The sequence below is a fragment of the Leuresthes tenuis genome, unplaced genomic scaffold (genome assembly GCF_036924035.1).
Source record: "Leuresthes tenuis unplaced genomic scaffold, fLeuTen1.0.hap1 SCAF_3, whole genome shotgun sequence".
NCBI classification, from domain to species: domain Eukaryota; kingdom Metazoa; phylum Chordata; class Actinopteri; order Atheriniformes; family Atherinopsidae; genus Leuresthes; species Leuresthes tenuis.
This window is the reverse complement of record NW_027325357.1, coordinates 7880285-8004142: the sequence shown is the minus strand read 5'-3', so window position 1 is coordinate 8004142 and position 123858 is coordinate 7880285. Positions and strand designations below refer to the sequence as shown.

Here is a 123858-nt window from a genome sequence, read left to right as displayed (position 1 = left end):
ATTCTCTGTAATTCAGGAAATGCATCAAAGTGAAAGAATTGTTGTGTTGGAACAAAACTCAACTTAAAATATGTGTGAATATGTTAGTCTGACTAACATCGTACAAAGTCTAAAGTCATCCACATGGAAGAAGGATTAGCTGGTAACAACAAATAATAACCACAAGGGATAGCTTGCATCTTTTTTTTTTGCCCAAGTGTATATTAATACAGCCAAATTCCCAGTAAAGCTACTGTAACTATCAACATACTTACATTCATTGTACCAAATCTTCTCTATAATGATAATCTCATTCTTTTGCGAACTGTTTTAACTGTTACGAATATGAAAATGTTTACAAATGTTATCATAAAACACCCTCAGCTATTTGTTAAAATAATCGTTTCAGCACTCAGCACAAGGTTAATGACTGGTAACATCAAAGCCAGCTGAAGCTTTTTTTTTTGTCCTCCCATGGCTAAAACATATAATGTGGTTCAATAAAGAGAGTTTATTTTGAACATTTTCAGAAACTAAAATCTAAATTTATTCTCTTTTTATAGAGTAAAACAACAGATACTGCCACTAACCCTGGATAAGTGGGGCACAAGGATGCCCAAAAGTGATACCTGGCCTGGTGGCACTGGACTGGAGATGATGAATGGCATGGACAGTGCTGGCAGCTGTGACAGTGTTGTGAGTGTCAATTCTGGCTTTGTAAGTAAAGGAGCTAATCCTCTTTAATCCATAAATCTTCTTCTGAAGCTCATCATACAAAGTAACTTGAAATAGCAAGACAAAACAGTGTTGGCAACAGAGTTGTTTAGGGAGTTCATCACTGGGGAGTTTGTTTCTAAAGGAATGTGTTTGTATTTCAGAGTGATGATAGTCTGGAGCACCTGTCTGCTGAAGAAAAGGCCTGTCTTATGTTTTTGGAGGAGACTATTGAGTCTTTGGATACTGAAGAGGATAGCGGACTCTCTAATGATGAACCTGACCAACTGCCCAACCCTGGCAGCCTTGCAACCAAACTGGCTGATCTGTCGGTGTCCATGAGCAAAAGCAAGCTCAGTGGTGAGTTCAACTCTGAGGACAGATGCAGAATTAAGGACACAGTTTTCACTGAAGTAGTATTTCTCATAGCAAACATGCTCTATTATTTTTCAGGATCACAGAGACCTGCTTCGAAAGAACCCATCAAGAAAAATGTCAACACCAAACCCATGCAGAGCTACCTGGTTCCTACACCTCTCGTTGTGGCAAGCAGTTCTCTGTGTTCTGTTCCCAGTACAAAACAAATCACTCATACAGACAAAGCTGTCTATTCCAAGTCTCAGTTAATGCATATTAACAACAAACCTGCTCACAAACACAACCAGAAACCTCCTGCTCCACCAGTACCTTTAGAGGTTAATGTTGTGATTCCACCTTCCATAAAACCCAAGGACTACTTGGTCAGGACAGCTGAGGGTGCTTTCCCTAGAGGACCCCTGTCCTATGAGGCACTAGTTCATTTGCGGAGGAATGCCTCCACAAAGAAGACCCCTTTATGTCCAACAGTTGATCACACCATAGATGTGGAAAAGATAGAAGACCCAAACATTGGAGATTTGCAAAGATCTGACAAATCCCACTCAGAGGTCTCCAGGTTTCCTCCTGCTGTGGCCCCCAAACCCAAACAGATTCCTGCCTACATATCTGTGAAAACCCAAAATGGAGGATCCATAACGCCGGACGTTTCATGCAGTGTCAAGCATCCATCAGATCCCCAGGTGGTGAGACTGGAAGCTTTGAAGAAGCTAGGCCTCCTAAAAGATCAAGAGCCACAGAAGGAGGGAAATATATCAACACCAACCAGGTCTGCACCAAATTTTAATCCTTCAAGGAGCCCATCCTTTTGTTCTTCAGAAGTACCCACAGAACCCAAGAACCGGCTTCTGCAGAGCAGTGCTAGTTTCCATCACCAGCCTGTGTCAGCATCACATCATCCTGTTCAATCCAGTGGGTTGAAGTCAGCTGTTCTGGAGCGATCTGCGAGCTTACACAACTACACAAACTGCCCTGAACCACAAAACATCTCCTCAGCCAAGCCAATACAAGCCACATCCACAGCTCAGCCTGTATCCCACAATGCCTCAAACTCAGTGGGATATACTGTGATGATGGTGCCTGGGATGGGAGCTGATCGGAAGGAGGCTCTCAGAAAACTCGGACTGCTCAAGGAGTGAAGTCAGCTAACAGCAGGGGTCCTTAGTGAAGTTTATGTTTATGTTTATGCATTTAGCAGACGCTTTTATCCAAAGCAACTTACATTGGTAGGCCTGAGGACCACTACTGGAGGTAGTACCTTTCATTCAGGATTTGAACCTTTGTCATCCACATGAAAGGTGGCAATCATACCACTACACTATCCAGTCCCGCAGTGCTCAGAAGGAGCCAAAACGTACCATCGGCTTTGGGTGTTAAGTGAGAATTTGGCACTTGGCACTTTTGGCAAACCAAAGCAGAGGAGGATGAAGAGAAGAAAACAATTTAAAGGCAAATACCAGCACTTCCATTTTTGACTGTATATACTTATTTAAGTGCAGCCTTTTGTAATTCCAAACAAATTTTCTGCTGTACTTTCCAATACATACTGAAAATATGCCTTGCACCTTTCAAACACCTAAAGTTCTACACAATTACTGGAAATGGACTGTAAATCTAATTATTCAGTTATAAATAATACCTGATAAGGCACAATAGGACCAAAAAAAAAATCAGTCTCAGAGTGGATAAAGTTTGAGCTTAAATCAGCAGCATTTGTCATTGATTGTTTCAGATTCACAGATGTGCCTGTAAGAGTTGTTTGGTATATTTCTTGGAGCAAAGCCTCAAAGAAGTACATAATTTCATGCTTTTTATTTTAACAATGAGAAGCAACATTAAAAAAAAACGCTTTGGGTGTTTTTGCAGTGTCTCATAAACTGCAATGGTCATTTCCAGTATGTGATCATCATGATTTTATGTATGTATGAATATTTTCTTTGTTCCTTTCCATGACAATTTCTACTGTATGCATGAGTTACATGGTGTTAAAAGTGTTCATTTCACTACGATTACTGTCGAAAAATTGGAGATGTTCACAGGGATTGCAAAAATAAGCTAATGTCTACATGTAAATTTGTTGTACACTGAAATCTTTATCTTTGCAAAGTCTAAATACAGCAGTGAAAGTGTTGCTAGCATTTTTCATTTTGCAGCCTACTTCCCAAGATGTTACCATGGATACTCCATGTTGACTGTTTAAAGTGTAATTTTATTAGCTTAAAGTAACCGGCAGGCTCTTTACCTCTGTGCTTCATTCAGCACTCGCATTACAGAACAACCATCAGCCATACTACTCATCTTACAAGCCACTCTGTTGATGAGAAAGCCCGCTCAGCTGTTCTTTAATGATCCGATTATCTTAAGCACCTACTCTGCGTGAACTTAGCAAGATAGGCTAACATTTCTCTGCTCTCTTGATATCACTGACATGCTATGCTATTGATTATCTCACTGCCATATTTTAACAATTACTATGAAACAGTGTTCAAGCCACTGTATTAGTGTGTGGTTACTTATTGCAGGAGATTATAACTTGTTACTAAGGCCCAGTATCTAGTATGTCTGCACACATGCAGAAAAAACATTGCCACAATGAGAAAAACGATACACATACAGAAAAGTCAAGTATAGAATAGATTGAGTTCATCAGTCTGGGACAAATGTGGGTTTGTAGTGTTTGAGATGTTAGTATTATGAAAAAAAAGGGTCCATCCCCTGAAACACACTACTGACAAAACGTTTAAGTGATTCATCCACAGGATTCTTTGTTGTTGCACTCAGATCAAATTTAATGATGATTAATTAGAAATTCACATGCATTTGGCTCAGACTTAAATGGTTTACTTATGTCACATCAGAGCCTACAGAACTAAGTTCATGTGTAACATGAGATAACTCAGAAGTACAGTCACTGCTGCCTTGATAACCTGACCATATTACCACAGAGTTCCACATTTGCCTAGACACGACAAACCTGTCTAAGCTTTGTCTGAGATCTTTTTCATTTCCACTGTGTTCACATTAGGGTTAAGTTTAATAGATTTGTTTTGTTAAGTAAATGAAAACCAGCTTTTAATGCCGCAGCAAGTGTAGTTTTACATGCTGGGTAAAGAAAACAAGCAACAGAAGCAAGTTAATTTTTAAGTACAGTGCAAAAGTATCAAACTGTAGGTAGTATTTACTCAAATTAAAATTGACAGTGTCTACAAAAAATATGTATTATTCTGTATTTACTATATACTGTCAAATCAATCAAAGTGTACAAAATGTTCGAGTCAAAAACCAGCATGGGACATGAGTGTGAGACATTTCATATCCCCTCACTATGGATGTGAGACTTGCTTTTTTTGCGCTTTACCTTTCCATTGGACATTGGGACACATAGAGACTCCAAGCGGAAGGGCCGAGGTAGGAAGGGATCTGAGCTGACTGGGGGGTTCGTGTTGGAACCGCTGAGGTGAGCCGCAATGTTAACCAGGGGAGGAGTGTGGATGACTGCAGGGAGAATAACCACATAAGAAGGGGAAGAGCAGCAACAAGAGGGAAATGGTTAATTATAGGGTTGTTTGACATATTACTGCTGCAGAAATAATTTCATATATAGATACATACATACAGTATATGTGAATGTTTTCCCACAACTCACTCAGCTGAGTTGTGATCTGAACCGTATACAGGTCCTTATTACGTGTGTTGTTTCTCGTCTCACCGTGTCCCTTTGCAGCATCACCTCCCAGCAACTGGCTGGCTCTCTTCGACTTGAAGTAGCTGCTGGCGATGTTTTCGCTATCACTTCGGTCCAGCATTTCCTTGTACCTGTCCTCTTCTACCTGCAAATACCACACAGTAGTGAGCCAATGATTGTATTTACGTGTGCGTTCTTTAATTAAGAAACAATCCAATGAAATGGATACACACACCTCTTGCTCTCCGGCATCAGGACAAGACCCTTTGTGAGTTAAAAGTTTTGGAGCCACTGCTATGAGAATTAAATAAAATCAGACAATATTTAAAGAAACAATCAACAAAGTAAATACTGATAGGCTTTCACACTGATAATCCTTTTTTGTATGCCAACTTCATAAACCCCACCTGAAGGCAGTGCAGTTTTTTGCACCATCACATCCGGGAGCCTCCAGGTGGCGCTGTCCTCTTCCCAAACCGCTTCTTTCTTCAAGCAGTCCAAGTTGCTGTAGTTGCAGTCTCGCCGCACCAGGGGCACCATACGTTCCAACAGGCTGTTCAGCAGCTGGCCTTCTCTTTCCAGCCGGCGGATGTTCGCTAAATAATCATTCCTCTCCACTTCAAACTCTGCCTGCAGGTCACGGATCTCCAGCTTGGCTGCTTTTAACTATCACAACAGGGTCATGTTGGCTGGATGGTGGCGCATCAATTATTACAGCTACCTCTTAATTTAAATTCTGTGTTTTGTACAGTACATCCAGAGCCCAGACGTTAAACATGTACCTTGTGCGTGCTTTTTGCATTACTCTAAATTATGGGCCAGATTTAACTGATTTGGGACAATCTGGACTGAACTATGAACTTAGAATACAAAAGCTTTTAAAAGATGAGAAGAAGCAAAATTGTCTTGACCAACCAAACAGAAATGTTCTTATTTGCATACTGTACTGTGTTTTCATTCTTTCCCATTTGTCCTGCAGCTTCTGCCACCCACCTTGCCCTGTACTTTGACCAGCATCTTGCCTTTGGCATGGACTTCTTCCTGGATTGAATTGTAGACGTTCAACAGCACACTTTCACTCTCCTCACTGTCCTCTGACAGAGCTTGAATGAGCTGATCTTTTCTCTGGTCAGCGAGGTTCTTCCTCTGCCGGTGTTTCTGTTGTAACTCTCTGTTCCTGGCCTGTTCCCCTCCTACCACCTCTTTTTCCAGCTGCTGCAGTCTGGCGAGAGATGGAGGAATTATGATGCTGCATGGCTGGATTAATTATCATTATGACATTTCTAAAAAAGCCCATTTATTAAATTCCTTATAAAGTACATTAAAGAAAACCTGCTCTTCTGCGTACAGCATAAAATATTCAAGTGAAATACTAAACAATGTGGAAAATATGTCTAAAAATGTTTTATTGTATATCTGAAAATAACAAGAGCCCAAAATTAGGAGGGGAAAACACAATCAACACATGTTGCATACCTTTCCAGGACATGTTTCTGGTCCAGGGGTGTGGATGTGCTGATATCAGCTGACTGAATGATCCCACTTCCAACTGGATCTCTTTGGACACTGACTGTAGCACAAGGCACAGCAGGCTGGCTCACCAACATGAGGAAATATCATTCCATAAGTTGGATCCGTGGCTGTTTTTTTTTACACTACTTTCAGAACTACAACAAGCTGTGAATCATCAGTGGTCATGGTGAAAGATGGTGGTGGATTATACCTGCGTTAATGAAGTAGCTCCAGCTGTACTGTGGCACATGGGATCAGTGTTGAGGCAGCGCTCCTCCTCAGCAGTTATAGAGCAGCGGCTCGCTGATGTTGAGAAGCAACACAGTGTAACTCAGTATACATGTGGTGGACACATAGCAAGAGCTCTTGAAAAACAGAATGACAAAATGATGATTAAATAATTCCAATTCATACAGAAACTGCAGTGGCTTTTGATATGGCACATCATTTTCTTTTACCATTCTTAGGGACAGAGCTCCCCCTGCTGGCTTGGACCTTCTCCAGATTAGACAGCTTTGATTCATACGAGCTCCTCAAAGCAGTAATGTCCTCCTGCAGTTTTGCCTTGGACTCCTGTTCTGCATTGTACTCAGCCTGCAGCTTGGCCAACTTCTCTTCGTACTCCTGCAGAGAGAGTGGAATTCAATCCATAAATCACCCCGTTCGCACACAATGCACACATAGATGAGAAGTGATATATTGGTGTGGGAATGGTCTGTGTTTGCCTCTTTAATCTTTTCCTTTTTTTCTTCGGTAGTTTTGGACTGCTGCCTTGTAGGAACAGCTGGGGACTGACCAGCCAGCAGAGCTACACAGTAAATGAGAGGAAGAAAAAGGAAAAAACATTTTAAAGATTATTTTCAAGATATATCATTTACATAAGAATAATGCTACTTGATCAAAAAGCTAGTCAAGAGGATTTATCACTTACATGAAAGGTCAGTGTTGCCCAGCTGGCCTGAGATGAGGGCCCGCAAGTTCTTGATCTCCTCCTGATACTCTCGGAGCAGAGCATCTTTGGGATCCTCGTTGATTCGAGGCCTGTTCTGGATGCTCTTGGCCCGATTTGCATACCGCAGCGTGCTCAGGGTTTCCTCATAGTTGTTATCCGCGGGGGAGAGACAGGCGATCATCAAGGTGCGTGTATTTCCTCCCAGAGAGTCCTGCAGAAGCCTGGTCAGCTTAGAGTCCCGGTAGGGGATGTATCTGGAGCGTCCGTCTACCAGGGCGGAGATGACGTTGCCAAGAGCAGAAAGGGAGAGGTTGATCTTCGTGGCCTCACGAAGTCGCTCACCAGTAGCACCGGTTTTAGACTGACGCTCACTTCCTGCAAGGTCTACAAGGTTGAGTTTTCCAGCTCGTAGATGGTTACTGCCATCCGCATCTGAGAAAGATAACTTTCAGTTTCATCCCAAAATATCAAAACGAAAGAGATTTTGCTTTTAGCAGAGTATTCTAAATTATGGGTCTATATTTCATAGTTCTTTCTGGATTATCTCTTGATCAACTTTTGCACTTGAGAACTTTATACAGATCATAGATTAAAAAAACAATAGCAAATATATACTAACACTAGTGAATGAGTAAGCATGGGCTATATATTCAAAAACTTTAACATTAACAGGGTTTTTAGAAAAAATGACACCGTTTTTACCAGTGTTGCAGATCTCCAAATGGATGGTGAAGATGGAGTGGGAGCGGGAGGAGTCTTTGTTCATCAGTGTGTAGCCCACTGCCCGGTTCCCCCAGCCTTGCTCTATGATTCTCTCACACTCTCCCACACTGTGCACAGTGTGAATGGAGAGGTCCCGCACATACACCCCATGCTCTGGGTGCTCTTTCAGCTTGGCATTCATCAACCACAAAAAGCACACAAACACACTGTCAAAATCTGTTTCGCTGTTCAAACACCTTGACCTTTAAGGAATCATTTATTTAACAACTTTTAAATCACCATGGCAACATGTGCAGTAAGTATTGTGAACAAAACATAAGCTCTGCAGTGCAGTGCATGAATTGGGTTTAGTAATTATTTTACTTGGCAAGGAACAATAATCCCTCTGGCTTCAATTCTTACACACAGAGTAGCTTGATTTGTTTGTTGAAACAACAGAAACTAACCTCCATTCTCTGTTTGGTGTCGCTTCCCAAAAGATCTCGAATTTCTTCATTGTAAATCTCCAAGTAAGAGGCCCTCACGAGGAATTTTGTATTTTCAGCACACTGGCTTGCACACAAACACAATTATTAAACAAAGCTTAGACAAGCCTGGGCAAAAACTAGAGAAATGAGTATTAACATGCATGCAACGTTATTCTGTTTATGGATTTGTTGCATGGGTGAAAACAATCCCCCTAACATACCTGAATGCTCTCAAATATGTGTTCGAAAGCTCGAGGGATGACACCTTTCTGGGCTGCAGGCTCAGACACCCCCTGCATGGTGAAAGATTTGCCACTCCCGGTTTGTCCATAAGCAAAAATTGTGCCATTGTATCCTTCAGTGACACCCTGTAAAAATACATTAATGATAATGAGGTGTGTTGGTATTAAGGTGTCCAGTAACATGCCCGCTGGTTATGTAATGCAAAAAACAGAAGAGTACCTCAACCAAAGGATAAGCAATCTCATTGTACATCTGCTCAGTTGTTTGATCAATGTAGTAGGTCCCATCAAAGGTGAACTGTTTGGGAGGCTCATCCACTGCCCCCGGTTTTTCAATGAAGCACTGGCAGCGATGCAGGTCAATGGTCAGGACCATCTTAGAGTTGAGAGCCTTCTCTCTGTCATTCAGGGGTCTGCACCTGACCACCACCTTCACCGACTCTGACCCCATGTCTCAAAATTCACTTTACAGAAACTGCTTGACCCGTAGATATTAAAATAAAAGTAACTAATGAGACACAATGTTCGCTTTTTTTTATTATTACACACCTACAGATAAGCACCCATAGCAGGATCCTCATTAGGTAACACTGATAATAATCACATGTCCAACCAAACAACTCGTACCACGAGTAAAATTAATCTTCGTCTGCCACGAAAAATATCACAAAACGGAGCGGAGATTGAAGTATATCAAACACAGTGCCGACTGACCTCGTTGAATGTTGTTTCGGGTCTTCTGCCATTCTGCACCTCTTACCACCGCGTTATGAAGTTGCCTAGCAACCATGAATAACTGTTGGGGGGGCGAAACTGTTTCAGAGAGGTCGCCATTTTGTTGAGAACGGAGTGAGGCTACAGTATGTAAAAAGAAAGCGCAAAATAGGTTGAAACTTTTTGCATTACTTTACATATTATTATTACTATCTGCTAAATGGGTGTTTTCAATATTTAGCAAGAAACTATGGTCTCTTCTTAGGCCAAGTTTGCCTCCAATAAGGCATCTTTTCCCCAAATGTATTAACACCAGTAACGCTGAGAGTAATGAGGGATGCATCAATTGTCAATTGTTAAATCCTCCTTAGTCATTTGTTCAAGCAAGAAGTATGTTATTTACATTTATTTAGCATTCTCATTTAAAGAAGGCTTTTCCACTACAAGATCATTTATATTGGCTACATAATGATAGCTTTCTCTCTGTTTTACTAAACTGACCCAAAAATGTAAGACATTTTTATAAATAAAATTAACAAAGTCCCCCTAACAATTTATGTCCAGGCTCACTTTTTGGGATTCTCAACACAACCTTGTTTAGTGAGGAAAATATGCCTTTGAAGAACCCCTGGAGGTCTGGAAATAGTTTTGGGATGATGCAGTGTCTCCACATATATCCTCCAACCATCTGACTACGCTTGAGATCAGTCTTTTTTTAACCATTTATTTATCTTCTCACACAAATCCATTTTTAGTGCCTGTGAATTTGTATAGTGACGCCTTGATTTATTTATTTTTGAAAACTCTCAATTTAAATAACATATATACCAAAAGCAATAGCTGCACACTTAATAACTTCTTGCAGTCACTTTATAAAAGATTACAGCACTTTGACACGTTTTAAAGTGCATGGAGGGGTTTAATATTGGACATTTAATGTTTTCATTTAAAGTTATTTAACCCATTTACAAAAACAAATCCAAATGTGAACCCGACTTAATTTAAATTCTTAAGGTCTGTGAGTGAAAAAGTGGAGGACGGGTTAAGGAATTACTGTGCTCCTTTATGTATAACCCTGTTTTTTTTAACTGACATCTCTTCAGGTCATTGAATATTAACGTATAAACTCATTCATGTAGTAAGTTTAAGTCAGTGTTGTTTTATTTGTGTTGAGGAAGTCACAAGTGTAGCAAAAAAAAAACTTTTACTGCAAATTTATTGAAAATTGGTGAGAAATCATGCACACACCTGAACTTTCCTTTACCCTTATGGTGTTAAATTGTGTTTTAACCTTTAAACCTTTAACCTGGTTCAGGTTTAAAGCGTGTGTTCACTCGTGTGGGTCAGCTGATATCCGCAATAAAAGCACCAAACCATATTAAGTCAACATTTAGTGACAGATTTTCTGTAAATAGTGAAATCGTTTTTGAGAAATTTGAGGAAAATATGTGTAATAGGTTTAGTGTAGAACAGTGCAAGTTGCTTAACAGGTCATTTGTTAAATATCGATGTCAGTATAGGTATAATAGTTATAAATGATGGGACACCAATGTTTCAGCAGGGTGTGGACTAAAAAGAGAAAGCCCACAATTTATTGTCAACAGGGATTAGGTATATGCAAATTGTTGACTTAAGCTGGAAAGTTCTCTCCAGGAAAACATTATCTGTGACGTATCTTGTGCAGAAAAATTTGGCCAACCTTATTCTGAACCGCATACATGACCGGCAAAAGAAGCAGAACCATGTCTTTAAAAAGAAATTGGACATCACTGTCAGCATTTCAACTAATAATGTCTAAAACGCATACTGGAATGTGTAGAAAAAGATTTTAAAAAAAAAGAGTAAAATTTGATTAAATATCAGCGTTAAATCTTAAACAACATCTAAAAAAAAGGTATGGCTTTGCCATCATGCCACAAATTCAGGTTGTTAGTTTCACATCTAAAAACAGTAATAAGCTCCCAGTGCCTCACAGGCACATAAAAATATTTTCAAATTTTACACTGAAAAACATAAAAGCAGCAAAACAGTACATTTGACAAATAAGTACCCTAATGAAATGGTGCGTATACTATATACAATAAGTGCCAACACCATTAATATGTGCACGATGCTAAAAGTTTACAGTTAGTGAAGCCTCCTCACAACACCATGTGATTTAAGTGATTATACATGTACAACAGAAATAATAGTGTCACTCTTTTTGCATCCTCTGAGGCTCAGAGACATGAGCTTTACACCCATTCCCTTCCATGGGTACTTTTTATTTTAGCTCTGTTTGGGCTCTTGCGTAGCTTCGCAGCAGCCTCTGTGTTGGTACATTCCTCCCACTCGTAGCAGTGGTTCACTCGTGCACAGCTCAGCAGGCACGGCAGCTCATCCTGGGTCTCTGTGTAGTGATCAATCAGCTCAGCAATAGAAGTGAACTCCGTCTTGCATTTCTATCACCAAGACAAACAAAAATATTAAAGTAAAAATCACTCTGGTTTCAGAAGTATTTTAGAGTTACTGTGGTGGTCTTTGTGCTACAGACCCACACCCGTAATACTGGGATGCTACATGGTCAACTGGCCGACTTCTTCTAAACATAACAGAATGCCAAAGAAACATTTGACAAATTACCCAAAAGGAACCCAAGCCCCACTACTGAATGTGGAAAACTGTATTTTGGAAAAAAGCTTGATGGATTTCCAATAAAGCATTAATTAAGTAGAGTCAAAATCTATCTATGACTGAGTGGGAACTTGTTGGGGTTAATCTAAGTCTTTGGAAAAATATGCAGTGGTATTTATTTTTGGAAGCTGAAAATTATTTATAAAACAATCAGTAGAAAATGACACATTTAAAGCATGTATCTATGAGTAAACATGCATATAAACCAAGCTGCCATAACTCAATGATTACCTCAAGCAAGAATTTCCCTTTACGAGTGTTTTCTATGAGGTAGGTGGTCAGGCCAGAAGGGAAGCGAATGATGAGGGAACCACATTTGGGTTTTTTAGGATGTGGGCACAGAAGGTATGATCCCAGAACGTCATCTGTGAGGAGGGAGTAGCTGCTGTCACTGCAACGCCAAGAAGAAAAAACGCTGATGTTTGAACACTCAAATTAAATCTGCAGGGGTAAGATATATTAGATGCACTATGTACTGACGTTGCGATACCAGCCCAGCACCACACCGCTTGAGCCAGAGCTTCTTCAGTTTCGGCCAAGCTCGGAGCCCGGGACCTCCTTGCGGGCCTCTTGTCTTGACCCTCTCCTGCTCCACATCATGTATAAACAGAGAATTCATGAGTAAGTATGGATTTGTTTTCATGCCAAACGAAAAAAAAGAAGATATTCCACCAACTATGTTTGTGAGAGAAAGGAGCCAATGTAAAGCTGTGTAATGTAATGTCTCAACTAAGTGAAAGGGATTTGGTGAGGAGACAACCCCCAAAAACCCCTGTTTTCAAGCTTCACATAAACACCAGTGAGAGGAAACCAAACAGTGAGAAGCTTTGGGAAAATTCAGCATGACCCACATGAGATGACAGTTTCCATGTCACACCAGAGTGAGGATGTCCAGCGTGTAACACTGAGGGTTTGCTTTACCTAATCAATTCTTTGACCCTCGATAGCGCTCTGTGAACACTTGGCCCACCTTGTGATGCATTCAGTCGCTCCTGTAGACCACGCTGTTTGAGCGGCGTGAAGGTGAAGGAGCGGTAAGCACCAGAACTCAGACCTTTGGTGCGGATGGCTTTCTTGCGTATCAGTGATGAAGAAGAGGTGGGAAAGACATCATCTTGGCTGTCGTCGGAAGATTTTTTAGACTTCTATAAAGAAAATGTCATCTTAGAGCAGGTGGTTATGGTTTGGGGCAGTTTTTTTGCCTCATTAGATTTAGATTCTTTAAATTAATATGTCTGTTAACAGTGTATTAAATATCCAGAAGTTCCTGTTGAATTTAATAGTTCAGCCATTTAAAACCATGCTTGGTAATAAGATTTGATTTTTGTAATTCAGGGTTTATTTGTTGAGTGAAGGAAAAGATGAAGACAGGACGGTTCAAACCTTTGAGCCTAGCAACAAGCCTCGAAAAGGGGCTCTTCTAAAGGAAACCAGAGCGCTGACGCTAAGAGGGAAGCCGTGGTTGAGCAGTGACGGGTTGCGACGAGGCGCTGAGCCAACTGAGTCTTCCTGTGCCTCTTCAGGGTGCTTCTCCAGGTAAGACAACTGGAAACAGCGGCACAGCAGCAGGTTCAGGAACTGGGCCTATATGGAGAGAAGGTGAGCAAAAGGTGAACAGCTAAACCCAAATTGATTAACAACTTTGACATAATTCACCAACTATCAGACATTTTGGGGAGTGGGGCCTATTTCTGTTGTTTGTGAGCGTCCCACTGACGTGATGCCGTTTTTTTTTTAACATTAGAACTCGTGTAAAGTGGGAGTGTTTGACTTCCTGTACAGACAATAAACAGTAAACTATTGGAAACTATCTGGCTTAACTTTTTTTGTTAATGTCCAGTGCTGCTGCTATCTTTTCTTATTATCAAGTCTCTAATTTATCTGGACAGTGATTGGTTCAGACAGTGCAAGTGTATGTTGATTGTTTGGACAAGAGTCCAACTTGTTGGGATCCATTTTTAAGCCTGTGCACAACAGAGGAAATGCATCCCAGTCATGTTAGTTATACAGGGGGTGAACTTTAAATAAAAAAAAAAGTTTAAAAAAGAAACTTCTTCTAAAAAAGAAAGTAAACTAGTTCAATACGGTACAGTATTACATACAGTTAGGCTATTCATGCTGCAGTGGCCGTCTCCATCTTTAATCCCTGGATGTTTTTAAATCTGATGTCTGCAGATGACGACGAGCACTCGGTTAAACAGAATGTTTCATATTTGAGAATGTTAGAAAAATTATGGAGTTATACAATGAGAAAAGCTGCAAGAATAAAGGTTTCTGTGATGGGGGGAGGCTTCCTCTCATCTTTTGGTTCTCGTAACACTGTGTAGCAAGCAAAATTGTTTTTGACTGTCTGAACTTGTTTTCCCATAACATTGAATGGCTAGTAATGTCATTTTTTCATAACATTGTGTGGCCAGCAAACATAAATAATATAAATAGCAATAGTACCATTTTGTGAGTGAGACAACTCTGAGCCAGCTTCCTGACAGGTTGTGCGGACTTGTCTCTTTCTTGCAAGAAATAAATGTTTTGTGTTAATTGTATCCAGCGACTCGGAGCCTAATTTTGAGAGAATTTTTCTGACATCCTGGTCCTTCGAACCGGATCTTAATATCCTTTCCACCACCCAGGATCGGAGCTGAAACCGTGCACGGGGGAGTCCAGGACTCCTAACTAAAGTCCTCTCAGTGGAGTAACTGATAGAGGTCGGCTGCCACTGGCTGGGGGAAAGGTGACGGGATCTTTATATTTGAATCTGTGGCCAGACTTGCTGGATTCCTTGTTGTTGGACTTACCAGTGGATTTATGGTAAGGATCCCTTTGTGTTACTATTGTTGGCGAGAAATAGTGTGATTGTTAAGGCAAAAAAATTAATTGGGCAAAAATGAGTGATAATTTAACTAACAACTGTTAGACCAATTAAGTTAAATTGTTGAAGTGGTGAAGCAGCTGCTGCAGACTGTGAAGTTTAGCCGTACTGTTGTTTGTGAAACGACACGAGTAATGTTACACTGACTAGTTCAGATTGAGTTGAAGTGGTGGTGAAACAGCAAACATTGGAGTCTGGTTGCCGTACTGTTGTTGCTGGTGACATAACGACAAAAGTAGTGTTTCATTGACTAGTAACTCAGATTAACTCCACTGAAAATTGATTAGCTGCAGGAGGAAAATATGGGGAATACCCGTTTTAAAGCTAACAGGGAGTTAAGTGGGAGTGTGAAAATCATGTTAAAAAAAAAACAGATAATATTAAATACTAAATGGATGATGTATACAGCACGACAAAATATCAATCTCATTGTATTAAATGTGCTAAAGCCAGATCACATTTAGAAATGAAGCAATCACTCTGACCCAACTGGTTTCCAATGTGCATAACAATTGTATAATGAATCTTTTGTACCCAACACAAAGCAATGTAAAACTCTCTCTTTGTTGTTCCCAGCAGTTAAGAAAAGAAATGTACCGCCCTCAGCGTTGACTTGTCAAGAATCCATCAATGTCACTCAGGACGCAGGTAACTACTCGGCATCTTGGTTTCGGAACCAGACTTCCATGAGAGCAGACCTCTGGTGGCTGTGTGGGGATATGAAACTGAGGCCCGTCCTTCCATCTAACTGGAGGGCAGCTGCGCAACGGCCCAACTACTGATGCCTTTCCATCTGTTCCCTGTGGGGGACTTTAAGGCCTTGGGTGAGAAGCTGCTAAGCTCAAGCATTCAACTATGTCTGGAGGTTCATTTAATAACAGAGTGTACCTAGATAGCATTGGGGCTCTGAGAAGTCCCAGACGAATTTAAAGCTAGAAATCAAGTAGCTTCAGACTTTGAATCTCTTCTTTTCTGGTGGGCAACAATAAATAAAAATGTTTATTGGATAAATTACATCTACAAGGCATTGCTGAATAATTAAAATGTTTGGAACTTTTTCCTGTTCCCCACTTTTATTTATTCCTAACAATACTTCCCCAGATGGCAGCATCACTAAGAGGGACTCACATCACTCTCTGCAGAGCTGATAGAAAACTCAGGGATCAACGACCCCTTCACTGACATGATGGAGAATGGTTTGGTACCCGCATAATGTATCAACAGGTAGAGGGTGACGATGAATTGTCTGGAATTCTGGAAGGGGGCCCATCATGCCAAGATGATGGTGGAACAATCACAAATTTTTATCCAAGTGTACAAAAGGGTGGACGGCGAAGCTAAGCGCTCCACCCCAACTGAATGAAAAGCTGATGTGAAGAGATTGGTTGGTTCCATAACATAATGTCCTTTTCTCATAACATTGTGTGGCCAGCAAACACAAATAATATAAATAGCAATAGTACCATTTTGTGAGTGAGACAACTCTGAGCCAGCTTCCTGACAGGTTGTGCGGACTTGTCTCTTTCTTGCAAGAAATAAATGTTTTGTGTTAATTGTATCCAGCGACTCTGAGCCTAATTTTGAGAGAATATTTCTGACAGAGACCCTGATTTTGATGGGATGGGATTTTGATGACTGAGATTTCTGTGTCTGAACCCATCGTCCACATGCAATTGCAGTTTTGACAATGAAACTGAACTCTTTGGAAAACAGCTTCCAGGGTGAAGACTTTCACTGACTGTAACCTTTATGTATGGACTGGAAAAATGGGGGTTTTGGCTCTTGGTGTCAGATTGTGAGCCATTTTCTTCTTGCTATGACAACGCAAATATCTCCCCTTTGTTTTTATGGCCAAGCGGGACCTAGCCAAGGTAGTGCCGATGCTAACAGGACTTTTTACATCTTTGCATAAATATCTGGTTACCACTGACACTGCTACATAAAACACCACAGGACCCAAAGCCAATGTCACCAGCTTTGGTCCAGAGCCATTTAAACCTCAAAGTGATGGGATAACTTTAAGAACTAGGTGATTTTGGCAGAAAAACGGCAGGAGAAATTTTACATGTGCAGGACATCATGGTTGCTTTTGACTGAGTCGACTGAAGAGTTGCAAGCTTTGGAGAAATTTGAAAGAAAACAGTGACGTGCGGAAAGGATTTTTAAAACTTTTTTTTTGGTCATAAAAATGAAAACAGCTTTTAAAAAAATACCCAAGTTGGTATGTACATAGCCTCAATGTCAGAATATCAAAAGTAACCTTTAGTTTCAGTTTTTGGTGTGACCTGATTGAACTAAGCCAGCGTACTTGGCTCATACCCCAGCTGAGATTAGAACCGGGAACCTTCATGCTGTGAGGCAAAGGTTTTAAACACAACATACCACACCATCATGCTGCGGTTCCACAACATTTTTATTGAACTAAAGTGAGAACTTTCATTTGGCCAGTCTAAAACAATACCTTTACTTTTCTGTAACTATTCTTTGGTAGAATGACTTCATTTATCGGGCTGTTGTTTTGATGCCCAACACATAATGTCCTGATTCTTCTTTTTTTCTTTTAAAGTCAGAATTCATTACTCGCCCTGCCAGTGACAATAAGCTGTCCTGATAGATGAGCATGCCAAAAAAAAGGCAGAAACCATGGAACTTTATGCCCAACTACTACTTTGTGATAAACTTGAGAGCACCTATGCTGATATAAGTACATCTCTGGATATTTCTTACCGCTCTGGCATGTCTTGCTTTAAAGACGTGGCAGTAGAGTTGGGCGTCAGAGCTGCCTGGGTTATGGGAGACAAAGGCAAACTGCGCGTTGACGGGACGGGCGGTGGACAGAGAGACTCTGCGTATAGCATGAGCCATCAGGAGGGTCTGCAAACAGGGAGGATGACACACAAGTCAGACAAGAACCAGAGACACCAGTGTGACTAAAGCAGGTTACAGCAAACTGAAACCTGTTGTTGTACAAATGGTGTCATCAGAAACACTCACACTTACCGTTTCATCCTCATTGTACATTTTCACACCTTTAATGGAGAACTTGAGGGATACCGGCTTTCTCGTTTTGCATCCCTGATTAAAGACAACCAGTGCATTAGGTATTCTTTTCACAACTGCTGTTGCGACAGATAAAATCTCAGCTAAGGACTCACTTTTAGGGACTTGAGCTGTGTGTGAAGTTGCTCTATCTGGTCATCTAAACAGCGGTCATCCACAGGAAATGAGCCCACATACTTGACCAGTGAAGACATAGGTTTAAACAAAACACAAAATGACACTAATACAGACACTCAGAAGAAAAATAAAGGAGCTCATTTCTGGACAAACCTCTGCTGATCGTGTTACTGTACCATCTTCTCTGACCGGAGCCTCACCCATTCTGCCTGTTTATCCTGTAAAACAAGACAGCAACAGAACCTCAAATATCTGAATATGAAATAACATGCAAAGAGTTGAGGAACTTTAATGCGCAAACAATTTAAAGTGGCTAAAACAAAGACCTGCTCAGAGTGGGCTGTTGTTCACCTCAGAATATGAAAGAAGTCACAGATTAGTTAATATCTACAGTAAATGAGTGGCTGTGGCTATTTGCGCACCGCTATTCTGCTGGAAACTGCGCTATTTGACCCACTTTCGGCGTCCAAACTGCGGTAAAGTCGCTACCAATGCACGAGAAAAATCCTTTAATCTTTGTCAGAGTTAATCGGTTTTCAAACACTGCGACTGGTGGGATTAATCCACAGCGTGAATTAAGGCAAAGTTCCACGAAACATTTGAACCGCTTCCGCCAGACTGTTCACCGGGAGGTCTAAGCTCAGTTCGACGGTTTCAGCAAAGCTTTCAACTCACGGAGGAGCACGGTCCAGAGACGGAGCCTTCACCTTCTCCACCTGTTTTTCGTCTTCCTCACACTCCGTAGCTGACAGACAGAAAACACACAGAAGCCCCCCTCACTTTTACCTGGTGCTGCAGCTCCGTGGCTCAGGTGTGCAGCTGGCTCGAGGCGGAGCTCGAGGGAAGGTGGAGGAGGAGGAGGAAGAGGGTCAAGAAAGGGGCCTGGTATGAAACTTCTCCTCCAAAAATCTAAATTTCAGCGGAAGGTGACACGTTGAATCACGTAAACCCTCCCTCCAGCTGTTTCTCTTTCCCAGCTCCACAGATTCCCATTTGTTGCGCAACACAAGACAACGGCCCACACCCAGTTTTAGGAAAAGACAAAAGAAAAGTCCAAACTGTGAATCCATTAGGTAAAATGGCTTATTATATGACTTTATCGGATGCAGAACCATAGAAGAACTATTTTAGAAAATCAAAGCTCCTTTTGTAACAGAAAGACTACAAACTAATTTCCAAAAAGTTGGAACACTGAAATATATGTTAGAAAAATATCATGAAGTTATACAATATGAAAAGAAGTACTATGTTATGGGGGGAGGCTTTCTCCTAACTTTTTAGCTTAGAAGGCCCCACACTTGTTGTCTCCTGTCTGAGCTTAATGTCTCATAACCTTGTGTGGCTAATGATTAATAGCAATAGTATTTTTTTTTTTTTTTTTTTTTACTCAGAGGACTCTGGGACAGCTTCCTGATATGTTGTGCAGACTTGATCCTTGCTGCAAGAATAAATGTTTTCTGTTCATTGTCTCCAGCGATTCTGAGCCTTATTTCGAGAGAATTTTCTTAACAATGTCAATAAAAAATAAACTAACAAATATCATAACCAATATTTTATTCACAATAGAAAGCATGTGTAATGTGAAAGTGACACCTTAGCTCATAGCATTAGCTCTTATTAAATTAAATGGCAGCAATATATCTAAAATAAAAGTTGTGATGGAGGCACCAAATGCTGGATAACCTAGTGTTACTGAAAAGAATCAGCTGGAGGAACAAACTGCCAATCAGGTTAATTGGCAACAGGTCCATACCATGACTGGGATCAAAATGAGCACCGTAGAGAGGCAGAGTATCTCGAATGTAAAGATCAGAAGAGGTTCAGCTATCTGCAATGCTTGATTATGCTATATGTGAGCTCATTTAAAACGGACTGTCATGTGGTCAGATTAATTGAAATGTGAAATTCTTTTTCCAAATCAGAAAAAAGGGACCTTCCAGCTTTTTATCAGTGCTCAGTTCAGAAGCCTGCATCTTTGATGGTATGGGGGGTGCATTAATGTCTGTGGAACTGGAGACTTTTTAACTGTCAATGCTGAAAGATACAGTAAATGCGCAATTTAGACCAACACAGACACTGTCGTCCCTATTATTAATTTCTCTTTGATGAAACTACTAACCGCCAAACACCTAAAGCACTGCAGGTGTGTAACAAACCGACTAAAACAAGGTGACAATGAATCTGTGTGACAGATTACTCAAAACAATAAAGTTTATTTAAGATAAACCATCTCTGGAGTCGTTGATGTCAGGTGGAGGAAAAAGAGAAGACAGCCTGGAAGGCCCAAGGCTGATCTTATTCCTCTAATCCATGCCTACTCCACTCCTCTCCTTGAGGAAATTTGAAAATTAGATCAAGGGTCAACAAGCTACATTAGAGGACCACCTCAGTCACTTTTATTTAAAGGCAGGCTCAATTATTAATAAACACACACACAAAAAAAACATGGGAACCAGTACATTAAGGCTACTGAATCTAAATGTAATCCATCTGCATGCAGACACTCACAGTTGACTCTGCTTAACCATTAACCACTCATGCAAAGAGTTGATTTCAAAAGTAGCCAGTATGGCACCAGTCTGTTAGATATAAGTAAGGAGAGTAAAAAGGGCAACATTTCTCTCTGACATCTGATAAAGAAGAAGTTTAAAAGTATTGAAATACACACGCAGTACTTTCTGCATACTCTGTATGTAGAAGAGCTTCTCTTCTACGTGAGCAGACAATACACAATGGTTTTAAATATTCCTGTTTCTGCATAATCACATCGGCTCACGCACCAGCACACAGATTAGCCAGGCCACAAACACACACATAATGAAAAACAACTCCTTTATTAAGCCAAGTGATCTACAAGTCAATACACCGTTCAGTAGTCAGGCCCCGGGAAATTGGAGTTAGAAAGCACAGAGATGGGGCATAAAACACCTGCGTATTTTTGGGAGGAGAGACAGAAAATATATCCAAAACAACGTTTTGTTCTGGAGTTAAAAGACTTTGATGACCTTCTCATTGCAGATTAAACTAAAATGTTTATGTATTTAGCAGACGCTTTTATCCAAAGCGACTTACAAATGAAGATATAACAAGCTATATAAAAAGCTAACAATAAACTACATAGAAGGAACCCACTAGTCCGACTCTGTCAGAGATGACAGAGTAGAGATAGGGTGCAGGCATAGAGGGAAGTGCAGAAAGATAAAGTGCAGAGATAGAGGGGGTAGGGAAGTACAAGCTAGGATAGGAGATGCTCTCTGAAGAGCTGGGTTTTCAAGAGTTTCTTGAAGATAGACAGGGACGCCCCTGTTCTGGTAGCGCTCGGTAGGTCATTCCACCATCGTGGGACGACACATGAAAAGAGTTTGGATTGTCTTAGGCGTGGTGTAGGCGCTGCTAGACGACCATCATGTGATGACCGGAGGGACCGAGTTGTGACATAAGCCTTTGCAAGAGCATTCAAGTAGATGGGAGCCGTTCCATTAAGCACTTTGTAGGCTAACATCAGTGACTTGAATTTGATGCGGGCGGCTAAGGGCAGCCAGTGGAGTTCAATGAACAGAGGGGTGACGTGTTCTTTTAGGCTGATTGAAGACCAGACGCGCCGTCGCGTTCTGGACCATCTGCAGAGGTTTCATAGTACAGGCTGGGAGACCAGTTAGGAGAGCGTTGCAGTAGTCAAGGCGGGAGATGACCACGGCCTGCACCAGGAGCTGGGTGGCATGTTGGGTTAGGTATGGTCTGATCTATCTTATGTTTAGTAATGCAAAGCGGCATGAACGAGCAACCAAGGTAACGTTATCTTTGAAGGTTAGTTGGTCATCAGTCATGACACCCAAGTTTCTAGCAACCTTTGATGGAGCAAGAGATAGGGATTCAGTTTGGATGCAGATGCTGTGGTGTATGGTTGGTTTGGCTGGGAAGACAAGCAGTGCAGTTTTTGGGAGGTTAAGTTGGAGGTGATGGGCTTTCATCCATGTTGATATGTCAGAGAGACAGTCTGAGATCTGAGTCTCCGCCATCTTCACATGCATCTTTAACCCAACCACACCTGAAAATGAGAGCGTGTTGAAACTGAACAGTTTCTGTTCAAACTGACTACGGTCACGAACAGACAGAAAAGTGTTTTTACCGACTCTTTAGATATCAAATGATTCCAGGAAACCTTTTACCACCCAACTGAAAGCAAGCAATCCAACTTCAAAGCAATTCCTTCAAGGACTTTTGTAAAAGGAGAAAGGAAAAAAGTGGACAGATTTGGCAAACGTACCACTTCTGGCCAGTTGTTGCTAAGCTGAGTCACGACAGATAATAAACACCACAAACTTACAAATATAGCCATTTTATTAATGACTTCGAAAAAGCTTAACAACACAAGGAATACATGCATGCAGGGTATGTATGAGCTATTATCCTCCTGTTTCTTATTCACAACACACATTTCTTATAATTTGGTACTAACAGCTGTGACGCAATAAGATCAATTTATGTATATGCTTGCTTACACACACATCAAAAGAGACATTTTCTTTTCCTGAAAAATGACTTGAATACTAACAGTGTTTTGCCCTCCGTTAACTCCTCAACATGGTTCCTGCAGGCGTATGTGGGGGGAAAACTTTTTTTAAAAAGAAAATCAGAATTCAGTGAACAATAATAAAATGAATAAATACAGAAAACATTTAAGATTCTGATGCAGTACTGCATGGCCAAAGTGTTGTCATTTTATTCTGAGACATAGGGCAATCCGCTTAAATTCTGTATTTCATAAAGTGGCAAACATTAGTAACCATTTGAACTCCTCAACCCAAGTGTTAACTCTAAAAACAGACACTCTTCACTCCTCCAAAACACTGATATCTCACTTCATTTGAGATTAGGAATGTGTGCTGCCAGCACCTAAAGAGTTGATGAGAAACATAAAGACAGAAGTCACTACATGGCTCTGGTTACAGTTTGCTGGATGTTGCTATGCTTTCCCGAGCTGGCAGCTTTAACGGCAACACTGACCGAGCTTTTCTATGCATGGTGATTAAAAAGGAATTTCAGAAATTTTCAAAAGTACAGCTAACATAACTGGTAGGATAACATCCTCATTCTACAATCGAAATAAAAAATAACCTACTCCTCCTTTAAAAAGGGAGAAAAATGATAAAAATAGAGCACTGAAACAAAGCGGCAGACTGCTGCGTATTCAGCGCAGCCCAGTTTGTGGAAGGCGATCCTGGGTTCAGTTTTTCCCTCTCTTGGACTTTCGAGCCGACTGCTTGCTGCCCTTTGCATCTTTCTTGACTTCAGGCTCCTCAGTGGACGATTCCACGGGCGCGGACCGTCTGGACCCACCTTTGTTTGCCTGCCTTTTAACTGGGGGCTCCTCAGGCGATGATTCTTCAGATTCAGATCGCCTGGACCTGCTCTTTGTCGTCCCCCTTTTTCCAGCCGCGTCCTCTGGGGATGTCTCTCTGGACAATGGTCTCTTGGGCCCCTTTTTGGTCAGCTTTTTAACAGCTGGTGTTTTGGGCTTTCTCGAAGGTGCGCCTTTTTTCACAGGTGTTGCTTTAGGTGTCGCTGCAGATTCCTTCTTAGCAGGCGACTGTTTCTTTCCTGATTTCTTGGCCGAAGACGCTGCTTTCTTGGCGGGAGACTTCTTTGCAAGCGCGCGGCCCCTGCTTTTAGCTTTTGTCTGACTGCTGCTCTGGGACCTCTTGGTTGGTGGAGGACGGCGAGCCTTAGGCGGAGGTCTCTTTTGAGATTTCCTAAAAGTGATCATAAGTAGAAATATAATCACACACACAACCACATGAAACTGGGAGAGGATTATAGAAATACTTGGGAATAGTACGCGCACCTTCTACGGGACGGGGCTTCATCCTCAGACTCCTCTTCCTCTGACTCTTCTTCCTCTGACTCTTCCTCATCTGAAGACTCGGCTACCTTCTTCCGTTTGATTGGTTTTTTAGGAGTCTCTTTAAACTTGTCTGGATACAGTGTGGTCGGACTAAAGAGAAAGAAAAATAAGATTTGAGATGTAAAATAAATCAACACAATTGACATCTTTCATATACCTCAATATATTTTATATTTTAATCCATTTGTGGGCATATTCTTTACAAAAGCTATGAACTGATCAGCCTGATTACTACTGGAAAATCTTTTAAGATTACAAACTGTATATAGGAATTTGCAGGCACAAAGCGTAACAGGGACATTCTCCTGATGGACTTGGAATACCTCGGGTAGAAAGGGAACGAGAGCTGGTATGTTCCTGTGAAACCGTGACCGGTGATCTGCTCCATCCAGCCGAGCACTTTACACTTTTTCAGGGTCCTCCTCAGATTGGCCACTAAAGAAAAGAGTGATAATGTTTTGCATTCAGTACGTTTGGGTATCATGCAACAAAATAAAAAGAAAACGCACGCTACAAATAACTGCCCCGAAAATATTTTCTCAGAACTAAAAAGCTGGAGGATTTGAAACAACCTGTACACATGCTGTAACTTAACAGAACTGCATGCCAGGTTTAAGATGGAAGCTTGAGAGGTCGAAGTCGAACAAATCTTCAATTTCAGCTGATTACAAAGACTCATATTTCACAGTCTGACTCAGCAGTTTCGCACTAGCGACAGTGTTGCTGCCAGTCGAGCTGTGCCACAACTTAAAGATGAGGAAACAAAAAGCCTACAGAAACAATGACGGTGTGATGAGTCCTGAATATTTGGCTCAACAGCTGTACATTTTTAACCTTTACATTGAACTCAGATCAACATTTAAATCACAGGGTAGAGTTTTCAATAATTATGCTACTGCAGACTGAACATCCAATAATTACTGAAGTTTCTTGTAATCAAAATAATAAACATGACTGCAAACATTTTAAATCAATCTAATCAAGATCTTTTCCAACTGGAGCTCAATCATCTGAGTCATCATCAGTCCTTGTGACTGAGTCAGATCTGAGCCGTTACTACCTCAAAGAGCAGTCAAAGGAGCACAGACGGAGCCTTACACAACTGGTTCTCCCTCATGTCCTTGTTGGCATCTATTAGATATTTGCGTAGAGATGTGGTGCTGCAGGTTTTAGGCTCATTCATGGCTGTGATAGCGACAGTGATGGCATCTTCCAAGATGCCGCCCTTGGGCAGAGTCTTGCTGCCAGGGCGCTTCAGCTGAGGGACAGAAACATTTTAATGCACACATGTAAACAGGCAGCCATCATCTCTCACTGACATAGCAGGATAGCACCCCCGATGCCCGAGTTGGCCTGCATTTTACGTGAAAAGGGTTAGGAATACAACGAGAGTTCTGAAATGAAGTAAGAAATAAGCAACGTTCTAAACCAAAGGCTTAAAAATCAACAAGTTGTTTTGTTAAAGAACTGAAATGTGTGGCTCACTTTGGAACAAAATCATTCTGACTGTGTTATTCTGAGGTTTACCTGGAAAGTCCCTCTGGCTCCTTTCCCAGTGATTTGCTCCAGGTATCCTTTTTCTACTGCCTTCAGCAGGGCGGTCTTCAGGACTTCTGGCCTAAGATCAAACCACAGTTTGTAAATCCCACAGTCACATGAGAAACTTGATGTTTGTGCCTACCTTCATTTTTCTTACTGTAGTGTGGGATGCAGGACGATATCGAGCATGTCAGTGCCCAGTTAAACCTTTATAGTGACATATTACACATCTGACAAAAAGTAGCGTTGGCCGAGAGACAAAAGTCTAATTTACCCCAGTTGTGGCTATTGTCAGATCTTCACTGGGGAGAGAGAAGGTTTGTTAAACTAAAATGAGGTTCACAATTAAAACTATCTTTATGTTGTAAATGTAAGTCTAAGTAGTTTTTAAATAAAAAGAAAAAAAAGTATTAACGTACAAGTGGAATTAAGGCGAGGGAAAGAAGCGATACTCTGAAAAGTGGAAAAAAATCTGCTGATAAATTGTTTATGTTTATGCATTTAGCAGACGCTTTTATCCAAAGCAACTTACAAGTAGGCATGTAGGGTAAGGGGGTCTTGCCTAAGGACCCCTACTGGAGTCATGCAGGGGATCTGAACTCAGGTCTCCCACATGGAAGGTGGCAGTCATACCACTACACTATCCAGTATAACGTACAAGTGTAAGTGTAAGTGTCCAAAATATTACGTCAATCAGCCTAAATGACTGAATACAGTGGTATAAACTGACAGAAAGAAGAAACTCTGAGTGTTACTGCTGGTTACAGTGAGATTATGAACTGTACATTAAAGTTACACTAAAATACCTGTTTTCAATGTTGAGGCCGGGGAAGTGCTGCTCCAGGTACTTCTTGATCAGGTTGTAGGAGGCCTCTTTGGGCTCACAGAGCCGAGTGATGATGAGAGGAAGCGAATCTCCCAGAGACTCCTGCTTCTGGGCTACCTTCTAAAAAAATTATTTATTTTAATACTAGAGAAAAGGAAAGGTCTCAAAGGAAAAATGAGAGGGAAACTGTTGACACCAAGTATCAGACCAGTGAAAGGCCGTGCTCTCCAACTGAAGGTCCTCCATACATCCTTTTCCTCATCCATTAACTTTGGAATCACAGATAACATCTAACATGATGTCTAAAATAAGGAGACCATTACCACTGTTTGACTTAAACCTAAAGCTACAGGTTAGCCCGGAAACAGAGGAAGACTACCAGCATGACTCCATCCAATAATTTCCAAGCTTCTAACGCTACTTAGTTAACATGTTAGAACTTGTTTGTTTCATCAGCACTACAACTTAAGTGTTAAAACAGTTGTGCCACTCCCTGCCTTCTTCCAAGAGACATCGAATACAAAGTCACTCTGATGTAACATACCTTTGACTGGGGAAGTTGCTTTCCAATGGCGAATGTTCCCGAAAGGCCTTTGCCCTTCAGCTGTGAGAGGAATGTAAGCAGACGTGGCATTATTCCCGGGAAGTAAAAGGACATTTTAAATGAACGCTCCATGACGAAGTAACCTTGGATAACATCCTTCACCTGTTTGATGGTGCCCTTCTCCAAGTGTTTCTTCATCGCTTTCTTGATGAGGAACTTCTTCTTGTTGAGCTCCATCCCAGGGTAATTTTTCAGAATATACTTCATGACAGATTGGAACGAAACCCCAGACCTGTCGTTAGTGGTCTGCAAAGAAAACGGACAAGAAATCACACAGACGCCTAGAAATAAAAAAGCAAATGTCGTCACAACACTGGCTCGGTTGAAGTAGGCGCTCGCAGGATTTGTACACACCGTTATCGCTTCGATAAGGATGTTATCCACTTTGTTTTGCGTGCCTGCAAAGTTGGTAACAGGAATGTTTTTGCTTGCAGTGACGCTAGCCCACGCAGGAATCGTCCGTTTCACCTTCTTGGCTTTGGATTTCTCGTACTTGTAGCCATCCTTCATCCTGCCGCCAGAAGGAGCAACACAAATTCAGTCAAGAGGGACGATTCTTTACAAGCGATATTTCACTGTGATTGTTACCACCCTTATGTTTATCACATCCTCACCTTAGTAGGAGAACATAGCAGTGTGTTGCGCACTGTCCAGCCGCGCAGTCCTTGCATTTCTCACTTTGTCCATTTGTCACCGACGGGAAAGACAAAATCAAGTTTCAGAACATCTGTCTTTATGACCACCATGGTAATCTGACCCTAAATTAACTGAAATGCCACTCAACTATGTGCTGAAACATGTTTGCTGAGTTAAGGTCTAAGAAAACAAAAGGAGGAGGATCAAATTTACAACTTTATTAACCTAAAAAGCTAAATTATTTGTCCGTCACAACATCACCTGTGACTAAAACCGTTTTTTTTTTTTATGTCCAACCTTCATAATACTGCCAGGATTTCTACATGTTTTGGTTCTTTCTTTCCATAGAAACTGTCCACGAGGCTTGCGACTTGACTTATATGGCCAAAAAAACCAAACAAGTGTCCACAAAGCATTTTTTCCTGAGTGCCAGCATCTTTTTTTCTGAGCACAAAAGGTGCTGGTGTCATCCTTGTAACGAAGAAAATGAGGGAGAAGCTGATATGACTGTTTGTTTATCTCAAGTTGTATATTTCAAACAGTCAGAAGCAGACCACCCAAACACAGAATACTGCTGGTGAGTTTTCTGCTTTTATCAGCGTACAAATTACAAGCTTGTTGTGAACTACGTAGTCTAGAATATCCTAAATGGAAGAGCTTTTTGGATAAAGCTCTTCCCAGCAGGACATTAAAAAACACTAAGTGGAATCACACACAGCTCAATGCTGCTCTTTGTCCGAGTTTAAAATAGGGACTCTGGTCCTAAATCATCAGACTGTCGTGACAGCGACGTCTTCTCCTCCTGGGCTCCTCCAAGACTCCGGGCACATCCGTCTGTTAACTAATATACAGTGCATGAATGTGGCTGTGACAGGTCACATCTTTTGGAAATGCAACACTGCAACCATGACAGGAGCAGTCTGCTGTTATCCAGCAGAGGTAAGGATAATATAAACAGATAAAAGTGCTATCAAAGTGAAATATCGCAGCGTTTTCACTTGCATATTAAGTCTCTGTTGCAACTCACTCTTTCTTCACTGCCTCTTCCCCTTCTTTCTCTGCAGAGGCTCCTTCTTCAGCCTTCTCTCCATTCTCTGTGGGCTCAGTATCGGCCGCCGTCTCACCCTCCTCGCCCTCAGCTGGTGCTGCTGAAGATGCTGCCTGCTCCTCGTCAGCAGAGGGCGACTCCTCTGAGGAGGCTTCAGGCTCTTAGGAGACATTGAAAACAAGGTAGAAACAGTACAATAACCGAATATGCACATGCACAATTTATTTATTTTCTAGCTGCAACTTTGTCTTTAATGTAAATGTTCTTTAACTATTTTTAATACCTACTAATAAACTGAACCTCTGACATGCAGCTCTGAATGAAAAAAAGATTGTCAACTTTCCAGGTCAAATTTGACATGTTCCTAAACTTTCCAGGAAACACACAGTACTCAATAGGTATCATTAAAATACACCTGGAGAAGCAGCAGATGTCTTCTTCATCATTTTGTGTGAGAAAAGGTGAAAACTGTAGTATGTTAAGCAGAAAAAACAAAAAAACTAAACCAGTATGTGGCAGTGGGTTTAAGTGCAGTGGCAACTGGGAAATCTGTCAGTGATGATGGTGCGTTCACGGGTCCAAGGAGGTTAATGTGATGGACGACCCCAGCCTAACCTTTCTCTGCGGCCGCGGAGGGGGTCTTCTCCTGGGTTGGAGTCGCTGCTGCTCGGCGAATCGGCATCACGGGAGCTTTACCTGGACACCAGGAAAAGTAATTTGCACTACACTGTTTTGGGGCCCGTTTTTTTTTTTTTTGGATGTGTGTGTGCGTGGTGTAAATGGGCCATTGCCAAACCCACTTCATTCATTGAGGCCCATTTTCCTCAATCTGAAAGAAAATATGCATTTTCCCACCACGTAAACCACCTTCAAGACCCGCGTATCCGCCTGCTTTTTCAAACTGATTACAACCATGTTCACACGAACCAGAAGTCGAGCTGCTGGAATTTTTCGTCAATTTCGCCATTTTGTCCGTCGGTTTAGGAACACAGTAATGGCGTCGCACAAGGCAGATGAAATTCATTTCAGTTGAATGGAGCAGAAAACCCGCAAACAGCGACTTTTTCCAGCAACGAATCTATGCAAGAATGTGTTTCGCAAACAATTATTATCCCTGCGACTCAAACTTACCTTTTACGTATCTGGAAAACGTGAAATACTTTAGAGTAAATTTCTGCACGATCCTTTATTTCGATTCCTCCGTAAACGAGCCCCGCCCCGCTTGGACCGCTGGTAACGTGCAGCGTCACGCGGCACGTCGAAGGATTCCCGCTGACACGACTGTTCAAAAATAAATACAACGAAAAAAACAAAAGAGGAGGCAAAAGAAAGGGAAGAATACAACAGCCAAAGAAAGAAAAAGACGGATAGTATGAACACCCCCCCCCCACCTCATTAAAATTAGAAACAAAACTCCCACAAAATTTTAATGTCTGTAAAAGTACAAATTATCCGTTTTTATCTTTAAGTGCAACATTCAGACTGAATAGTAACATTGACTAAATTCAATTTATTTTACATTGGTCTTAAACAGTCAAAATGTGATCTCAATATTCAAAGTTGGCAGCATCTAATTACTATTTCAACTACTCTGAACTATATTTGTGGATATATTTCATGTTAATTCTGTAGACCGACTGTTGTCAGCTTGTCTCTTCTCTGCCAGCTTTCTTTGAACCTCTGAGATGATAATGCCATTTTCTGCCCTCATTTTGATTTAAGTCAATCCATACTGGCCACTACAACGTGAAAATGTAATTACTTTCACCTTGATGAATCAGATAAATATTGTTAACTGTTAAATTCTAAAACTACAGCTGTGAGAAAATTTTCACCGGACGTTTAACGGCACACACACGCGGGAGCCGTAATTTTAGAATATCAGAAACAACAGTAGTTGTATCCAGGTTATAATGGAGATGTGGTCCGAGTTTACTCTCCATTAAAGCGATAGTATTTACAGCTGAACAGACAAACGTCAGAAAAGTCGAGAAATTTTGATTCAGTTAACCATTTAAAAAAACAAAACAAAAAAACATAAGCATGAAAGAAACCATGGGAAATAACTAAGGTCCGCTTATTCACAATGATGCATCATTTTTAGCTTTGAACACCTCCTCCGCTCTTAAATAACTACTAATTCAATCATAGATTGGTCTCTTGATCATCAACTTGATTGCTCCTTTAGTCTATAAAATGTTCCCTGAGCAAAAACTTCTTCCGACTGTTTTAGCCAATTAGTGGGTTCAAAAAGCTGAAAAATCTAACAATTCAGATGCAGAATCCAATGAAAACCAGCCACTTTTGAGCCAGTAATCAAAGCATTTACCAGTAAATACATGTGATCTATTAAAGGCGACAACAGAGGTGTAAAGTTCTTGTAGTTTTAAAGACAAATATTTACACATGACTGCTCAGACATGGTGATATGACTGTATAGATTACATACAAGCAGAAAAAGAAGTGCTTAAAACTGTGTCAAAGGAAAGTAACTGTACTTCTTTTTGGTCCAGTTGCTTTCTTTTTTTAGCACCTAGAATTAAGATGATGAATCAAAAAGTGCTGCAACAATTGCGGGGTGATTCATTGTGATCACTGATGCTCGAGTGGTTCAGCGGGTCAAATTAGAGCCTTCAGCTGCTCCGGTTGCCCCTCCAGCTCAGGTCAAACGGCTCTTCTCGGTCCAAACAGCACTGAAACAGCATTTCACCCACCACACATCAAGCAGACACAACTAAACGAACCCGGCAGGCCACATTTCCAACAGTCAAAAGAAGAAGTAATGAGAATCTGCACCTTTTTTTTTAAATACATTTTTTGTCTTTAATGTATTTACAAGCTTTAATCTGCTCTGTAGGTCTTAAGTATTACAAGCATCTCATGTGCAGCGACCCTGGCCGTTTGCTTTTAAAGTTGCACTTTTGCTCATTTCCGGGTTTGTTCGTCTGCTTTATGTTACAGTTCTGATTTGCTTCTTGGATGCGTACTACTACCTCTCATGAGGTGCATGTTCATATCAACGCAGGGCAAGTCAAGGCTGAGGGAAACACTTCCTGGTTATTACAAGATAACCTCTGACCTGGAAAAAGCGTTATAGTTCCTTTTTATTAACTCTTTTTTTTTCTTTTTTCTCTTTTATCTCTGCTTCCCCTTCATCCCAAAATAATTTTGTTTTTACCCTGTTTTCAACCAAACAGCGTGAAATCCAGGGAGGATATTCATCTCACAATTATTTTGTTATTATCATTAATTATATTGTTACTTCTGTCATGTTCTCCTTGTGAGCATCTGCAAATGTTAAATAACTTTCATATTTGCAGTCCTTAAAAAAATAATAAATTAAAGAGTCCAGAACCTATGTATCTTTTAAGTCTCTTCTTAAAAAGTAACAAAAGAAAAGTAAGTTAAAATTTAAAACAAAAATATTTTCTATGTATGATACAGGTATTTAGTGCTTCCACCGTTGGAATCCAAACTCAAAATGGCGGCATGTTTCAGAACCGTACCGCAGAAAAAAATTCCAGCCGTAAACATGTCGTCCTGTCTGCGCAGCCATTTTGAAAGTTTGCTCTGCTGTTAAGGATGCAGTTCTACTACGTCGAGTCCCGGGTGTCTCCCTCGTCAATTATCCTCCGACTCCTCCTCCGCCTCCCGCAGCCAGGTGAAGAAGGCCGTGACGGACTTGAGGGCCACACCCTTCCCCAGCTGCTCGGCAGGGTCTTTGCTCGTCTCCCACTTGTAGAAAGCGTCCTCCGAGATGACGTCCTCGTCATACAGACAGTCAAAGAACATCCGGAGAAGGTCTGCCAGAGAGCAAAAGCACAGCCGTCACCTCACATGTTCCCATCACAAGACATTTAACACCAGAAGGTGAAATTCATTGATGCTGCAAAACAGAACCCCTCCCAAACGAAGCCTCGATCACTTTGTTATGGAGCTTTAACGTGTTGAGCTCAAGGAGCCACTTTTCTGTCAAAGTGGAAATAAATCAGATTAATGTAAGAACTGCATGATGCAACGATTAAATGTGTTCATTATATTAAGAGCAAACTCGCTTAAACTTTCATGTCGTAAACACAAAGAAAATCAAAAATGTCTAAAATGCATTCAGACCAGAGGTTAAATATTCTGATTATTTTCTCTGGTTCTGAAATCATGCTGCATTAGTTCTGAATGGGTCATTAAACCAGAAACTACTGTTGGTTTGATATGAGGCTAAATTAAATCAGTAACTTTTGACCAGGCACAATGGAATACCTTTTGTGCTCATGATGGTCAGAAAAGGCAAATTAATTAAAAAACCAAACAACAAAGGTCGTTCCAACTCTGCAGTGATGGCACATCCTGTGCAAAATGTGGTGCATGTGAGGAACTGTGGCTCTTTCAGCTTTCTGAATGACCTGCAGCCAGTGGAAAAGATCACACAGACAACAACTGTCATGACTCTTGGATCAACTATTAAGTTTTTGACTTATATATATTTTTCAATAAATATTCACAGACTCGAAAAGTAATTTGACAGACTTTCACTATTATTATAAGATTTTCTTTTAATACAAACCTTTAATTACCTGAAACCCGTGAAAGTCTGAGATTCTTCCCTTTTGAGGCTTTACAGGATTTTACTGCAGCTGATGCTGCTTCTTTGGGTCTTTTTGACCCTCACTTCTCTCTTCGGTTTAGAGTATTTTCAGCTTCTTATATTAAAACTAAAAGTCTACTCTTCAATCATCATTTCAAATCCACAGAGATAAAATGACATCCAAATATATGAACCTGATTACATTTAGTTCCTGAAAATTATTTAAAAAAAAAAATAGTCTGTAATTCTTATTCATAAAGAACTGGACTGGAATCGTTGTGAAAAAGAGTATGAATCATCCCGTTTCTCCTCCTCTTAAACTTCAAATAATGTCAAGTGCCATTTTAATTCTTGATGCTGTAAACAGCAATTCAGGATTCACAATTTATCAAAATAAACTCTAAATGGATAATAGCTCCCAAATAATCAAAATGTAAACTCATTTGCAACAACATGGAACAAACATGCAATTTCAGGACGATAAACAGAAAACCTCCTTTGCTAATCAGTGGCTTCAAAACAACTTCTAAATGGAGCTTGTGGTTAGATCATCAGAATCATGCTAAAACACACGTAACTGGCTGTAAGTTTAGCTCTGTGGTGGCACTTACTCGGAGGCTGATCGAGGGCAACGATCAGCGCCTGAAGTGCATAAAGTGCTTGCAGCTGTCGCTCAGTGTCTGAGTTAAGGTACTTGAGTAATACTGGCAATCTCCTCTGGATGATGGCCGTGTCCACTCGACAGCTGGTGTTATCATCTGTTGAGTAAAGCAGGAGGAAGAGTGAGGACATGCTGAGCTGCTCTGCTCCGAGTTTGGCAGGGCGCAAATTTTGCAATCAGCGGTGCTATACGAGAACAGAGGAGTGCCTCCTCCAGGTGGTGGAGTGCTTACCTTTCACTGCTGCCTTACACACAGCCGTCATCAAAGCCCTCAGGAAGGGAGATGAGCTCATCTGAGACTCATCGAGGTTCGCCTGGGAAAAGGAGCACAATGGTTTAAAATGTCTCAGCTTAGGAGCGACGCTTCCGACAAACAAGAAAACGATCTGAACAAAACCTCAACATGTTGGAAGGAGCCAACTCTAAAACCAGCAGCACTTTTGGGCTCAGAGGCTTAAAACCTCATCCATCCTCAACTATGTTTACAACAGGACAAATGTTTAAAACTGCTTTCATCTGCACCATGTATTGTTTTGGGAAAAAGTCCTCTGACCAAACACAACAGACTTGTACAGTCCTTTGTTATCCATCATGTCACATGACAACTAGCTGTCCACGAAGGATCCGACACTCAGTACAAGTATTAACTGACTTTGCAGTGTTTGAGCCTCCACCTGACATGACTGATGGTGGGTGAAGTAGTAAAGTGGCAGCTGCACCGCAATATGTAGTGCTTTTATCTAAAGTGCTTTGTTATTATATTCACACACACACACACACACACACACACACACACACACACACACACACACACACACACACACACACACACACTTATGGCATCTATGCAAGGTGCAGGCCTGACCACCAGCAGTAAGTGTGGGGTTCAAACCACCAGCTCTAGTATTAGAGGACACCCACCTGTGATAAGCTGATGTCAAACACACAAAACCTGACCAATACTGGGATAGCTTACACTACAGGATCACAGTGTGGATTTGAGTTAAACCCTTACTCTTAATGATACTGAATTTACTGAGCAAATTAATCCAAAAGTAGACAAAATCTAAATGATAACTTTAATGTTTCCCCTCGGACAAATGTTGGTGCTCGTACCTCGACCCAGTCAAAGATCTGCTCGTCACTGGCCATGTCCTCCAGGAGGAGTCTCTCTAGCTGCTGGCTCAGCTCCTCAGGAGACAAGATTCTTTTGGATTCAGCTGCCTCAGGAGTGGAGCCGTCCGACTGAAGGAACTGGAGTTTCTGTTTGTGTAGAGACAGGAGGGGAGCGGCCCGATGTCACAAATACATGGAAAAAGGTGGAGAAGAAGAACAATGAAGATGTTACAAAGTGAACACGCAGTTGATGGACTGAACTCAGACTTTTCCTGATTTGAGTCGAGGCCTTTACCTGCTGTGAGATGAAAGCCTGGACATCCTCCCCCTCGGGTAAAATGTCGGTCCAACTGATGCCAGATTCCCTCCACAAACAACCCAAAGTCCTATGGCTCTGTGATAACAACAACATCACATCAACTCGTTTTCACCCAGGTTTAACTTTACTAAGAGTAGACATACAGATGTACAACAATGTGACACAATGTTATTTTATTTGCACTAAAAGCCAATAATTACTATTCTATTCCAAAGCAGTGCACCGACAGGGAAAAACATTCCTTATATATCGATAGTCATTAATTACTATAGTCATTATACTCTGCTGGCTTTATAATGAAGGTGGTCAACATAAAAGTACCCTGAAGATAAAAGTGCTGCTTACCATTTGCTTGCATAGTATGTGCAGTATTTCAGAGATTAAGATCCCAGCTCTTCCAACAGGAAGCAAAGGTTTGCTCAATTCACTGAACGAACAGAAGAAACAGATGCTTTGAATGATTGTGTGTACGTTAGACTGAAGAGAATTTAGCCTTAAATAGGAACGAGGACGCAGACGGTGGAAAGTTGTTTTAAAAAACAGCAGAAACTGTTTGATTGGAGCTTTTACAAAACAACTGGTCACAGATTGATAGTTTTTCCAGCAAAAATACAACCCTCTTTAACACATATCTCAGTACCTAAAGAGCTCTCTCATAGAGAAGCCCCCCTCCTTCAGCACAGGCCCGAGCAGCTCGCCCAGGTACAGCCAGATGTGGGGAATGTCGATGGCCATGTCGTCCGCCAGCTCCAACGTGTCTGCAAACCTGAGAAAACACGAGGAGGCAGCGGTGGTGAGAAATGCAACCTCAGGGTTCAAATGTCTCATTTCTGAACAATAGCTTCCTTCTTTGTCACATTTTAAAGTCTGTGGAAGTTTTTAATACATGTGGATAAGGTAAACACATTGGGAAGCCAAAAGTTAACTGTGTAGAGGCACAACCGAGCACATGGTTTACTTTACAAGACTGTGGGATACACAGAACATTTCTTCAGAAATGGGACTGAAGAGAGTTTTGTTTAATTCTTCATCTCATTCAACTGCATTTCGAAACAAAACCACCCTTTCTGGAAAAATATCTTAACGCCAACTTGTTTTTGGGAAAAGGACCATAAATCTAGCAGTATTTTAGATCCAATTGCTCAAAGAAACACAGTTTTCTCCACATGCAACAAATGTCTCTGTATTTTGGTTTGTTACTGTAACATTTCCATGAACTATCCTCACTCTACAGAAACACACAGTTTAAAGGCAGACATCTCAGAGACTCTTTCAGCAGGTGAACTGACCCTTTGTAAAACTGGGGTTTGGGCAGGATTCCCTGCTGCACCAGCTGGAAGAGGAGCTGGCCCATGTGGTCCCGTGTGATCTGGCTGCGCTCCAGGGTTGACTCCACCCCGACGCGCACAAAGATGTGCAGCTGAGAGCCCAAGTCCAGCTCGTCCACACACTGGATAGCTTCCTGCAGGAAGCAAAGAGGTATGATCAGAACTCGCAATCTTCTGAAAATTTAGCACCTGCATCTGAACTCATTTGAGTTGAACAGTAATTAAAACGTTCCTAAAAACACATCTTAAAGAAACAGACCCCATTTAGACAATTCTTCAAATAAATAACTGCTAAGTTATTCATTTAAACTAAGAATCTATAACTGCTTTAACGTATGCATATTGCAGAAAGTAAAAAAGCTAAATCTGCAGAACAAATGATCGTAATTTTGCTGTAATCAGCAGCCTCGTGTGCATTAATCATCACTGAAATCGGGCTCCACCTGCTCCTCATCTTCTTGAGTGTCTGTACCTTATAATCATTTATGTGCAGGAACTCGTCAATAATGGCCTTGGATTTCCTCTCAATCTCCTCCTCAGACAGAGCGGGTCTGTCCACGATCTGGACCACGGGCTCAGGTTTTACTGGTAACATACAGACAAGCGACACAATTCAGCATCTTAAGAAATTAATTTAAAAAAAAAATCCCCAAAACAACAACAGAGAATCACAGACTGTGATTGTCATGTCCACCCCAGAAACCGACTGAACGGGTCATTTGCAGCATTCCCACCTGGCTCTCTGACTCTGCTGCGCTCCGGCTCAGTTTTCTCCTCCGTGATGCTTGGTCTCCGAGGTTCGGCTACCTCTCGCTCCCGTTCTCTTCGCGGCTCCTCTGGGTTTTGACTCTCCAGCAGCTCTTTCGAACTGCCTCCCCTAATGAACGGGCTGGGCCTGGACGACGGCGGCGCCGCGATCAGTGGCTTCTCGCTGCGTTCTCTGACTGTGTTGCTACGACTGCTGAGAGGCGCAAGAGAAGCAAAAAAGTCAATTGGGATTGTCTCCGTTCAGGAGAATCTCTGCCAATCTAAGACATGCGCTAATCAGGCGGAGCTAAAGGGGGCTGGCTTTGTGCTTCACCTTCCCAGAGTTCTCCTGGAGTCATAGTCTGGGTTCTGTGGCGGTGTTGTGGAGGGTTGAGGTGAGGGTGTGGACTGCAGTGCAGAGTAACGGTTCAGGCCAGCTGTCCGAGAGAGTTCTGTTATGGGGATAAAAGAAGAAATAACCATGAAGGGAAATAATCACAGATTTTTAGATATGAACATCCTCATATGTTCATGAGTTTTAAGTGTCAGCAGTTCAGTTTTTAAATGAAAATTATTTCCGTCTTGGAGGTTTTCTTTCAGCTTTCCCTCATGGCCAGTTTGATGTTCACATTCAGTTGTTGACAGCAGACTGCAGTCAGAGCGCGCTCCGTTTGGAGAATCAGAGGCTTTCCTGACAGGTGAGCTCAAGCTAAAAGTAACTCAAAATGGCCACCAGAAAAGCAAAAGTCTTGCTATCCTTAACAACTCAAGCTTCAATAATTTCATAGTGGTTCAAGCGAACTCTTTATTGTGGGACACGTTCCCACATGGTGCTGCAACCAGTACTGTTTAAGGACACACCTGCGTGGACGTCCTGCTGTCTGAGGCAGAAGTGACCAGGTCTAAATATCTGGAACTGCTATGAAATGTTTCAGGTTGTTTTAGATTGTGACTGCGGTGGCCCGTTACGAGTCACTTTTCTGAAGTGCTCTGATGGCTGTCTGCTGAAGGTAAGACGCTGAACTTACTAACAAGTACATCATACGACCCCCCCGCTTAAAGAACCCATAACAAAGCAAATGATTGGTTACTGTATGTTGAACCTGTTCTACTATGAAACTCCTTAACACACCATCTAACTTTTTGCCCCATTGTCCATAATTTCAATAATATCAAACTGATAAATAGCTCATAGTTGGCAAACCAACAGCTGACAGAGAGACAATAAAGTCTGGATGATTAGCTTTCATGTAAAAACCACTGGCTGTATGGTGACCAGTGTTCTGCCTCATTTCTCTCAGTTTCACTCATCTTGATTTTGCAATTATGATTCAAGTCGTTGAACTCGTCGACTTACCCGAGTCGCTGGCTTTGGCTCCTCCGCTGCTGCCCTTCACCCACGTCACTTGAGCCCGTGGGCCGAGCTGGATCTTCTCATCCATCTGAGGCTAAACAATCGTTTAATCACAAGAGTGAGTACTTGTGTTTTAAATGAGAGCAGAAGAAAAACTCAGCAAATGAACAAAATCCAAAGAGACACTGAAAATGATTCAGACTCAGATCTATGTGTATGAAGTAGGAAATGAAAACGACTGGAAAGGAATCAAAGATCCCCTCTGGGATCAATCGAGCATGTCTGATCCTGATGGTCACTCGCCCAAGCTCGTTTTCCTTTCGGTTTAACTAATAGTGAAAGCTGAGAAGTGGCTTTTTTCCTCTCACACAGCAGTACTTCACACATCCAGCAGGGGGACGTGTATATAGACTACTGTGCCTGTAAAACACAGTAATGCAGACCAGATGACAAAAGGAGTATTTGTGTACACAGCCCAGTTCTGAAGATTCACAAGAGTCATCGTACTGATAAATAAACTGTTGTGGGTTTTTTTCCACTTAACATCAACTTTCTACCAGAAGAAGAGCGAGCAGCTGTCAGGGACCGAGGTGAAAGAACACTTAATGAGGGTGAAACAAACTTGCCGTGACATGAAAAACACCTTCACTAACCTAAATTACAATGCAGACCTAACAATGTAATACACCAAACAGCCTGCAGAGTCTATACAGACGATTAGACTCCAATATGCTGCAGCAAATCACCGTCTTTCTGCTGTATTTAGTTCCTGACAACACACACACTCACACACACCTGCTTGTACCAACCACAGATGCAGACCATCACATCAATAATTGCGGTTTCTCTCTTTTTGAAGCTCTGAAGGTCACTCACTGTCATCTCTGTGCAGTCAGGGCATACAGCTCATTTAAAACTACAGCACAATGTTCTATAAAATATCCTGACCTCGAGTTTACAGGACGGCATTGGGAATAATTACTTTCACTCTATTTTCAGGGTGCAGATCATTATAATTATTCTCATCATGGCTTCTATTAAAGTGACTGAGTACAACTTGATCCTCTGCCTTTAAATATACATTTCCCTGGCTTTATAGCGTCATCTAGTTAAAAGACGCATAGAAAAATTATGAGCTTATATGGCGTTGTGTGCAAGGTTCATACAGATCATAAAGGGTGAGTCTCCTACCCGGAGACTCCTGCCCATCAGAGTTTTGTCATGTTTTTAAACACTCCGCTGTCACTGAACTAAACTGACTCCCCGTCTTTGGCACCCCTCCAGCTGATGGCACGCTACGTGTCCACAGCCCTCACCTTGGAGATCTTTGGGATCTTGTTTGGGTCGATGGTCCTGCTGTTCTTCGTCATGGGCACAGTGTTCCAGGTCTCCTCTCTCTGCGTGCGCTGTTCCCTCTGATCTCGGGGATCTGCGGGACCACATGCAGGTGGGAAATGTACGGTTTTAAAATAATTTCAGCAGAAATTCAGTGCTATTTTTCAGTGTATCAGCTGATAGGGAGCCGTTTTTCACAGTTTCTGCTGTACATGATGAAATATTATAGGTCAGCTGACAGATGGGAGAGAGTAGGGGGCTTCCTGCCCGCTGGTGGGCACAACAGCATCTCTGCAGGCTATAGGGAGTTTGCAGGAAGTCTGCCTGTATGCTTGCAGGCTTCCTGAGTCACAGTAGCTGTGCCGATGTGACTCTAAGCCTTAAAGAGGATTTAAACTGCAGGACTGACCTGGCCGTCTTTTGCTGTCCTTGGAGAGCAGCTGCTGATGCACTTTTCTCTGCTCTTCCTGCTCTTCAATCTTAGCCTCCTTATGGATCTGTTCAATGGTTTTTGGGCCTTGGTCAGCTCTCCGGGACACCCAGTTGTGCTGAAAAAAATAGAGAGTAATACAATTACTTTATAAAGCCAATCTCACAGCAGTTTCAAACTGATTTCTTGATCTACACCATTTAACTGTCAGTCTGTGTCATCACAACACATGAAATCAGTGATGAATAAATGAAGCACCACACCTCAGAGACAGCAGTGTAATATGTACAGAAAATGCTGATTTGTAAGTTAATTTAACAGACAATACAATTAAAACTTGCTATATACAGAAAGATGGCCTATAAGTTGTGATATATATACAACCGAGACTCAAAGCTGGATTTAAATTCATCCACTAAATGTAGGTAAAGACTGATGAGTGATGATGTGTAGATGGATGTGTGTATGAACTGATGTGAAACCATCAAAATGCCAAAGTGAAGAGAGGGTAAAGCACACAGAATGTAAACAAATAGAAGATATCACTGATAATTACAACATAAGGAGGACAGTTTTAATCTGTGGCTGAAGCTCTGAAGGTCACAGGAAGTGCCTCCACGTGAAATAAAGGACAGCTTCTAGGCTCAAGCTCCTGCAGAGTCCTGACAAAAAAAACCCAAACTTTTTTCTTTGTGGTGTCTTCAGCTGGATTTACTCCTTCTGATCAGTGGTTTTCCATTATGAAAATCGCTCCATAGGTCAATAGAAGATAAGTGACTTTGGTCCAGTCAGGTTTCAGGAAGGTTAAAGCCCCGAGACGATGAGTGGTTAGACAGCTCAGGTTACTTTACAGGAAACTTGGCAATCTTGAGAGGAAGGGATGCAAAATTACATCCCAAACTGATCTGAGAGCAGTGTGTTTGCTGGCATTATTTAAAGAGCAGATGCAGTGAGAGGAGCCTGATAAAGGTCAGTTCGGCTCAGATGAATGTCGAGAAGCAGCAACTGTACAGCAGCTCTAACTCTTTAAGTAGGAAATTGTCTGAATTTGTTAAATCTGTACAACTGAGGTTTGACTAACTGAACATATTATCTAGTCCTAATCTGATCACGTCTACAGCTCTTTATGGATACGTTGATGCATCACAAAGGTGGACGACGAACACAGACAGCTTTTTAAAATCTTTTTCTGCGATCTCTTGAAATACTAACTCAAAACGTACAGCCACGCTTCACTCCACTGATGTTCACTTGTGAAATGTTTCACTGTTCTGGAATCTAATGTCTATCAAGTGGCCTGTTGATATTTGGGAATCTCTGGTCAAAAACTCCATACCCGGAACAACGAGGCAAACAAAACGAGCCCTGATGTCCGAAAGGCTTAAAGCTAAAGAGGAAACTACTCCGCTCTTTTAACTTGACATGGTAGGGAATGGGTTCTTCTGATGACTCCTCTGAGACGCTTATATTTGTGCAGTTGCTGGACGGTAAAACAGTGCAACATCTTCCTTTCCATCTTCCACCTTTTAACGTAAAACAGGAGTTTTGATTCGTTTGTCTGGAAATCCTGAAACTTAACCTCCACCTCTACTGTTTATTGTTAAGATGAGGTTTATCATGCCCATGAGTGTCCAATGTGTTTATAAAGCCTGTAAATGTGCACCACCTAGTCTCTCCTAAGATGTGTGTGAACAAACCAGAGCCAACACAAGCTAATCAAGAACAGAAAGTGAACAACTTTTAACCGTTTTCCTTTTACTTGCTAAAATTGTGCAAAAAATCTAAAACTCTAATATTATTCTGACATCAACGTTTCATCTTTAACTTCATGCCTTTTGGAGATCAATTCTTCTTCTATACACTAACTCTGCAGGGGCAACTGTGCCTTTACACACACACACACACACACACACGACCACCAGCGTTAGTTTCAACTGTAAGAAACGATCAACACCTCAGTCATGAACCATATCGTTTGTGCTCCCATCGGTCTTTATAAGAGGCAGCAGTTCAACACTGAGAGCCATAACAGATATCTGTTAAGCAGATTATTAACACAAGAGCTTCAATGAGTCAAACCTCTGTGGGTTAATAAGCAGCATAAAACTTGTTTGAAGATGAATGGGAACTTTGGACTCTTCATCTGGTGATTAAAATCAGTATCAGAATCACACACTTACCAATCTCAGGTCTATAATGTCCTGTAACATGAACCGTATTCTAGATGACGTCTTCCTCTCCTTGACAATTTTTTCCATTTGATTGAAATATTGATCCATGCGAGGCTGGTAACAGAGACACAGAAGACAGAGTGTTAAATTCAGAAAAACCGCAGGATTCAGGGACTGACACCTTACTTCATGCTGACGCCTGATCACTGCTCAGTTTACTACTCAGGTAATCTGAACTATTTGAGATAAATAGCCTAAAATGAATCGATAGGATTTAATGTAACAGACGACAATTAAACCCGACGGTTCAGAAAATGACACCGAACAGGATGAAAACACAAAATTCAGGACCACGTTCCTTTGGAGCACTTCCCCAGCTTTTCTTTTTCATTGACTGGTAAACGGTAAAGATGAAGCCCACGTCACGGGGCAGCAGATGGAGCGCAGAAAAGGCATTTGGGTCAACCCAATCACCTGAGGAGTCTGGTTGTGTCCAGCTGAGAGTCGCTGATGTCGACAGGCAGACCGAAAAAAGCTGCGCATCATACAGCGAGGACACCGCGGGGATATCCCTGTTTCCTCATGACCTACATAAACCACCACCGCTGCCTGTGGAACTGAATGCAGCTCATTCAGTGTGGGATCAAAGCCCTCCAGAACCAGCCCTTTCATGTCTCTAAAAGTGTGTTTCTGTAGATCAGAGTATCCAACCTGTGCCAAATAGTTTGTCCATGTTCACATTAGCACAGACATACTGATAAAGGCACTTGTGGCATAAATATAAAATTTAAAAAAGTTTAATTTCTGAATCTGAGTGTTTTTTTAAGGTTTAACCGAAAGCAGAAATAAGGTTTAATCTTGAGTCAGTGCAGCTGGACACAACCAGCCGTAGTGACTGTTAGCGCTCCCATGTTCAAACTAATATAAACATAAAATTACTGCAATTACAGTCACGTCTACAACATGTAATGAGTTCATATTTGTGGAAATACACTTGAAATACACGGATAGTTTGCCAAGTATACAGACTATAAACAGAGGGATACAGAAAACCTAGCTCTGCTCAAAGATAAACAAAACACATGACTATCACCAACTCTTAGGCTTCACATCTGCTGGAAAATGCTTTTTCCAGTTAAGAAATAGCCCACACATAAAATGTGTCAATGTGTGGTTTTTACACCTTGTGTGTACCCTCTTTTTTTTTTCCTTCAGTCCAAATTATGCCTACAAGACACAACAGGGCTGGCTGGCTGAGCTTTAGAGATTCTGGTGTTCTGTTCCTTTTAGACGGCGCTCGGCTAAAAACCTCTGAAGTGTCGCTTCGTACCCAGCTCCCCATTTAACTCTGCACAAAAATGCCAAGTCAGTCCATTTCTCTGAACATACCGCTGTTTCTCCAGGAGCAAACACTGCTTGTATTAGGCGCTGCTCCTTCACCAGCTCTCCTCTGCGGCTCACCTTGGCTTTCTCAAAGTCGAGGTCTTTGCCGATGGTGGTGAGCAGCCTGCACAGGCATTCCAAAGACTCTTCATCGTGATTCTTCAGCAGCTTGACCACGCAGTCGTGCATGATGGCCTCCGTCAACATCTTGAGCTTAAAGAGCTCGCCGATGAACTTGATGTTGCCGATGGAACGCCGTCGGGCCTTGTCCTTGGCTTCCTCCAGCTCCTCTTGAAGCCGCTCACGCTCAGTCGACTGAAGACAGAGAGCAAATATTGAGGATGTACAAAGAAAAAGAAACACCTGCCAAAGATATTCATTCTTTTTGTGTGATAAAAAAAAAATACAGCGGCACGAAATACAAGTAATTCAGAGACTACAAACCGATGCAGCAGAGTCCAGCTCTTTCTGCTTCCTCTCAAACACCACATCGTCCACTTTGTCTTTCTCAAACTCCTTCTGGCAGCGATTTAGCAGCAGCTTGCGAAAGTTCACTGTACTGTTGGGTTTGTCTGTCATTTGCACTTTGAGCTGGATAGGAACAGGATACGTAAAAGAGTGTAAAATAGAAGATGTAAGCCTGTGGTCACATGCAGACTTATTTCTGTAATCCTCCGTCTCTTCGATTATTTCATTTAGTCAACACATTCGTTTCTTGTAAGTGATGAAGAATGAAACCTAACCCTAACCCATGGAAAATTTAAACCAACAGATACACAAGCCTACGTCTGCATCTCTGTCCTGAAATCTTCCCACTTGATCCATTTGGATCAGCACAGCGGCTGGCTTACCGTGGCGAGGCAGCGGCACATGTTTCCATAAGCCACAGAGAAGCTGGGCTCATCGATGGCCTTCTCAAAGACCAGGTCGATGACCCCTTTGAGCCGCTCCTCTGTGTCGATGGTCAGATCTGTCACCTGCTTCATCAGCTGGTTGAACTTCTGAGGCGTCAGCTTGTTCAGGATGCTTCGTACCTTCCTGAAGAGCTCCTGTGGGGAATCAATCAGAACAGGTACTCAATCACCGTATTCATCAGTCAGTCACGCTCTTTGGAGATTTTTCTGGATCAATCCAAACACTCAAGTAGCTTTTTTTTGTTAATCTTTGCTGCATGCGTGGATTTCTGTTCCTGCCTGTGTTTTCTGCATCTCTGGATCCTCCGCGGGGCCTTCCCTCTTCAAGCCGGGTTTCCAGGCGTTCTCGGACTTTGTCAGCTGAATATCATCGTTCACCGACACGTTCATGATGATCTTCCTGGGCGGCGGCCGGCGTGCCCCTATGTTCATGAGCTGTGAGACAGTTTAAAAAAAAAAAAAAAAAAAGGGTCAGTTTTTCCCCAAGGACAGTAAGCTCACACTACTTGTAAGAAAATAATTAAACTTTAATATCAAGCGCACCAGGAAGCTGAATTTTTCTTGTTGTTTTAGTTGCTATAGCAACAAGACAGAAGGTTTGGCTAAAAAGATGAAATATTAAATCAGCTTTTCCCAATAGGACAAATATGAGAGCAAATACACTGCACACGACAGAACAAAGGTTAATTCTAACAACACCTAAATAAATATTACATTGGAGTAAAAACAAGCGAGTGTGTGATTTTATGAATGAGTGTGTCGGGTTGTTCAGAGTGTGAGTCCATGTGTTACTCACTGCAGCGCCTCGTCCTCCGGTCATCTGCCTTCCAAAATCTGCAAAAGCAGGTGTGAAATCAGGTCCTCTGGAAATCACCCTGGAATCCACCGCTCGAGACGGCAACTTGTTTTGGTTCATCTGTGTGACACACAACATACGCACGCTAAGAGGATGAGCTGAACAGCAGGGGGAGCAGTGATCCCCTTCTAACACTGGAAACAGGGCCAAAGGAGTCAGCATAATGTATGTAAGAGTGCGTGAGAGAGAGTGCGTGAGCGAATCTCTAAGCCAGTGGTCCTCTAAAGGTGACCCGCCGTAAATGACAGGCACACTACATTATCGCCTTTTGGTTTATGCATTTCTAATGAACTGGTAGTAAATTATGCCGATTGTTCTGAGGCGCCGCTTGGAGAGAAAAGTCAGAAACAGATGTGGAGGGGAAGAACAGAAGAAAGGAACGCAGGACAGAGACGGATAGTTGTGGGGGAGGAGGGGAGAACAAATCCAGCTCTTTGTCGTTCAGCTGTCCTTGACTTCCTCTCGACTCTTTCCCAGAGAGACTTCACTTTCTCCCACAGAGAAAACGAGACTTCAGGACTGTACCAATCAACCGTTCACCGGGCTGGTTAGTCGTTTTAAAGAGGTGGGGGAGGGGCACAAAACTACTAAGACTGCCAAGGGTGACATAACAGCAATGTGATTTTAATCAAAACAGCATTTCAGCAGGCTATACGCTCCACCCTACATATGTGTGGATCCAAGGAACAAATCGAAGTGGTGAAGCTCTGATCCGGCCAATAAAACAAAGTCAAGTGATGTCCACCGTTAAATGTTGCTGTGTGGTTTCATTTAGCCAATTATTAAAGCTAAATCTGCAACATAGTTACGTTTATCATTCAATAATCCAAACTTTATGAAAGATTCATCTTCAGAAATGATCATTCGTTGTGCCTATCACAATAGCCCAGAGTATGATATACAGTTTTCTCATTTCTCCTTTGGCCAACAAACACTGTAAATTAATTTAGGTTTTAGATTAAGTACCAACAGCCAAATTCAAAACGATGAAACCACGGGGAGTAACATTTGTGCTTAACAGCAGACAGTTAACATGACTAAAGCTTCATAGACAGCTGATGATTAACCCATTAGCTGCTTGTGTTCCAATCAAAACAGGAAAATTGTTGAAGTGAAGCATTGCAGCCAAAATGGAAAAATGTGCAGTTGAAAGGATCCGTCCATCAGGAGGAAATCAGACTGCAACGATTCTGATAAAAAAAAAAACGAGATTTCAAGTCATTTTGGATGCGTAAATAGAGAAATTGGCTCGTTTAAATGCTCAGAAAATACAACATGCTTTAACACTTCTGACTTACAGGTGAAAAGATTTCATTGATAAGGAAAAATCTTGTCTTCGAGTAGATTAACTGATAATGAAAACGTGTGTTATCTGCACCCTGGATAACGGATCCAGAGAATCCATTCTTCCATTTCAGTGGCCACTCAAGGCAGCTACTGAAGGAAACAGCCATTGATCATATATTAACATGTTCTTTTACTGTCAGGCCTTTCAAATATGTACGATGATCTTTTTGTCTAAAGGTCCACGAACACTGCAGGCTGTCTGTAACTAACCTTGTCCAGCACCACATCACTGATCGGCGGGAGCCCCTCCGGTTTCTGTACGCACGCAGACATGAACTGGAAGCCCAACAGGAAGTCTCTGTCATACTGACGCTTCCCACTGGACTCAGCCAGATCTGGACCACCAAGCAGGATTTGAGAAAAAAAAAAAAAGAAAAGCTAATTAGAAAAAAGGCTAATTGACAATAAAATTAAGACAGGACTCAAAACAACTGAAGCTTCAGTGATGAATTTACACACTTTATCCAAAAGGTAAAGACTTTTCTGTCTAAAATTTGTATGCCACTGAGCTTTAAGTACAGTTATGTTGAATCAGTTCTGAAATCAGTTTTCCTAAGACAGAGGTCCTTCTAACCTTCCATGTCCTGTGGAGCCCCCGTGGAGCTCTCCTTGTCTCCGGGGGTAGCTCCACTGTCGCTGCTCTCCGTCTCCGAGGTGTGACCGGCTCCGTTTCTCATGGGCTCCGACTCCGCTTCACCGTTTTCCTCTGGAGCGGAGGGCTTTCCGTCAGCCTCGGGGCTGCTGGCGGGAGCAGGCGCTGAAGCAGCAGTGGCGGTGAAGACTGACGGGAGGGGCACCGGGCTGCAGCGTGGAGGAGCTGACGGCAGGGCCTGGTCTCTGGCAGGCTGATCCTCCGTCTTGGGCTCGTCCTGCGTGGAGGTAAGATTCACTTATGAGAAACTCTGAGTCTCCTAACAAACTAATACTTGAGCATCAAGAATGCAAATACAATTAAAAGAGACTGAATTATAAACTGAATCTATTACATATGAACACAAGGAGAACAGCATGGACGTGCGATGAGCTTCAAGTAGCAGTGGTAATCACAGCTGGTACAGAGTGCAAAGGCCTAACAAGGTATTATTGTTCTCACTGCTGTCCCTGCAGTCATTTAATGATGATTTGAAAAGCCGAGTAAAGCCCAGTCAGGATGAATTTCTCCTTACTCATCCAGCAGGATGATTGCAACATCCGTCAAATTACAGCCGTCACATTTTGAATGGGATTCAACGGTCGACTTCAGCATTAATCAGTGCTTGTTTAGTATGTTTGGGTCATGTACAGGGATCATGTGGCACAAAAGGAGAGTAAATGACATTAGGCTGTCCTTCGTCTCTCTTTTGGCCAGTTATGCAGCCATGCTAAGGTGGAAGGATGCTGCCACACTTCCACTGAGTGGCTCATGGACATTATGCTCTGAGTGAACTTCAAAGAGATGTCTCAGATTGTATAAAAGTAAATTAAAGCTCCTGAAGGTGTGGGGATTTTCCCAAGGATTCAAATCAATCTAAAGGTTTTCTCAAAGGGAATTTTGTTCGGTTTTTCTCTCTTTAAGCACCTTGCAATGACTTTATTAGGAATTTTATATGTAAGATTGAGCTGCATTCCCTCACACACTTTTCCTTTTCCGTCTCCATGTGTCTGTGTTTGTACGTGTTGTGTTTCTATCAAAAAATAAACTACATGAATTAATTCATTCTTAAATCTTTTCTCTCTGCTTATGAACCTCATAGCAGCATTTACTATTAGACATGCTGAGTCTCAACACAGGCGCTGAATTGAATCCATTCATAATTTAAGCCCGTAGCCTGTGGCTGACTATGTATATTTTGACTTGTGTTAAAAATCTTAAAGCAGACTTATAGAGCTCGTTCAAAAGACACCAAACAAAGCCATTTGTTTGTCGGCCGCTGCTTGGTGGTGTGAGAACTCTCATACAGGAACAGGCCTTGAGCAACACAATAAAGGAGGATAAACAAGAGCGGAACAGAGCTGATTGTACACATAGTGGGCTTGGAGAGCAGGGAAGATGATGGATAACTCCTCGCTGTCTCTGTTGAACGATAACGCCTCCCCTTAGTCATTTATGTCTGCCTTCCTCACCGCACATGTGGAAACATTTTCCACTTGAACTATTGCCCATATTGTGCTTTTCCTCCTCTCTTTCAGTCGCTCTGTCGTACTCCTTTGACAATTTATGTTTTGTTACAAAACAAAACGACAACCATTTTAAAATGGACGATTTCTTTTCTATTCAACAAGACCAAAAAAAAAAAAGAAAAAAAAAAGGCATTTTATGCCAACAGGTGAAGAAATAAGCTACTCTGCAGAGCTTAAATGTTTGTGCTTTCTGCCACCTCCTTAGCCTGAAACAATAACAGAGGGCCTCTTTCCTGACCTCATCCTCCTTTTGAGGTGCGTCTCCAGCAAACATCCCTTCATTTGGTTTTCTCCAGGTCTTTGGTATAGCAGAAGAAGTCTGATTAACTGCAGGGGAACAGAATTTCAGGTACATGCAATCAGCCAAAGTCAGCCAACAACCAAACCAAAACAGATTTAAAAGCAATATTCATCGTTAAAATCAGACAACTAAAAAAAAAAAGATGTTCTGGATGAATGCTAACCCTGACTGTGACTTCCTGGGGATCGACTGTTAGAAAAGTGTCTGATGAGAGATTATCTGCATTGTGTGCTGTGTGGACGAGCATATACCATCCTAGAACATCATTACAGAGCCATTTAATCTCAATATCAAGGTAAAAAAAGTAAAAGGCTCATTAAAAAGCTACTTATTGGCTTGTCACCTGAAGTCCCACAATTTAAAAGAACACTTTAAAAATGTCACATCAAACAAATTACCTGTAGTGGGACTCTTCCTGGTAAGTGTTTGCTGCTGGGACTCTGTTTTGCTCTCAGTAATACCACCCTGGGCCTCTGTCCCTCCTCTGGGGATGAGGTCTTTAGTGTCTAAGGACTTGCCCGGCTCATCGGCCTCTGTTGTGGCCTGCACTAGAGGCGGAAGGCCAGGGGGGAGCATAACTGGCAAAGCTGGGATAGGGTTTGAGGTCAAGGTGACTGGCACTACAGCCACAGGTGCCAGAGGGGTGAGAGCAGCAGCAATCGGCACCTCTGGCCTCACGTCAGAGGGCAAGGTTTCAGAAGAGGATGCGTCTCTGTAAGCAGGAGCAGAAGCCTGGGGATGGAGCGTAGCTGGAGGAAGAAGTGAAGGCTCATGAGCAGCGGCGTCAAGCTCAGGTCCAGAGTCAGCGAGGCCATTCAAGGCCTTGGGAGCCAATGAAGGAGAGGCAGCGAAAGTTCGTGGGGGTTCTGAAAGAGGCTTCTCTGTGCTGGGCATCTGAGGCAGTGCCAGAGATGTTTTGCTCTCCCCAGTAGAGGAGGAGGGAGAGGAGGCTGGAGGGGTGAACTCCCTGGCTGGGGGACGCTCACTGCTGTTGGCCACTGTAAGTGGGAGGCTGACAGGGGCGGTCAGCGAGGCGGGGAAGGGAAGCTCTGGTTCAACAGTGGCAGGGGGCTCAGATACAGGGGCCTTTGCCTCCAGTCTCTCTAAGGAAGCTTCAGGCTGCACTACCACAGGAGAGGAAGACTTCTGGACAACTGGCTCTAATTTTAGCATATCATCTGAAAAGAGTGCGAGAAGAACAGACTGTTTCAGAATTCAGCCAGTAAAGGTTCAAATAACAGTTACAACATAGTAGTAACAGATTATATAAACACACTCATCTGTGGCGAACACAAGCCTGGTGGTTAACAAACCTCAGACCAAACCTTCTGACATTTTAACAGCTGATTCTCTCTCAAAAAAAAAAGGTGTCCAAATGTTTGCTTTTAAAGAGCAGAATGTGGTCTGTTTTTATCAGTTGGACATAAAAATGCAGTTATTATTGCCTTGGTTAGGTTGTTAAACAGTTGCATTTCAGTTAATCGACACTCCCAAAAGTATCCCAAAAAGTAAGGAAAGAAAAGAGCTGGTGATTCAGACCTGGCCCTGGTTTGGTGTCTGAAGCCACAGTCGTCAGTGGCTGCTGGGGCTGCTGGGACTGCTGGGGCTGGGGTGGCTCTAATGGGTAGCCTCCGGGATGGGCTTGCGGTTGCTGAGGAGGTGGAGGCTGCGACTGCTGCTGCTCTGGAGTCTGGCTGCTGCTCAGCTGCTGCGATTTGAGGTAGAAAATGTGAGGATAATGAGGGTGCGGCCATAAAAACTAGCAACACAGAAAACAGAGAGAGGCACAGAGATGTGGGCAAGCACGCGCACAGATAAATAAACAAGCCCGAGAGCAGGACCAAGCAGAAATAAGGAGTCCAACAAGGTATGGTTAGATTAAGTGGACGACGATGAACGACAATATAAGACAAACAAGAAAAGAGAATGAGAATCGATGTGGGAGGAATGGCAGGAGGAGGATGAAGGCTCAGGACAATGAAGAGTAAAGGACAGACAACAAGGGTGGATACAAAAAAAATTAAATGAAATGAAAGAGGGCACAAAAAGACAGAGAAAAAGAGGAAAGACACTGTTAACATCTACAGAAGGGCAAGAAGAGGAACAAGTCACAACATCCCTCTTCAGAGTACACAAAAGCTGTCCAGTTTGGACTTTCTTTGTCTCATTTGTCAAAAGTTATCTTAAGAAGCGCATCAAACAAATTAAATTTCCTTTTGCAAGAGCAGATCGGACAGACAGAATGTGAGTGGATTCTGTAGAGGGAGCAGGAGTATACAGACAGTACATATGTGATCTACTGTAGAAGCTAGACAGTGAAAACAACCAGCGACAGGAAGAAAGCAGGTGTAATATTAAAAAAGCACTTTACAGCGAATTCAAGTATTGCTGAAACAACCCATTTTTAAGTGGTTTTAAAGAGCTACGGCCCCAACACAAGGTGTGCAATTGTTCTGTTGGTTTTGTGATCTTAAACTCTCCACCACAGCAGACTACTATCAGATGATCTAGTGACGCATCTGTAAATATATGCACCTATGTTACCGTTTCATCTGGACGCTCCTCTTAAGTGGCAAAACATTCAACATGGTTACCACTGCTACTGGGAGTATAAAAAGTGAATAATATCTTGAATCTTAATACGCACCTCATTTCTATACAGAGAAAATTCACAAAGCAAAGCCTGGAAGCATAAAAGCCTGGATGTACATCAGAGTAGGATTTGTCTGTGAAATTTATTGGACAATGATCCCAGTTGATATTTTGGTTGTATGAAGAGAAGTTTGTACAAACACTGATGAAAACTGGAGACGAATTGTGTGTTTTCAGCCAACTTGGTCACTTAGATGAGTCATCTGTGCTGAGCAGGTCAAACACAGCCAGATGGACCATGCTTGTAAAAACACTGCAGGTACAGGGACAGTAAATGACAGATGCTTTATACCCAATATGGTCTGCTAAAATACTGTTTGATAGAGGGAATGCATGCCATGTCAGACATGTGAGTGGCTCTATGGCCACGGTTTGTTTGACCATCTGGTAAATATAGAAAACTGTAGTGCAATCAAGTGTACCAACATATCGATGTGAAAAGCGGTTTATCATCTCCCATTTAAGTGTATTTTGGATGAGGGTTAGATGTTAGCTAGTTTAGGCACCGTTTGACTGTTTGACAGTGAAATTTGTACATGACTGGATGGTTAAATCGCACCTATAACTTCGTAATCCTGATCATCAGGTTCACAAACCAAATGCATTGTCAAAGTTATTATCTGAGGGGCGCCGTATAGCTCAACTGGGTAAGCTTGTACGGAGGCTGTAATTTCTCAACGCAGTTGGCCTGGGTTCAAGTCGGGTCCCCACTCTCTCTGCCCCCTTTCCTGAATGTTCATTTTCAAATAAAGGCCACTAATATCAGTGGACAAGAGTCTTTGAAAGGTCACAAAGATCCCAGTCGAGACCAACAGTCTTTAACATGATATTCATTTGTTCTACTCCCAGTCCACACATAAACAGTGAAATGAGTGCATCCTCCGTTTAAAATCTAACATATCGTGCACAAAGTGTGCACTGCTGGTCCACATTTTTTAGCCTGGATTCCAGTTGTGTTTGGAGCAATCAATTTGGCCCTCTTGCTTTACTTTTTAGAAGTTTTAAAAAAAAGAAAGAAAAAGAAAACCCAGACTTGCTGAATCTGTTGATACAGTTGATTGCACAACAGATCTTCCCCATTTCAGATGTGTTTTCTGTGTTTTTGCATGAGTCAAATAGTCCGTGGTTATTGAGTGAAGTGTCTTTTAGCCACTTGGTAGACATAACGGCAGAACAGTGACGTCTCCGATGATGTCACGTCCCTTTAAAGGTCCTAAACAGAAAGCCACAATGACTTCTAATGGATCAGATGATGGCCTCGTGAACACAAACACATGGAGACTCTGTCCTGCCTGACTCTTGATGGAAAGGAAAAGATTAAAGCAGGCCACTCTTCAAATTCAACTCTAAAGCAGGTGAGAGGTGTGCGACTGAGCAGTAGAGCCATACCTGTGGTGGCGTAGGCGTAGAGGAGGGGGGACCGACAGGAGGCGTTGAATTCCTGCTCCCTGAGCCCCCTGCCATGATCTCCTCTGTGATATCCCTGCCGCCCTGATTGGGGTCACGGATACGGATCTGGGAGGACAATGGCACAAAAAACACACCTCACTAAAGCACGCAAGTCTTAGAGCAACCTGGTGTGACCAGATTTTACAGACGTTTCTTTTCTGAGACTTTTCTGAGATAAATCTTTTAAGGATCAAGATCCAACTCCAAATAAATCAAAATGGAAAATGAATACAACGTATATTGCTTTAAACTTTTTGCTTTTAGTCTTAATAATAAAATAATTAAAAAAAAAAAATCATAGAAAAAACAAGCTGGGGGGGGGGGGTCAGGAAACTACAGCGTAACACTCGGAGGGATCAACTGGGTCGATTCCATCTGCTGATGAGGATCACAGCACATAAGACGATGAAAAGCTCCAGAAATTGAAATATTTTGTTAATGAATGCTCCACAGACACTGAAGGCTTCTTACGCAAGCATGTCAAATATGTCCCGCAGTAAAAAAAAAAAGATGAGGGAACTACTAAGATACTCACTGTTTTCTTTTCACGCTTGGCTGGTTGAGGTTGCTGTGGTGTAGGCACTATGATAGGGGGTGAGGGGGGGTACAGTGTCTGTCCTGGGTAGTAGGGTGGACCAGCTGTGGGAACGGGAGCAGGGACAGAGGGTGAGACAGGAGGGTGGTACCTGAGGGGATCTGGAAGAATTTGCAAGGACAGAAAAAACAAAGCAGAAGAGAAGACGTGTTAGTTAAACAGCGTTAAGGCCCCCGCTCTGAGGGCCCACAGGGCTGGTGAGGTAATGTGTATTTGTGCTCCTGTCTGGTGGTGACCGCTGAGATTTTGCTTGTGTGGGAATAGCACTGTTGAATTAATGACTCACGATATGGGGCGGGGTACTCCCCTGGTCCTGGACCAGGATAGAAGGTGCCAGACCCGGGCGGCTGCACAGAGTACTGCTGCGGGGGTCCCACGTAGGGTGTACTGTGGCGATACTGTGGAGTGCAAGGAGGGACGTTAAAAGTAAACTCGGGTTAAACAAAGCATTTCATATCCTTGTTGTAGGGATTTCAGCCACAATTCAAAAAGTTGTGTCAATGAGCTGATTTCAAGTCTCTTTTAATCAGGAAAGAAATTAAGTATAAAAAGATTAATAATAAGCTGATTTAACAGAAAAAAGAGAGACGAACTACTCATCTGGTCAGTTCAGTCTTCAGAGGAAACATGAGAACGTAAAAACTTATTTTCTCTCTCAGACAGACTGGAAGTATCCGTTAACGGGGAAGACTAAGAAGATGACGCATCAAATTAGAGCAAACATCTTTAAATGTGTCGGTTGTACCTGTGGGATGTAGTACTGCGCAGCCTGTGGCGAAGGGAAAGGCATAGGAGCCATAGTCATCACGATTGCTGAATTAGTGGGGTAGACAGCCGCTGTGGGAGCCTGAGAGCCGGGCCGTATGGAGGGCGTGTTCGTCGGGATGGTGGGCCTCGCAGTCTGCATCTGAGTCCTCTGAAAAAACTGAGGGCAACAGGTGAAGAAGACAGAGAAACAAGATGTATCAGATACTTTCCCAGAGGCTGCAGTCTCGTCCCGGCATGCCGCCATGCTTGATCTAAAACACCAGAAGTTATGGGTTTTCAGACATCTACAGCCTCCCCAACACATTTCTCCACAGTTGGTTTTTATCAGCATCTTAAAAACTATAGTTCCTAATTCCCATATGATCTTCAGGCAGACAGGCGAATGTTGACACTATTGCCCCAAATTCAACCTATGATCCCCCGGAGGAAATACCTGATTAAACATTCCCTGAAGATTGGAGATCAAATGTACTGAATCAGCTTAATGATATCTACTAAGTACACTAGTCTATACTTAAATTCAGAAAGTGGATGCAAACATCCACTTTCTAAGACCTTTCATCCAAACAAAGGCCCTAATAAGATGACTGCATCATTCAAACAGAAGTTAAAGAAACTAACGGGTCGTAACTGGAAGCATTCCATTAATGAGTCAAACTCCTGTGTCCTCTTCAGACCCGAGAACCACAACATTAACTGTTCCATCAGTCCGTCAGATCAACGGAAAGCAGAGCGTGTCTGAGAGTTTCTCTCTTTGAAGTGCCGGGGGACACCGACACGTGACTGAGGTGCTGGATGGTTTAGCATAACAAAGGGAACCACAAAATGGAGGCTGGTACCAGAACTGTGGCCGTGCTGCTGTTCAGGGGGATTTGTACCATTTCAACCTGACATTTTTGTACACAACACATACTCAGGTATGATTCTGACTTCACATTTTCTTTTACTGATAAACATTGTTGCGGAATGAGAGAGGTGTCAACTACAACTGTGGTGCAAAGCTATGTTGGCCTGCGAGTCTTTGGGTGCTCAGACATAAACGCCTCAGCTCTGGTGTAAACGTCACTGTGACCACAGAGGTATTTGTGATTCATAAAGAGATAAGGAGGTTTTGTTAGAATGTTGTAAATCAATTCTGCTCGTAGTTCGACACTTTAAAAAAAAAAAAAAAAAGGACTTTGGAGTTCTTATTATGAGTGAAGCAGACCGGAGACAGACCTGATTGTGGTTTCCTGTTGAAACTCTTAAAAATTTCTAGCGGAAAAGCCAAAGTTTTGTATTTTTGTTTTTTCAAGTCTGTCTGCACCAGACTACACAGCTGTAACAAATAAAGCTCTTGGACTGCAGAACGATTTCAGCTACCTTTTTTCTTTTTTTTTTGTAAGTGCTGCTCGGCCAACTGCAGTTCTACTGAATGTGTGACGCATGGCTGAGATCTGCTCATCACGGAGCATCACGGAGCACAGAAAACAGATACTGCAACAGTGGCAGCCACAATCATCTCTACAGAGCACATATTACAAGTTCAAAGTTTGATACGTGGTGAGCTTTATGTGGAAAGCTCATAAAACTTTCAGCTAGATGCTACGTGTCCCGGACCTAAGGAGGGAGCACTACCAACAGCCGTGACGGACTTCCAAACAGCCAGGGCTCAGGCTGGGAATATGCAACCACAGTCACAGTATGCTCCAGTGAAGGAAAGCAGAGTAAACAATGCCATAAAACAGTCTAAAAATACCCAGGAGGGGAAATCACCTTGAACATAATAAATCAGCCTCGGTGGCTTTATTGTAAATAGCTCTGTGGAAATCTGGGAAATGACCAGGAAGCTGTTCATTACTAGCCACCTGAAGACACTTACAGTAAAAGTGCTGGCAAAGCAAGAAACAGACAAAACAACTTTTTAACACAGTCAACAAAAACAAGCTTTCCAACTTGGGCTCAAACAAAAAAACACAGAAAACAACAAGTGCATTCTCCAACACACCAACACCGTTTACATACTTTTCTACAGAATAAGGTAACAGACATGAAAAGGAACTGAAAAAACCCCACTATTTTTAGGAAGGAATAGACTGCATCTCTCTCGTAAGGCATGCGATTCATTTAAATATGCAAGCTCATTAAAGATGAGTAATGAATGGAGAAATATTAGAAGATTATGAACAGTCCAGCAAAGATCCCTCACAGGATAAAAGACGGGACATAAGGGGATGAAATGATGATGAAAGACGGCGCTACTGAATCTATAACTGCGGTGAAGATGAGGGGGTGCACAGGGTTAAAAGTTGGGAAGGACAGGATCATTTCAGGGTGATCCTCGTCATGCCATGCAGGTCTCAGCTCTGAGACTGGACACAGAGTTACATTAATGTTACCTGGATGGGCCTGAATCCTCCCTGGGTTTTGAAAGCAGGAAAGAGAGAGAAGCCAATGGGAGTACGCACTGGTGAGATTTAAGCAACCACACACATAAACAGGAAACTACGCAATCATTTCCATCCACCTGTCACAGTGACTGATCTTCAGCCACTTTTAACATCAAAGAAACGACACATTTAGCAGAGAATTACCTCCGAATGATGACTGATTTATCACCGAGTGGAAAAAGTCAAAACATCACTTCATTCTTTGACTGGTGCCACACTGAAACTGTATACAAAGTGCAACAGTTGGTGTATTTGACCCAAAAAGTTTGAGATGAAATATTCAGGGAATTCATTTACAACACAGTGCATAAGACTCACACTTACAGTGTAAATCTGCACAAAGCTGAGTTAGTCTCAGAGTTTTAGCAACGTTCCCTTTGTAGTTTAAAGTTGACGTTCACCTAGAAATGAGGATGTGAGGATGAGCCTCGTATCCCACCCTGCACTGACTCACCTTTAACCAGAAACAGTCAATACAAAACACCTGATGATGAACTGAAATGAGAGAAACGATACGGCTGCTTCTGCACCAGGAACATTTGTTTCTTCAACTCTTCTTCATCAGTGCTCGGGCATCTGATCGTGCACTACAGTTATTTATGTTTAAAGTAGTCAGACTTATTGCCTCCCACACTGTCCAAATAAGTACAGTATGGGGGCTAAAGATGAATCAGTTGCTATTTCCTTGGCTCTTTTTCATGTACATTCTGCTTTTAATTAACATTCAATTGTTAAAGAAAATAAAACTAAACAAAACATTTTTCACAAAAACACCACCAGGCTTCAGGACTTCCTCCCTCTGTCACTGTCAATGCAAAAAGCAAAATGCTCCGATTTGTGGAAATTAGTGTTTGTTAAAAGAAAACAAAAGAAATGAAAACATTCGTCTTTATGCATCATGCAGCATCTTTAAATATTAAAGTATGAGGAAACAATACAATCACTTTATTAAAAGAAACCATTAACTTAAAATCAGGTGCTGTATTTGTCCCTTTGGAGACAAAAACAGACAAATCGAATGGTGCGTTCACTGACAGATGCAATATTTTGTAGTTTTGGTCGATCTGATTGAGGTGCTTTAACATCCCAAAGAACCAGCTCACATTTGCTTTAACGCGCGTCCTGAGCGATCCGACAGCTTTGAGTATGTGTGATCACACCGGCCCTTACAGTGTGTCCCCACATCAGGTCTGAGTGACCACTTATGATCACATCTCAGTTCGCAGCTCTGTATGCAAACAAACCCGTAGCTCAGAGTCAGCTGAGGACATCGGCGCGTCTACTGCTGTTTCTGTAAAAATCCCAATAAGATCCAGTGACCTGAACTGTGTCACAATTCAGACATAAAAAGCAACATGTTTCAGATTCGCCTGAGCTTTGTTGTGAAATTATTCGTAACATTTCATTTTATTATATTCGATTGGTAAAGAAAACATTTTGTTTCCCTGCGAGGGTGGATTTGTCCCCGACTGCACCTAACATACAGTGACCGTAGACTTATGAGGCTGTTTTAGTGTTAAAAATCCTTCACTGACTTTGGTATTTTGCTTCAATCCAGTCAGAGGTGAAAGCACATAAAGATGATCCACAGATTCATTTTGGCCAAATCAGTTTTTTTAATCTTTCTGCATCCTTTTCTGTGCATCGAGTGTGTTTCAGGAGGACAATAGCCGTTTTCTTCACGAGCATAAAGGGCCACTGTTCCGCTTCATCAGCTTTCCGATTCCACTTCCGTGGTGGCACAAGGAATCTCAGCGCCAGTTTGTGACAGCCAGAGCATGCACTCGAGTGTGTGTACACACACTAACGCCAGCAAACACACCCGTTGCACTTTGACGCCATACTATTAATAGTCTGTTTATAATGTGTCCACACAGAAGCATACAGAAGGTGAGTATGTTGGACAGCAAAGTTACACCGGGCTCATCCCGAGGAGCGGGGGCATGACTATCGTCAATCTTGTGCGGGGAAGGGGGCAGCTGGGTGAATCATTACAGTGTGAATCAACAAACACAAAGCTAACAGGAAGCCACATGGACTGAATAGCAGTACCCAGACGTGTCCAAGACTCTTTGCATCCAGCAAGCAATACACAACCATCATCGTAAATACTGAACCGCCAGACACGAACACATTAACACGCCCTTCAAGATCTACTGACGTTGGTTCTGAAAGTGTCGACTGTCTAAAAGAACCTGCTTTATTTACACAGGAACACAGACAAATACCGAAGCCACTCAACACACACTCATTCACAGCGCTGTCCCCACTTCCTGAACACTCTCTGTCCAGTCCCCTATGACCCTGAAAAAGGAGATTTTTGCCACTTGGTAAAAGTTTTCTTTTTAAATAAACAAAATCTTAAGGCCAATTCTTGTTGTCATTTGTGCGCATCTCAAATTTGGCTTGTAGTTGTGACGCTGAAGAGATCAACATCCCAAAGCTTTCACTCAAACAACCCAACAGAACGAATAATCGGGGTACCTTGGAGTGACGACTGGAAACAAATATTCTCATGAGGGTGTTACAGTAAGAAGTCCATCAGATTTCGCTTTGAAGTGACAACGTTCCTACTTTGGTTTTCAGGTGAGGCCAGTCTTTTGTTAGACTCATTTCACAGCATGCAATGTCTCTTCTTTGCATTAAAGCAAATGTTAAACAAATAGCCTGGGTCTAGATTTTCTAACCCATCCGTTCCACTGCTCATGGAGCTCTGAGTTGGTAAGAAAAGGTTAGAGTTTCTATAGTGCCTTTCTCTGAGAGGGAAGAAAAACATCAACTAAACTAAAAGCATGTTTAAATACAAGATTTCTGCTGCTTTTTTAACAAAGTCAACAGAACCACGGTCAATGTTACAACACTTTGTAGGAACAATCCCGTCGGGTTTTAAAACGGTTTAACAATCTCTGGCTTGATGGCATGAGCGTCCGAGTTGAGAGCTACTAACAAGTCTGAAATGTACTGCTGGGGTTTTATCCATGCCCACGACTAAAAGCTAACACAGAGACTTTCAAATGAATTCTAAAATCACCTGCGTCATAGGCAGGACCAACACCGCTGTCCAGCTGCTGTTATGTGTTATAAAAGACGAATATTTTCATTGGGTATTTTCTTGAGCGCTCCAGAGACGAAGCTAACAAATGACAGATGGTGGGAAATGCTCAGCCGTTTTTACTTTGTTCCTCCCAAGAATTCTGTTGGAATGGCTACATACATATGTAGACTTGGTGTAGCGATGCCTGGAGTATACTCTTAATTTCTGCCCCTACTGTCTTTAAGTGGCCTACCAAGCAAACATTTAGCACCCTGTTAGAAGCAGTGAAGTGTAAGAATACTTTGCCATATTTAGTTGACCCAAAATTGGGCCAGTAGTATCTGTAGATAGCTTCGGTATTAAATGCCTGCTCTAAATCTCATGGCTAAACCTAACCAAGCCATTCAATGAAGGCAAAAAGCTCCAACCAGTCGGACACACAGATGTACCGCAGCACCGATTCTCTCTAGAGACACATCTGTCTCTAGAGAGAAAAAAAGGTATAGAGCTGATGCCTGAAAGGGACGAGCTGACAATGCTGATATCAGGCAAGAATAAAACACATTCAAATAAAACTTAAAGCATCCATCAGAACAATAAGATGGGTCGAACCTCAGACCGATAGCTTTGATATTCTGTTTGATTCAGACCTCAAAACCAAAAACCTGCCTTTAAAAAACTATTACAGAAGAGGTAAGAACATCACATTTCAGACATAAAATTCAAAGCGACAGTGGTGCAAATGATCTGTGAGAGCACAAAACACGAGTCAGCAGAGACTTAAATCATGATAAACGTGATATAAACTAAATCAACAAGAAAATAAATAAATTGTCAGACACCTGGCTGGATATCAAAGAAAAAACCTCATGATAACCAAAAGCTGTATCCAAAACACTTAAATGGTCTCAAATCTGAGATTATTTTAAAGAAACAGACGCCCCACATACAGCTTCATGCCAGCAGAGACCGGCAAACTGCTTTGATGAGGATGATGCAAAAGAGGGAGCAGGAGGGGCATTCAGCGGGGGTAAATTACCTGATGGTGGGTTGGTCGAGGGCCCGTAGCAAACTGGTGGGGGAGGGAGGAGAGGTCCAGCAAGGAGATTGAAGCAGTGATGGCAAAGCAGGGAGAAGAAAGAGCATAAGAGAGACACAGATACAGTTTAAGATGAGTGATGGAGGAGGACGCTTGAAGGTACAATACAAAACTACAAAGCAGCAAAGCTTTAAAGACACATGGCACATGATGTCGGACCAGTCCTCAGCTACAGCTTAGATATTATACAAACAGATATATACATTTTATTCTGTAAATCATATTCCACTAATATGAACACATTTTTCAGTCGTTGTAGGAGGACTTTACCAATCAGCCTGTTTAAATACAAAAGAAAAGAAGAAAAAGAATTTGTCGTCTAAAACAGGATTTTTAAAATGTAAACAGTCCAAAACTGTGCAAATTCAAACTTCTCAAAACCCAACACATTGATGTCAAGTTGTTGGAACTCAAATTACTCCTGCATGTATAAGCCTGTTATAGCCTGTAAGCATGTTACACCTGCTCCAAAGTTCCCGTAGAAGAACTGGTAACAACAGAGAATAAGCACCAGGTATCCGGTGCATCTTTCTGTAAAACCAGCGGAGCGTTAAGGACACACAATACAGCTAAATCCTCTACAAAGCTGCTCTCACTCGCATATTTGTGTACATTTCTTTTTTTACAATCCCAATTTTATGACGCCAGTGTCATCTGGCAAAATCACTGTTCAAGTTACTTAAAGACATCATCTTTGCTGTGATTTCTGTAACATTTTACATGTATTTAGAAGCGTCTGAATCTCTTAAATAACTTCTCACACAGTCCAAAGCTTCACAACTACTTTGGTTGATGAATCGGATTCCTCCCGCATATGCATACTGGGACAAAGGAGAGTTGTCAATTGAACTGGCCAAGTCCAGCTGTGACCGTAGTTTGACGTAAATGTGCATGTAAACATAGAGACTGCGACCACGAAGCTGGAGACCTGACTTCAGGCATTTTCACCCACGTACTGGAGTCCTGAAATGTTCCAGAGGTGTTCTGGAGGGGTGGCACGTGTGATAGCAAATGTCCGGAGCATTCAGGCCAGAGATTTTTCACTCACAATTGTGGAAGATCAGCAGGTGAGACTATGTGTGAACGCAGGCGATAAATCCTCAGTAGCGTTTACTGCTTGTGTGCGTGCTGGTATGAGACGCATGCAGGAGCCTCGTGTGCTGCTCTTAATACATTGGATAGAAAGCACGGAGATTTTAAGTGGATTATTTCTGTATCGTGTCCTGCCTCCTGTCTACTCCAGCTGCGTTTCCAGCTGTGAGAGCACATCTCCAGTTTAATGTCTTCTGTGAAACATGTGTGTGAACAGCAATAAGTCCGACCAAAGTGTCCACATATTCACCCCAAAGGTCCGGTGTTCATGCGTGAAAACGGTCTGGTTAGCTCTGCTCTCCTGGTGGGTGCTGAGCGGAACCCAAATCAGATTTATAAATAATGCAAATGTAATATCATCACTGGATCTTTTTTAGCACACCTTTTATGGCAGGTCATTTTCACAAAAGGTTTTAAGATGCTGGCCATTTTAAAGAGACTTTCCTTTGGACCAAACTAATTTCACACAGGCACAAATCCATAAAATTTGACAAAATAGAGGCTTCACAAAAGCTTAAATGCCCCTTCCAACTGAGCCAAGATCTAAAGTTACACAGGAAGTGGCCGACAGCTGATGTTTTCTTTCTTTTGTGCCAGATAGGCACCCAAATTAGTCCCCCACCCACCAACCGAGGACAAACTTTAGTGAAAGGGTGTTGTGTGACATTTGCAGTTCCCTACTCTTAATTATTTGTTTAGACAACTATTGCTAAGGCATTTGACACAATCTAGCAAAAATCTTGTCATCCTTTAATCCAAAACTCACAAAATCGGAACACAATTAATATCAAATAGCATTAAATGTCCACAGTGAAGTCTACTGAGTGCGCTCAGGAAAACCAACTCCTTGTGTGCCATCAGTGATGCGACCCACCCACAAAACACCCAAAGAGAGACAAGGATGCAGCCATGTTTAAGCACCTCGTCAGCATGATCAAACTAACGTCAGTCAACAACTGATGACCTCTCGGTGGTTTGTAAACGCAAGATCTCTTTTTTTATTTACTCAGCAATGCGTCTCTCTTCAGCTGCAGTCAGAATAAACAGCAAACTATCAAGATACCTGCAGGCAGGTCTGCTGGAAATCTAGTATCGGAGAGAAACTCACCGGGCGACTCTGTGGCTGTGCATTCATTGGCTGCGTCTGGGCAGAATACACTAAAGAAGCGGAGCCAGCATTTTGCCCAGGGTTATATGGAGACTGTCAAAAGAAGAAATGGAAACACACACAGAGAGAAGGTTTGTTTTACTGGCCAGAAAATGTGCAGCAATCAATCATGACATTTCACACAGAACAAGAGCCGAATCTAGTACACTACACCAAACATCACAGCACCAAAGTACACTGGATGCTGCTGGAACAAAGTGTCTTCAATCAGGGTTTATGTACTAAGTGAAGATAATTGGTACCCCCAAGAACTGCAAATCCTGTGCTCCTTTAAAGTGTGGCAGAGGAGGATTTAAGCAGATCTTTCACTTTTCTTTAAGCTGCTGCTGGTGTGGTTATGATAAGTGCAGTGCTGCCAGGACCATTTACAGAAGGCTGCTGGGACACTAGAACTGCTTTAGGGTGAGGCAGTGGACCGGTAGGCTACAAAGATAATGAGGAACAACCAGATCCCTCACAAACACCGTTGCGTACTTCCAGAAATGCTGAGTCACTGTGTCAACATGCTTGTAAGTGAGAGCAGGAAGGCGGCCGCAGATGCCAGCACTGCAGCAGCTGTGTAACAATCTGATAATGTTTGTGATTAATGGATTGACCTTTTATACGAGTAGGTACTTTTCCAAATGATAAAGAGTTATTCTCTGGATGTAACTGCTCTGACTAAAGAGTGACAAGGCTGGGTGAGTCATTCAATGGTACCCAGCCCTGTTTTATCTCTCTTGAGTTCATGATTGCCCAATTTGATCTCCATCACATCTGTATGGACGTCACTGAAATCAGACAAAGAAACCCCAGCTAGACTCGCATATTAATATATCCGACCCTTACCCAACCCTTCCAAATAAATTAATAGTAGATTATATGAAAGCCTTCGACCTAAAGCCAAAAAAAAAGTGAAATTATGATTCGGTGTACCCATACAGTTACAATGTGTCAGAAAGACAAACGGGTCACCTAGATATGAAAGTGTGTTAGTCTGCGTGTGCAAATGACAGTTGACACACTTGTTGCCACACACGTCTGGAGTGTGTATCTTCCTTTAGCCATATGCATGCCAGATTCCCTGGTCTAGACTCATACCAAGATAAAGAAGGTGGTGTACATATGGAACACATTAGATGCCCGTCTGTGTATGAGCAGAGGAGGTCGGGTATTGTTCTCTTTAGCCCTTTTCAAATAGGAGATCTGTGACATTAATGGACTCGTCAATCTGTGAAATCAACATCAGGCAATCATTTGGGCATTGGTTTCTTTTGAATTAACGTTCCTAATCGCTTTGTTTGGACAACCTTTTGACAGTACAGGAAAGAGCATTTGCCAGAACAGGACATTGAATGCGGTATAACAACCAGACCAACTCGCTTAAAGTTTAAAACCCAGATGCAGTGCAGTATCTAGTCTGCTCCGGAGGACGTGAAGCCGAAGCAGCAGCAGCGTTCCTTTCATTTTCCCTGCTGTTTAACGGTGTTTTAATAAAATCAGCTGGCGTTTATGGGTCCTGCTCATGTCTAAATCCTGTTTGCTCCACTGTTCATGAATGCCAGTTTGTGCTTGGAAACACCGGTGGGCGTTCACAAACATCAACTGTTATTCAAAGCAGAAGCTAAAAACTAAACTGGTGATGTAAAGACATCAGTGGGACATTTGGCGGGAAAACTGTACATACTCAATGGTCTGCTGTCTCCCCACACTGTGGTCCTGGACAGACGTTCAGAGTACAGCAGGGGGAGTCAAACGTGTGCTCGAGGAGACGTTTAAAGAGAAGCAATGCCATGGTTCTGTTCTGGCAACTTAGAACTGGCTCGAGCATCATCCCTGACCCACAACTGAAACCACTATGATTGGGAAAAGGGGTAACAGAGTCAGTTTAATACAATTTTATCAGACAACTGCAACATTCGGTTTTAGTGTTTAAACGGAGCTTCGACCATGTGAAACATACCATCAGGATGTGGGATCAGTGAGAAAATGATGCCATTGTTACTGAAAGGTCCCTGTTATAAAGAGCTCTGATTGGATGTTAACTGATTAGAGTTGAAATTACACTAGAGTACAAAGGGCTGCTGTTTTAAACTAAAATAAAAAGCGATCTTTTACTACGACTAAAGACGCCGCTGTGTGTGAAATTAGAAGCTGACTGCAAACTGTGAGTCCTTATAGTCTGGCATATTTCTCATAACATGTCATTTAGTCATAACAATTTTCCTGTGAGTTTGACAAGCACATCAGGACTGTGTTCAACACAACAGCTCGGAGTTGAAAATAGAGCTATATTCTCAGAAAGAGCAGAACACGCAGCTCAAGCTCAAAGCAACGTTTTCTCATTTATTTGACTCAAACATTGAGAAAAAAACAACTCGGTGCTGCAGCTAACTATCACAGGGAAAAGTGATGGGAGTAGGAAAAGTTGTTGTTTATTTAATAACACAATCTGTCACATTTCTCCAAATGGCTGCTCATACACCAAATTAAGCAACTTATACCGGTCGTGTTTATGTGTTAGTGTGACCGCAGGAGCTGAGAGCTGTGCCGTGTTGACACCAATATGTAACTAGTGCCTGGCAGCTGATTCGTTGCAGAAAAGCAGGCGACACTTTCACTTTAATGGAGAGCAGCACGTTTGAAAGGGGCTTCAAACTGTGAATCTGTTTTGATGGTAAACTGTAATCATCTGAATTCCATTAAAACGTAATTGAAATGTAATAAGAAATGTAGTGAAACAGACAGAAGAGCAACATAAAATCAAAAGATGTGTAAGCAGATGTAGATTAAAGCATTCCAAATTGGATATTATTATTATCTTTTCATCTCTTGTTCAACAGTGTATGATCCTACTGATGCACCAACCTCTACAACACAGACAAAGACAGGAAGGGGACAAAGGAAAAGACCAACGTTAAAATGCAGAGAGGATGACGGCGGCCACAGCAAACTCACCCCTCCGCCTGCCTCCCAGCCCTTAGGGTAGCGATATGGGGAAGCTGTGGGTACTGATACCTGAGAGAGCGCCGGGGAGTGAGCATGACCGGGCGGGGTTCCCGCCAAGTTAGGGTGTCCCTTTGTGATGTCGTGAGCAGTGTAAGGAGAGCCAGCATGCCTGGGTACCTGTACGAGAGGAGGCAGCAGTTAGGCAGATGCACCAAATAAGATGTGTCAGAGCGATGCAAGGCAGGGACAGCAGTGTTGGTACTTGACAGGTCATTAGTCCTCCCTCCTGCTGAGGAGTGTAAATTAAGCACTCAGGGAGAAGGATTAGTCCCTGTATGTGTGCAGAGGTGAGGACCTGCAGCCGATGAAGCCTGCTGGGGTTGGCCAGACACAGAGACCGACACAGCAGGCTGCAGAGCGCAGAATGCACAGTGATGCCTGGACCTCAGATGGTCAGGTAGGTAATCACGTTACAGTCCCACTCATCTGGAAGAGATAGACAGCACCTGGTACAAGACATATACCAGAGTCATGCTAAACAAGCCTCATTAAGAGAAGTCAAAGGGAGAGTCCTCAGTCTGTGACAGAGGTGCAAAATACATACGTGCTTCGGTTTGACAGAAACACCAACACTGCAGTTCATGAAATGATCACAAACACATCATGCTACAACTTTATTGAAACATTTCAGCTACAAAAACAATGATGTCGGCAACAACTCTGAATGAAGGGTGTGAAGCCAGATCCGAATGCCATCCAAAGCTACAGCTAACAGGACATGCTGGGCCTCGATAATCAGTCATTCCTAAGTGGAACAGTGTCTTAGAAAGAGGTTTTCACAAAGATAATGCTACTAAAATTTGCTATTAACAAATAACAATCGGAGCAAAAGGCACATTCCAGTGTCAGCATGTGTGAGATTATTCAGTGATTGTGTTTTCTTCTTTACTTTACAAACCATACTTTAAAACAGAAATCACACCAGTGGTTCAAGCCTTATTCACCAGGGACCAATTCATCCAATAATCAATGATTGATCATGCTATTCATAGACTCAAAGCAGGCCTACTATAGTACATTTACTGCTGCTTCAACAACATCGGTGCTCATGCATGAACTACGGCCCTCTCCTCAGATCTGTTGCCATGTCTCAGCTGCAAAAAGCAGCACTTCTTAGACACGCATCTGATCTCAGGGCTACTCTTTGAATGCAGGCTTCCAAAAAGCACAATGCACCTATGTTTTACACAACAGGCATTCTGCTTGAACAGGGAGCTGCTGGGGCATTGGTATGCATCTCTATAGGCTTCTATCCCCATAGAAATGTTATTTTAAATTAGATCGATTTAAATCAATTAGGATTATTTATAGCATCTAATTCAACTCTAAAAAGAGGTTTCAGTGCTTGTCTTTACTTTATCATTTGCATTGATTTCTTGAAGTGTGTTGCAGATTGAGGCCAATGTTGAGGCTTTCTGCTCCACTATCAGGCCTTTCTTTTCTGGACTTTTCCTCTCAGGTGCCGTTCTATCTGGGATTTTTCTGTCCACAAATGGATTGTGGAGTCATTTTTGGATGCCAATTAAAAATAAAAAACTGACACGTGCGTTCAATTGACAAGGCCATGGGATTTATCCGGATTTTATTTACTTATAAGAACACAACATGAATCCCACACGAGAGAAAATGTTTTCTAGAAATTGGTGAACGAGGCTAATCAACTTTAGCTTAAACGAGTGAGCAGCAATATAACCGGTGTATTAAACCTCCTCATTTCACCCTCTTCTGAAGAGTAGCTGTGATTGGTGCTTTTAAGACCCAGGGTGCAGATTTTAAGATTTAGAGAGGACGGTTCTTGCTGTGATGTCTTCATGGGTGACAGTAATTTAACACCTTTAAAAAAATAAAATGAAATAAAATAAATTAATATATAAATAATTTTCATCTTCTATGGAGTTGCACTCTGCCATAAAATCAGCACCTGAGTGAAAAGTAATTAGGAAAATGTGAGTTTTTTCTTCTCTGGTCTGTGGCGTGGCCAGCCGGCTGCTGCAGCTGTGGGCAGGCACCACTGCAGGAGCGGCTTGTTGCTGCAGTGGGCCTCACACACCAGGGAATGAGACAGGATAGTGCAGGAGAGAAGCAGTTAGCACACCTCGCTGGCCAAAACAACCTTTTTTTAAAAAAAATATATGTGTGTGTATATATATAGGCCTGATGTGATCTCCAGGGCTTGCTTTTTCCTGCTACAAAAAGTAGAGATTAAAGGAATTAAAAGGAGATTAAACTGTTACCGACACTGCCATTAAAAAAAAACTAAAACAAACCCAAGTGTAAATTACACTTAAAATGATAAATTCTCCACTGCATCTATACAGTCAATGCCTCGAACATCTCTACGGCTTCTCTGTATGGCCCACTTTCCTCAGATGACCTGGGATAAAGCAACTTGCTGCTGTTGCCAGGGGAGGAGCCTGCTCTGCTTCAGGCCAGAAGCTGAATCTGAGGACATACAGCGCAGTGTGATGGGATGGGGGAGGGGAGGTAAGCGGCTGTATGGGAGCTGTACATGAAGAGAAAGGGGGGGACCGAGTACACCTCACGTCCACCATGCAGATCAACCGCATAACGCCACAAGCAGTGTTCATTTATGCCCGTCTCATCATTGTTGCAGTCTAGCTACCCAGAAACAAACTTCCAGAGCTCAAAATCTCATCAAACCTTTAATGTTCTGCAGTGTTGTAGCAGATAAAGAAGCTCAGAGCCTTTCTCCGAGAGCACAGTGGCATTCCTTACACAGTGCGCCTGAGCTGCACCTCCCACATTTCAGAAATGTTCAGTATTGAAAACAACTGCTTTGTATCGTTATTGCGTCATAAAGCAAACTCTTAAGCTTATAGACACGAAAAGTCCAAATAAAAAAAAAAAAAAAGGAAACATCCAGCATTTTCCCCACAAATCACAACACTTTTAATTTGAGCTCAGTGAACACTAACATGTCAGTTTCATTTCATGAGAAAAAACCTGTGAAGTGAAAATGAAACCAACAATCCCGTCTTTTTACTCCATTGTAAGCACCGATTTACAAGCTGTGCAACAATAAAAACAGAATAAAGGGCTGTGCACAGCAAGAACAACAGCTATGTGACCACCATGCGTCCACACCGTAACTACAAAGAGAAAAAAGATGACAGCTTTCGCATCAGACTGTTAGATTCTTCAAACTCCTGTGGCTTTTTCCCCATAATTACATGAACACACACCCTTCTGGTTTTCCTTTTCTCTCTGTGTGCAATCCACATGATATACTGGACACAGCTGGAACATGTGGAGCACGCTTGGTACCGTTACTACCTGCTGTGAGTCGGACCCCAATGCGAGATGTGCCACAGCACACCAAGCCTCCTTTCTGTTACCCCGCATAGATGTTCGAAAACCTCGATGCTTCTCTGACAGCTGATGAACAGCTGCCTTGCATGTCGTCTCCATAGTCAAGCGTAACAGATTTTCAATAAATTGTTGGTTATAAATGTGAAAAATTGGATATCATGACAACTATCATTTCAAATCAATTTCAGTTCAGCTTTGCATGCGCTCAGATCTATTAACATTTAGGATTTCGGCTTCTGTGAGCCTCTATTCAACCTGGTGTCTAAACTTTGGGCTGCTCTCAGTGACCTCATCCTAACATCCAGAGTCGCATAAGTAAATCCACTCCTTCATTGTTCTTCTCAAATATTTAAGCAGCTGCTGCTCCTCCGTTGGTTCAGTGTTAGCATAGACGTGATTAGAAAATGCTTTTAGTAATTAATCAATGTAATACCAATGTATGAATATACGAAACCAGTACCTAGGTTTGTTTTTGTATGGTTTATTTGATCCATGTTACCCTCCAGTGCGCGGATGGAGCGGCGAACTGTGTCTGGTAGTGACAGACGTTTGCAGATCATTATTATTCAGTCCTCACATTGTTCTTGTTCTGGTTACTGACAAGAAGAAATTAAAGGCCCCACAGACCAGCCAAGTCTTACTAACTAAATCTAATCCTCTGCCTTATCCGTAGCATTATTTTCTAACCAGTAACCAGTCCATACAGACACAGATGCACCACTCCTGAACTCAAACTGGGTTCACCAACTTCTAAGAACAAAATAAGTTGATTGTCTGTGATTTGAACTCACATATTTGCAACAAACGTGCTAATGATATGGTTTGATAATGAAGTCTTGATCAGAGCATGATTATTTTCTCAAATATTGTTCTTTAAGAGTCGTTTCTAACGAAAGTGCGTGACTGCATCTAAAATGACCACATTTGACTCCAGGCTGTGTGGGGAAGATTTGTTCGTCCAGTGATGGCTGAACCTGAGGGATTCTGGGAAAGGGGCGAGTTGAATTTAAGGCAACTGGAGACTAAGTCGGATTTCATGTCTGATAAGAGTTGAACATCTCAACAGGTAAGGTCTCTTTCATGTGTTAAGGTGTTCATGTTAGTGACACTTTCAAGCCTAAATACAGCTGATTAAACCATAAGAGACTTTAAATACTTTAACAGTGTGTCTAAATGTTCTCTGACGTTATCCAATGAACAAACGCTGATAAAAGTTCATTCTACAGCTGTATGATTTTTTTTAATTGCGTCCGTCTCCTTCAGACCCAAAAGGTTTTCTTCAAAACCCAGTGGCTTGTAGTTTGTTTTAAAGGATCCACCCCACCCTAAATGCCCCATCTCTGCAAGTACAGTATGTACCTTCACCATTTTGCAAGAGTTAAAAGGAAAATCTGAAATGGATTTCTGAGCTACTTCAGGCAGGGGGACAGCCGGAGCAGCGGATTAGACAACTGTTCCTGCTCCACAGACAGAGCACAAACTGCATAAAATATTCATTCTCTTCTACTTTTGCAGGTATAACAGTAAGAATGATGATGGGTTAAAGATTTTTCTACTGCTCATCATGAAACTTTTAAATCTGTAATGCCTGGGGCTTTTTAAATGCTATGGGAACTATCTGAAGACAGATTTTTATTTTACAGCTTGTGAAACATGTAATGATGACACTCGCTGCAGAGACTTCAGTCCCATGTTTGAGAGGACAAAACAGAGAATGTGTATTATTCAAACGGCAGAGGGAAGCCCTGTGGTTAGTAACCTGCTCATGCAGTCGTCTGCCACAGACAGGCTCACACACTGCTGATCACGTGATTTAAGGGAAACCGAACGCCTGCCTTTCTTCCTCTCGCCCACATCATGCCTACCCTTGCCCTGAGCCCTCTTCCTCTGCTACGATCCGCAGGGGCCGTCATCTCTCTTGGCCTCCAGCCAGCATCGCTAATCGTAGCTCGGCAATACAATGGGAAGAAAGGAAGATAAAAAGAGAATGGAGTCATTTAAAAAAAAAAAAAAAAAAAAAAGGAGGTCTGTGGTCCAAAATGCAGAAACACAGCCAGAAACATTATCTATTGCTTTCTTGGGGAATTTAGAAAAAAACAATACACGCCCCCGTCTCTTCTACAAACACATTGCGCATGCAGAAATTTGCAGTAATTAGGGCCTCACACACTTCAGTGATGTAATAGCTCTGGTGGGGAAGAGCACCAAAACTGTGGGGAAAACAGTAAGTAAGGGAGAAACATTTCCCACATAACTGGAACTAAAGGTCCGTTCTGAAGCAACACTGCAGGTTAGTGGGAGTCATGAAGAATTTGAGCTTGTATAAATAAAATTAATTTTAAAAATGCCACGGTTAAGCAGAAATGTCAAACATTTTGATTCTGAGTTCTCTTTGTCATACAGCTCTGTAAACAAATATTTCTGTGCTTTAAGGCTGTCGTTTGAACAAAACAACATTTGCTTTCTTTACTAAAGATTCACTTTCTGACATTTAAGAAGAAAAACATCACCAGCGCACAAATGAAAATATTTCTTTAGCCAGTTCTGACGGACATAGAAGTGACATAATGAGACGCAGACCATCAGCACCACGGCAGACTGAACCGTAGGATTACAATCTGCCAGGGGCGACCGAAAGCAGGGGGGGGGGGGTTCATGTCGCCAGGTGAAACCAGAGTTGACCCTGAAACAGGAGCAGGTGCAATTCCACCTGGAAGTCGGGGGTTGCTGGCACAGGCACAGAAAATGTGGCAGAAAACTGCAGCAAAATCTGTAAAAGTCAGTGCTTATTTAAATGGCTCCCAGCCAGAAAGCACATGTTGGTTTTCTCACCAGGAAAACAACTGCAGTCGCACAGAAAGTTGTTATGCAACATACGAGAAGTGTTGCCACTTGTGTCATTCCTTTGGCTGGACCACTTTTAACACAACACATTTCAGGGGAAACTCTTTCACACAGGAAGACATTTATCTTACCAGAGTAGAGATTCAGTTTCGTTCTCAGATCTATCGAAAAAAAACGTGCCTTCTCATAGCAGTTTCCCCTTTGATGTCACAAACCTTTTCAGTTTGCTCCCCCCGGGTTCACACCGTTTAGCAAGTGCAATCATACCAAGATTGACTCAAATATTCTAATGTCAAGTTGTAAAATATTATTTAAGTCAAGCCCTCCATGTGGATGGCAAAGCAACCAGATTAACCGGGGTTAAGCTCCCCTGCATGTATAGGGCAGAGCCAGGGGCGTGACCACACTAAATGTTTAATGCTCTTTTATTTTGACTCACAGGGCTGAAAATAAATGGTCAGTGCTGATGAATTTAAAAAAATTTTAAATCACCTGCAACCCGATTAAAAATCGCACCAACCATAGTGATTCCCATTTTGGTGCTCGCTGAGACCAAAAGAAACACGGCTTCAGAGACAGGAGGGATTGAGGGCACATAATCCTAAATCAACTGCACCTCGAAGGTTCCAGCAACTTCAACTCAAAGGATTTTTGAGGATGGTAACCACAGACTTCAAGTAATGTGGCCGATATTTACAAAAATACAGTTTGTTGTTAGGGAGGTCAAATCTGGGTGCGCACCAGCCCATGCTGACCCACCTTCCTTTGGGAGATCATAAAGTAGATTCAACCAGTCCTCCTTGTCCCCTGACCCCACAATGACACATAAGCCTCCTTTAAGAGAGTAAAGCTGCTGCAGCTCATGCTTCATCATTAGCTTACTGTAAAGCCACTTAAGTGCTGAGTGTGTGGGAGAGAAAGGGAAAGACAGGAGGAAACACAGCCTTACAAATAGCAGGGGTGTGATCAGGAGGATGATACAGCTCAATAAACTGTAATCTTCTATCACTGAATGAATGAATGAACCAGAGCTGTAAAGTGAACAATATAACTGCGAAATAAATCACACAAAGAATCCAGAAATAGGAGGCAAAAGAGGGTCAGAGTGAGAGGGGAGCTCCGCTGCTGCTGATTTGGCTGGTCTACGAACAAACATCCCGTAAATCAAATCTCTCTGTGCGCTCCCACACATGCACAGTCTTTACCATGGAAAAAGAAAAGTTACATCACATAACCTTGACCTACATTTCTCACAGACCTAAAGGAAACTGCTATGTCTCATTTGAATGAGCCAAAGAACCTGGAAATCTCAGTGCAGAGAGCTGTAAGTGGAGGCACAGGAAGTGAGTGGAGACGGCCCAGATGGTGCAGATACAAACCCTCCTTCTCCCTGCTGGCTCACTGGCCCCTCACTAACACACACACGCACAGTGTTGGATAAAAGCGAGGCTCACAAAGCTCGCACTGCCTGCCTGCTGTTGCTGAGACTGCTCTTTCACTACAGTATGAACAATAGATGGTAGGTTGGTGGATTCAACGCTAACAAACCAAATCTTAAGCAACAATGGTTCTGGATGCCCACAGCACACAATGATTTTGTTTTGCATTGAGGGGAATAGCAAATCTTCACTTTCAAGAGGTTGAATGAAAGGAAAAAGGTAGACGCCATAATGACACAACTATGTGCCATGTCCAAGAATTACAAGAAAAAGCCACCTTTAAACCACTTCCTCCATTACCACCGAATCACGATGAAACGTAGAATACAAGGTTTAATCAAAACTGCTGTAGCTTGGGAAAATTAGCCGCTCCATGAAACGCTCTAAAGACGAAGAAATAGTTCTCAGCAGTTTATACACATTGTATATTCGTTCAGGATAAAAATCCATGAGTGTGTATAACAGCAACAAAGTCTGTTGAGCATCTCTGCCAAAGATTCAACTTACTTGCAGTCGGTAAGTAACCACAGTGTACAACAGCAAGGCTTTATTTGCGGCGGTAGCCATTTTCTGGAACGTGTGATGACTTTGTTCCATCCAATAATTCTCTTCAGCTGCTACAACCTGCTCAGGTTGGCAGGATGCTGGAGCCTATCCCAGCTGATGCTGGATGAGAGGTCTGGAGCACCACGGACAGGTCACCCACCGGTCCATAAACACACACACGGAACATGCATGTCGTTGGACTGCAGGACAGACTCTGCGCTGAGAGCAAACTCCACTCAGTCCAGTCATCAAATGTGCTTCATCACAAGGTCACTGGTTTATGCTGCTGACTGCTAACTTTAGACCACAGTAGCACAAGTGATACTGACCCAAATGCCAAAAAAAAAAAGTAAAAGAAAAACATGATTTAAGCTAGAGAAGCAAGTAGTGTGAAGAAACAGTAGCCAACCACTCGTGAGGTTGTGCATAGAAACTAACTAAATATAAACATAGATAATCACCATCGGCGAGCAGCACTTCTTCCTGACAAGCAGGCATGAAGCTTCTCAACTTCATATCCTCATTGTGAGGATGGAGTTACTCTCGAACACTACTCGGTGCATTTTCTCACTAATTCAGGATGTATTTGAGCCTGTTTTGCTTAAGTAAGCAAAGCAAAGAAAAAAAATCTGAATGATGCGATATCACTTCCTATTAAAACACTGGGAGCGACCTGACAGCGTGCAGGATGTCTTCCTCAGCTGGCCACTCCCTCCCTGGAAAGAACAGTTCTGCATGCTGGCTCATAACAACTCAGCAGTTTATTTATAACATCCCACAGCGAGTATGCTCATGAGAATATATCCTCAAGCAGACGGCACACACCTGTCCTGAAATACAGGACTGCTTTGCTGCGTGACCTGCCGGCTGGGTACAAACATTACGTAGCGACACGGCGGCGTACAAAACATGCTGGTAACATTATGCAGTTTGCACAAAAGCATGAGAATGAAGAACTTTTCAAACTGCAAAAGATGCAAGTCAGAACAAAAATAAGGAGAAAGCTCTTTCAAAGAGAGATGAAGCTGCTAGACCATGAACATGAAAGCTGAAGGGGGTGAATGAGGAGAAGAGCTGGGGCAAAGGGGGGGCTCACTTTTCTCAGCTGGGCCAGCAGTGGGGTGAGGTGAGCTATGGGAGGGTAGAAGGAAATGGGGGAGGGCTGAGGCAGGCTGGGTGACCTGGGCCTTTGTTGGCAGATGGTGGGAAGCACCACCTTGGCCTCTCACTCTGAATGCTAAGCAGCAGAGCTTTTGTCTGGCAAACGCAGCAGCAGACGCATGCGCTGGGTGTTTCTCCGACAACCAGGAGCAGACACAAGCTGTGCACACCCTCGACCCAAACTACTCCCGTGCACGTAAGCACACACGCCTCGCCACAGCGCCTCTCTGAACCCCCGCGTATCTCAGGACTCCACAAACACACAGTGACATTCTCCAAGTGGGAATTCCCATACAACAGGAGCCCAGACCAGACGCAGAGTAACAAGCTCCCACACTCCTGACCCAAGAGGCCGAGGGAGAGTGAAAGGTCAGACGAGTAGCAACACTCAAAGGGCCCGTTTTCCTACACGTATGATAATTAAATACAGTGCAGTCTTGTGGAGTTGTTAATAAAACAGGGTGCAAGGACCAATCCGGGGGAAAACGTCCTCCAGAACAAATTTGTTTATTTTAATTGCAATCTCAAAAATGAGATTTTCAGTTTACACTCACTGTTAACTCCCCACCTGACATGAGATGATTATATAAGATGAAATCATACTTTATTACACAGAAAACATTTCACATTTAAGCAAACCAAATTCAATTTACCAGCGCCACAAAATACAAACTCAAACGATCATGATGTTAAAAAGAAATTCCTGGATCTACTTTGTTCACAGCGACGCCAATATATTCCAGTGAGTAAAAGTAGGATTCATTTATTTCAATCACTGTGTTGCTTTTGTGTTGGACTGAATTAAAAAGGAGTGTATTGCTAAGTACACCTCGTAAATTGCCTGCCAAAGAAAAACAGTCACCACCTGGATTAACTAAGCAAATGATCTGGGGTTGCTTCAGTTGGTCTGATCAAGATTCTGTGCCCAGAAAATGAGGTCAGTCGACAACCCGAATACACTGAATGACCAGGTATTTCCATCCATAGATTTATTTCTACCCCGATGACACGGGCATTTTCCAAGCTGACAACGCCAGGATTTATCAGGCTCTAATTGTAAAGGAGTGATTCAGGAAGCATGAGGCATCATTTTGAACATGGACTGGCAACCACAGAGTCTAAACCTTAACCGCACTGAAAATCTTTGAGATGTGCTGGAGAAGACTTAAAGCAGCGCTCCGACTCTCTCAGCATTGATACAACATCTCTGCAAAAAGTTAATGCAAACGCATCTGCAGTGCAGGCAGCCATTCAGTGTTCTGGATTACCTTTGGACATTCCTTTAGCCGATACATTTCTTTATTTAGAATAAGTGCACTGCAGACAGAGTGCAGAATAGATCTACTTGACGATGTGGTGACAGCAACTTAAAACAAACGTTCATTAAAGGTCTGCAATCGTGTGTCCAATTTGTTGTAGCTGTTATCGATACATTGCTTCATTCTACATGAGAGAAAGAAGCCACAACAACACAATGAATCTGCATCGTATATCCAGCCATCCTGCTCTGTGAGCAGTTGGATCAGCCACTGGAAAAAAAAGCCATTTCGACCACAGCCCAACATCTATACAAGCGAGGAGACGACTCACGGCTGCTAAGGATGGGAATGAAACTGAATAAGTGTTCATGATATTATCTCCAGCTCCTAAATGCATCATCAATTTTTCATTGCAATCTTTTGAATACCATTCCAAAAGCTATAGCACTAAGATTTAGTTACATTAAGTTCTCAGAATTGTTGCATTGCATTTTACATTTGAAATGGAAACAGGAGACGGACCACTACCACTGCAATACGTGTATCAAAAAGGGGATTTGAAGAACTGTACAATCTGCAAAGTCATACGGTACGAGAGGATAATCACTTAAGATTTTAAGTAAGAAAAGATTACCGTAAACCTAAATCATTTTTATGCATCCATCTACTCTAAACAATGTTCATGCACTGCCTATCATACAAGTCAAAGTTGGTTACGAAAATGTAACAATCCTTGCAAAGGCGTTGAGACAGCCATGCTGCTACAGATGTACTTGGTTTACCCATCCAACTCACAGACAATTCAAATACATCACATCAAGCTGCAAGAAAGAGAGGCTCCATACTGGCACCTGCTACTTGCTGCCCCTTTCAGATGTCAGAAACACAAGGTGGCTGTGATCATGGGTGGCAGGAAATCAGGTTGAGATATCACACCCTAAAGCTAAGCCACAACAGAAGCTGTCAGATCACAAAAGACTCATCTCTCTGCCACGAGCAGGCAGGAGACATCAACTTAATCCTCTCCCTCTCTCTCACACACACTACTGATGCCATGCTGTAAATAAAACAGGAGGTGACACAACCGCTGTGACTTCACTCCACCAAAAAGTAGGCTATCCCCGGGTAAAACTCAAAGGTAAAGGGATGTTTTATGGCCCTGAAGGCAGCTCATGACAACAACAAAAAAAACCCAATAACGCTAAAATTGTGTTAAATGATTGCCACGGGATTTCTGCAAGAGCACATAAAAGAAAAAGCGAAAACAAGGTTAGTGTCACAATTATTTTTAAAAGGTGCACAGATGACGATGATTTAACAAACAAGACCACAAATCTACCATCTGTCACTGAGAGCTCAGGCCTGTCAAGGTGCACTTCATCACCCCTCCGAAAGCTAATGCTGTTGGAAATATCAAAGGATGAGCGGTTCCCAAAGGCCGGGCCTGTTACTAGCAGACTTTAGCTCAATTACGTTACAGTGGCACGGGTCATGACGATTAAATTTATGCAGCCCTTCTGGACTTCGACCTTGCATCCACTGACCTGTTCTCTTGCTAACCACAGAGGCTGTTCTTAGATCTGCAATAGCTGAAACAGAGCTTTAACTCGGCTAAAGCATCCTGCTAGTCAACAATCAGCATTGAACAAAGCCGGTAACCGGTTGGGAAAGCCGGCGATGGACCTTTCCTGTACCAAATTACGCTCCCTTATTTATCAGTAATGTACCGCTTTAGTTAGATGGCAATCATATTTAATCACAAACTAAAGTAAACGCAGCTGTGTCGCTTCAACCCCCCCCCCAAAAAAAAATCTACCTGACATCTGTTAGCTTAGGAAACCGGCTTGATTAGCTAACGTTAGCACACTTAGCTAGCTAATTGTACCCTCCCCTCCCAGCTCCCTCCAAACGAAACCATCATCCCCACATCCGACCCCTATTTATCTATCACTAATATAACTGCATTGTGGGTTGCCGACATACAGAAGAGTTAAAAGTGTAAAATAACATGCAATTTCTTTGTTACCCATGTGAAAGGATATTGAGGTGGTGGTACAGCGCCTGGCTGAGGAGCAGTTGGGGCTCCCGGCGGCAGAGACACGGAGGTCAGGGTAGCCCGCAGTTGGCTCGAAGGAGAGGGGCCACTTCCAGGTCCGCTAACTGCGACAGCGGCGGGTTTAGGGACCACTTTCGGTGGCAAACTCATCGCAAAAAAATCAACAAATAAAAACAACACCTTAATAAATACTGATACAAACAACGCTTAGCTTGCATTCATAAAGCAAGCGTAGTAGATTCTTGAAGCAGGCCCCAAATCCCTTTAACGACCTGGGATAACGAAGCTCGAATAGCAACACAAACGTCTTTTTTTTCATGGAAAGTCGCTGTTCGGATCAGCGGTGCTATTCATGGGGACGGTGGGAGGTTTGCCTCCCTCGCCCGTCCGGAACCGCTGCGGATCCGGCCCGGTTCGTTTTCTTTCAAACGAAATAATCGCCACGATCTTCGACCTCCCTCGGCGATCTACCTTTTCTTCTCGGCAGTTATGTTTTCTATCATTTTTTCCTCACAGAGATGAGAGACTTCGCCAACATGGCGTTGCGGCCGCTTTCAGCAGTCCAGGCAGGACATATGATTCGGCAATTCTCGACCAGCTACGGAGTCGCTCGGCGAATCAACGAACCATCAATCAAACACAGATTCAGCGTGCCTCACGCACCAAAACGTGCACGGCATTCCTTTCTTTCTTTTTTTTTTTATTTCCTCATACTGTTATGATAATTGTTTCTTAACAAAAAATAAATAAAAAAGACTCAACTGAGTTAACAAGATTTGGGTCCAGAAAATATGAATGTTTAATTCTAACTGATACATTAACTGATGAAATTACATAAACGAAGTCGCTTATTTGCATTCACAAATGGAGACATTTATTTGGTCAAACATAATTAAAATGTGTGTAAAGCTCTCGTATTGTTTTCACGCTACGGTTGAGCCGTTGACCGAATCTTACGGTTCAGTGAGTGCACGTGTTAACAGCGCCATCTACCGTACTAACGGCAGCATCGCATCTATAAATTCACAGATTTCCCTATTAAATTTACTGTAATTTGTTCAGTAGTGAAATTTGAGCCCCTCGGAATATAGTCATGAAGCATGTGCGTGTTGTGATGACTTCAAACAGCTGAACCAATCAGTGCAACTCAAACAAACACGTTTTGAGATGGATTTTACTATACAAAATAAATTGTCATAAACTCTTACATGTATGGCACATCATGGCTTGGCCCATGCCCATGTTCTGAATGACACAGTTTCGCAGTATTTTACACAACATTTTTTAAATGTGTAACGGTACAGAGACAAAGTTGCAGGATTGAAACAAATTATAATACAATTTTTTTTATTATGGTTATAAATTTTGCAGGTCCATTGTTTACTGCTTTACAAAAATATAACTATAAATAGAATACAACAGACCAAAGTAGATCCAAGCACAGTGGAAAGTAATGTTAAAAAAAAGTATGATGAACAAACACTTTGCAAAATGTAAGTGGTTCCCCCATTTTTGTAACCATTTGTTGGGTTTCCAGTGTTGAAAAAACACATTAATAGCTACATTTAATTTAGGAGCTTGAGGGAAGTTGCTTCCTAGACAACCAGTCCTTGTGGAGGAGCACTGAAGATTGCAATCCTCGACAAAATGCAGGCACATTCTGTCCCGATAAGCAGCCCAATAAGCATTAAGTGGCAAGGCATTAAGGGTTTCAGTGGTTCTTGCCTTTTCCGCCCAGAGAGACTTTGTCATTCTTGTGCTGTTTTCCCAAATGTTCATTTCACTCCTTTGTGAAACCCAACAATGAGCAACTACGCATCACCAGAGCTCACACTTGTTTTTAGGGTTCATGGGAGCATCTGCTTTGCAGCCAAAGTGCTTTGAGAATTCACGTGAGTTGGAGATGGTGCCGATGACTCTGAACCTCGATGGGCTGTGAGGATCTGTGATTATGCCCTCGTGTGAGCTCTCAGGTGTCCTGACAGAGCACCATACCTGCAAGTGAAAAAAGATTATAAAAATAAATAAAAACCACATGTAGTCCTCAAAATGTATTCAATTCAAGGATAGATTCCAGGGAATGGGCTAACTTTATGATTAGTCATGTTGGAAAGAGGTAGAAGGTTGGGCAAAGACAGGGGGACGACATCAGTATCAGACACACGTTACTATTGATCATTTTCATATCTCAATGTACATCTGGACATGAGCCTCATGGGTCAGAACTCCAGTCGGCTATATATTTTTTGAGTTAAGAGATTTGATATTATTTGCCAAGTTACATTAATATTTGACCTTTTTCTTTGCTGATATTTGTATTTTTCCTGTTCTTGGACAACATTTTCACATTTATCTGCTGAGAGTTTATCTCTTGCAAGTCTCTTACAAGTCGATGTACAAACATGATTTGGTGTCATAACGACTTCTTTGGAACCAGTCACGATCCGGTCTGAAACTTGTGTAAGTGTTTTACTGAAATATGAGGCCTCCAGCACACACACGCTGACAGTGGCCTTGTCATGTAAGTATGAGACATCTTATGTCCAGCACTCTAACTTGAAATGAACGGTATAGCACAATTGACACAATATAGCTTAAAAATAAACATATCAGACACAAGTTACATTCCAAGGTCATTTTTTTCATATCTCAAACTACATCCAGAGGTGAGTTTTATGACATAACGTTAGGGCTGGATCAGTATTAGTCTTTAGAGTCAGTACAGAATATGCAATAACGGATACAAACCTGGGCAAATCCAACAAAAAACAGCTGATGGTTTGTCATTCCAAGGGCAGGCAACGTGGCCTCCTCACCATTCCTTCTAATCCAGTTCACATAAGCCTTCAAAGCAACAAATGATCATGTTACACAGATGCAATCACTGTTTTCTCCTCACACAGAAAACGACATAGGTGTTAAGATCCAAGAGAAGAAGAGTCAAGCTTCAAGTTTGTATAATTCAGTCAAAGAAAATGCATTGCTTAATGCTGGGTCACTTTCACTTCCATATTACTTGCTCATCTGCTTCATAGCTTTTGACCTTTGATTACATGGAAAGAATGTGTGCATGCAAGTAAGTAACTAGAGGCTGACAAGGCCACTCATAACCACCTGTTGCATTTCCAGGCTTCACTGTAAACTACACAACCTGCTTTTTCCAATACAGATTAATGGACATGAACTGAGGCAGTCCCAATATATAAACTAACTCGGAGGATTAATGCCAGAGGCTTGTTAATAGTTTTCTGACATTCTAAACAGGGGATCTGACAAAGTTGCCATGGGAAACACAAGAGTAAACATCTATGCTTTCCGTAACAATCCAAATGTTTTCTTGCAGAACAATTTTTTTAAAACCTACATCGTTTACAAAATGGAATTTTATCCATGTTTTTAAAAATTCTCTTGAAAAATAGAAATCATTATAGGAGAGTTACAGCTCCTGTCTGACATCGGACCTCGTAAGCAGCTTTTAGTCCCCCGTTATCAGCGATGTTTTCTCCAAGGGTGTGTCTTCCATTCAGAGGCTCTTGGTTGACTTTATAATTTCCATACTGCTCCACCATGCACTGGGTCTGCTTCTTGAAGGCCTCCACAGAGGAATTCTTCCACCAGGATCGTAAGTTTCCGTCCTTGTCGTATTCCCTTCCTTCAGATAAAAGTAGGAAACATTATTGAATTTTCTGCCACCTCCTGCTTCAATTAATAATTCATTTTAAAAAAATGCAAACCACAAGGACCTGTTTTTTCTACTGAAATAAAAGCAGTTTTAGTTTTTACTAACCTTGGTCATCAAAAGCATGAGTCAGTTCATGACCCATAACCACTCCAATGCCACCAAAGTTAAGAGCTCTGTAAGGAGAAAAAACAATAATATATACTTACTCATATATTATGAAAGCAACTGTTAGTTAAAGCAACTGTTTGATATTTCTGGACATATCTAAGGCTGGTCGCCTGGCAACCGTAAAATAAAAATGAGAAATTAGAAACTGAATTGCAACATGGAACACATACTTAGGCCACGATTGACTATAGAACGGAGCTTGAAGGATTCCTGCTGGCAGAACCATCTCATTCTTGGTTGGATTGTAATATGCATTTACAGTTGGAGGGGTCATGCTCCACCTGCAAAACAAGGAACACAGAGCTACAAGGCTTTGCTGACATCAAACTGCAAATTGAGAATATTGATTCTGCACAACCTGCTATGCCAGGCAGACTACAGATCAGTTAGGAGGGCATGGGAATGCTCATCTAACCCCTCCCCCACAGCCCAATTAGTGACAAGGATCAGTTCAGTGGAGAAAAGCTGGTTGCCTGGGAACGTTTGTGGATGGCAGCCGAATTCTGCTGAGTCAGTATAATGGGAATGCCTTCCCATTGAAGCGTGCCACCTCCTCTGAGGGAAGAGGGGCAGTGTGGAGCAACTCACTGGTTTCTGTTGGGAGTTTTTCTCAGCTGGTCTGCAGTCACTCTGGCTGAGAAGTTGTAGTACTGCATGACATTCTGGAAGTAAAGTTCTGACACCACCATAAACTAAAAGAAGAGAGGAATCAAAAGGCAACGAAAAAAGGGACTTCACTGTTTGAATGAGGTGAATGAGACTCTGAGAAACACAACAGCAGCAGTTCCACATTTACCTACATCATTGAACACTTTGTCCAGCTTTGTGGCATTCATGATAAACTCTGGATAACCCACCATGTTGTATATCGCATCTGCCTGTGAGAGATGAGAGTTAAAGGCTGTAAAAGACACATTTACACAGCAGGTGGCAGTGCTGTCATTCTCTGCCACTTCAGCACAGAAAAGTGTTTTGCAACGACTCTCTCCGTAGAGCATCAGTGAGAGGACTTCCCAGGGAAAAATATGCAATGTCTCACACCCACCTTTTCTTTTGCTGCTTTTTTGGTTTCCGAGTCCATCCAGCTCACGTACTTCAAGCTTTCCTCAAACGCCCATTTGATTTCTGCAACCATGTCCTCAACCTGGAGCACAGAAGAGAAAAGTCAAAATCACATCATCTCACACCGCAGGAGTAGCTCTTGTGTGATACGGCTCTTGAGACACTTACAACGGCTTTGCTGTTCTCAGCAAAGGTGGCTTTGACAAACATGGCTCCAAGAGCAAAGCCCAGGGCGCTGTCTGTGTCACTGACACACAGCTTCCAACGTGGAGTACAGCTCTACAAAAATGGCACAACAAGACAAACATTACAATGTTACATTATAGTTTATTTTGTTATACACAGCTTGGCCACTTCTGACATTTTGAAGGTGGAGATAAAAATCTCTTACATTTATCTACGTCAGATTACTCTAAACCGCTTGCACTCAACTGTGGGCCGCATGCGTGGGTGAGGAGAACAGCTGTGAAACTAAAGTGGAGTGAAAGCAAGCAAACAACAGTGTTTTTCGTAAGTCTGCTCTTTCCACATAGTCCCATGCTGCTCCGTAACGAGTGTGTGCTTGTTACAGCCCTAGTTCCAAAGCAAAGGCAAGATGCTGAGTAATATGAAAATCAAAGCAGAAAGCAATGATTTTTTTCACAATCGAATGCAGAAAACACATTAAATGTAGAAAATGAGGCATTTCACTTTTTCATGAAAATCAAAAGCTCATCTTGAATTCGATTGCAGCAACATGTCTCACAAACGGCTGGGAAACTAAGTGGTACTAAAAAGAAACAGCTGGGGCAACTAAATAGAGCAACTGACAACAGGTGAGTAACATGACTACACATAAAAAGAGCATAAAAATGCTCTTTTTATGTGTACATTCTACTGTGAATAAAATGTTGATTTATAAAATTTGCAAATCATTGTACTCTGTTTTTACTCAGCATCCAAACTCATTTTGGAATAAGGGTTGTAAAAAACCCCAGACACTGAACAGGCTGAGGATGGATGGGTTTCTCTTTGAAGTGAAGTGAAGATGCACTATGGACTCAATTCATGCAGGGGAGACAAAAGATAATCTGTAGAACATGTTGTGTGTTTTAGACAGAACAGCAACAACAGTACAATCCACACGTCAATTCTAAGCCAATCTACACGCAAAAGTGAAATAGTTCAAATAAATCAACAATCAGAAGACAAACGAGGTAAAAATAAAAGGGAGGGATGTCAGTTGCCAAAATAATGGTATCCTTGTTTTTAACAAGGTGTTTTACCAAGCACGGAGCATCGTGAAACTTGTGGGTGAAAAGCATTGACTAATGTAGTTTTCTTTCTCTTGATGCTAAGCCTTTCTTAGATTCACAGAAACAAGCAAGATTTAAACACAACATTAATTTTCAACAGCTGTCACAGCTGCTTTATTTCTAAAACCACGATTTTAGAAGTAAAGCATTGAACCGGCTTATTGACTGGCTGCAGGTATGAAACAGTCCCCGTGTGAACAATGTATCATCAGGTGAAGCGAGGGACAAGTGGTGCTGCAAGTATGTAAAAAGGAACAAGGTCACAATGAGGAAATGAGGAGTCTTCTAAGCAAGCAAAGCTGTAAAATCTACTTTGGCCCACAGTTAAGAGATGGAAAGAGACTCAGCTGCATTCTAACATAAAACAGAACCACAAAGACACACATAGAAAGTCTTGGTTTGTTATTACAGCTTGACCCGGGTGGAAAACAAAGCAGAGGGAACAGGATCTTGTTTAGATAAGGGCTGGGGTCACTGGAGCCTTCCCAGTTAAACAGTTACTCACTCTGAAGGAAGTACATCTTGATGAAGAGCCATAAAGTACTCAAACATCTTCACCTGTGAATCCTCTCACCCATTAAAGAAGTAAATCGTGTTTTATTAATCTGTGGTGTAGTGGTGTCTAGGCAGAGCAGATTGTGTTTACTGTGGAGATTTCTGCTTTAGCTCCAGTACGCCGATGTTGAAAAGACTTTGCCTGCTCCAGTTACGCTTTGTAAAGGGAAAAGTCTGCTTCTCTGTTGGTGGCTATTTCTTTTATCTGTGCTCAGTATAAAAAGAACACTGTGTCAAACACAAGAACACAGGGTCAAGAGAAAGACTCTCTAAACTCAGATGTTTGGATATAGGCCAGATCCTCTGCTAGTATAGGTTAGGGCACTAAAAAGATATTATGTAATTCAGCTGACTGGGTATTTGGGGTTTTTCTCTGCATGGTAACAAATCAGCTAAACATCTAATCCAAAACAGCACTTGGGTTCAGAATTACTACCCCTCTAAGCCTGGCACAAATTGTTCTGGCATCAAAAAGTTGGTAGTTACTAACAAGACGCAGCGATAAGTTAGGATCTGAAAGGTGTGGACAGATTCAAAACAGACGAGAGGAAAGAGTGCGTGAGAGTAGCTGGGGTATTGTCAGAGGAACACCATGTTACCAACACTGAAAACCAGCAGCTTTATATTCACAGGCCTTCATTTTAGCTTTTTACAAGGCCCCAGAGGTTTAGACTAAACTGATAAATGGCTATTTGGTAAGTTCGAAGCTCTGACTGTGATTCTCCTTTAATATGTCCGGACCTAAATCATAAAAAACAGGATAATCAGAAATAATCAAAAAGAGGATAATTAGGTTCATGCTCAAGTGGCTTGTGTTGTAATAAGTCTGTCTCCTGATTATCTAAAACTCAACTTGTTTGTAACTACCATGATTTGTGCTCCTGTTACTTCTGAAATGAGCTGTTTGCACCTCTGTTTCTAAAACAGCACAGTTTAAGGATGCCATTCGCAGTACAAAATACTCCCATAGGCACAATCTATAATTTGTGGCAACATGTCAATTTGCTATGTGTACTCAATCCAGGACTTAAATATTACACGCAATTAAGAAACATAATAAAAAAAGTATTGTAGTAATAAGACAACCAGCCATCAGTTCATACATGTACATGATGTTGCTGTTTTCTTGAATGATGAATAAAGTATTTTCCATTCTATTCTATTATTTTCTTTCTCTTTTATCTGCTTATCCCCACCTCTGTTTACATTTAAAAGTGTTATACTGGATTACAGTGACTAAATACTCTAAACGCCCGATTCTTACCTTCTTAGTCCCATACATGACCTCGAGGAAGTGCTGCTCTGCATCTTGGAATCTTTGGTCTAAAACAGAAACCATCTTTCTCACCACCTTCATTATCATGTAGTTGTTGAGTAAGCTGCAAAAAGAAAACATTGGACTCAGTACTATCTGAATGCTCACTATTGTGTCTTTCAATAAGAGGCTTATTTGATGTAAACAGTATAAAACATGCACGTTTATTAGGATATTTATATAATTGTGGTTATGCAGCAACATGCAACCTGTCTTTAAAACATCATTGAAAAACTATTAAGAATGAATGAGAAAGTATCTCACCTTTTATTTGTTTTAGCTATGAGGTCAGAAACTTTCTGGAGGTATTCTTTGGCATAAACAACCACTGGCTCTGACTCGTTAAGTGGAACAGGCGCAAACACTTCTGTGAGATATGGCATCCAGTCCACTGCAGGAGCCAGATCCTGAAACAGCAAAAGATTTTAAAACACACACACACACTTGGACACGTGTTGGAAAAATATTTTTGGTTTCTTTTCAATCTCACGTCCTAAAGATTTATGTTTAAGCTGACCTATTTAAACATTTGAGCTATAACTCTTTCTTTAATAACACACATTATCTGTCATGCTTAGGAGAAACTTCTTTTTAAATTCCTTGTACACCACTGTGGTTGGTTTTAGCTGACATCATCAAACCAAAAGACACTCACTTTCAGCTCCCTGGCTGTTATCTTGTGGTAAATGAGCTCCTCATCTCTTCTCTCCTCTTGAGGGACTGTTATGTTGGCCAGGGTGGTTTCGAAGTCTACAATCTCTTTCATCGTCGTCCGAGATGTCTCCTCTGAGCCGCCCAGAAGAACCCCTAACTCCACGAGGAAGTTGAGGTATGCCGTGAGATACTGCAGAGTCCATGTGAGCAGAACAATGAGTAGAGGTGGGGGTTTGTGTGTGTGATTAAATTAAATTACACAAGTAATCCTAAAGAATTCAACTGTAACCTGCTGTACAGGGTTTATCCTCTGAAGCTGAAACACATATTTATTATTTCTTGGCTTCCTTTGGAGACATGTAGGGAGCCTTTGGGTGAGTTTAAACTCTAAGTGAACTGAAAAAATTTTTTTTGTTTTCAACGTATGCACATTTTCATCTTAACAACTGTAAAATCAGGACACAGCTGGTAACAACGTGCCCATAAACAATGTGCCCATTATACCTTTTCATTTGCTGTTTTGTTGAGGTAGTAATCCCGTGAGGGTAGTCCCAGGCTTGACTGATCCACCTGCAGTCAAAAGAAACTGTTCAAATGTGTGTTCAACCCACACACAAATAGCCTTTTGCTTTCATTCTTAGTGCCAACCTTAATAGTCAAAGTCCTTACAGAATTGTAACTGTCTCATGACACCCCACATAGCTAATGAATCTGCTTCCAAGTAATAGTTTGAACGTGACAACGCAGAAATAAAGAGAGGCCTGTTCTCAGAATAACAAATAAAATCTGTCTCTTAAGGGAAGCCTGTAAAAGTTGCTTCTATATGAATGTAAATCAGTGGGGATTTAGATTTCTCTGAAGAAGTGCTATATGAGATATAAACATATAGTTTGAGATAAACCAATAAAATCATTTAAAAAACAGGCTTTATGAAATCTTTATACCTGGATGACATTACTGTTGGAGTTTTTGGAGTCTGTGCTAACAAACACAGTGAAGAACGGAGAGGTGCGTAAGCCGGCTGACACTGTTCGCAGAACTTCTTGGAAGTTGTCCTTGTCCCAGGGTTCAGTCAGCGCCCATCCTCCGATCTGAACCAGACAGCAACAAAGCAAACACTTGATGATGCACGGAAATGAGTTCTTTTGATCAAAAATGAGTAACCGAAACGAGGAATTTGTTTGATGTTTAACTTCTTGTGAAGATGCATACCTGGCTGATGAGCTGCTGTAAAGGCTTTGCTCCTAATTCCTCAATCTTGGACTCATTCATGCAGGCCTGATAATATCGCTGTGCCTTCTCTTCTGCCTTACTCAGTCCTTTCATCGTCGTGTTTTCTGCTCAAATAAATGATGTCACTGAAAAAGAAGCCTTGGAAAACCTGCTGGAAAATACACCTCTGCCCAGGGAGAAAGCAGGACAAAGGACTCTGAGTTTAAATGAACACCCTTACCTAATAAATGCTTCATTACAAGCATGTTGTGCTCCCAAAGGTTGCTGAAAGAACCCCAGCGGGACTTTCCTTCAGGGAGGGGGTTGTTCTTCACCCAACCCCCACAAGCAAAGTTGTAAAAGTCGTGGCAGGGGTCTACGGATCTGTCCAGGGCTCCCAGGACCATATTAGCCACAGTAATGCATGGCTCTGTTAGGCACAAGCCTGGGTGAGCTGCAAGGAAAAGACATGACAAAAACATATTAAATACCTAGATATTTAACTTTCAGCTGTATCAGCTAGAGGGAAACACAACCACAGCGGACAATCTGAAAATATTTCATGGTAAGACAAATATGCATGAGGATTTTCAGAGCATCTGGAAGCTATAATTTTGTAAGCCAAGATATAGAACCTGGAGGGAGTCCTTATCCCTGTAGAAATCCTTTATAAATGGTTAGCTGAAAAATGAAAGGGAGCAATGTCACGTGTTGACTATCACCAATTGATTGTGATATGTTGCTTTTATAAGTCTAAACATTAAAGCTGTTGACTGAACTGAGCTAAGCACTGAAAGAAAACTATTAGTCATTACATAGCACAAAAACAGGTCCACCTCTAACTCTTGACTTGCATGGTGACCTTCACCACCCATCCAAATAAGGAATAAGACAGACATGGAGACAAAATTATGAGCAGTGATGAGGTTAGTAATTCCCAGAGGAGATTTCATCCTTGTTCCTTTTATTATTTCAAAGTGTGGTCTGACATGCGATGCTGAATGGGAGGAAGTGGCATCCAGTTTCCCATGGTAAAATTGAGGAAACAAACACTGATGAGAAGGAGGCAGGATGTGATGGTAAATCCACAAGTCCTTTTCCATAATGAGCAAGCTCAAGGGAGAGATTTTAAGGTTGTTTTTAGGCAGTTAAACTGATGGTGTGGCCTCAGCTAAAAGAAATAAAAAAGAATAACTTATACAGTATAGGACTGAAAAGCGCTCTATGTTTTCAATATGGATCAATAAAGAGATATATGTGGTTTCAGAGTATAAAGGCTACACTTTGCAACAGCTGAGGGTTTAGGGATAATGTTAAAACTTGAACATTTAATATTTTTTCTCTAATAAACAAAGTAATCTCTGAAGATTGAAACTTTACAAGCCAAAAGACTTGAAAACAACAAAGCTATCTTAATTTCCAAAGATGGTTACAAGACCTCTGTTTTTGTCATGTTTCTTCTGTATTCAGAAGCTTTATGAGAGTTCATCATCCCAAATGAATGTAGTGTGCATATAAGACATAATGTGAGGTTAGACAGGTAAAGAATGACAAATCAGTTTGACTGAAGAAAATTTGTCTCTGAAGCTTTGTCAATTGCTAGAAAAAGGTGGTGATTTGACTTGAAATAAAAATGGATTTTAGTGAAAGGAACACATTTTGACCAGTGGAGGACCTGAATGCAGCAGTGTACAGCTGCACAGGTGAGAGCTAACTGGTTTTGTCTGTCAGGGGATCTGTGTAGCTGGAACCAGAGTAACATGACAGTAAAAGGTTTCGACACATAAGTCTCCGTAAAATGGTGAATTGTAGTTTTCACATTTCCGCTTAGAGCAGTCAAAGCTAAAGAGATGTAATGTGTTGATTTTAGAGCTTCAGAGGTGCTCATAGGGACATTTCTTGCTGTATATTTCTCATTCTTTCCATGTGTCCACTACTTAAGCTAAACTAATCAGCTTCATATCTAATGGACAGACAATAGGGTGATAGTGTGTACTTTTATTCATCAGGAAAGATTGAGAAGTTATTCTATCTAATTTGATGGTGTGTAAATATAAAAGTCGAATGAAAAGGATAAATCTTTCTGCTGTTTCTTCATCAGTCTCCTTCACACATATTGCTCCTTTTCAGTGTTTGGCACTGACATTGAGGGCAAAAACACCCTGAACTCACCCTGTTTGTAGAAGACTCCCGCAGATACAAGACATATGAACAGGGCGACTGACAGGAAGCAAACTAAGACCAGCAGCCTCCTCTCTCTCTGTGTCTTGTCTGACCAACATGTGACACTCCGGCCTTGCAGAAAGGTTACCTGCTCACACAAACACAAACACAAAAAAAGTGCTGATCAGCCGGTTCACAGATAACTGTTAGAGGGCGATTCGGCATGATCGAATTACCCACAATAACAGCTTTGAAATACTGTACATGAACAAAGTCGAAAATGTTACTTTGTTGAGCTAATTCTGTGTGGAAAATTTTGTGTAAATTTAAACAGTTTCTCAGGGATCTGATGACAGGTTTGATTTCAGAGCACAATGGCTCCTCTGTAACGACCTTCTCAACGCTCATACATAGAAAAGGTTTGGCATTCTTCAATTGTTCTCTGACTCATAAAGGACTTGTTCCTTTTGCCCAGATCGAGGACAGACATAATGATCCCACTGAACTGTGTTTCTTTTATGGTTCGGATGAAATGGTGGATCATGATGTTGAACAAGGACAAGAAACAGAACAAAAGTAACCAGTTTATTACACTGACCTTTAACGAACATTGCACATCGCTTCTCAGAAAATAAGCTTGAAAGTAGGAAGAAAGTCCATGGAGTAACTTGACTTTTTTACGCAAAATTTACACAAGTATAACCTTCTCCTGCACTCATTTCTACTAAATGTTCCTTTGGTTAAAGCTGCCAAGCTTCATACAGGACTGATTCCAAAAGCCACTAACAAATCCTTCAATGGGCACATTTAGCCCTCTGGGTCATCGTTGATTATCCCCGCTGTAAATAAAAGCAACCCTCTGGACCTCGCATATATACGCTGTGGAAGTCAATTAAGCCTGAAGTGTGTATATAAGGATCAGATTTACAGCTATTAGTTTAGATGAGAGTCCAACAGTCAAATTTAATGTGATCAAAGTAAATGCCAAACCACAGTGGCCTCTTAATCCTAAGAGCTCAGCATGTGGAGTTGAGTTGGACCAAAACTGTATTTTGGAGTGTAGGCCTTGGCAGTGAACAAGTGCACCTTCCATTATCGCGGTATATTAGCCTAAAAGGTAGAATTAGCTTTGAATCCAAGCACTGTTTGAGCTCTTTCTGGTAAAATTAAGAGTCTGAACTCATAATAAATGTGCAACATAAAGATGGGCTAAAGCACAGATGTGTGCACAACACTCTTTAACATAGAGATTCAGGCCAATGTGCCTTTTTTTTTACATTTTTTTCTGCAATCTCAAGTTTATCAGCATATGTCAGGAATTACACGTGGATTCAGCTGAAAATGAGCCACTGTTTCTTCTACAAATGTGTGGAATATGTGCCTCAAAATGCCGGCTGAAGCCACAGTTTTGGCAGGTTTTTGCTGAGTAACATCCTAAAAACCATTCTATTGCACGTTACTGGACCTGAGTTATAAATGTGATTCTATTCATGTGTCAACTCAATAAGAATATCAATAAAATGATGTTCTCTTACAGGAAATACTTAATATTATATCACATACCTTACATGCAAGTTGACACTGATATGTTGAAATTGTGGAATGCTGACATTTAACTGAACCTGTTTTTTTGAGAGGGCAGAATTTACTGACCCATATCCCAGTTTTGTGTTAACACAAAATTAGTGGATGTTCTTTGTGTCATGATGTTACTTGGCTTGAGTGTACATTTGTTGAAGGAGGTGTTGTCTTCTAATGTGTGGAGCCTTAAAAGGCACACAGTAATGCAATCCATGGTATATTTGTAGCGTGTTATAACATTTACCTGCATGGGTGAAGATGGGTAGACTTCGTCACCTGTGGAGTCCACCAGGTCCTCCTCATCTAGCGTGGCTCTCTTGTATGTTGACATCTGAAAAGTCAGATGGAGAAATGACTCTCTCAGTGCTTCCATGTTCCTTCAAGCTGCTACCTTCTCCTGGTAATGTGAGAGTTTTTGACTGTGACGCCTATTCCTCAGCCGTCTCTGAGGTTTCAGAGCAGAGTTGCCCTTTAAAATCCATCCAGAGGAATCTGGTTTATCTGGTTGGAGCTATTTTGCCCTTTTACCGAGATGGCTTTAAAAAAAAGAGTCAGTCCTCTTCTTTGAGAGCCCTTTTCTGCTCCTTTCTAATCTATCAACTCCTCTCACAGCCCCCATGGCTTCAGGCAGAGACATGCGGGGGTAAACTTAACACCACCAACAAAACCTCTTCCCGAAACACCCGGTGAGATCTCCTTGTAGGTTCTCTCTCCCTCTCTCTTCCTGGACTTCCTTTTGAGCCCAGTCTACGCAAACACGGCACGAGAGAAGACGGAACTAGTGAAAAACAGGAAGGAGCCCTGACTTGAGCGATTTGCACGACTTGGATTGAGTGTGCAGGAGTGATTGTGCGACTGTGTGTGTCTTTGGCTGGAGTACATTCCCCAATGTGGTTTCACTTAGATTTGGGGAGGGAATCTCACCATTGTAGTTCACACCCAGCGTGCTTTCTATAGGACACAATAGACTAAGGGGAGGAGCACAAAGCAAGTAGCAAGCAACAGAAAAGAAAATGCCCTCCTCCTACTAGATGTTGTGGTTGTTTCCTGTGGTAGCTGTTAACTGATTGACATGACAGCCAGCTCCTCTTCTGTTTAATCACTCACTCAAAACTACAAATATACACGCTGACGATTGAATAGTTTACTAGAGTGTAAAGAGGACTGAGATATACGAGTAAAAACTTTAGATTTAACAGCTCAAATGACAATGAGCACACAGAATAAAGAGCACTAAACTCTGGCTATATATTAACTAGTACTTTGGTGAAGTTAGTGTAAAACTTAACCCCAAGTTTAAAAGGTGAATGTTTATCTTAAAATCCTTAAACAAACACCAGTAAATATTGGAATGTTAAAAAATAAAGAAATAAAAGAAATAATCTGTTTAACCTGCACACAGACAACTAAACTAAACTTTGAAGCTACAATCTATGACTTGTTCTATTGTTCTACCCATTCTAGCAAATATAAAGGTTTGAGGCTTAATCATTTTACTTTAACAGCTTCCTGTGAATTCACGGGGTCCACTGAAAGCATCTGCTTCCCTCCATCCTTCATGAAAGCGTTAAAAGATTCATCGTTAATTGCTGAAAGTTTTTCTGCAACCCACGACCTTCAAACTATTTTCTTCTTTCAGAGTGATGTTACTCAACAAAAGCCTCTCGAATATATACAGGATTAGGATGACTGCAGCTTGTAAAATTTGTCTAGATTTCTTGAATGCAATGATTCACACCACCAGATCATTTTTAAGAAGTCCTGATTACTCTAAAAGACAATGTGTAATCCAGTTTAATCCAGAAGCTACTTACAAATACTTCAGCAGAAGGAGGAACTTCCTGCCACTCAACAGTTTACAAAGAGACTCTTTAATAAATGGACGGCCCTCAACAACAACATAAAAAAGTTTTTAATGATTTCTAATGTTATAAACCTATTACACCTACATTTTCTTAAGTCAATAAACGTAATTACTGTAGCCCTACTAAACTATAAACAAACATTCCAGGTGTGTGTCAGGTCCACTGAGGCTTGATTCTTGTGAGGCACTAAAGATACATATTTACATGCAATGTCCTTATGCTACAATGCCAGCTCTATCACAGCGACACAACTCATTCCAGACTAGTTGGTAATGCTAATAACTCCCACTCTGAGACTGTGCTAAGATAAGTTAAACATCAGATGTACAGAGAGACTCTCAGACACTCGTGTTCTGGCTTGCTTCTGCTCGGAGTAATCCCTCAAACACTGACTAAACATGAATGTTTACACATTCAAGACAGATCAGGTTTTCTCATAAACACAGCCAGGAGGTAATCCATTCTCAGATCCTTGCTTTATTTTATTTCCAACTTGTTTCACATAAACATGCCACAGAAAGAAGAAGATGTTCCCACCACAAAGATCCAAGAGAATTCCGGGCAAACCAGGAGCGCAGATTCCAGTTAAATCTTCTGTTTTTAACCGTCAGGCAAGATGTTGCAGATCAGCCCCAGTTGTACAGAGAGAAGGAAGTGGCTGTACACATTATCATGCCTCAAAAAACAACAGCAACAACAAGTGAAATCCTACTTATGACCAAACCCTTCCTGTGCTGGTGTGTTTATTAACTCTAATAGAAGATCAGCAGCTGGCCAGCCAAGCCACACAATCAGCTTATAAAACAGAGGACTAAAAGGTATTGAGAGATAGAGTGAGATAAGGAGGGTGGGGGGAGAGGGTAGAGAAAGAGGACACCGAGTGTTTTGGGCCGCTTTCAATTATATAAATGGTTTCATATGACCTATAGCTGACAGGGAAATGTCTAATGGGGACACTGGTGTTTGATTTTTTCCTTTTGACACACATACCTAATTATTGTTTAACCTACAATTAATCAAAAGGGTAACAGCTGTTCCGTTAAACAAGACAAGGAGTGCTCACTGAATTACTGGAACTGTTTTTTTCTTCTAAAAAAAGCGACACACATCTGATTCAATCATGCGGTCTGTGTTGGTTCACATGGCAGATAAACAAATCACGCTGACACAAGCCGTGTTGTTGTCGCACACGCATTCCTGAGAGGGCATTCACAGTTTTCCAACACTTTCCTGGCATTGAAAAATGCGTAGAAGTGCTTAACATGTTGCCACCCAGACTGACCCCCCTTTAGGCTGAATCACCGCTCAGTGAGAACACCACTTCCCCTTTCCTGTTCATGAAATTTGGTGACTAACACCAGTCACTTTTAGGGAAGCATGTAAATTAACTTTCATACTTTAAATCATCAGTTCCACGAATACACGCTGCTCTGTAAAATCCTGAAATAAGACAGAAACATCTGAGATCGATGCAGTTGATAACGCCCTATAGTGGTTTGGGGAGCTGCGTCAAATAACATCTGTAAAAACTGTAATCTGCAGATGAGTTCCTGTGGATGGCCTCACTCAAAGGAAGTAACGCAATTTGTGACCATGTGAAAATATAAAAAGATGCAGGTCTCACACTTACAATGTGCGGTCAAGGTCAGTTCTGTGCCACTCGTAGCAAATTCCCCATGGTGTCCCACAATGTCTTCCCAAAGAAAAGCTGACAGTACACTAGATTAACAAGGGGCCACAGCCTTTAAGTGAGGCTGTAAACCTCAAACATGCGTCAGTAATTCGTCACTGATCCTGCAAACCGGACGATTATTTGTGGCGCGAGGGCATTCCTCCAAGAATAACTGGCGTGTGTTTGTGTTGGTGATTGGGTCCTGCATGCATGCGGCGGAGAGCATTTTATTTCTGAAAGTGGAAAATGAGAAGGCAAGACTTTTCTGAGAAAAACACAGAAAAAACAAGTGTAAAACACATTAGTTGAAGAAGGGAAACCAAGATGATTTATAGGTGTGTTTGGCATAAGCCGGGTGTCCACCGCCATGGGAGCCAGGGAGATGCCCGTTCTAGATGTGGTCCAAGATATGACTACATATCAAGAACATGTGAACATGTGAGCTCCGTATTCTGTGACGCTTCACTTGACTTCTGTGAAAGAAGCCACTTCTGTTAAAATCTGACTTCTGCCTTGCGGCTTTGACCAAAAATGTGCTCACAGCCTCTGTGTCCCATCGAGATTAACCACAAAGCACGACTAGATTAAAAAAAAAACAACTTCTTTTTACATCTAAAGCTCTCAGTTAACCCCTGTCTTTGTGAATCCTTTAGTAGAACAATAACGTTTAGTCCAGTTCAGCAATCCTGTATGTTAACTGCAGGTATAACTATATTGTACAAAGCTGTTAATTCGAGCAACAAGTACAATCTGATGCCATTCGCTGCCCTCCTTGACTTGTATGCAAGGTCTCGACCCTGTGCCATGTAAAGTATGCGCCTGTGTGTGCGTAATAGGTCTCTAAGTTCACATATCAAATGAAAGAAAACTTAATTTGGATGATGACTCCATCTGGAGACATTCATAAATGTATCTAGCAACCTCTGTTTCCACACTTTATCTTTAAGGTTCCCTGTGTTTCTGCCTGAAGGCCACAGATAAGGCACGGCTGTCTCAGTCTCAGCAAAGACAACACTGACGGGTTGTTTCTGTCACTACACAGAGATGTTTCCTTTGGAGGAAACACCCTGATTAAAAAAAGCGTTAAAAAAAGAAAAAGCTACTTTCTGCGGCGATCGGCTTTGTGCTGCTCTGGGGGAGGATTGTTGAGCTAAGCTGGGGGTCTTTGCCAGAATCTTAACACTTTGGGGTTATTTTTAGTAATTCATGAGCACTGTTGTATTGAAAATATAAAGAGCTTGCTTTTTCTCTCACATGGTTTATAACATGTAGGCTGCAGCTCTGAAATTCTTTAGATTCCTGGTTATCGGAGGGCTCCAAGTCATTATTCGGCGCACGTTTCAGGTGCTCTGACGTGTGCGTGTGATCAAATATCACCAAACAGATCGTGTGTCACCATCACGGACTGTATCAACGGCAAGCCGCTCGAGCTTTATGTTCAGCTAACCTGACCCCACTTGCATTACAGGGTCAAATGTTGTTTATCATACGTATTTGGCGTTGTAGGATAATTGTTGGTAGACTTCCTGGCAAATTCTTTTATCAGCATTGGTCAAGATCGAGTGAGTGGCAAATAGATGCTAGCACAAGCACAAACAGATAACAGGAGATTACCTGTTTCAGCTGTTGTTGTGCTGCCCTACAGGACACTCCTGATCACACCTAGGTAATGAATAACTGTAGAGTAAACCAGGCTCCCTGGGTGCAGCACATCCACAGCTGCGTGATGTTATTAAACCAGTAAATCACTACAACATGAGACTCTACAAACAGAGAGCTGATGTACTCTGAGCCGGTGTTCACTCGAGCAATACATCTAACAATCTGTTTACTGGGTTTACCTTGAATTTGGACATTATGGCTCCATAAATCAGAAAAAAAAAGACAGCAAAGCAGAACGATGCCTCAAATAGAAGAAAAAGCAATAGCTGTAATAACTGCAACGACAGTTTAGACTTCCTTTGCTAAAACATCTGTTTGGAGCAGGCATTAGTTCACAGCCACCCTTTAGAGAGGAATTAAAACAAACCATCAAAGGAAATAGCCAATCTGCCACAGACGAAAATCTATTTGTAAAGGTAGTGTTTTCTTCGATCCATAAGTGCATTTAGCTCAAAGCAGTCCAAGTTATCACCTTTACCCTGAAAGCAAATGTTATTTCTGCAGCTTTCTTATCTAAAATAACAAACAACATGCAGCCGAGGTTTTGCAGCTGAAGAAATGGAAGATAACATGTCAGTTAAATGGGTCTTGGAAATGACTGAACCTATTAAGCGGTCCATGTGTAATAAGATGTTGGCTGTATCAGTCACAGTGAACCCTCATTGCTTTAACCTAACAGTTAAAGCCCTGAGGGATAATTTAGGTAAATAATATTTATTATATATTTTGTATAGTAGCAAAAGCTCAAGTCCCCAGTGATTTCTTAAGAGATAAAAGCACAACACCATAACGATTAGGTCACTGAACTGTCAGTATAAAGCCTACTTTGTGTCTAACAAACAGTCTTAGTAGATTTATGTTGGAAACGTTGTTTCTACATCCTCGAACAGCCCTGTGGCCAAATCCCACCACAGAACTGGACACACGTGCTGTTGTGTCAGTCCAAAAAAGTTAAAAAATCAGTGTGTAAAGATGTACTTAAAGGTATATTTGCATCGTCCGTGATTAAAGTCATGCTCTTACCGTGCTGTCACAAGTCCGCCACCACCGTTGTGACTCCAGGGCGCTTTCTGACTGGGGGACAGTGAGCGAGCTTCATCTAAAACGACCAAAGAGACTGAGCTTCACTGTCAAGATAGTTCACTTCCTACTGAAACTCTGCTCCGCTTATACCGCTATACCGGAAATGTAAGGCCACAATACGAGCTAACTCAGATGACAAGCGGCGTAATGACATATTAATGTCGGTCTCAAAAATCGACATGTGTATTACAACAAGCAGCCTTGTTCTCGAACAATTTAGATTTACTGTATGGAAGTAGGTTTTAAAAGGGACTGTCAGTTTTACCCTCAATCTAAAATTACACAATACTCACATTAGCTGTGACTAAATGAGTGGTTCGATAACAGACAGTGCTCATTTATTGCTATCCCTCTTTATGCAAGCTGCTAACATAACGTTAGCCCATCGTATAGTGGTTTCGTTCCATATCTGCTTACTAAATAATTAAATAACTAACTAAAACGACAAAGTGTTAATCCTGACTGTATTTCAAATAAGTGCACAACATTTAATATTTCTTTTAAAGAAAAGGCATTTACTTTTCTCACAATTCAACTTTTAACGTTGCAAATTCAAAATTTCCTCCCTATTCACGCGCATTTAACCGTTAAGCAAACTTTAAGACCGTTAGCCACCATCTTGTAATACTATTTATAAGTGTGACACATTGAAATCCCAACAAACTTATAAATAAAGCAAAACTCGCATGAGAAACCCTTGAATGTAAAAGCAGAAGCTGCAGTGTGCTCAGTGAAAGCTCTTGAATGGCCTTTCTGGCTCTGCTTCTGCTCTGTAAATATTGATTTTGTAGTCCAGAAGCCCATTAAATGCTCCAACTGAACTTTGGATAAACTGGGTTTAAAAGCAATCGAAATGCGTTGGCAGGCTTTACGCATGAAAAAAAAAATCAATCCTGCTGGATGTGAAAACACGTGTGTTAATTCAATAGTGGCCCGACAAAAGGTTTTCCAAATGCACATACAGGACTGCTTAACTTGTTCGACACAATTCAGAGCTAATCAACTTATGGAAATGGGAAGTTGTACATGGGGGGTGGGGAGGGGGGCGGGGTGAATAAAATAAAGAAAATAAGCAATATAACAATAGATGTTGCAAGATTAAACTAAAGCTATTAACACCTCACAGAACCATGGACGAACCCTATCCTACAGTGACACCCAAAGGACGCCACTGTTAACAGCAAGGAGTTTACAATCCCAAAAATAAATCAAATATTATTGCAAGTCACCTACACACCAACTCTTACAGCTGCAGAGAGGTAAGTTTATATGGCCTCACTTCTCAAATGGTGTCAGATATTATCGCTATTTTACGATTATCATACTACTTAACTTAAGTGCAAGACTACTGCTAGTTGATGGTTGTTTCCTGATCAATCATAGAAGATCATTACTGCATTATCATTTACTTGCAGTATCTAATCTTAGTAGTTCCTGCTAAATGGTAAATGTCAGAGTGGAACTGCATTTAATAGATTTAACACAAAATTAACTTTACAGGTTTATCCGATTTTACACTCAAAACACATGTCCACGTTATGATGCATGAAGGTTTTGCCTGTTTTCAGTCTATATGCAGTCTATTTTGCAGTAGACTTCTCTGAATAAGCTTTTTTTTTTTTTTTTTTTTTTTTAGAATTCTATTTGTCCTGATTGATATTTCTTTAATTCTTTCTAATGTAAACGTTCATATAGGCACACTGACATTTGAATTAGTTCAAATTAATCACTCCTCAAAAAGCTACTAAAAATGTATCTGGACTCATCGGTATTAGGAGAGGCTAACATCACACAGCCAGGGTCGAATTCCTGCAAGATAAATTTTATTCTATTATAAGATATCTATTATAAAAAATATCAAGTCTCACAACGAATATTTTGGATGTGACAAATGTGTGCAGCAAGGACAGTATCTAAAGAGAATGACCTTTCCAGAATCTCTTGCCCACTAAGAATCATGAATCATTTGCACAACAACAAAATTAAGAACATTACCAGAGTGGCCCTAACCCTTTCCATGGTTTGAGTATTGGAATGATGTCTAGAGGAAGACAAAAAGAAGCCATTTTTATCAACCCGGATGGACCTTCACTCAACAGACGAGGTGGGCTCCGCCATAACCGGTCCCCCACTTACAGGGTCCTCTTTGGAGCTCTACCCAGGAGATTCACCACACAACCACATGCAAATGACCCATGTGACCATAATGAACCATGTGACTGAAACCACCCAGACTTGTTATGTAGGGTCTACGACCCACCACTGCTAACGACCGTTGAGTCCCCCTCCTCTGTTGAGTAAATCTTCTTCCAGGTTGACAAAAATGGCTTCTTTCACTCCTCTCTCAAACCATCCCTGGCTAAAATTTGGACCTTGTCATCTTCAAAGGGGTGTCCTTTGGCTTTGAGGTGAAGGTGGACCGCGAAGTCCTGCCCTGAGGTGTTGGCTCTTCTGTGTTGTACCATGTGTCTGTGGAGTGTGTGTTTGGTTTCTCCAGTGTACAAGTCGGAGCGTTCCACACTGCACTGCATACACCACACTGTCCAGTTTGTGTCTTGGTGTTTTCGTGCTTGGAGTGAACCAGTCTTTGTCTCAAAGTGTTGCTGGGTTTGAAGTGTACATAGATCTGGTTTGTTGAAAATCCTCCTGTTATCATCCTCTGTGGTTCTCTTCCTGTTGCTCTTCATGAAGGCCCAGTTGGGATAGCCACAGCTTTTTAGTGCTTTGCTGGTGTGGTTCTGTTCTTTTTCTTTGACTGTGTGTCAGCTCCATCAACAGTTGTCATTGCCATGATAAGGAGTAAAAACACAGCTTATAGCCCGGTGCTTTTAGTGATACTCTAAACATGAGGCTTCAGAAATGAATTAATTCAGCTGTTATCTGCATTGTCGTTAATGTCTGCATCATTTCAAATGGGCTGTTTTTCTGGCCCATTTTTGTATGTTATAAAAGATGCATGGTAGCACTGGTGGAATGTAATAAAGTACATGTACCGTATTTTCCGCACTACAAGGCTCACCTAATTATAAAGCACACCCTCAATTATGGGGTTAATTTCTGTACTTAACCCATATATAAGGCGCACCTGATTATATGGCGCACGGCCGATTTTTGTGATAATTTAAGGCTTTTAGGTGCGCCTTATGTGTGAAAATACGCCACTCAAGTAACTGCACATAAGTACACATTTGAGTATTTCCATTTGATCAAACTTTTCCTCTTCTACTCTACTACATTCGTCTTACAGCTTTACTTTTCAATATGGCATCGCCATTTCCTAGTGAGATTCTCAGGATGGATTGTGTTCAGTAAAGCTGCAGTCAGTTCAAATGATACGTATGATATTTTGTAATTCAACCTCTATGTTGCAGAATGTATGGGGAAATAACATAAAAGAATTTGATCATTCTCAAAATTTTTGGCCAACTAAGCATTCAATACTTCAGGACATACATTACAAACATACTTTTGTAAAGTAAATGTTTCGTAATTTTACACAAGTAATTATTTTACTCGTGTGGTTTTGATGTGGAATGAATTGTCAGAAGTCAAAATATTGGATTCATATTCCCGAGACCATAACGTTGCCTTAACTTATTTTCTGTGATAAACATGTAGAAACAAAAAAAAAAGTTTTGAGCACACATGCTACTATACCCCAGTCATTTATATCCCATTTAGACCTCAGGTCTTCTTCATTATGGACCCGCCTACACAGAGACACACAGAAACATGCCCACACAGACACACACAATGTTACATTATTATCATCAAAGCACAGAGAAGCTGTTCGTTCACACTTTCTGTTTTAGATGTTATTCCATAACATTGTAAAAATCAAATATTTTCTCACACTATATGCTTTACACCTGCACATCAAGGGGGTGAAACAAAATAGATAAATGCCTCTAAATCACAGTACAGTCTTCCACCATCACTATGACCAAAATATTTAGCTGCCAGAGGGCTTGGAACTCATATTTGAGGAGAGTCAGGCACGTAGTGATGTAGAAGAGGAAGATGTCTCCAAATATGAGGATTATTTAGATGTCAATTCAGAGTGTTCTGATTCTGAAAGTGAACGTAAAGATGGCCTTCACTCGGAATATGCGCCACAAGGAGCACCACAGATGGCCGCTTGAGCAGCCCAAGAGCCAGCCACTGAAGGAGCCTCACAGATATATTTGTCTAAAAATGGGTTTGGTTATGTGTACACCTTAACAGCAGGTGTTTCCTCAGCGCATATTGATTTTTTTTCTGCAAGAAAAATAAATAACGGATGTGTGCCAGATCTAAACCACATATCGACATGTAGTTTAGATCTGTGCCAGATAGGCTGCTATGATGTCCCAGATCTGGCACAGTTACATTTTGCTGTATGGGAAAGGATGTCACAGTAAACAGCAAGGAGTTTGCAATCCCAAGAATAAAGCAAATATTATTGCAAGTCACTTACTCACCAAACTCTCAAGTCACCTACTCATCAACTCTTACAGCTGCAGAGAGGTAAGTTTATATGGCCTCACTTCTCAACTGGTGTTCGATAAGATCACTATTTTACGATTATCATACTAGTTAACTTAAGTGCAATACTACTGCTAGTTGATGTTGTTTCCTGATCAATCATAGAAGATCATTACTGCATTATATCACTTACACGCAGTATCTAATCTTAGTAGTTCCTGCTACTTTCCCGGTAAATGTCAGAGTGGAACTGCATTTAATAGATTTAACACAAAATTAACTTTACAGGTTTATCCGATTTTATACTCAAAACACATGGCCACGATATGATGCATGAAGGATTTGCATTAAAAAAAAACAATTTTTGTTTTTTAGAATTCTATTTGTCCTGATTTAGTATTTCTTTAATTCTTTCTAATGTAAACGTTCATATAGGCACACTGACATTTGAATTAATTCAAATTAATCACTCCTCAAAAAGCTACTAAAAATGTATCTGGACCCATCGGTATTATGAGAGGTTAACGTCACACAGCCAGGGTCGAATTCCTGCAAGAGAAATTTTATTCTAACAGCAGATTTTGGTGATAAGACCTCCGTCCTCCTGGCATACGTTTGCTGCAGAAAGCGCTTGTTCTGAGCACTGGATACTTCCATTAGTGTTACATTACAACATCGGTGCTTTGTCTTTGGAGCATCGCTTGAGTCCTCAGGCAGGCGGAGCTCTCGATCCATCCTTTCCCGCACCAGCAATGCAGCGTAATTCTAAGGGGGTTTTTTTAGGGGGGAAGGGGGGGTCCTCCCTCGTGGGATACAAACCGCTATTCTCAGACAGAAGCCGGACTCGGAACAAGTGTGGCCTTATAAAAAAGGACTGTGTAAGCAGCGTCAGTGACACGCATTTGAAGGTGAAGAATTGAATGGATTGCACGCACGTTTGGACGTAGATTTCTGCCTCGAAAAACCATCTAGTGTAAGTAAAAACTACAATTAACTTTCTACATGTTTGCACGCATATAACAGGTTGCTTTGGAAAGGACCGTGCATTGGAAGTATCGGGAGAAATTTGAATTTTGATCTCGTTTTTTTGTTCGTCTTCACTCTCGACATGTGCTGATAAAGCTGTCACTTAGTTATTTTTGTGAATGAATCTGAAATCAGCTGTTTTAGTTCATTATGAAAACCAACCGGTTTGAAACGAACTGTTGAACAAAGACTGGCGCTGTTTGAACGACAATATCCTTCACACACTTTTAACACAGTTTGAAGTGATTTATTGGGATTTTGTGAGGCAAAGTCACAGGAATTATGTTTTATTTTATGCTAAATCCTTCTGAAGTATGAGAAAAGCAAAATAATAATAAAAAAGGACAAAAAAGATAAAACTGCCACCGAAATTCTGGTTCCTGGTGTGAGAAGGAAAACCCAAGTTTCCTATTTAATACAATGGACATGGTTTAGTGCCCTTCGCAGCCACAGTGATTAAAAAAACAGAGGAGGCTTTAGCAATCTGAATAGCAGACAATCGTCCTCTCAGTTTGATTGAGTATTTTGAAGGCAATCTCTCATTTCTTAATCATCTACGTCAGAGCTCAATGCTCATAATACGCCTAATCCACGCACTGTAGCAGCTACCTGCTGGATTTAAGTGCCAGTGTGACCTGCTTGAGACTACAACAGCAGCTCAGAGAAGAGCTGACTGAAGTAAAGCTGTTTGGAAACTCCAATTTGGACTCACTGGAGCAGCTGAATGCTCGTTGACACCATGTCTGAAGGGGAATTTAATGTAATATTGACCACGGGACTGTCCGGAGTCTTGCTGGTGGCAGTTCTAGCTCTTCTCTGCTATTTCACCTGCAGGCTGGCCGGTTCGCTGCCTGTGGGTGGACCTGGCCGCTTTTGAGGCTGCTACTGCAACTACCAATGGGTCGGTGCATCGGAGGGAGCAGCCTGGCATCAGTGCTCCCCGTCCTTATTATACCAATCAACGTTGGCTTCGTTGGTGTTGGGATTTCCTTTTCTAGATCCTGTTTGGTTTAGACTTGTTTGTTTCTTACTAAACCAATGGAACCTGACCTGAGTTCAAGCTGGAACATTTTTCAAGGTTATTATATTAGTAAGACCAGTCAGAAGAGCTGAGTTCATCGGTCTGATACATAACCAAGAGGTTGGGGCTTGATGGGAAACAAAGGCAACAAATTTGGCAGTTATTCAACCAAGCAATGCTGTAGTCATACCTTCAGTTAAGAGATTATTACAGATGTTTGCATTCAACACTTCTTACCAGACGTGTGCAAGTAAAAGATTTATTCACGAAAGCGTTTATATTCTTTTTGGCTGGGGTAGATGTATCCAGTCCATCACTGGGTGTTAATCAGCTTTGTTATGGTTCTTAAACCTCTCTGTGCTCTGGAGCTCAATCCCATTAAAATGACCTTGACTATAAGCACAGGGTTGGAAGGAGGTGGGTGTGGATAATTATAGATGAAAGCCTGACTAGTCAAGACCCATAAGGGGCCCCTGTTATGACCACTCCCATTTTTACCAAGACTCAACTTTACCAAGCTTTTTCTGATGTTTCTACAGCAAAGTGTTTGTAGGCTCAGAGATGTACTTTTTAAAAAATGATAAAACCAACAAAATAAAGTTAAATCTATATTGCAGCCTTTATGTCATGAAAAACTAATAGTGGTATTCTTGTGCTTTCTGCTTTTCTGTGCAATCTTATTTTACCCATTTCTTTACCTGCAATCCAAATGTGACAGACAGGAACAAGGAAAATGACTAATTTCACATTTTCCCTGATTGACTAATGACTTAAAATAACTATTTTTGTTTATGGAATGCAATTCTTTTTTTTCTCAGTAAATTCAAATAAGGGTGACCAATAGAATTCTTATTTGTGTGTTAAATGTATCACCATTATTTGCTCTTAAATTCAGCTTGAGGCACCGTGATGAGTGTTAGATATTAGATACTATAAATTCTGGTTAAAGGCAAAACCTGAGGTTCGTTGTCAAGCTAGGCATTAAAGATCAAAGTAACAATTTTACTTCAGTACTCTGCATATGAAGACATGTCTACATACAGTGTATGTAACTTACCACGTAGCATTTTGAGCAATTATTTGCACGCTACAAGTGTGTTTAGTCATATCATCATGGAGTAAATAAATATTAAACCAGTGTGTCAGAGTCAACGCGCGGCTAGATGACACATACTAAATTACTGGTGTTTGTTTGTATTCTCTTGTAGCTGTGACACGACAGCAGACCTCCTCAGCTTCTCAAAGTGGCATCTTTTGGCTGTCTAGAGTTACGCGTCGGCCACACGGAGACGACAACATGAAGACTTCAACCCTGCTCATCGTTTCCATCTGTCTGATATTGGGGAGCTCAGGAAAGCCACAATTCCCTGGTGAGAAAAACAAACAAACGGACATAGAAAAAAAAGTCCCAAAATGCCGAGCTGTTACATAACACATGCAAGCGGTTTCCAAGTTTTTGTGATTAGACGAAAATGTGGAATTTTTTTAAATCTTTCTCTGGATATGTGGTAAAGATAAGGAGAGTCTATGTACTTTGAAATTATACAGAGCATTTCTCATCCATGGAGGCAGTGGCTGCTTAGTTTGGCATTTTGAAGTTGTGGAGCTGTTACTGTTACTTTGCGGCAAAGGCAAAGCTTGAAATATCTTTTTTAAATCTGAAAATGTCCAGAGCATTAAGACTTTAGGCTTAGCATTGGGAAAAATTAAGAATCTATCAGATATTCACATTTGAGATCCTGGAAGCACAGACAGTCAGTGTCAGTATTGTTTTTCTGTTTTTGAACTAAACCTTTTTACTTTACAAAGACATTATTCACCATGCTCAACAATTTAAAAGACAAAACTTTAGCTGTTCATATCTGTAACTATCCTAATATAACCAGACTTGCTTATGTCGCACAGAACAAGAGAAAGATCCCAAGTTTTGGAACACTTGGGCTCAGCGGACCTTGAAGAATGCTTTGAACCTGCAAAAGCTCAATAAAAACAAAGCAAAGAATCTCATCCTCTTCCTTGGAGATGGTAAGTCTGCATATGACCATTTTATTTAGATTATCAAGGTCTTATTACATTTCCAAATTGTGTGAAAATGAAAGTGGATGGAAGCCATCGCTGTGACAGAATTTATTCGTTTTCTATTTGATATTCAACGAGCATCCACACTGACAGTGCAGTCTTAGCCACTTTGATGGATAAGAATACTTATGAGCTATAATGTAATGATATCATAAGGGATCCAGTGATGCATTAGAAGATGAATGAGATTTTTCAAATGTTTTCTAACGTGAGGTGAATGAATAGCTGAAAACAAAGCTGCCGTTCTGCCATCAGATCACTGGGCTTCTGGTTGTGCCGGGTTGCTCACTGGTTGCACAAAAACTTTTATCCTCCATCGGGCCTCTGCTGTTTCTCTGCAGTGCAGGCACAGCACAGCATTCTTGCACATTTCTGCATTCATGGTCACGTTAGCACAGTTGCAGAATAACAGGAAAAGACTTGATAGTCAAAAGAAAAGTTGTTAGCCACAACAAATTAAATGCTTTCATAGCATTGTATGCTTCAAACCAGGAACATACCAGCAGTCTGAGTAACAAGATTCAGCTTTGCAAAAAACTGTAAACTCCTCTCTTAGCCTAAGCTTTAGTTAAATCTGTAGAGCTTCAAACATGATGGAAAGTCTTCTACATGACAGCAATTATTACAACTAGACTTGCTGCTAGAGGTACATGAGAAAATCATTTTACAAGATTTACAACACCATGTTAATTTGCAGTACTTTGAACAGTTCACGTCAGACTTTTAGGTTAGAAAATGGCACATCCAAAAGTAATGGCAAACACAGTTCATCCAGGTTGAGCAGGTAACAGATTTACAACCACTTCTTATGACTTTAAACAAACCTACACATGTTATAGAAAATTCAATTTAAATGGTAGATCAACTACAAAAGTTTTCTTTTTGCTTGTCATATTTTTTCCACTTTTCCTTTTATTATCTGTTTTTCAAGTAACGTGTATCTGAGCAAATGTTTTGCCTAACAGCAGTCATCCTGTTCTGAAATGTCAGTGAAAACATGCTCCTATGTTGCACACTGAGAACAATGAAAGAGAGAATGAAAAGCTTGAGTGTGTGCAAGCTCTTTTTGTCCCTGCTGAGTGAAATCAATCTTAAAAGTTAACCTGCTTTTGGTGTTTAGGGATGGGTGTCCCCACAGTGACGGCCGCTCGGATACTGAAGGGTCAACTGAACGGACAGAGTGGAGAAGAGACGCAGCTGGAGATGGACAAGTTCCCTTTTGTATCTTTGGCCAAGGTCTAACTATCATGGAGTATTTCATAACACACTGATTTTTTTGTTGCCACTAAGGGCTTCCTAACTAGTCATGTGACAGTACACAAGGTCAGTTACTGTCTCGAATAACACTGAGTGTTTCTTTTGTCACAAATTTGATTTTTTTTTCTAAATCATCGTCAGCTGTGGTCATATATGAACCAGTTGAAAGAGAGACTTTGAACAAACTTGGACTTGGAAAAATTATAAAAACTTTACAGCTATGATCAACCAACAAGCCATAAAAATGGTTTTCTTGATTGTTTTTACAAATTGAAAGACACTGCCAGGGCCAGCAAAACCCTTGAAATACAATTAGTTTCCCCCAGCTTAAGTTGATACCATAGTGACAGAAAGTCACTTTTGCGAAGCTAGAACTTGGTAATGTTGGCTCATTTAGTCAATCAACTCATCACGTCAGCTTTGCTCATGAAAACATATTATGATGAATGTGTAAGACTGAAAAATAGTTCCCTCAAATGTCTTTTTTTTCTTCTCTATTTTGTAACTTTACGAGTTCTTAGATTGGATTTGTTAACAGTAAAAAGCTCTATATTTTGCAAGAATCTTTTTTTCTTTATTTAGATATTGTTTTGTTTTTTGAAGTCAAGGAAATATAGTGTTAAAACAAGCTGTAAATATATCACAGGTATATCAGAAGAACTAGAAACAACACTGACCTGCCAATGGCTTGTGTCTCTGCAGACATACAACACTAACGCTCAGGTGCCAGACAGCGCTGGCACAGCCACGGCTTACCTCTGTGGGGTTAAGGCCAACGAGGGCACAGTGGGTGTGAGTGCAGCTGCTGTCCGCTCCCAGTGCAACACCACACAGGGCAACGAGGTCACCTCCATCCTCAAATGGGCTAAGGACGCAGGTGAGGGGACATAAAATGAACTCAGAATTAAATTGCTTTTTTTCTTCTGTTTTTTTCATTATAGAACGTCATGCATTTGATGTTTGAAGAAACCGCATTTTCCTAGAGATAATGTTGAATTAATGTGCATGAGGCGCACTGCAGTGACTGGATGGCTCTAAGCATTAACTTTGAAGCGGTGCGGAAAGTGAAGCATGTTTTTCAATCTGCTCATTCCCATTTTCAGCTTTCAACCTTTGAACCATAATTAGCCTTTGTAAGTCAGATTCACTTTACCAAGACATCTTTTCATAAGACGGACTGGGACTACTAGATGTGACAAATGTCATCTGTTTTATCTGTACATCACCATCCTTTTTTGTTGAAGTCCTTGATTTAAAAACAATGTTTCTGAGTTTCTTGCTGTATATTTAGTAGGTACGATAGCTTAGGGGCAGTTACGATAACATTACTGAAATTGATATTGATCTAGTCACATAAGTTCAATAAAAGCTTCCCTATGAGTGTAAAATAAGCAATAAATAGGCTTAGACTCTAAAAAACAGTATAGTTTATTAAATTGACCATTTATTCTTATTTTATAGAATATTTATTATGTATCTCTTAATTTGAACCATACACTGTTATCAAGAATATTTTAATTAAAACAAAATGTTACATAACAAGTCAAACTATGTAATCTGTATTAGTTGATCAGCAGCAATCGGTGATCAGCCTCAAAAATTGAAGATTACATCTCTCCCAATGAGGAACATTTGAATTTTCTTACAAAAAGTACTTTTACCCTTAAAGAATAGACTGTGATATTATGCAGTCTGCTGCTTGAACATGTTGCACAAAACAATAGAAGGTACCATAGAAGAGGAGACAGATGAGAAAAGAATGACCATCGTGGGTTTTTTTAGATGGCAGTGGTGGGCTACAGTCGGGGGGGGTGGTTGAGGATCAATGTGTGTGAACTTGTGCAGGGGTGAATATGAGTGTGGGTTCAGGGGTCACAGACAACAGGAAATCTTTTTTTGTTTTTTTAAAGCAATTTATCAAAGAAAAAAACTGATCCATACACTGATGTCTGGCAATCCATCAAATATTGCTTTCCGCTTTTAGCCAAACTGATACAAGGCTGCAATAGGAATAGTTTGTACCCTTTGTGTTGCTACACTTTTTCTACAGTTAAGCAAGGAGAAATTGTTCCAAGAAGGTTGTAACCACGCAGTATCAACTTGTTCTTCAATCAAAAACTTGGCCCTTTCCTCTGTGTGTTTGCCTCAGGAAAGTCAGTGGGAATAGTGACTACAACACGTGTCAACCATGCGACTCCGAGTGCTGCCTATGCCCACTGTGTGAACAGAGACTGGTACTCTGACAACGAGATGCCAGCTGAAGCCCTGCAGGGTGGTTGCAAGGACATCGCCAGACAGCTCTTTGAAAATATTCCAAACATTGATGTGAGTCAGAATCTCTGCAAGCTTTGATGATTGACTATTCATTGTCATTTGTCTAGCAGAAAAAAACAAAGATTTCCTCGTCCCACCTATTGAGGCTGGATGGTTTGCTAAAGGCCTTGTCAGTTTTATCAGTATGCTCTGTAACTAGGGATTTGTAGCCTGGATGGTTGTGGCAAATGTATTGCTTTTATAACTACTAGATTAAAACTTATGTCCAGATACTCATGGTTCAAAGACTTCGGTGACCCCCTGACTTTCCCTCATTCCATAGTGATCCTTTGACATTTCTCCAGTACAATCGTTCAAAAATGCAGTATATCTTAGGCACTCATCATTGAAGCTATACTTTGATGACAAACATGACATATGTAACATCATCAACAAGAACTTTTAGAACTTCACTAACTGATAAAATGACTGTTTTGTTTTTGTTAATGAAAAGTTTGCAAAATTCTGATCTTAGCCTTCACACATTAGTAAGCGTTTAAAGTGAAATAAGCAGTCTATTGCATGTTAGCAAGCTAGCTACATGGTGATTTTGTTTTATTGTTTTTTTTTATATTCTTGCTCTTTCTTACTGAGGATTTATTTTTATTTAGTCCTGTAATGGTTGTGGTTAAGGCTGTTATTTAGTTTTCTTCTTTTTGGCTCTTCAGGTGGTTATGGGTGGAGGAAGGAAATTTATGTTCCCCAAAAACAAATCAGATGTAGAATACCCTGACGTAGCGACGAGCAGCGGCGTACGGAAAGACGGAAGAAACCTGGTGCAGGAGTGGCTTGACAAAGTGAAGAATAAGGTACATTTTCATTTTCTTTCTCGTTGTCTTTTGTTTTGTCCTTGCTCCCTTTGTTTCTACTCAGTGAAATTATCATATTTTGAAGTTCAAAGGGACTGCAGTTACAAGTATTTTTTTCTCTGTAGAATGGTCATTATGTATGGAACAAGAAGCAGCTTCTATCCCTTAACCCAAACAACGTGAATTACTTACTGGGTGAGTCTCAGTGTCATTATAAAACTTTCATTGAAGTGTAAATGAGGAGGCATTAGTCACTGCACTTGCTTTAGGCTTATTTTCTGTGTGTAATGTGCTGTTTCTCCTTGCGCTGCTGCTGTTATCGCAGGTCTGTTTGAACCCACGGATATGACTTATGACTTGGAGAGGAACACCGACACCGACCCGTCTCTGACAGAGATGGTGGATGTGGCAATCAAGATCCTGAAGAAGAACCCTAATGGATTTTACCTGCTTGTAGAGGGTGAGCTTGTTTCCTCTATTATGGCAAAAGTCTACGGTAGTCTTTTGTTCTGGCACTGGCATCGTAGATAGTTTTCTGACAACTGGGCCGAGTTAGTTTATCATAAAACATTGAACCATCTCTTAACCAAAAAAAGAAAACTGAAATGGGAAACATTTCAAGGGAATATTTTGTAATCCAGTAAGTGAATTCAAACAGCATATTCCAAGACATTACCTTTCCCCTGATTGTATTTTTATTGAAATATCAGATAATAAACTTTACTTTACTTATAAGACTCAGTCCTTTCATACATTTATGCCTCACTCAGGAGAAACACAGCGCTTTACAATCCCAAAAATGATGAAATCACATCTCTTGCAGGATGTTCTAACTGATAGGAGGTTGTTTTAACTGATAGAAAAAAAAATCCCAAATATGATATTAAGAAATATTTACTTAAACAGCTGAACGGGATGTCATTTTTGCCTTTTTAGATCAAGTAGAGGCACAATTAGTGCTTTGGTTAAACTCTTCTGGCTTCTGTGACGTCTTGAATTCTTTGGGGCATGGACCCTGCTAATGAAGAACAAAATTATTCATGAATCGGGTTCCAGCTTTCTTTTGCAGCAGCTGATTGATTAGCTTTGCAGGATGGAGCTTTGTCATGGACCCTTTTTTATTTGTTTGTTTTTTTCAATTCCCACCATGAATTTCCACTCAGACTGAGATCAGAGCTGTTTGCTGGCCATGTCATTGAGTTCACATGTGCTTCCTGTGGTATGTCTTTTCCTTTTAACACAGTATACACTAAGACATGCTATTGGAGTGTGTGTGTGTGTGTGTGAATGGGTGAATGTGGCTTGTAGTGTAAAAGCGCTTTGAGTGGTGAAGTAGACCAGAGAGCTACATATAAGCACAGTCCATTTACCATGACCATTTTCCTGAAGAAACCCTTTAATGCTCTGTGATACATTATCATCCTTGAAAAAGATTTTGTCATCACTAGACCAACTGTCAAGTGATGGAATGGTAAAACTGTCCAATATTTCAATGTGCACATGTTCATTTCACGTACAGGTGATTACTGCATTCTACTCTCATCTTTTACCTGATTTCAACCTCATTTAATCAATGATTGTCAAAACTCGTTTTCTTTAGTCATGTTTATATGTTTCATTGGACCTGCACCAAACTAAACTTTGCATCTTCATCTTCTTGCCAAATAGAGATCCATTATTTATCACTGACTATCATTACTGCGTCTCTTGAGTCCACTGTAACCTTGTTTTCTTCTCTTTAGATGTTAATGATAGTTTATCTTTAGCTTATCTGTGTGTAACTCCCATTTCCTTGAAGATTTCCTTTCACAGTTTGGTCACAAACTTCTGTTCCTGCCTATTTGTTTCTCAACTTTTCAGATGTGCATTTACACTTTTTACAGACAGCAGTGTTCTGTCATGATGGTTTGATATCCTCTCCATGTTAAGTTTCTACAACTTTACCATTTCGCTTGCATTTGCATTTTACATTCAGATGACTGGGAACAACCAACATCCCTGCTGCTGTCTTGTTTTTTTTGTCATTTAAAAAAATATAATAATTGATTCTTGATTTTTTTTTTTTAAAAAAGCAAAAAAATATATCAAATTTGATACTTTTGGGTATGTTTTACAAGGCCTAAAAAAGTTGAGTTCCTTATTGGTAATGTGTCGATTTATTTGATGTTTTAAACTGAATTAACTGTAATGCCTACATCTACACCATTGAGATGGCAGAAATGCAACTACATGACACTTTTTGTCAGTTTTATGAGTCTAAAAATTTGAAGACCTTATTTTCAGGTTAATAGAGGTGAGGAATTCAGCAGGGTTTAAACTACTTTGGCATTTGTCCAGTCTGTAAACAAAAGATATAAACATACTTGTTGTCTAACAGCTAATTGGAAATGAATTCCCCCCTGTCAGGAGGACGTATCGACCATGGACACCATGAGGGCAAGGCCAAGCAGGCTCTGCACGAAGCTGTGGAAATGGACCGGGCCATTGGCCGAGCAGCTCTCTTAACCAGCGTCCATGATACACTGAGCATAGTGACTGCTGACCATTCTCATGTGTTCAGCTTTGGGGGCTACACATTCAGAGGAAATCCAATATTTGGTAAGTAGAATTGAAGATGTAATAGATACTATGATGTATTACTGAAGTAGTGAATTAGAGCTTTCATTCTGGTTCTGTTGTGATTACAACACCTAATGCTTTGTCTTCATCACTAGGACTGGCCCCCATGCTGAGCGATGTTGATCAGAAGCCTTTTACTTCCATTTTATATGGAAACGGACCAGGTTACAAAGTTTTCAATGGTGCGAGGGAGAATGTTTCGACTGTGAAGTACAGTAAGTATATTTTCTTGGCCAAACAGGATCAGGATGTGTGTTTAGATTACATTTAAGATAGGAAATCACCCCGGGCTTGTTTGAAGTCACTGAGGAAAACTAAAAAAATAAAAAGTTTTATTGCCACAAGTTAGTTACAAAGACTCAGCTTGAGGGATGTTCTTTTGAATTTTTCCTAGTTGTATTTAAAGACAATGCATCTTTTCTCTGTGTCTCTTCCTTTCAGTGGAGAACAACTACCGGGCCCAGTCAGCTGTACCTCTGAGTTTGGAGACCCATGGAGGAGAGGATGTGGCTGTGTTTGCTAAGGGTCCCCTGGCTCACCTGCTACATGGAGTCCATGAACAGAATTACATCCCCCATGTTATGGCATATGCAGCCTGTATCGGCCAGAACAGAGACCACTGCATGTTAACTGGTGGAACAGTCGGCTTGCAGCCAGTGTTTTCTAGCATTGCAACCATTCTCACAGTCACTCGACTTCTGTGCTGACCTTCCCCAGACACCTTATCCTTATAAAATTACTTTGAACTAGATTCTCATTTTAAGATTTTAACCTTTTCTTGTTTTCTCACTTCTTTTTAGAGCATTTTTGTCACAGGACCACTGTAAAGACACTTTTTTTGGGGGGGTATGATAATTAACGGAGAAAAGTACAAGCACATATTTGCTCAAGTGATTTAAACATGCACCACTCTTTTTTATTTAGAATTAATTTTAACAGAGCATGGTGATAATTCATAACCTACGTTTAACAGATTTTTGCGATTAGTGTTAAAACAATTTTTTGTTTTGTGTTAAGACAACAGTTTGTGCAAAGAGCGTGTCATGGTGGTTGAAATCTGTTTTTTCAGGTGGACTTGACCTTGATAAGTGTTAGTTGCAGGCATGGCTGATCTTGCCTGGGTCGATCTACAGTCCAAGTACATTATCTTAGACTGAATTACATCCTTTCTGTTGGTTTTTTCTTTCAGCCCAGCTGTAACAGTGTTTGAACAGGAGAAAGATTGTGATTGTGCAGCTCTTGACAGCACAATGTTTGACTGTGGTCCAAAGGTTAGTCAACTCATTTGAGGAGTGACTACAGACAAACTTTAGACTTTTCTCCCACTGAACGAGTAAAAACAATGGTTTTAAAAATGTGACCAAATTTGGATACATTTGAAAAATAAGGATAGTGTGATTTTAAATTGTTAGTATATATAATTTTATTCTGTTCAGCCAAATGTGTAAAACTTTAATAAAGTAAATCACTCCCGATGCCCTGAAATAAAAATGATTTTTAAAGATCAGAAAACTCATAACATAATTGTTACCTTGAATTTTTATGCATTGTATGGCCTGTTCAATCTTGTCTAATGTAAACCCTGTTGGTTTAGACAATGTGCAAATGATTTAAGTCATTTGTATTTCAAATGTGCATTTAACAGAATCTACCTCACAAGCTTCCAAAAGATCACCCATGACAGCAGTGTGTTCTCAAGGACACATTTTGTGAAACAAATTTTGTGCCGAACCAGAGGCAAGTGAATGTATAATTGACAAAACATGAACATTTATTTGAATTAATTATCATAATGTGATGTACACTTTCCATACTCACAAAAAGCAACTAGAAAGCCCTTGTACTGTTGCTTTGTCCAAATTTCTGTCAGGTAAACAATAAAATTGTCTGTTTTCTGATTATCTTCTGTGTTTCTACTGTTGCAACATTAATGGTTTAAACATTTTAAATGATTTATTGGTAAGATTTATTTAGACTTATCAAAGCTTTTAGTAAATAAACTATTTTCATCACTTGTACAGGCTCAACTCAATGTGACAAACTGTTTTGTAAATGTTCTCTATGTAAAATATAGATTTGCAATTTGTCACAAGACAGACATGTTGTTACAATCAGCCGTGAGACAGGCTGGACCCAGGAAGGAGCAGAGACGGTTTATTGTGAGAAAAACCAAACTCAGAATAATCCTCCATGGCAGTTATTGTCTCTTCATAGGCACTAGGTGTTGAATCATGGCTGGGAATCCAGAGTTTCCAAGAATCTAGTAGAGTGCTGAACAGTAGTGATGTTTGCTCCAGGCTTTCTCTGAAAAGAGTCACAAAAACAAGATACTCATGAATACAAACATGACTTCAACAATAATTTGGCTGATGTTGTACCACTCAGGCAAGGCAACAATCTGGCGATGATGAGACAGAAAACTGGAGCTTAAAAAGACACAGGTAGGTGATCAGCAACAGGTGAGACAAGTCCTCAATCAGCACCGCCACCACACCCAGCAGGAAGTCCACACTAGAGGAAGCAAGAGGAGACTTGACAAAATAAAAGCCAAACAAGTGGAGCAAACTGCCAACAGAGATTAAACTGTCACCAAATGCAGAGCTTTTTAAATCCAGGTTAAAAACATTTATTTTCTCATGTGTCTATGCATGAAATCTGCACAGTATCTTTTAACTTATCGAGACCGTTGCTTGTTTTTATTCATTTTAATTCATTTTAATTATTTTATTTCTTTCTATTTATATTCTTTTACATATTTTTAATGCTTTTTCCACTCCCCGCTGCAATGCTTTTATTTTATGTAAAGCACTTTGAATTGTTTTGTAAATGAAATGTGCTATACAAATAAATTTGACTTTGACAAAGCATGATTCCCGACATATATATGTTGTACTTTTCCATCTGCTCATGTGGCTTGCCTGGAATCCAAATTGGTTGAAGCCACTAATTCTGTTGCTTTATGCGGTTCCTGGGAGAACGATTCCAGTCGGCTGAAGCATGAGATGGAGGCCTCATGCTGCCAACAGTTGTTTTCAGTATCAGCACACATACTGGCTACTTCACAAGGGATATAAATAACTTTTAATAGGTTTTAACTGTGATTTGAGTTCAACTCTATGTTTTGAACATTGTTTAGAATAATTTGACTTCTTTATTTTAAAATACAATTTAGATATCCTCTGTCACAGATAAACACTAAAAGTAAGGTGTGATAGGAGGTGGCATTATGTCCTATAAAGACAGAAAGTCAACTTTTGATTCACACACCAGGCACTGGCAATTAAGATGAAGAAATAGTTAAAACTGAACATGAAAAAAGTAAAAAATTTGGACCAATGCCCAGAACTACAAGAAAAGTTACAGCTGAGTAGTGTTTGTAATTTTTTTAATTGTAAAATGTGGAGTTTGTGGCATACAAAAACGTTGCATCCAACCTGTTCAAGCATATACAGCCAAGTGAAAGAGTCAATGTAGCCACAGAATTTCAGATTCATCTATGGTAACAGTTGGCAGGTTTCCTGATCTTGGGTCACATTGGTGGCAATTACCTTACTATGAGAATAAATTTCATGTTATAATTTCACTTATTAAAGCACTATATATACAAAAATGATCTCAAATTATAATGCAGACTGGGCATTTGGGAATTAAACTAGGGATTTTAGGATTAAAGACAACTCCTTGACCTCCCAAGCTGCATCCCAATTAGATCATATTTCCTTAGTTACTTAAAGAAGTGATTTCACGTCTACCTGAGTATGATTTCACCATCGTAACGACCCCTGTCCATTTTCTATAACTTCTTTCTTTTGTTTCTGAGAGTTGCTGTAGCCTAAAGAGCAATTCCAGCTGAAAAAAAAAAGTTTGTCTTTACATCTAAGCTGTGTCGGAGTCACAGGGGACACATCAAAATCTTTCAAAAAGGATTTTTTCTCTGGGAAACTGCAAATCGCTGCACCATAATCCTGCTTTAGTTTATCTATTCCATATTCAGAGATCGATGTTGGGTATCAGACTATGACAGAGTGTGTGTGAGAGTGTGTGAACATCCTCTCACTCTCATATTACGTTTATGACTCCCACAGCTTCTTGTAATTCTAAGTCTACTTTCCAAAGTGATGAAATGAATTATAAAAGCAGGCAAAATGGTGGTGTGTATTTTTGCCTTGCAAAAGCCTCGCTATTCTTTCCTCAACATCAAGGCAAACAGTTAAGGTAAGGAACAGTTGGTGACTTACCCTGGAGTCACTATCCTGCCACATGTTGAAGATCTAAGGAAATACCAGAGGTGGCCTTGTTAGATGTAAATTGCTCTCAGGCAAATCATAGTCTCTGGTGAGTTCATGTTGAATGTTTAAGGTTTAAGTGTCATGCCACTACCCAGGCAATCACTCAGCAAAGTCTGCTATTAGTATGCAGTTTTACATATTTGCCTCAGAAGTGAATCAGAAGATGTGAATCTAAATAATGCAGTTCTCATCCATGCCCATGAAAACGTGATAACATTTAGATAAGCATAAAAAACAAGTACAGCATATACAAATCATAGTAGATAACAGTATTGCACATACAGTAAACTTCAGCCATTATTCATTCTCACCCTGCAGGTGGGACAGCGTGTTACAGAATGAGCTGTCCAGTCCTGTCAGTGGGTCCTACATGGGACACGTGTTTTTCATCTGTTTGGTTCACCAGCAAACTCAGCTGGATCAAGAGGGCTTCCTTGGACAGAGCTGGACATCTTAAGCAGCCTGTTAACCAATTGGACTATTCTGCTATGTTACTGGGGATTCAGCTTGGGATGATGAACGCACAGAGAATGATTACTCAACTATGTGCTTCCTCTCAGCTTCAGTCATCTCTCAGCTTGTTGCTTTGCTTTTATTTCCCACTATTCTTTTCTTAAAAGAGACCAAAACATTCATGGGCTAACATTCCTCGGGAGTCAAAAAACATGGACTGAATACTAAACTTTGGTAATATTTGCCAGATGTACAAATAGAAAACTGTGTCCTAACATTGTTGTCCTGACAATTTACCAATAAATAATGGCGTATTGATGCTTTTAAAGCTAGATTCCATTCCTCTCCGAAAAAAAAAGCATAACTAAATAACAATCCAGCGTGTTAATCGGGTTTGGCAGTCACTGGTTAAAATCAGACAAATAATTCACACACTGCACTGTACTATTGGCTTCTAGAAAATGTATTCTAGCAGGCCAGTTACTCTCCAAGTAGATTTCAAAACTAAAGGATATAGGACGATCCTGAGACTTGACTGAATTATATAAGGAAATAAGCTACACTTTTCTGTTTGACATTACATTCTCAAAATATGAAAATATAGTTGAGGGTGCATGGCGGGGGATTACTCGAGTTTTGTTGTCAAAGAAATGAATGGGTTTCTGAGACAGAAAGTAGGTTAACCACTAACCGGAAGGTTGATTTTTCAAGTTGCAGCTTCTCTGGTCAGTATGTGGAAATGTCTTTGTGCGGGATACCGAAACCTAACTGCTCCCAGTGTGTTCATCAATATAAAATGTGATAGAAAATCTGTTGTATGTATAGCACATCATCTAAAAAAGAGATCTGTGTGTATGGATGAGTGTTCCACAGAACCAAAAAAACTCATCAAAACACAAAATGTTTGTCAACATCAGTTTACGTGGCACAATGGTCTTTTAAAAATGAGAGATTTGCCATCATTCGTCAGTCATTCAAATCTTTTCTGAAGAGTAATAAATTGCTCAAAACCACAGAACTTTGTTCTTAACTTTGTGAGAGGTGCCAAAATTTGTAAAGTTAACAAATATTCAGGCAAAACTTTTTTAGAAATTGTGCACAAAACTCACATAAATGTAGCGTCAACAAAAGATCTGGAATTATAACCTGATTTCATATGAAAATAGTATATTTGAAATTATTCTTCAAACATCAGTAGCTGAATCTTCTTCTGCTAATTTCCTCTGCAAATGAACATAATCGTTTACAACAATGATCTCTTCTCCACTAACCCTGATTTTAATCAAGATTAAGAAACTGCCTACAGTCACACAGAGTTATGCATGAGTCAGGATGTAGAGGAAAAACAGAAACAGTTACACAATAGATATAGATTGTTATTCATCTTGAAATGTTCTGATTGTGCCATCAAATGCCCTGAAGTGACTGAAATGAAATTGCACATCAAGATTGCATGTCAATCAATCACTGCTGTGACAACACAGTGCTTTCTGTTTCACTCCCTCTGTTATCATCTGTCTAACCCCATTTGAGTTGGTCTTTTTTACTTAGAGTTGATGTTTTATATCAATCAATTTCTTTTTGTGGCTGTATCAGGGACCCTCACTACAATCTGTGTCATTGATTTCCAAACCTCAATTTGCTGTTGGTATGACTGAATAAATGGAGAGTTGGGATTCAGGGATTCTGTCAGACCAAAGTGAAAAAGCAAGACGAGGCTGACAGCTACAGGGCTGCGGTATAAAAGGAGAACTGAGGTGGCAAAACTTATGCTAATACTTGTGTTTTCTAAACAAAGGTCTTATTTGAGACAAATTATGGCGATAAAGCCCTCTCTTCCGCAATCTTGTCCAGTTGAGTGAATTAATTCAAAGCAGCAATGATTCATTAGTTTTACCTGAAACTATGATGATTATTTGATATTTATTGCACCCTGGAAAATAAATCTTTCAACTAAAATGGCTTAATCTTATATAAGAATATTAAGAAGGACCCCTGCAAAGGTTACCACTATCACACTCACCAATTAATTTGTTATTCTTCATTTTCTGGATATATTTATCATCTCAGAGTCTTTTATTATACCTAGAAGAGGTGGAACTTTCTCAATCACCTTCATCTACATCACTCCCAGCTTCCATCACTCCACTGTGGCCAGTGACCATGAGACCCTCTGAGACTAATGACAGAAATAATCAAGTCTGGACCAGGGATTACTCACATATTTCCATTGGGTTTCTTTTAATTCCTCATACAGTTTCAGACCAAACCAAGAAAAAAAAGGAGGAAAAGGAGAAGCAGCAGCAGAATATGCAGTTCCAAAGTTTTGCAAACGTTGCTGTGGAGGAGCACAGCTAGAGGTTTGCTGCTGAGCACAAGTTTTGGCAACTGGAATCACTTCAGGTTTCATGAACTTACTGGAAAGTGTAAACTGAAATAGTGAAATCATTATGAAGAAACAATCTGTGGCGACAGATGATTTCTGTCACAGCCTGGTAACTAGCTGTCTGAAAATACGGACTCAAGAGCAGACAGAGTGGGTCAAGGTAAAATAATTTTATTAGTCAGTGATATAGGTGGAGAGCCGAGGGCTGAATCCAGGGAGAAGGTTAGAGGATACTTCCAGGATTGTGGAATGATCCAAAATTGGTTGGCTTGTCCTTACTCGTTGTCTGGAGGGGACAAGTTGTCCAAGTTGGAGGGGAGGGTGCTGGCTGTGTTGCTTGGTTCCAAGTCAGCAGTGGGGTGAGCAGGCAGGTAAGTGATACAGGCCGAAGAGGGAATCCAATCATGGATGGTGAAACAGCCGCGAGGAAACCATGGAGAGTGGACGTGGGAGCTGAGACAGGCTAATGTAGGGTTTTTGCAGTAAACCAGTGAGTCTGCCTGATTACCACAATAAATGTGAGACAATCTGGCAAAGACCAGTTGCTCCTGCAGCTCTTATTAGGGTGTCCTGACGAGGGCAGATGAGGAGCAGGTGTGATGGCAGGCGCAATCCAGACTCCGCCCAAGGCTCCCAGGAAACCCGCTCAGCCCCAACTCAGACTCATAAACCAAGAGAACAACAACAGCCAAGCATGATCATAATAATTTCACATGCATCACCAGATTCTCCACGCCCTTTACTCACCAAAATGACTTGTGCTTATCAGTTCCTGCTGTGAATATACTCCCAGCCTCTCACCACACATCTCACTTCGTTGCCTTCATGTTCTGTTCTGCTCCTGATTATATCTTGCCTGTTTTGTTAACCTTGCCGGTACTCAGGAGACTGCTTCAGGGCTCCATGTGCAGTGTTTATCAGACTGTTTTTGTTTGTTTGTTTAATCGTGAACCTACTTTGTGTGAATAAATCTCACTTTGTTGGTTTTACACCCTGCCTCTTATGTTTATGCTTTTGTCAAGTGAACTGTAAGAAGTATGTTTGTTTAAAAGATTAAAAAGAAAAGAAATTCTACAGAAACTGCAAGATTGATGTTGTAATTGTCATAGGAGTGACAGCTTTCAGGGACTTAATTAAAAAACACAAGTATACCCTCTGGAATGTTTGTTCCCTACACAACCCTTTCTAAGCATAACAGGGTTATATAGAGGTGAACATTTGTGTGGGTCTTTCTGTCCTCACTAGAAAAATATTAGAGAAGATTTTTTCTTTAAATTCCAACATCTTTGTTGTACTGACGTGGAACACTTAACTCTGTAGCAACTGGAATCGACATGTCATTGTTTCATGTTTAAAGATTTATTAGGGGGATGGCTTGTTGGCAGAAGTTAGGACAGTCAGTGTGTTTCTTTCTCATGTGTTTTTTTTAACCTATATATTTATAATCTAAGTTTGAATACAGCCATAATGGTAGCCTATTTAAAAAAAAAATCATTAACACTTAGCAATGACAAATTACTTATTTTCTAATTTCTTATTTTCTGGATCTCAGGGCTCGTGGGTTCAGCTCACTATACAATAATGGCCACTACAGCCAAGTAGAAAATGGCAGCAGCAGTT

General features: G+C 41.2%; 7 protein-coding genes across 20 annotated transcripts; 2 read left to right on the top strand and 5 right to left on the bottom strand.

Annotated features, from left to right (window-relative positions):
* The first annotated feature begins 548 nt into the window (after positions 1-548).
* On the top strand, positions 549-2207 carry LOC140304096 (uncharacterized). Its single transcript, XM_072383094.1, has 3 exons — positions 549-696; positions 858-1053; positions 1147-2207. The coding sequence occupies exons 1-3, from the start codon at positions 592-594 to the stop codon at positions 2205-2207; spliced, it is 1362 nt and encodes a 453-aa protein (XP_072239195.1). The 5' UTR covers positions 549-591.
* Positions 2208-4343: 2136 nt separating this feature from the next.
* On the bottom strand, positions 4344-9100 carry kif17 (kinesin family member 17). Its single transcript, XM_072383093.1, is given in 14 exon segments — positions 4344-4563; positions 4778-4898; positions 4983-5047; positions 5161-5419; positions 5747-5975; positions 6230-6359; positions 6476-6568; positions 6649-6889; positions 6991-7073; positions 7197-7649; positions 7920-8109; positions 8387-8488; positions 8629-8775; positions 8870-9100. Coding segments are annotated over 14 exon segments (2529 nt in total). The 3' UTR covers positions 4344-4378.
* Positions 9101-11229: 2129 nt separating this feature from the next.
* sh2d5 (SH2 domain containing 5) lies at positions 11230-18294 on the bottom strand. Its single transcript, XM_072381630.1, has 9 exons — positions 18236-18294; positions 18061-18141; positions 17906-17980; positions 17633-17779; positions 13420-13620; positions 13007-13181; positions 12517-12622; positions 12268-12427; positions 11230-11804 (listed from the first exon to the last, which is right to left on the bottom strand). Exons 1-9 carry the CDS (start codon positions 18284-18286, stop codon positions 11598-11600), a joined length of 1203 nt encoding a protein of 400 aa, XP_072237731.1. The 5' UTR covers positions 18287-18294; the 3' UTR covers positions 11230-11597.
* A 4111-nt stretch (positions 18295-22405) lies between these two features.
* On the bottom strand, positions 22406-29863 carry hp1bp3 (heterochromatin protein 1, binding protein 3). 2 transcript variants are annotated; one of them, XM_072381628.1, is made up of 13 exons: positions 29772-29863; positions 29256-29336; positions 28620-28800; positions 27571-27633; positions 27311-27467; positions 27059-27202; positions 26897-26956; positions 26333-26472; positions 25515-25605; positions 25086-25245; positions 24311-24422; positions 23928-24077; positions 22406-23835 (listed from the first exon to the last, which is right to left on the bottom strand). In XM_072381628.1, the coding sequence occupies exons 2-13, from the start codon at positions 29320-29322 to the stop codon at positions 23310-23312; spliced, it is 1851 nt and encodes a 616-aa protein (XP_072237729.1). In that variant the 5' UTR covers positions 29323-29336; positions 29772-29863; the 3' UTR covers positions 22406-23309. The 2 variants fall into 2 exon arrangements, with proteins under 2 accessions (XP_072237729.1, XP_072237730.1); XM_072381629.1 differs by lacking the exon at positions 27571-27633.
* Positions 29864-31437: 1574 nt separating this feature from the next.
* Positions 31438-80139, bottom strand: eif4g3a (eukaryotic translation initiation factor 4 gamma, 3a). 11 transcript variants are annotated; one of them, XM_072381617.1, is made up of 34 exons: positions 79524-80139; positions 66868-67035; positions 63871-63963; positions 61611-61643; positions 57487-57507; positions 55086-55265; positions 54627-54738; positions 54281-54441; positions 53686-53820; positions 51184-51352; positions 50043-50822; positions 49582-49670; positions 47758-48052; positions 47394-47518; positions 45777-45896; positions 45260-45415; positions 44918-45115; positions 44511-44657; positions 44145-44381; positions 42693-42797; positions 40492-40630; positions 40064-40176; positions 38751-38841; positions 37728-37845; positions 37381-37607; positions 37119-37231; positions 36608-36780; positions 35959-36084; positions 35664-35745; positions 35295-35393; positions 35000-35146; positions 34116-34197; positions 33834-33980; positions 31438-32443 (listed from the first exon to the last, which is right to left on the bottom strand). In XM_072381617.1, the coding sequence occupies exons 1-34, from the start codon at positions 79701-79703 to the stop codon at positions 32262-32264; spliced, it is 5343 nt and encodes a 1780-aa protein (XP_072237718.1). In that variant the 5' UTR covers positions 79704-80139; the 3' UTR covers positions 31438-32261. The 11 variants fall into 11 exon arrangements, with proteins under 11 accessions (XP_072237718.1, XP_072237720.1, XP_072237719.1 ...); XM_072381619.1 differs by having other exon boundaries at positions 37381-37604; XM_072381618.1 differs by having other exon boundaries at positions 51184-51349.
* Positions 80140-80710: 571 nt separating this feature from the next.
* ece1 (endothelin converting enzyme 1) lies at positions 80711-99562 on the bottom strand. Of its 2 annotated transcripts, XM_072381614.1 has the most exons (19): positions 99463-99562; positions 93485-93571; positions 91669-91807; positions 89738-89950; positions 89497-89621; positions 89229-89375; positions 88789-88854; positions 88286-88474; positions 87895-88037; positions 87580-87694; positions 84634-84744; positions 84449-84547; positions 84204-84281; positions 83992-84095; positions 83574-83684; positions 83341-83408; positions 83015-83205; positions 82302-82397; positions 80711-81548 (listed from the first exon to the last, which is right to left on the bottom strand). In XM_072381614.1, exons 2-19 carry the CDS (start codon positions 93569-93571, stop codon positions 81372-81374), a joined length of 2259 nt encoding a protein of 752 aa, XP_072237715.1. In that variant the 5' UTR covers positions 99463-99562; the 3' UTR covers positions 80711-81371. The 2 variants fall into 2 exon arrangements, with proteins under 2 accessions (XP_072237715.1, XP_072237714.1); XM_072381613.1 differs by lacking the exon at positions 99463-99562 and having other exon boundaries at positions 93485-94111.
* Positions 99563-104790: 5228 nt separating this feature from the next.
* Positions 104791-117017, top strand: alpl (alkaline phosphatase, biomineralization associated). Of its 2 annotated transcripts, none has more exons than XM_072381616.1 (12): positions 104791-104959; positions 107242-107403; positions 107939-108058; positions 109233-109348; positions 110072-110246; positions 111519-111694; positions 112351-112491; positions 112617-112686; positions 112817-112951; positions 114898-115089; positions 115206-115325; positions 115552-117017. In XM_072381616.1, the coding sequence occupies exons 2-12, from the start codon at positions 107331-107333 to the stop codon at positions 115815-115817; spliced, it is 1584 nt and encodes a 527-aa protein (XP_072237717.1). In that variant the 5' UTR covers positions 104791-104959; positions 107242-107330; the 3' UTR covers positions 115818-117017. The 2 variants fall into 2 exon arrangements, with proteins under 2 accessions (XP_072237717.1, XP_072237716.1); XM_072381615.1 differs by lacking the exon at positions 104791-104959 and adding an exon at positions 105982-106090.
* Positions 117018-123858: the final 6841 nt, after the last annotated feature.

What these genes read in the sequence shown, in the direction of transcription:
- LOC140304096 (XM_072383094.1), top strand. Translation starts at nt 592, where the DNA reads ATGCCCAAAAGTGATACCTGGCCTGGTGGCACTGGACTGGAGATGATG. An exon ending in TGAGTGTCAATTCTGGCTTT is followed by an intron (nt 697 to 857) that starts GTAAGTAAAGGA and finishes TTTGTATTTCAG; the next exon opens with AGTGATGATAGTCTGGAGCA. An exon ending in GAGCAAAAGCAAGCTCAGTG is followed by an intron (nt 1,054 to 1,146) that starts GTGAGTTCAACT and finishes ATTATTTTTCAG; the next exon opens with GATCACAGAGACCTGCTTCG.
- sh2d5 (XM_072381630.1), bottom strand. Translation starts at nt 18,286, where the DNA reads ATGGGTGAGGCTCCGGTCAGAGAAGATGGTACAGTAACACGATCAGCA. An exon ending in CACAGCTCAAGTCCCTAAAA is followed by an intron (nt 17,981 to 18,060) that starts GTGAGTCCTTAG and finishes GTCTTTAATCAG; the next exon opens with GGATGCAAAACGAGAAAGCC. An exon ending in GCGACTGAATGCATCACAAG is followed by an intron (nt 12,623 to 13,006) that starts GTGGGCCAAGTG and finishes GATGTGGAGCAG; the next exon opens with GAGAGGGTCAAGACAAGAGG.
- hp1bp3 (XM_072381628.1), bottom strand. Translation starts at nt 29,322, where the DNA reads ATGCCGATTCGCCGAGCAGCAGCGACTCCAACCCAGGAGAAGACCCCC. An exon ending in GGCCTCAACATTGAAAACAG is followed by an intron (nt 25,606 to 26,332) that starts GTATTTTAGTGT and finishes GTTTGATCTTAG; the next exon opens with GCCAGAAGTCCTGAAGACCG. An exon ending in GAGCCAGAGGGACTTTCCAG is followed by an intron (nt 25,246 to 25,514) that starts GTAAACCTCAGA and finishes TCTGTCCCTCAG; the next exon opens with CTGAAGCGCCCTGGCAGCAA.
- eif4g3a (XM_072381617.1), bottom strand. Translation starts at nt 79,703, where the DNA reads ATGAGTTTGCCACCGAAAGTGGTCCCTAAACCCGCCGCTGTCGCAGTT. An exon ending in CTCAATATCCTTTCACATGG is followed by an intron (nt 67,036 to 79,523) that starts GTAACAAAGAAA and finishes CCTCTCGTACAG; the next exon opens with GTACCCAGGCATGCTGGCTC. An exon ending in TCCAGGAGAACTCTGGGAAG is followed by an intron (nt 37,608 to 37,727) that starts GTGAAGCACAAA and finishes TGCGCCTCTCAG; the next exon opens with CAGTCGTAGCAACACAGTCA.
- ece1 (XM_072381613.1), bottom strand. Translation starts at nt 93,613, where the DNA reads ATGGAAGCACTGAGAGAGTCATTTCTCCATCTGACTTTTCAGATGTCA. An exon ending in TGTAATGAAGCATTTATTAG is followed by an intron (nt 89,622 to 89,737) that starts GTAAGGGTGTTC and finishes TTATTTGAGCAG; the next exon opens with AAAACACGACGATGAAAGGA. An exon ending in ATAGCTAAAACAAATAAAAG is followed by an intron (nt 87,695 to 87,894) that starts GTGAGATACTTT and finishes TTCTTTTTGCAG; the next exon opens with CTTACTCAACAACTACATGA.
- alpl (XM_072381615.1), top strand. Translation starts at nt 106,051, where the DNA reads ATGGAACCTGACCTGAGTTCAAGCTGGAACATTTTTCAAG. An exon ending in ATTTTACCTGCTTGTAGAGG is followed by an intron (nt 112,952 to 114,897) that starts GTGAGCTTGTTT and finishes CCCCCCTGTCAG; the next exon opens with GAGGACGTATCGACCATGGA. An exon ending in TGTTTCGACTGTGAAGTACA is followed by an intron (nt 115,326 to 115,551) that starts GTAAGTATATTT and finishes TCTTCCTTTCAG; the next exon opens with TGGAGAACAACTACCGGGCC.